This window comes from Dasypus novemcinctus, chromosome 3 (genome assembly GCF_030445035.2).
Source record: "Dasypus novemcinctus isolate mDasNov1 chromosome 3, mDasNov1.1.hap2, whole genome shotgun sequence".
Lineage (NCBI taxonomy): Eukaryota > Metazoa > Chordata > Mammalia > Cingulata > Dasypodidae > Dasypus > Dasypus novemcinctus.
The window spans coordinates 53988812-54132990 of NC_080675.1; the positions used below are offsets into that span (position 1 = coordinate 53988812).

General features: G+C 36.9%; 2 protein-coding genes across 6 annotated transcripts; one reads left to right on the top strand and one right to left on the bottom strand.

The window, feature by feature from the left end:
- Positions 1–18497: 18497 nt before the first annotated feature.
- AP5M1 (adaptor related protein complex 5 subunit mu 1) lies at positions 18498–54134 on the bottom strand. 4 transcript variants are annotated; one of them, XM_071213915.1, is made up of 9 exons: positions 53968–54134; positions 48762–49404; positions 44616–44843; positions 42704–42843; positions 41893–41978; positions 41688–41806; positions 39375–39471; positions 35147–35225; positions 29569–33023 (listed from the first exon to the last, which is right to left on the bottom strand). In XM_071213915.1, exons 1-9 carry the CDS (start codon positions 54039–54041, stop codon positions 33005–33007), a joined length of 1485 nt encoding a protein of 494 aa, XP_071070016.1. In that variant the 5' UTR covers positions 54042–54134; the 3' UTR covers positions 29569–33004. The 4 variants fall into 4 exon arrangements, with proteins under 4 accessions (XP_004453031.2, XP_071070016.1, XP_058149357.1 ...); XM_004452974.5 differs by lacking the exons at positions 29569–33023; positions 35147–35225 and adding an exon at positions 18498–18547; XM_058293374.2 differs by lacking the exon at positions 35147–35225.
- Positions 54135–54207: 73 nt separating this feature from the next.
- On the top strand, positions 54208–115137 carry EXOC5 (exocyst complex component 5). 2 transcript variants are annotated; one of them, XM_004452975.4, is made up of 19 exons: positions 54208–54732; positions 72411–72505; positions 73278–73425; positions 73725–73919; positions 75730–75794; positions 78148–78176; positions 79264–79373; positions 80584–80628; positions 80759–80899; positions 81874–81956; positions 82995–83204; positions 84726–84873; positions 93400–93508; positions 96695–96815; positions 98439–98525; positions 101000–101108; positions 101303–101518; positions 114014–114030; positions 114756–115137. In XM_004452975.4, exons 1-19 carry the CDS (start codon positions 54706–54708, stop codon positions 114991–114993), a joined length of 2193 nt encoding a protein of 730 aa, XP_004453032.1. In that variant the 5' UTR covers positions 54208–54705; the 3' UTR covers positions 114994–115137. The 2 variants fall into 2 exon arrangements, with proteins under 2 accessions (XP_004453032.1, XP_004453033.1); XM_004452976.4 differs by lacking the exons at positions 114014–114030; positions 114756–115137 and adding an exon at positions 101866–104065.
- The last annotated feature ends 29042 nt before the right edge of the window (positions 115138–144179 follow it).

Genomic DNA, 144179 nt, shown 5'->3' on the forward strand with positions numbered 1-144179 from the left:
TACAAATATTAAAGCATTGCTACTAATGATGGTCAATGGTTTTCATTATGGTTTATATTTTAGATCATATACTTTTATAAGTTTTGAAAAAATTTGAAGTGGCCTATATCCATTATTGCAAGATCATACTGAACAATTTATTCTATTCTTACCTTCCTCTCCCCTTGGAACCTAGGTATTGTTTTAAGTTGCTGTTTGTGGTATTTGTTATGCAGCAATAGCAAACTAAGCTACACATTAGACATATTCATTATTGTTCCATTCTGGCCCCATATGTGCTTTACCCTACAAACATAGATAATACCTATAGCTGTTCAGCAGGCAAATTAATGAGCTACAACTATAGCTAGGCATACTGGCCTTGCTTATTGCCGATAGAGAAAATGTGTCTGTTGGATCCAGATGTCTTCTGAATGTCAAGCTCTCTTGCTCCAATCCCAGTTTTGCTCCTTATAACCACACCATCAAATGCGAAGATTGATGTTTCAGAGAGAAAGATGTGATAAATAAAATCTTTTATATGGTGGCAATCATTCTGTATTAGTCAGGGTTCTCTAGGGAAACAGAATCAACAAGAGATATCTGTCAGTAGTACGCCAATTTATAAGAGTCTCTCACATGACTGTGGGGATGCAGAAGTCCAGGTTCCACGGGCAGGCTGCAACCAGGAACTCCAATGAAAGTCCAATGAAGGTTCTTGATGAGTTCTGGAAGACATTGGCTGTCCAAAGACGAGCTGGGAAGTTCTCACTCAATTCTGGAATCACTTCCCCTTTTAAGGTATTCAACCAATTGGAAAAAGAATCACTCATTGCTGATGGCAATCTCCCTGACTGATGTAATTGTAATCAGTTATCTGTGATTTACCACTGCAGTAAAGTCAGTGGTGACTAAAGTCCATAAATGCCCTTGTATTACAGTTAGCCCAGTGCTTGCTTGACCAAACAACTGGGCACAATTACCTCGCCAAGTTGACACATTAGCCTAACCATCACAGGAACCAAACAGCTACTGGAGTTGAAGATCACTATAACAGAAATGAAAATTTCCTGGGAGGGTTTCAACAGCAGATTGGAGCTGGAAGAAGAAAGAATCAGTGAACTCAAATACAATTGAAATGATTCAAGCTGAGGAGAAGGAAAAAAAGGATTATAAAAAGTGAAAATAGCCTATAAGATCTGCAGGACACCATCAAGCATAATATACTCATTAGGGGAGTCCCAGAAGGAGAAGAAAGAGAGAAAGGGTCAGAAAGAATATTAAAAAAAACAAGGAGAGAAAACTTCCCAAAGTTAGCAAAATACATGAATATATACATCAAAGGAGCTCAACATAAAACAAGCAGGATTAACTTGAAGAGAAATATACCCGGTGTATTAGTCAGCCAAAGGGGTGCTGATGCAAAATACCAGAAATCTGCTGGGTGTTATAAAGGGTATTTATTTGGGGTAGGAGCTTACAGATAGCAGGCCATAAAGCATAAGCTACTTCTCTCACCAAAGTCTATTTGGAGCAAGATGGCTGCCAACATCTGAGAGGGTTCAGGCTTCCTGGGTTCCTACATTCCTGGGGCTTGCTTTTCTCTGGGTTCAAGGTTCCTTCCTCCCTGGTGCTGGCTTCTCTTTACTCTGGGTGCTGACTTCCTGGGTCTTCAGCATCAAACTCTAACATCAGAAATCCCCAACTCTTTTCTTTGCCATGCCTTTTATCTGTGAGTCCCCACCCACCAAGGGATGGGGATGCAATGCCCTAATCATAACTCAATCATTCCCAGGTACAGATCAGATTACAAACATAATCCAATATTTCTTTTTGGAATCATCAGTTATATCAAACTGCTACACCCGGAAACATAATAGTCAAACTGTCAAATCCAAAGGACAAGGAGAGAGTTCTGAAAACAGAAGAATAGCAATGAGTTATGTACAAGGTGGTCCTGTTAGATTAAGTGTAGATTTCTCATCAGAAGCCATGGAGACAATGGCATGTAATATTTAAAATGCTGAGAGAGGGAAACGGACTTGGCCCAGTGGTTAGGGCGTCCATCTACCACATGGGAGGTCCACGGTTCAAACCCTGGGCCTCCTTGACCCGTGTGGAGCTGACCCATGCGCAGTGCTGATGCGTGCAAGGAGTGCCCTGCCACGCAGGGGTGTCCCCCGCGTAGGGGAGCCCCATGCGCAAGGAGTGCACCCCGTAAGGAGAGCTGCCCACCGCGAAAGAAAGTGCAGCCTGCCCAGGAATGGCGCCGCCCACACTTCCCATGCTGCTGACGACAACAGAAGTGGACAAAGAAACAAGACGCAGCAAATAGACACAGAGAACAGACAACTGGGGGAGGAGAGGAATTAAATAAAATAAATAAATCTTAAAAAAAAAAAATGCCGAGAGAAAACAATTGCCAATGAAGAATTTTATGGCCAGTGACACATTCTTTCAAAAATGAGGAAGAGAGAAATTCTGGGAAGATGGTGGACTAGAAAGACACAGGACTCTCTTTTCTCCAAGAAAAATAACTAGAGGACAGGTAGAAACAGCATGGAAAATTTTTTCTACAGGTTAGGACACCAGAGGAAGGCTGGGCACCACTAAGAAGGCAGAGGGGCAAATGAAAAGAATCGCAATGACAGAACTGTGAGTTAAAAGCTGCCGCCATACTCCTCCACTCTATAGATATTTTTTAATTCTCAGACCATGGGGTTGGTAACTACAGACAAAAGGGACCCCAGGGATCCAGCTCCCCAGTCAAGGGGAGAGAGAGGTATGTAGCCTAAGCCTGACCTAGCATTTGACCCACAAATTTGGTCTGTTGCATCCCACAAGCCCTTCCAGGCCGGGAGGGGTTACTCCATTGTTTGCCTTGGGAGCTGACAATGGACTAAAGTGATAAAGTGACCCTCTCAACCACCCTCTCTACTGATGGGGACTGGTTGTTGAGGATGCAGAGGAGAGTGGAATTATTTCCTACTTGGGAAAAGGGAGAGGACTGCCAGCAAAGGTTGGAGAAATGCCTCTGAGAAAGTTTGAATTATGAGGCTCTTAGCCTCGAGGCAAGATCCTTTATCACAGTGATCCAGTCCATGTTGCAGCAAACACACTCCCACCAGACTTTGAACTGAGAGGACTTCCAAAGAGCACCATCTGCTGGTGGACCAATTAAGTGCACATGCAGAAATTAAAAAATAAATAAGGAGAAGATTGCTTCAAGAGATTGAGCTCCTGCTTACCACATGGGAGGTTTGTGGTTCAGTTTCTGGTGCCTCCTAAAGAAGATAGTGAGTTGGCACAACGGGAAGGTGTGGCAAGCTGACACAACAAGATGACCCAACAAGAGACACAAGAGGAAGAACATAATGAAAGACACAACAAAGCAGGGAACGGAAGTGGCATAAGTGATTATGTATCTCCCTCCCACATCAGAGGTTCCGGGTTCAGATCCTGGGGCCTCCTAAAGAAACAAAGAAGATGAACAGACATAGCAAATACAAAGAAGGAGGGGGTGGGGAGAAATGTTTTTAAAAAGTAAATAAATAAGAGTTTTCCAACCTTTACAGCCTCCCTCTCCAAGGCCCTTGGAAGCAGGCCTACAACCCCTTACTGGGTCCAGGGCCCAGATCTGAGCAACTAACAGAGACAATCTTAAAGACCCAGACCAGGTTGAACCAAGAATCAAAGAACAGGGAAGCGGACTTGGTCCAATGGTTAGGGCATCTGTCTACCACATGGGAGGTCCACGGTTCAAACCCCAGGCCTCCTTGACCCATGTGGAGCTGGCCCATGCACAGTGCTGATGAGCGCAAAGAGTGCCACGCAGGGGTGTCCCCCACGTAGGGGAGCCCCACGCACAAGGAGTGCTCCCCTTATGGAGAGTCACCCAGCATGAAAGAAAGTGCAGCCTGCCTAAGAATGGCACTGCCCACATGGAGAACTGACACAACAAAATGATGCAACAAAAAGAAACACAGATTCCCGTGCCGCTGACAACAACAGAAGTGGACAAAGAAGACGACACAGCAAATAGACATAGAGAACAGACAACCGGGGTTGGGGAGAGAAATAAATAAATAAATAAATCTTAAAAAAAAAAAAAGAATCAAAGAACAGCAGTAACACACAGCCACCTGCCACTAAATCCCTATGAAAGAGAGAGAAATTGAACATTAGAGTAAACTTACCATACTAATCGGATGCCTAGACAATAGCAAAAAATTACAAGCCATGCTAGGAAAATGGAAAAAATGGCCCAAGGAAAGGACTATATCAAAACCCCAGAAGAGAAACAGGATTTGAGACAACTAATCAACTAGATGCACACAAATTTCCAAAATCAAATTTAAGGAGTTGAAAGACAATATAGGTAAAGAGATAAAGGACATCAAGAAGACATAGAAGTGAGCACAAAGAAGAATTTGTGAAACCTGAATAGAGAAGTAACAGAGCTCATAGGAATGAAAGACTTGAAAGGTGAGATTAAAAAAATATCAGAGGCATACAACAGCAGACCTGAAATGAAAGAAGAGAGAAAATGTGATACAGAAGACAGTTCCCATGAAATTAAAGATAGAAAAGAATGGAGAAAGTTGAGCAGTGTCTCAGGGAATTGAATGATTATACAAAATGCAACAACATACATATCATGGGAATTCCAAAAAGAGAAGAGTAGAAAAAAGGGGAAGAAAGAGTACATTTGAGGGAATAATGGCTGAAAATTTACCAATTCTCATAAAAGAAATTAACTTACATGTCCAAGAAGCACAGCATACCCCAATCTGAGTAAATTTGAATAGACCTACTCCAAGACACATGATATTCAGAATGTCAAATGTTAAAGATAAACAGAAAATTCTGAGAGCAGCAGTACTCAATGGGGAAAGTTTGAAAGCTTTCCCTCTAAGATTGGGAACAAGACAAGGATGCTCACTGTCACCACTGTTTTTCAACATTGTGCTAGAAGTTCTAGCTAGAATAATTAGTCAAGAAAAAATAAAATAGGGAAGCGGACTTGGCCCAGTGGTTAGGGCGTCCGTCTACCACATGGGAGGCCCGTGGTTCAAACCCCGGGCCTCCTCGACCCGTGTGGAGCTGGCCCATGCGCAGTGCTCATGTGCGCAAGGAGTCCTGTGCCACGCAGGGGTGTCCCCCGCATAGGGGAGCCCCACGCACCCTGGAAGGAGAGCCGCCCAGCGTGAAAGAAAGTGCAGCCTGCCCAGGAATGGTGCCGCACACACGGAGAGCTGACATAACAAGATGACACAACAAAAAGAAACACAGATTCCTGTGCCGCTGACAACAACAGAAGTGGACAAAGAAGAACACGCAGCAAATGGACATAGAGAACACACAACTAGGGTGGAGGGAGGGGAGAGAAATAAATAAATAAATAAATCTTTAAAAAATTTAAAAAAAAAAAGAAAAAAGAAAATAAAAGGCATCCAGATGGGAAAAAAGGAAGTAAAACTCTCACTATTTGCAGATGACATGATCTTATGTTTAGAAAATTCTGAAATGTTTACGACAGACCTGAGATAAGAAATGAGTTCAGGGAAGCAGATGTGGCTCAACTGATAGAGCATCTGCCTACCATACAGAGAGTCCAGGTTCGATACCCACAGCCTCCTGACCCGTGTGGTGAGCTGGCCCACATGCAGTGCTTGCCGCATGCAAGGAGTGCCATGCCATGTAGGGGTGCCCCTGTGTAGAGGTGCCACATGCACAAGGCGTGCACGCCACAAGGCGAGCTGCCCCATGTGAAAAAAGCGCAGCCCACCCAGGAGTGGCGCTGCACACACAGAGAGATGATGTGGCACGATGACACAACAACAACAACAACAACAAAAAAGACACAGTTTCCCAGTGCCATCTGACAATGCAAGCAGACGCAGAAGAACACACAGCAAATGGACACAGAGAACAGACAATGTGTGGGGAAGGGGAAAGCAATAAATAAGAATAAATTGAAAAAAAAAAGAAATGAGTTCTGCAATATGGCCAAATGCAAGATCAATACGCAAAAATCAGTAATGTTTCTGTACACTAGTATTGAATAAACTGAGGAGGAAATAGGGAAAATATTCCATTTACAGGGAGTGATGTGACTCAAGCAGGAGAGTGCCTGTTCCCCACATGTGAGGTCCAGGGTTGAGTTCCTGGTGCCTCCTAAATCTTTCAGCTATTCATATGGCAGTTGAGACCTGAATCTCAGCAAACTTGCAGCCAGCACCTACCCTCCAATTAAATGGATTCACCCGAGACAACTAACAAAGGGATGATGATAGACAACATCTAATCCCCAAAACAGAGACTATCTACAACTGCAAACAAGACAGTTCCATCCTTCTACCCCATGGGATCTATGTCCCTTCTCAACTGGAAGCAGAGTGGGCAGCACCATCCCCATATCCTTGAGATTGAGGAATGAACAAACGTAAGGGGAGAATGCAACTATGGAATAAAGTATACTTATTATTCTAGTAATGGAAGAACTCGTAACATTGATATAAAGGCAGTGGTCGCCAGAGGTATTGAGGAGAGGGGAAGGGAAGAATAGGGGTGAAATGGGGCATTTTGGAGACATTAGAATTGTTCTGCATGATATTGAAATGACAGATAGATGCCATTATATATTTTGTTAAAACATATAAAATTGTGTGGTGCAAAGTGTAAACCATAATATAAACTGTAGATCATGGTTAGTAGCATTGTTTCAATATGTGTTCATCAATTGTAACAAATGTACCACACTAATGAAAGATGTTGTTAAAGGGGAAAAGTGGGGGGGGGGGCGGTAAGCTATACGGGAACCTCCTATATTTTCAATGTAACATTTATGTAACCTAAAACTTTTTTTTTTTTAAGATTTTTTAAAAATTTATTTTATTTGTTTCTCTCCCCTTCCCCCCCACCCTGGTTGTCTGTTCTCTGTGTCCATTTGCTGTGTCTTCTTTGTCCACTTCTGTTGTTGTCAGTGGCATGGGAATCTGTGTTTCTTTTTGTTGTGTCATCTTGTTGCGTCAGCTCTCCGTCTGTGTGGCACCATTCCTGGGCAGGCTGCACTTTCTTTCACACTGGGCAGCTCTCCTTATGGGGTGCACTCCTTGCACGTGGGGCTCCCCTACGCGGGGACACCCTGGCGTGGCATGGCACTCCTTGCACGCATCAGCACTGCACATGGGCCAGTTCCACACGGGTCAAGGAGGCCTGGGGTTTGAACCACAGACCTCCCATGTGGTAGATGGACGCCCTAACCACTGGGCCAAGTCCGCCACCCTAAAACTTCTTTGAAAAATAATAATAAAAGAAAAAAAAAATAAAAGGAGAAAAAGAGTCAAATACCTAGGAATCAATTTAACCAAAGACGTACAGGACCTCACCTAATGCAGAAAACTACAAAACAATACTAAAAGAAATCAATGAAGACCTAAACAAATGGAAAGATGTTCCATGTTCATGGATTGGAAGACTAAATTTCTTGAAGATGTCAATCCTACACAAACTGATTTATAGATTCAATGCAATACCAGTCAAAATTCCAACAGCCTACTTAGAGAAATAGAAAAGGCAATTACCGAATTCATTTGGAAGGGAAAGTGCACCCAAACAGCCAAAAGCATTCTTAAAAAAAAGAGTAATGAGGACAGCGGACTTGGCCCAGTGGTTAGTGCATCCGTCTACCACATGGGAGGTCTGCGGTTCAAACCCCGGGCCTCCTTGACCCATGTGGAGCTGGCCCATGCACAGTGCTGATGCACGCAAGGAGTGCCGTGCCACACAGGGGTGTCCCCCGTGTAGGGGAGCCCACACACAAGGAGTGCGCCCCGTAAGGAGAGCCGCCCAGCGTGAAAGAAAGTGCAGCCTGTCCAGGAATGGTGCCACACATACGGAAAGCTGACACAAGATGACGCAACGAAAAAAAACACAGATTCCCATGCTGCTGACAACAACAGAAGCGGACAAAGACGCAGCAAATAGACACAGAGAACAGACAACCGGGGTGAGGGTGGGGAGGGGAGAGAAATAAATAAATAAATGAATCTTTAAAAAAAAAAGAGTAATGTGGGAGGACTTTCACTGCCTGACCTTGAAACATATTGCAAAGCTATAGTGGTCAAAACAGCATAGTATTGGCAGAAAGATAGACACATTGTTCAGTGGAAAGAGTCCAGAAATAAACCCTCATCTCTATGACCAATTGATTTTTGACAAAACTACCAAAGCCATGTTAACAGGTTAAAATAGTCTTTTTAACAAATGGTGCTGAGACTTGATATCCATAACCAAAAGAATGAAAGAAGACCCGTATTTCATTCCCTATACAAGAATCAACATAAAAGGGATCAAAGACCTAAATATAAAAGCCAGGACTGTAAAACCATTTGACAACCACTATATGGCTACTATTTAAAAATGGAAAATTACAAGTATTGGAGAAATAGGAACACTCATATATTGTTGGTGGGAATGTATAATGGAAGACAGTTTGGCAGTTTCTTAGCAAGTTAAGTATAGAACTACCATATGACCCAGCAATCTCACCCCTTTTATATATCCAAAAGAATTGAAAACAGTTAAGATACTTGTCCATCAATGTTCATAGCAGCATTATTCACAATAGCCAAAAGATGGAAACAACTTAAGTGTTCATCAATCAATGAATGAATAAGCAAAATATGGTCTATATACATAATGGAATATTATCCATAAAAAGAAATGAAGTTCTAGTACATGTGGCAATATAGATGAAACTTAGTGACATCGTGTTAAGTGACATAAGCCAGACAAAAGGATAAATATTGTATGAGCTCACTGATATGAAATAATTAGAATAAGAAAACTCATGGAGTCAGAATCTAGAATCTAGACTCTAGATTCTATATAGTTTACTAGGGGAGGGTTTTGGGTAGGGAATAGGAGCTAATGCTTAAATTGTACAGCATTTCTATTTGGGTTGATTACAGGGATTTTGTAATGAATGGTGGAGATGGGAGCACAACATTGTGAGTGTAAATAACAGCATGAATCATATATATGAATGTGGTTAAAAAGGGAAATTTTAGGTTATATATATGTTACTAGAACAAAAATTTGAAAATATATAGGACAGTATAACACAGTGAATCCTATTGTAAATGATGGGGTATAGTTAATAGTACAACTATAAAAATGTTCTTTCGTGAATTGTAACAAATATACCACACTAAGGCAAACTGTTAATAACAGTGTGCTATATGGGTACTCTGTATTGCAAACCTATAATCTCTTTAATAAATAAAAAGACACCCCCCCCCAATCATGTAACATTATGGCAGTTTGAGATTATTTTTGTGAAACCCAAAAAGAGAAAGATTATGTTGTATACTACTTGTTACTCTGGGTATGGTACCCTTTGATTGGATTAAATTCAGTGAGGGGTGACTGGTTAAGTTTACTCGATAAAATCAATTTAGGGCTTCTGATTGGGTTACATCAGTAAGGCATGACTCAAGTTGAGTCCCTGTCCCCTTGTTGGACTGATATAAGTGGACACTCACTCAAGAAGGCATGCTGACAGAGAGAGAGCTGTGTCATTTTTGATCCTGTGGTCCCTGAGAAGAGAGATGGGCCATTTGCCTGATAATTTGCACTTGACCTTTGGAAGAGAGTCAAGACTGATATAGGCAGCCCTAAGAGGCAAGCTCTATGCCAGCCTGCCACTGAGATCAGGAAGAAGCTGGGTCCATGGAGCCTCAAGAGGAAGAGGAAGCCCAGGCAGAGATAAGCAATTATCTTGTTTCAACACGTCACAACAGACTTGGGTGAAGAAGTAACCTTGACTTGGACTCTTTAGGGCCTTGTATCTGTAAGCTTTTCCCCCAAGTAAATACCCTTTATAAAAGCCAAACAATTTCTGGTACTTTGCATCAGCACCCCTTTGGCTGACTAATACAAACATAGTGACTGAAGACAGAAGGGTGGATTGTCCAGCTACCATATTAACTAATTTGTGCATCTTGAGGCTTTTCCCAGAGCCTTGGAAGAACTCATCTGCTTCAAGTCAAAATGCAGGTAGGGAAGTGGATTTGGCTCAACTGATAGAGCATCCACCTGCCATATGGGAGGTCCAGGGTTCAAACCCAGGGCCACCTGATGCATGTGGTGAGCTGGCCCACGTGTAGTGCTAATGTGTGCAAGGAGTGCCATGCCATGCAGGGGTGTTCCCCGTGTAGGGGAACGCCATGTGCAAGGAGTGCGCCTCGCAAGGAGAGCCGCCCTACGTGAAAAAAGTGCAGCCTGCCCAGGAGTGGTGCTGCACACATGGAGAGCAGACACAGCAAGATGACGCGACAAAAAGAGACAGATTCTCAGTGCCGCTGACAAGAATGCAAGTGGACACAGAAAACACAGCGAATGAACACAGAGAACAGACAACGCGGGGGAAGGAGAGAGAAATTTTTTTTTAAATTAAAAAAAAAAATGCAGGTATATCCCCAAATATACATACTTTATGCACTGTGAGAGAAAACAGAGTGAATAAGACACTTGAATCCTTTGAAACATCACCTTCCTCATCTGTAAAATGGAAATGATAATTTTTATTTTGTAAAATTATTAGAAGTTATATTTATTTCATACTGCTGCTGTAACAAATTACCACAATTTTACTGGCCTAAAACAATAGAAATTTATTATATAGTGTTCAGAAGCCTGATATGAATATTACAGGGCTAAAATCCAGGAGCTGTGTTCCTGCTGGAGGTTTTAGAGGAGACTTGCATTTTCCAGCTTTCAGAGGCCACCTTCCTTTCGTGGCTCAATGCTACGTCACTCTGACCCCTGCTGCCATGGTAACATCTCCTTCTCTGACTCTGACGCTCCTGCCTCCCTCTTACAATGACTGCACTTTTTTTCTCAAACTTTTTATTGTAGTAACAAATATACAACTCAAAATTTTCCAGTTTAACTACATTCAAGTGTTAAATTTAGTTGTATTAATTACATTCACAATATTGTGCTACTATTGCCAATATCCATTTCCCCTACTTTTTTTTAATCACCTCAAACAGAAACTCTTTACCCATTAAGCTCTAATTCTCTGTGCCTTTCTATCCCTCTCACCCCTAGTAACCTGTATCTCTATGAAGTTTGCTTTTTCTAGGTGTTTCATATAATTGAGATAGTACAATATTTGTCCTTTAGTATTTGGCTTATTTCACTGAACAGAATGCCATCCAATTTCATCCATGCTGTTTCATGTGTCAGGACTTCATTCTTTTTTATGGCTGAATAATATTCCATTGTGTGTGTATATACAACATTTTATTTATCCATTCATTGGTTGATGGCTACTTGGGTTGCTGCCATCTTCTGGCTCTTATAAATAATGTGGCTTTGAACATTGGTGGACAAATATCAGTGTGAGTACCTGCTTTCAATTCTTTTCAATACCAAGAAGTGGGATTGCTGGGCCATACGGTAATGCTATTTCCATTTTCTAAAGAATTGCCAGTGTGATTTCTACAGTGGTAGCACAATTCTACAGCGCTACCGGCAATGTATAAAAGGACCCTTTTAAATTACATTTGGTCCACCAGATATTTCAGGCTATCTTCCCATCTCAAGATGATATCTGTCACTTTCTGCCCTGTAAGGTTATATATTTGCCTGTTTCAGAGATTATGATGTGGCTGTCTTTGGAGATGGGTATTTTTCAACCTACTACAAGAGTATAGAATGGAATAATGGTGCATGTAAAGTTTCCTAGCACTGTGTTAGCCAAGTAATAGGTACTTAACCATTGCTAATTTGCAGTTGGTTTAACAATTCAGATATTTGAACAAGTCCTGCCCACATTAGATTCTTAGATCTCAAAATCCTTGTGGGGGGAATATATACATCTCCTAAATGGTAGATTTTTTTGTGGATGCCGTCTAATTCATTACATTTCTGAGTTCCGTGTTCTTACTTTAGGAGAGATTTTGTGCCTACAAATGAAGAGCAGACCTTGAATATAATTATTTTAAGTAACAAAATAGGCAATGTGAAAGTTCTCCTTAGGTACTTTTGAGGGAAGCCCAAATGCACACATGGATGGTGGAGAATTTTCAGAGCAGCAATGTCATAAAGATTATTACATCATGAAAGGATCATAGAAGGCTTATTTCATCAAGGTATGTTATAGGAGGTCAGGATTGGTATGACAGATACTTGTGTCTCAGCAGATCTCCCACTTGAGTTTGGGTTAATGGTTTCAGGGGTATCCCAATATCCCTCTATTGGGCAGGGTCCTACTAATCCAGAACTGTATTCAGCATTGCCCAGTGGCCTGAATCAGGGTGGTGAACACTGACTTGTGATTCTCTTCTCCTGACCCACTGCACTCCAAGGATTTCAATGGCAAAACAGGTCTCCCCACCACTTTGAAGAAGGTGTGCAATGTCTCAAAATGACCTATGAAGCTTAGTTCACACATCCCAAAGAAAGGAAAAGGTCAATGCTCCACAGTTCAAGTGAAAAAAGTAAAAGCATGATAACCAGAGGGGTCAGTCTTCGCAATAATGAAGTTTATATTTGGTATGACGGACCATCCCTAGTTTGTGTTCTTTTTGGTTAATAATAGTCTTTGTTTAGTACTCACTCTACTGGAAGGGATTGCTAATGTAATACTCACTGAGTTTTCAGCTGCTGGTTGGGAATTATCAATAGGTCATAAATAAACTACCACCACATAGGAAAGACAATAAGATTATATATACTCCTACTGCCTCCAATTACAGTAAGAGCAACAATTATAAGGTTGTACTCCTACTGCCACCCTGGAGAGAAAATGAGAGGAAAATGTTCCATTAGCTTAATGAAGAGAGCATGGGAGAGTTACGGTCAAATTTTCTCACTATTAGCACCTACAGGTGCCCTCGCACACGAGGGAAGCTCAAGTGGCAGGGTAACAATTAAACTTTCTGACAATTATCCCCTACAAATTCCCTGAATTTGAAAGAGACATTTCAAAGAATCACATTATATTTTTCTCACCTTTTGCCTATGGAATTTGAGTGAGTCATGTGCTTGTGGAAATATAATCGAGGGAGTCAGGATGAAAGTCTATTTTACAGATGACTACAAAGCCTAGTTGACAGACTTGCTGGATAGTGCACATCAACTGAATGCTACCGTCTACAAAAGGGATGGTTAAAAAGATGGAAGATTGCAGAGAAATGTTCACACCAACCTAATTAGGAAAATGATGGGCTGGATTATGCTGTGAGAAATTTAACTTCAGTGTTATCTGTGCTAGAAAGAAGACCACGAAAGAAAAATGAATGGTTATGAAGCCTCTCATTATGACTGCCAAATAATCTGATTTGTGTCCTGGATGGCACAGTATTGGAGGGAGAAGAGAGCAGTTTCCCAAGAGAGGTTCCAGAGCTCAGCTTCTGTCTCCACCATTTAATCTCACCAAGCCTCAATTGTCCTCCTTTGCAAAATGGAGGTACAGAGTGAACATATCTCCCTGCGTTAATGGGAGAATTAAAAGAGAAAATGTATGGGAATTAATGAATAGCAAAAGCTTAATAAATACTAATTGTAATTATCTGCATTCACAATCATCCTAGAACATTATGTGCTTGTACAATATAAGTAAATAATATGTGATAATGAAATATCCTCAAAATGTCCTTCTGGAGACCAAGAGTTAAACTTTACTTGGGTCATAGTGAGTGAACAATTTACTTGATTTCATCTTAATCCAAGGAGAATAATAAAGGATATTGATGTCACTTGGACATGTAACCCATCTGAACCGCTGCACAAATTTTGGGGAAAAAATGGGCAAATAATGGACTTTCCTCTTCTCCCTCTGACCATTATTCAAAGCACACGTGCTTTTGTTTGGTCTAACTTTTCCACCCAGTGAGGCAGAATGCTGACGTCAATCACACCTGCCACTACTGCCATTGTGGCTGCTGCTATTTTTAAATTTGTGATGAAATATACATAACACAAAAATCATTTTAGTCATTTTAAGTGTACAATTCTGCGACATTAAGTACACTGACCATGGTTACTCATTGTTTTTAAATCGTGGTAACACATATATGACAAAATTTCCTCTTTTCGCCACTTTCAAGTATACAATTCATTAGCGTTAATTAGATTCACAATGCTGTGCCACGATCATCACCACCTGTTATCAAAGCCTTTTCAAGGAAGTGGATGTGGCTTAAGCAGTTGGCACCTGCCTACTACACGGAAAGTCCCAGTTCAGTTCCTGGTGCCTCCTAAAGAAGATGAGCAAGATAGTGTGCTGACGTGATGGGCTGACGTGGTGAGCTGATGCAACAAGATGCCACAACAAAGAGACACAATGAAAGACACAACAAGTGGGAGCAGAGGTGGCTCAAGCCATTGGGTGCCTCCCTCCCACATGGAAGGTCCCAGGTTCCGTTCCTTGTGCCTCCTCAAAAGAAGACGAGCACACAACAGACATAGAGAGCAAACAGTGGGTGCAAAACAATAGTGGGGGGGGGGGGGGATAAAATAAATCTTAAAAAAAAACCAAAAAACTTTTTCATCACCCCAAAGAGAAACCTGATACCCACTAGGCATTGACTGCCCAATCCTCCTTCCCCTGCCCCTGGTAACCTGTAATCTACTTTCCTGTTTCTTTGAATGTGCATATTTTAGTCATTTAATATAAGTGAAATCTTACAATATTTGTCCTGTTGTTATCTGGCTTATTTCCTTAAACATGATGTCTTCAAGGTTCATCCATGCTGTATATATATCAGCACTTCCTTTATTTTATGACTAATATTTCATTGCATTTATATACCACATTTTGTTTATTCATTGATGGACAATTGGTTTGTTTTCACATTTGGCTGTTGTGAATAATGCTGTACTGAACATAGGTGTACAAATATGTTTGAGTTTCTGCTTTCAATTTTTTTGGATATATACCTAGAAGAGAAATTGCCAGAGCATATGGTAATTCTATAACTTTCTGAGTAACTGCCAAACTGCTTTCCACAGCAGTTGCACCTTTTTACATTCCCACCAACAATGTATGAGGGGTCCTATTTCTTTGCATCCTCACCAACACTTCTTATTTTCCATTTTTAAAATAATAGCCATCCTAGTGGGTGTTAAGTAGTATCTCATTGTAGTTTTGATTTATATTTCCTTAATGGCTAAAACGTTGGGAATTTTTTCATGTGCTTATTGGCCATTTGTGTATCTTCTTTGGATACACAAATTTATTAATCTCCTTTGCCCATTTAAAAATGGGTTGTCTTTTTATTGTTGAGTTGTGGGAGTGCTGTATATTTTCCAGATACTAAATCTTTATCAGATATATGATTTCCAAGTATGTTCCCTCAGTCTGTAGGTTGTCTTTACCCTTTCTTTTTTTTTTAAAGATTTATTTACTTATTTCTCTCCCCCCCCAACACACCCTGGTTGTCTGTTCTCTGTGTCTATTTGCTGCATCTTCTTTGTCCGCTTCTGTTGTCAGCGGCACGGGAATCTGTGTTTCTTTTTGTTGTGTCATCTTGTTGTGTCAGCTCTCCGTGTGGGCGGCACCATTCCTGGGCAGGCTGCACTTTCTTTCGCGCTGGGCAGCTCTCCTTACGGGGCACACTCCTTGCGTGTGGGGCTCGCCTATGCGGGGGACACCCCTGCGTGGCAGGGCACTCCTTGTGTGCATCAGCACTGCGCATGGGCCAGCTCCACACGGGTCAAGGAGGCCCGGGATATGAACCGCGGACCTCCCATGTGGTAGACGGACGCTCTAACCACCGGGCCAAGTCTGCCGCCTCTTTTTCCTTTCTTGATAAAATCTTTTGGTGCAGTAATTTTTAAATGTTGACGAAGTCCAATTTGTCTATTTTTGTTTTTATTGCCTTCTATTACCTCTTATTGTCACATGGAGTTGCTGTTGAAAAATAGATGCTGAATTGTTCAATAGGTCAATGGTGCATGCCGCAAAGAGGCCTCTCTGAGCAGGACAAAGCTACTCTTAGAAGGTCAACCTCTTTCCTGGAGTTAACTTTGACCAAAGGTGCAGCTCTAGTGTGTGCTTCTTTCTGTTTTTAATTCCCATGTCTTCCAGAGCACCAGTCAGCTAGAGTAACTCTCTATCAGGTTTGGTCAAGCCTCACACCTCCAGCAATTGAGCAGCTTTTCAATTGAAACTCTTAAAATACCCTCAAAGGGGTTTCCTAGATTGTAACTTTCTAAACTCTAACTTTCAATTATATTCGCTGACAGGAAACTAAAAAATGGCAAGTCAACTAGGAGTGCAGGAGCACGGGGATTCTACTATTGGGGAAGGGAGCAGGGTGGAGGCTATGAATGTACTCATTTAGGGAAGCAAAAATACTGAGGGTCAACTGCCCACTTAAGACCAGATCTGAGTTTTGTCTCCAGTTAAATGGGTAAAAAGGCCTTTCTAATGTTAATGGTGGGACATGATACAGAAGTAGTCATGCTGTATAAAGGCATTGGGAAGCACATGGCTAACAGAGGTTAATGGACAATTGTTAATTGTATTACTAGATACCACTCAAGAGTAGACAATTTCTTTGGATCTCCTTTTCATTAAGTGAAATTTGATGAACATGTACATTTAACTTTGGGATTGGTGCAGCACATCTCTGAATGTATTGTGCAGTTGGATGTACCTGGCACAAACCCAAACCAAACCAGAACAAAACACCCCGAACACAATGAGGCAGGTTTATTGAGCAGGGTTGAAATGATGCTAAGGACCAGGTGGTCCCCTCCTGAGGCAGTCAGTAAGGGGATGCATTGTCTGTGGAGATTTTATACATAATAATAAAACTCATCAAACGTTGGTCTTTTTATTATCATTATGGCCAACAATTCTAAACAATGTTATTTCACTGGTCTAATTTCTAAACAATTGCTGGGATTGTTGAAATAAAATAGATGAAAGTTTCAATTTAGTGCATTTTGGTCATCCGTTAAGAAACATTAGAGCCAACGTGTAAATTAATTTGGAGAAGTCCTAATTATACACACACATACACACTCACACACACACACTGATTTAGCTGTACCCATTCTTTGAAGACCAAGTAACAATTGAGAATTGTCGAAGCTTGTTTTGAGGGCAATTACTGTCTTTGATCCTGGTGGTACCACATATTCCTGCATTTAAACAGTATATCTGAAATGAACAATTTAGTGCAGTGATTTTAAAGATGAAGACAGAACTTCGTTACTTCACTTCTGTCCTTTTGTGTTTTTTCATTTAAAAATTTCATTTGAGTATATTATTCATATATGAACATACATAAACAATGAGTATATAGTAAAAGATGTTTACTTACAAAACATGCATATCATCAAACAGGGGTCCCATACATTACCCCACCAACAACATCTTACATTGTTGTAAAACATTTTTTATGAACTTTGAAAGAGCATTGTCAAAATATTACTAACTACAGCCCATATCTTACATTTGGTGTATCTTCCCCCCAACGCACCCGATATTATTAATACCCTGTATTATATATTTGTTATAGTTCATGAGAGAACATCCCCATATTTGCTAGTTAACTATGTGATGTATTTTTTTTATTTATTTATTTAATTCCCCTCCCCTCCCCCGGTTGTCTGTTCTCTGTGTCTTTTTGCTGCGTCTTGTTTCTTTGTCCGCTTCTGTTGTTGTCAGCGGCACGGGAAGTGTGGGCGGCGCCATTCCTCGGCAGGCTGCTCCCTCCTTCGCGCTGGGCGGCTCTCCTTATGGGTGCACTCCTTGCGCGTGGGGCTCCCCTACGCGGGGGACACCCCTGCATGGCATGGCACTCCTTGCGCGCATCAGCACTGCGCATGGCCAGCTCCACACGGGTCAAGGAGGCCGGGGTTTGAACCGCGGACCTCCCATGTGGTAGACGGACGCCCTAACCACTGGGCCAAAGTCCGTTTCCCATGATGTATTTTATGTATAAAATTTACAACAGTGAAACAGCATACTAATTCTGGGGTGTAATGTTTATTTTGAGAAGTGCAAATTTTATTTCAAACGTCTTTTACTAAATTTGAATAATACTTCTGTTTTTCATTGTCAGCCATTTCTTTTTAAACTAACTCAAGAAAATAGGATGTTATGTCAGTGATATTCTAGTTATCTAAATTGGAACTTTTACAGATGTTTTATTTTTATTAAAATTTGCTTATCTGGGGAGTGGATGTAGCTCAATTGGTTGAGTGCCTGCTTCCCATGTACAAGGTCCCGGGTCTGATACTGGGTTTCTCCTAAAAACAAACAAGCAAAAATGCCAACTCTCATTGCAGAGCAGATGTAGCTCAGTGGTTGAGTGCCTGTTTCCCTGTACAAGGTCCTGGGGTCAATCGCTGGTACCTCCTAAAAAAATTGCTTATTAGTTACTATAATGGGGTTATGCATTACTGTGACAAACCAATACAGTTAAAAATTCTCTGCTTCTCCATTTTTAAAATATATTAACGTGGGGAGTGGGTGTAGTTCAGTGGTTAAGCTCCTCCTTCGTGTGTGCGAGGTCCTGAGTTCACTTCCTAATACCTCCTAAAAAAAAAAAAAAGATTATATATTCTATTCCAAAACATCTCTGCCCTACACTGTCTCTTATAATATGCATATAAAATATATTAATGTAAGTTAAAAGTGTTAGTACATTTTCCCTTTATTTTTACTATAATTTATGTTATTTAATTTTATTGGCATGGTATTTAAGATTATATATATATATATGTATATATATATTCAATAAAAAACAATTTTTGTACCTGCATTTCTTTTCTAATTATTGTTTTCTTTTATGATCATTAGCGAAAATAATTTTGTCATATGGAGGCAGTGAGTATTAAAAAAATAATCCATTCTGGATTTCAACTATACTAGGTATACCACTGAAACACTAGACTGATACCACACTGAGCTCTACTAGGACTTCTGTTAACCAGTTGCAACTTTGCAAAAACGCTTTACATCTTGACTGGTTGATTTTTCTAGTGAATACTGAGCCAATGAGCTATATAAGACCAATTTGAGTTCCATTATTAATGCTATTAAACGATAAGAATTATTATTATTGTAATTACTTTGTCTTTACTGGTTAAATTAACATTCAGTTATTAAGGTTACTGTTCAATATACAATATTATTTTACCTACTGTGTGTTCAAAGTAGTCTTGTCACAGTAACAGCATGCTAGCATGAAAAGCCTTATAGCAAATAGGTAAATACACGTCTTTTGTGAATAAAAAGGGGAGTAATTATGTGAGCCTTACTGCCTTTGTGCGTGAATAGCTAAAAATAATTAAAGTAAAAATGTCAGGAAATATTGAACATTAAATACAAATAATCATAAGATTGTCGTATGAATGAGAATGACCTGTAAAGCATAATTTTTAGTTTCTCTTGATAGCATATCCAAATTAGAATAAGAAAACACTTGTGCAAATACTCTTATTTTCCCTTCATTTTTAGCAGTCCCAATCGTAGACTACACACTACAGGTACAATTGCTGTAATTTTCCTGTCAAAATAGATCTTTATTATAAAAGACCCCCAAATTATTATTTTTATTTTAAAAACTTATCTTTACACTTGGTACAAACAGAACTCAAATAAACCTTGATATTGAAAATATTTTGGCTCCCTAGGAACATGTAGGATTATGCTGTATGGGGTGTGCCTATTATTGAGATTCATTTAAAAACAAACACACAAGAACTTAAAATTGAGCTTCAAAGTCGTCTCTGATTAACTACACACCTATTCCAATGATTCTGACATTGGGTCAAATATTTTGGGAATTCCTTTCACTTTGTGACTGGCCTTCAAATCATGTAGCATATTCTTCCAAATATTTGAACTCTTAAAATTGAGCCTCATGAAAGGAGGTGGTTGATTAAGCTAGATGAAATGGTTTTATTTTAAAAGTAGAGGCAATTATAAGATTCATCTTCTTCTGTGGCTCCTAACTCAGCTTTGAAGGTATTTCCAATAAGAAGTCCCCCAAATATTTTTCTAGCTATAATAGCTTCACTAAAATGGTCTCTAAAGGTGACTAATTTGAAAGACAACATGAATCTGAGCCACAAACTGGTACAGTTATTAATGATATGACTCTCATTTCTTTATAGTCAACTGGACTCTAATGGCTTAAAGCAATGGTCAGGAGCAGAACAAAGTTAGCTGTGTCTGAACAAAGATTAAATGCTTAAAGTTAGAAGTCATCAGGGCACTGTCTGACATAAATACCTTCAGAATCATATTAAATTTCCTCCAATCTTTTTCTCTTAATTTTTCCCCCAGAACATTACTTAGGGTGGATTCATGACATTATTTTGCATGTATAAATGTTCCCAACTTTATTCAAAAGATGATTTGAAGAAACCAACAATAAAGGACACAATAGAATAAAAATAAGTAGCAGTACACTAGGATAGGGTAGTATAATAAAATGCAATAAGATAAAAAGATAAATTAAGACAAAGAAAAATAAGGATAGACAAGTAAAATGAAGACTGTACAAAGATAATAACCAGAATTGTACATAAAAGGCTCTACATAATTTTAAAAGTCAAAATTTCAGCTCCCAGCTTCCTAGTTACCAAGGCAGAGAGGAAAAGGATTTGTTACAAGAGTATACATGTGTGTGAGTGAATTTTCTGTGTGCTCACACCCACATGCATATTTAAGTGAAAAGAGGAGCAGTAGGGCAGGTCAGCTTGATTGGATGAAAATCTAAATCTGCCTTTGCCTTTGACATAAACTTTTACCTTCTCTGTGTTGCAGTAAATATGGGGATTTAATATTTGGCTTTTCTCTATTTTACTATCACATTACCAAAAAAATAATTGGAATGTAAGACATCAACAAATAATTACAATCCACACCAAGAAATAGGAAGATATGGCCCAGTTAAAGGAACAAGATAAGCCTCCAGATAACATAAAGGAGTTGAGACAACTAATCACAGATGTTCAAACAAATTTCCTTAATAAATTCAATGAGATGGCTAAAGAGATTAAGATATTAAGAAGACATTGGATAAGCACAAAGAAGAATTTGAAAGCATACATAGAAAAACAGCAGATCTTACTGGAATGAAAGGTGCAATAAATGAAATTAAAAATACACTGGAATCATATAATAGCAGATTTGAGGAGGCAGGATTGGTGAGCTTGAAGAAATGGCCTCTGAAGGCGAACAAAAGAACAGATGAAGAAAAGAATGGAAAAAATTGAACAAGGTCTCTGGAAACTAAATGACAGCAAAAGACATGCAAACATACGTGTCATGGGTGTCCCAGAAGGAGAAGAGAAGGGAAAAGGGGCAGAAGGAATATTTGAAGAAATACTGGTAGAAAAATTCCCAACCCTATTGAAGGACATAGATATCCATGTCCAAGAAGCATAACATACTCCTATCTGAAAAAATTCAAACAGACCAACTCCGAGACACATACTAATCAGAATGTCAAATGCCCAAGGCAGAGAGAGAATTCTGAGAGCAGCAAGAGAAAAGCAATGCATAATATATAAGGGCTACCCAATAAGATTAAGTGCCGATTCTCATCAGAAACCATGGAGGCAAGAAGACAGTGGTGCGATATATTTAAGATACTGCAAGAGAAAAACTTCCAGCCAAGAATCTTATATCCAGCAAGATTGTCTTTCAAAAATGAGGATCAGTTTAGAATATTCACAGTAAACAGAAACTGAGAGAACCAGCTTTGCAGGAAAACAGCTTTGCAGGAAATACTAAAGAGTGTACTGTAGTCTGAAAAGAAAAGACAGGATAGAGAGGTTTGGAAGAAAGTCTAGAAATAACAATTCTATCAGTAAAAGTAACTAAAAGTTGTCAAAAGAGTGGTGAAAATAAAATATGACAGATAAAACCCAAATATTTTGGAATAAACCTAACAAATGATGTAAAGCACTTGTATTCAGAAAACTACAACTCTTTGTTAAAAGAAATAATAAAAAAAAAACACCTAAATAATTGGAAGAACATTCATGCTCACAGGTTGGAAGACTAAATATCATTAAGATGATAATTCTACTCCAATTGATATACAGATTCAATGCAATCATGATAAAAATTCCACCAGCATTTTTTCTCCCCCTCCCCTGCTGCTGTTTTTGCTATGTCCATTCACTGTGTGATCTTTTTTTTGTCTTCTCTTTTTCTCTTCTAGGCCTCACCAGGATTTGATTCCAGGGACATCTGATGTGGGAGAGTGGTTCGCTGTTGCTTGCACCATCACAGTTCCTAGTTTCTGTTGTCTCTCACCTTGACTCTCCCCTGCATCTCTCTTTTGTTGTGTAATCATCTTGCTGCATTGCTCACCATGTGGGCCTGGCTCATTGCGCAGGTACGCCTTTGCCAGGAGGCCCTGGGGATTGAACCCGGGTCCTCCCATATGGTAGATGGAAGCTTAATCACTTGAGCCACATCTGCTTCCCCCAGCCTTTTAAAAATAAATGGAAAACATGATTATCAAATTTATGGAAGGGTAAGGGGTCCTGAATAGCCAGAAACATCTTAAAAAGGAAAAGCAAAGTTGGAGGACTCTCGCTTCTGGACTTTAAATCATATTACCTAGCTACAGTGGTAAAGACAGCATGGTACTGACATAAATACAGCCACACAGATCAATGGAACCAAACTGATGGTTCAGAAACAGACCCTCACATCTATGGTCAGTGATTTTTGACAAGTCTGTCAAACCCACCCAGCTTGGGCAGAACAGTGCATTCCACAAATGGTGCTGAGAGAACTGGATATCCACAGCCAAAAGAAAGAAAGAGGGCCCCTATCTCACACCTTATACAAAAATTAACTTAAAATGGGTCAAAAACATAAATATAAAAGCAAGAACCATAAAACTTCTAGAAAAAAATGTAGGAAGGTATCTTTAAGACCTGGTGGTAGCTGGTGGATTATTAAAGGAAATAGAAGGAGATGGACTACTGATGTTTAATGCATGTAGTTTAATTAACTTTACTGTTAATTAAAAAATGAGGACACTATAGAGTTGCTGGTAATGCATTATAGTAACAGCTGATTTATAAATGGGAATGTGGCTGAAAGGGGTAGTGTAAGGATGTAAATGTCAAATGAAAGAAAGCTAGAGAATAATGTAGGGACTAAAACAGAAAAATACAGAGATGGATGAGAACTGTAGTTGATGGTACAGATACAAGAGTGTCCTTTGTGAGCTAGAGCAGATGTTCATCACTATTGCAGGGTGGTGTGAATGCATGGGAAAAATACAGCTGGAGTGACCTATGGACTGTGGTTAACAGTGATAATGTAATATCCATGCATCTATGCCAAAGATGTACTTTGTGATAATGGGGAGTATGGAAAAGGTGTGCCAAATGTACGCTATGGACCTGGTAATAGTCTGATGATAATATCTCATTATCTGTAACAAATGTTCTACCATGGTGTGGTGTGTTGATAGAGGGGTGTTGTATGGGAATTCTGCACGTGTCTGATTTGTTTTGTAAGTTTACAATTTCTGTCATAAAATATATTTTAAAAATAATATGGTGGGTTGGGGAAAAAATACACCAAATGTAAGATTAGGACTATAGTTAGTACTAAGATTTTGACAATATCCTTTCATAATTTGTAACAAACGTCTCACAGCCATGCAATGTGTTGGTGGTGGGTTGATGTATGGGACCCCTATATGATGTTAAGCATGTTTGCTTTGTAAGTTCACAACTTTTACTATACACTTATTGTTTATGTATGTTCATGTATAAATGATGTAGTAGTAATAATAATAATAATAGGCTGGGTTGGGGGAAAATACACTAAGTATAAGATATTTGGTTAGAAATATTTTGAAAATGCCCTTTAATCATTAGTTTAAAATGTTTAACAACAATGCAAGGTATTGGTGGTGGAGTGAGGTGACGTATGAGAGCCCTGTATGTTACGTGTATGTCTGTTTTATAAGTTCACAACTATTACTATACACTTGTTTATGTATGTTTAGTATAAATAATTTACTCCAATAAATTAAACAACAACAACAAAACCAAGGCCAAATGGACAATTCATATAATTCTGATAATTTGAAGGCATAACATTCTAATTATAGGTAGAGGCAGTGCCATGCAAAGGCCATTCTAAATCTTTGACATAAAAGGGGAAGAATGTTGACTGGGCACCCTACGCACTTAGAACTTTGTATCATTCCATGCTCATAATAACCTAACAAAGCAGAGAGGAAACCGAAGACCATAGAGGTTAAGCAACTTACCCAGGACAACCTAGCTTATAAATGGCAGAGCTGGGATTTGAAACAGGCCTATAAGACTTCAAAGACTTACTTTTTCTATACCACTCTGCCTTTATGGTTAATGGAAAATTTCAAAATAATTATTCGCAATTTTTGGGTGTTGGCAAGTCCATTTTATCAGTATATGGGGATAACAAAGGCTATGGTTTTATGAGATGGGGCAGTCATATCATATCAGGCCACATAATAAAACAACAAAATGAGGATTACTCTGATAAACAGAAGGGAGGCCACAACGCTCACTGTACAACAGGGGTTCTTAACCTTTTTTGTTCCATGGACCCCTAAGTCCACACTATACTGCGCATTAATAAATACATCACACCCACACCAATACTTCACATAGGAATGTTTCTTTTTGAATTTAAATTCAAGCTCATGGATCTCTGTTAAGGACCCCTGCTGTAGAATGAGTCCCAGAAGGAAATTTCTAAGATAGGTGTGCCAGATGCTTTAAAGTTCACTGAAGTATAACTGCAAGGAATGTTCCTATGATGGACAGCAACTGCAGGCCTCAGCTGTTCCTTGTCTAACAGGTTGAAGCCCAGGTCCAGCACAGACACTGTGTCTTAAGAATAGTGTCATAAATGGCAACAAATTCTTCCCATAGTGCTAGAGATGGCAATCACTGGGCAGAATTCACCTGTGCTGAATTTGGATTAAATCACTGTCTGCACAATGCCTTTTTAATACACACATGCAAAAGCATACTCATTCAAACATTTTGTTTTAGGTGGGAGGACAGTCTGCTTTATTACGTATTTAACATTTAGATACTTCATTAAATCAACAGTAAATTTCTTTCATGTTTCAGTTGGCAGTGGGAATTCAAAGATGCTAAGACGAATGTCATTGCCCTCAGGAAGTTCAAAGTATTGGGGTGGGAGGTAGGGGAAAGATACAAAACTGATAGAAATCTACGTGAGGCCAGTGCTCTAGAGCTTACTTGTTCTACTTACATGCACACATGTATGTATATGTATGTACGTATATATATTCAGCTGAAACAAGTCTAAGAATGTGTTCCAAGACAGAAGTTCTACTGGATGTTAACTATCCTAGAGAAAAATTTAGCTTATCAATTGACAAAATGTAACATACATTGCTCTCTCAATGGATTATATAAATTTCATTTTTTTTCTTTATAATCCTACTTATCCATTAATAATGTGGAGATAAATCTATTAGCATATGTGAACACATTCTAAACTAGTGGAGGGAGGCAGAGAGGAGACTGTGCAATGGTTAAGGAAGAGCAGAAGGGACAAAGAAGGCAGAGAAGAAAGACTAATGGCTATTGCATAATGGTTCATCTGCACTACTCTCTGCCATCCCCACAGCTCCAGGCATATAAGAAATACAGAAAGTTTGGAGGGAAAAATCACTTTCTCCAAGGTCATTCAAAAGGCATGTCAGTTGGTTCTGGAACCCAGGCCAGGCTAAAAACTGAGGATATTTATACGCTTTTTTTTTTTTCCTGTGTTCTTTCCATTCTTTTTTTTTTTTTTGTATTTATTTTTTGTTACATTAAAAAAATATGAGGTCCCCATATACCTCCACCCCCCTCATCCACTCCTTCCCCCATAACAACCTCCTCCATCATCATGAGACATTCATTGCATTTGGTGAATATATCTCTGAGCACCGCTGCACCTTATGGTCAATGGTCCACATTTTTATCGACTCTGTATATTTAGTATGTAGGAGTATTAATGTATTTATCTGCATGCATATTGGACTGGAATTTAAATAGAACTACTTTCCTTAGAAATTATATTTACCCTAATTATTCAAACCCCAAACACCCCACCCCTCACCCCAATGGCTCCCTTGTCTGCTTGTTGTCTACTCATTGTGCCCACTTGCTTTCTTTAGGAGGCACCAGGGACCAATCCCAGGACCTCCCATGTGGGAGGTAGGCACCCAAATGCTTGAGCCACATCCGCTCCCAAACATTGACAGGCAAAAAATATTCTCTTGCATTTATATTAACTATAATCTGCTTTTTCTCCTTCTGATATATTAGACATTCAGGTTTCTGGGTTCTACTTGCTAATGAGATAGACCTAGAGGTAGATGCTGCTGTTCCTGGGATCTCTTCCTTCAACTATCACCTCCTTGGTAAAGCCTTTTCCCAAACTTTGGACAATTTCTCTGTGAACATTATATAGAAGGAGTCTTCCATACTACAATGCTAATACATTGCAGGAGTTACATATTTAAAAAAAAAAAACTTTGTTCAGCTCTAGAGTGTCATATAATAGCACAATAAGTTTAACATTATGAATTTTTATTAACAAATTAGTAAGCTCTCCATTTCAACTAGATTGCAGTTTTTTTTTTCATTTTCGTTTTTTTTTTTTAAAAGATTTATTTATTTATTTAATTTCCCCCCCTCCCCTGGTTGTCTGTTCTTGGTGTCTATTTGCTGCGTCTTGTTTCTTTGTCCGCTTCTGTTGTCGTCTGCGGCACGGGAAGTGTGGGCGGCGCCATTCCTGGGCAGGCTGCTCTTTCTTTTCACGCTGGGCGGCTCTCCTTATGGGGCGCACTCCTTGCGCGTGGGGCTCCCGCACGCGGGGGACACCCTTGCGTGGCACGGCACTCCTTGCGTGCATCAGCACTGCGCATGGCCAGCTCCACACGGGTCAAGGAGGCCCGGGGTTTGAACCGCGGACCTCCCATATGGTAGACGGACGCCCTAACCACTGGGCCAAAGTCTGTTTCCCCATTTTAATTTTTAATAAACTAGCATTGTAGGTTTACAGAAGAATCAGAAAGTACAGCTCCCAAATCACCCCCCACACACATCAGTTTTCCCTATATTAACATTTTGTACCATAGTGTGGTACCTTTGTTACAAATAATAATGAAACAATACTATATTCTCTTAACTTCGGTCCATAGTTTAATTCCAAGCCATATCTTATGTTCAATTTGTGTGTAAGCCTTCAATAAGTAAAATACCATGTGCCATTTTATTATGTATTAGGAAAACATGCATTTATAAACATGAGGCCATTAGTAATCAGATGAGGTAAAAAAGTTAACCTGCCACTATCAGCTAACAAGTGAGATATACCTCTGCTTGTTATTCCCTTAGCAAAAGCAGAGTTAGAGGCCTGGCATCTGCTTTTAGAGTTTTTTTTTTTTTAGATTAGGGACAAAGATGGAAGCCCCCTTATTAAAAACGTTAAATAAAATATTCATTTAAAATATAAAATTATGATACAATTCAAAACTTTTAAACAATTTTTATTGATTCATTCTGGACTTTAATAAATATATGATGTTCTGTAAATGTTTAAGTGTTATAGAAATGTAAGAAAATACCTGTTTAAGAGATTCTCAAGAGCCTTTACAGTATGGGAAAATCTTTTAATAACTGTGATAAGATTTTTAGACTAAGATGTGGAAAGAATAACAAACTTGTCCTGTAGATGAATCTAATAAAATAGTTCTTCAAAACTGGTCAATCCATAAAAGATTATAAAATGCTAAACTTGTATTCAATAACACCTGCTAAGAGATCAAGTATAATATGGTATATTAATCCCTTTTAAATATCAACTACTTCTAAAAAACAAGTGCTCTAATTGCTTATTTCAGATAGGAAAAGCTAGAATTCGTTCTGAATTTTAATTTATTGACTTCCCCCAATTTTACAAGTGCACATATTTATTAAATGTTTAAATCAGTGTTAGTTCAACTGCTGTCCTGTTGGTTCTCAATTTAGTCTTTACAAGGTAATTCAAGTTAATTGTAGCTTTCAGAAATTATTTAATTACAATTATCAACAGATATTTCCCTAATGCACATATTATACATCCAATTACCCACCCACTTCAGTAGTTTTACAATTGTTTTCATCTTTTTGTTTATTTTCACCTGATCATTATTTTTTACACATTGTAGTTCCTGGGCAGAAAGCTATATACAGCATTTGGAAGTAATTAAGAGGTGTGTATAATGAGTTCCTTTTTTTACAAAAAAGGGATATATTTCCTAGTGACAAAATCTTTTGAAAAGAAAGTATTATTAATAAAGTAAGATAGTGGAGAGATTAAATTAAATGCCTTTCGTTTATTTTTCTAAAATGTACAATTTTTTTTTTTATCATCCTGCACCATAATGGTCTTGGAGAACATCAGGTTGCTTGAAGATGCAACAAATATTCTTTGAACACTTCAGTAAACACAATGTAAACATTCACTTTAATAATGTTTCTTTTGTGAATGCAAAACTGAACGCGTTTTTTCTTTGCCTCTGGCTGAGCCATGACTAGCTGAGTAGCAACAGCAGAGTGCTGAAAGAATTTTTCAACAGCAATTTGCTTGTTCTAATTTACTTTTCAAGGTTGATGCTCAGGATCATTATGCTGCTTACAAAAAGATCTATTTTTATTAATTTGATCCACTCATTCCACTTGTTCGTGTCATATTTAGTTTCCCTGGAAGCTTTACCATGTAAGATAATTGAATCAGAAGTGCCACTACCACTCCAGTTCTACTGTTTCGTATACAAAATAAATTCCTCTACCCTTTAGAAACAAATATGCGATATCCATTGAGCATGGGAAGACTGAAACAAATGACTTAGCTATACTTCCACATTATGGTGGAGACAGCTTTGTCTTTTGTTCTTCAAATAGTGAAATACTCTTTTTAGTTAGGAGACCTATGCAACAATAATACCAAAGCACTGTTCAATTATAACTTAAAAAAAAAAAACTATGAGGAAGTCTTGTTTTCTGAACTTCAAAACAATCATCACTTATGAACAAGACCAAGAAATAGAGCTCTCATGTAATTTTACATGATGCATGTTGAAAAAGCAAAGCTTATTTCAAATGAATAATATTCTAAAAATGTAATGGAAATAATCAAGTGTTCTCCACATCTTCAATAACTTCAAAATAGCAAAATGTTTCCCCCAATATCCTTTCTGTGATGTGTGGACCTATCATTCCAATAGTTAAAGCGCCTCAGCTAAGTGATCTGGAAAGTTCAATAGTACCCCAATCTTCAAAGTGAACGCAAGTATAAAACGAGTGGAGAAAACTTCAATCATTTGCAAATTAACAGAATTAACAATATAAATAGAATAGAATCACACTTTTTTGGAGAGTAGATATAAGCAGGCCATACTTTTAAAAGTGAAAAAAAATCAGAGTTTAACAAAATAAATATACTCAATAACTATTTTCCTTATAACCTGCAGAGGGCAGTAACGTCCCTTAAAGGAAAAAGTAACATAAGAGGGATAAGAACATTTTCATTTTTATTAGAAGTGCACTAAAAATTAAATTTTTACAGAAATTATCATTAAGGGGCCATTTAAGGGAAACATTTTTACTTTAAATGCTTAATGGACTATAAGTTATACATATTTTCACATGTCCTACTGGAAAAATAATTCAGCAGGTGGGTTATATCCTGGGGAATCAGTCAATTTGTAAATACTTATGTACCATACGTTAACACCACATTGCAATCAAACACATTAGCCAGGGTTTTCTAGAAAGAAACCTGCACCTTGAAGTAACCTGCTTACAAGGCAATAAACTGATAATACAAATATGGCATTGCACTGCTGCAGGCTATGGATCTTATATTCATAAAACAGTTGGTGAAGAAATTAAAAGCTATTTGAAAAGCCTTTAGCTCATAAGAGTTTTAACTATTCTGTAAAGGCTAATTTTATGAGTTCTTTAGCAACTGTCATTTTAATGAATCTCTTCACTATGGATTACTAATTATCACTGCTTTGGAGGGAAGATATTTGAATATTTAACTTTAAAATAATCTTCTGATGATAATGAAATGTTTCACAGAGAAACCACAAAGACACACTAACGTTAAATATATTACACAAACACATATGATATGTACATGCATGTTTTATATAAATATATCCTCTTTTTAATGGTTTACTTTAAAATATACTGCAACATTTTATTAACTAAATATTTACTGCATGGAACAGTCAATTACTAAAAGCACTAGTTTCTTAGCAACATAACCATGGGATCCTACCCTCTGACACCATGTTATATTTTCCCCAATTCTCAATTTTGCTGTGGTTAAGTAAATAACTAGCTATGCAAAAGATATTTATAAACTGTCTGGTTATAAGATTGAAACTAGAGAGGCTGGTTTGGCACCAATATAGGTTAGATAAGTACTTCTTTGTCTTGTTTCAATTTATAAATTAGACAACAAAAAGTTTGAGCTACCCCCAAGAAAGTGTAAGAAAATTATCTAAATACCCGTTTCAAACTGCTCCTAGACTAGTTAAGTTATGGAGCATTTTAAAGTGTTTTGTTCACAATAATAAAAATTAATCATTGGTGAAAATTTAAGCTTTCAAAGCAAATTCTGTTACAAATTACAATAAAATTTTTTCTTTTTTTAAAGGTCTTGAAATATACTTCAGAAATAAATCCCCTAATTTGAAATGTTACACGGTAATTATTGACATCAATATAGGTAAGTTCTTAAAAGCAAATTCCTTTATAAATATGACATGAAATACTTCTTAAAATGTCTTCTCAAAATACTGTGCACTATATAATATTCCATAACATATTTCAAAATTTTAAATTATGGGAGAATGAGAACCCAAATAAATGAGAAAAAGGCAGGAAAAATAGGAAATAATTATTCAGAGAATGGTAATTTGATAATTTAAAATCATTGCTTTCAAGTATTTTGGTAATGGTATCATTTACACCTTTCTTTATTAAAAAAAAACTTCATTCTGAAAATGAATGCTATTACTCTTATAATGGGAACATAAGTTCCTTTTCCTCAAGCAAAGACAAAGTTAACAAATAAAGCTTTGAAATAAAAAAGACATATATGGCTAATTGTGTATTACAGTATTTTTCCCAAATTAGATTTCTTTACCACATAGCATGACATTTTTTAATAGGGGAGGGGAAATGGAGAAATCATGAAGTGTAATAAAATAAAAGCATTTTCTAACCTAAATTGTGGCCTCTGCTAGGATTTTTGGGTTATCTCAAGGCCAATAAGTATATACTCTAGTACATGAAACAAAACTGGAAGCTATATTTAGAAGGTAGTCTTTGATTTCTCTTTCTTCAAATCCTGTTTCCTAAAATCATTCTTAAGCAAAGCAAAAATAAATGTTTGTTCTATTACACAAGAAATAAACTTTATTTGGTATTCAATTGACTTTCTAACTTAGCAGACAGGACTTTACATCTTCAAATACTGAAAATAAATTGCATTCTTGGCCCTTGCTTTAAAAGGTTATAGAGAATAAGCGCACACTCTGGTAGTGTTCTAGTGATCTCCCTAATCTCAGTTGCACTTTGTCAGAACGAGGTAACTGGTAGTTAAGTGAAATACCCTAGATCAAAGGGGGATTAATCACCAACTGAATCCTTGCTGAATAAACCTGTCATTCAAGAAAATTATTTCCACTGAACTTAGCAGAGGATTGAACGTATTTGCATAACAGGGACCAACGTACTTCAGCCAGGTTAAAAGGTTCAGAATTCATCCCATGTTTAGCTTTTTGCCTCCTTTTCCTTTCAGCAGCCTGGTACAATGGTTTCTAATCTGATAATACAGCTAACTATCTAAATGATGTCAGAACAGGAAAGTATTGCAAAGTTTGGATGAGGGATGGATCAATTTCACTTTCAGTAACTCCTAAATCTGATTTGTTGGAATTTAAGATGTAATCCTAAAAAAGTCCCTTAAACCTGAGGACTGTTTATTAACATCCCTTTTTTGACCTTTGTCTTAGAAACAACTTTTCTGCTGTGGCAGCAACCCATAGAGGCTCTTGATGATAATTCTACCTACCTACTTCCCAGCGGGTATTGCAGGACTCTATGAATGTCTATGAAGTATTTTGAAATACTATACCACAAACCAGAATATAAATAGTAGTGGTTTATTATATATAAAATGTCTGCTTTGAAAGAGATTAAATCATACAGTGTATAAAACCACAACAATTTAAATTCATTAGAGATACTGAGTTAGTGTGACATCTAAAGCAATGCTTAACTGAAAAGATTTTTATGGGTCAAATGTTTAATTAAAGACAACATTTTTAAACAAATAATTCTGATTTTCTGACAAGGCTATTTACTTCAAACTTGACATTTGAATCACTTATTTAAAAAGTAAAAATGTCCACTACTGTAATGGCACTGCTTATTAATATACTGCTTTCTTTAGAAAGTTTTAAAAACATTGCTTAGTAAAAAAAAAAAAGAAGAAAAATATCCTAAAGGGCTTATTATAATTAAGAACTTTCTTGAGTTCATTTTCAGAAATTTAACATTTTTTACCTTTTGAGTTTACTAAAGAATAATTACCAATATGGTAGATGTCAGATTTCAAAATCATATTTTGGTACTAAAAAGGGACGTTAGCAATTTTGCATCTAGAGTAGGTCTGACACCCCCAAATCTTTCACTGGAAGTAGTTGCTCATATTCACTGCAAATGCAAAGCATCTTTCAAGTTAAAAAATGCAAAGAATGGTTATCAAAGAAAATGAATAAAATCCATAGTGAGATAATTTTTTAGAAAATGATTGAAGTTTTAACCCAAGAAAGGACTCTTAGAGTGTCTTATAGCTTAGAATAAGAACATGCCAATCACGATTAAGCTTCTGGAATCAGAATCCCTTTGAAATGCAGCTGTTTCTTCTTTAATTGTGGCAGCGGACTCTGAAGAAAAGAAAGGTCCAGCCTTAAAGATGAGTAAGGAATACAAAATAGCTCAGGATTAGTTGTGGAGTTCAAAGGTCGCTAATTACACTAAGGAGTTCCCAGACATAGGGAAAACATTAAACAGGTCACCTACCAAACGGGAAACAGACTTTGTCTTCAGAAATTATCCTGAAGTGACAGGTTTCTAGACAAAATCAAAAGCATTGCAGCATGCTCAGCTGATCTCAATGGGATGAAAACATGAGTTGGTTTTAGTTCTGTAGTGTTATGCTTAGAATGGAATAGCAACAGATGGCATCAGGTTCCTACTGCCCCTACACTTTTCTAGTACTCCTTAGATTTTCCTCAGCTTTCTAGGAATGCCAAATAAAAGATGTGCTGCCTTTTCTGATTGTTCATAAAGTAAGTGTTGCCTAGAGGCTTATTATATTCAATTTCTGCCTACTCACTGCATCAATGCCTCTTGACCATCTTAGTGCAGTTTGCTGAACATTTAAATAATCAAGATTTCCAAATGGCTCTATTAATGCTAACATAAATGAAACTTTAAGATTTCCTTGAGTTTAAGAGAGATCAAATAACTAAGATTTTATAACTGATTATTTATGATTACATTAGAATAACAAGTTGAAGTCCTGGTCAGGAAATTATCCTATTTTCTTTGTTACTTGGGATAATTTTGAACATGGAACATTATACCATGAAAATGCTTAGCAGAAAATGAGTTTATAATAAGTAGGATTGACCTTAATTTTTAAAATCATATTTAAAATCCAAAATTTATATGTAATATATATTCAAACTATCATATCTCTCCTTGAGGAGTCAGCAAGTTTTTCTAAGGTTTTCCATACAAGACTCATTAAACAATAGAAACCAAGATATTACTATATTGAATAATTTTAATGCATATTTTTAAATAACACTCTTACTTCTGCTATGTTCAAAGAACCTTCTTATAGATCAAGTTTTGAAGACCTTGAAATTTCATTTTTTCCCTGAATGGTCACTTAAAAGCCCAACCTGATAATGAACTACTATGAAAATAGAATGCAACATATAATTTAAAGGTAGGTAGAGAATGCAGTGACTAGATAGTCTCTGAAGAATCCAAGGGAATGCTAGTAAGAAAATGAATCCAACAAATTTAAGGAAAATATACTATATGATACTGAAATTATATCATATGGTAATTTCTACCCACAGAATGGCTTTTAAATTTTCATATGAATTCATTTCCTAATGAATTTTAATATAATAATACATGGAAAAAGCAATAGTATACCATAATATATCTTTAAAAATTTGGTTTCAGACATTAAGTTATCTCAAAACACAATGTTCATCTCCTGAAGGAATCCCACCCTTCTTAATATGCTCACTGATATCCTAAGCAAAATGTTCTTGTGGCATATTAATAAGCACTTAAAAAATTACTCCAGAACAGAGATAAACACCTTAAAAAGAACTATGCAGATTCTTTATTAGTCAATAGGATAGATCTGATTAAAAGCAGGTTAATATTTAAATAATTTTCCTTTTTCTCCACTGGCTGTTTTGTTTTTTCAAGAGGTTTACAGTTGCTCCTAGTATGGTCTCTGGCACTCTGTAACAATGATTTGTCCTAGGAGCTTAGTAACTTAGGTTTGAAAGAGCAAATTTTTTTTCAATCTTGCATGCCATCTAAATGTATTGGTAGTGGTCGCCTGGAGCTCTGTGCTAAGAGCAAACTTGAGTCCTTACCCAGGAAGGCTCAGTGGAGAAAGAGGACTGTGATTGATTAGCAATGTCTGCTACAGGGGTAGGAAGGCACACGGGTGGCAGAAAGAACCAGGACTAGTATAACATAAGCCTAAGGAGAATCACTATTCTTTTGTGCTTGGACTCATATTCAAGTAAAACCAAAAGGTAACAAAACTAGAGACATTCATCTTTAAAATACTCTTTCAAATTATACCAGACTAATAACTTTAAATGAGAGCATTTAAAATATTTAAATCATTTAATACTTTTTCACTCAGGCAGATTATAACCATACACACTAAAAAATAAAAGATGACTTCATTTAAGCTATGTTGACATTATATAAATGTTTCTCATTTAAACATGAAAAAAATTACAGTATTAATGATCCATATGCTACTGGAGCAGGAGCTTTAGAATTCCAGATGTAATAATCAGAAGAAATTAGTTTCCGATCTAAAAAAAAAACAAAAAAAACCCACAAGATTATTTTTAATATCAACTAAGATATCTTTGAGATTGCATGAAATAGTGAAATGCAAATATCTTTCATTTATGCCAAATCTGCCAATTTTTTTCTCACTTTTTTTCCCCCTAAATTCTGATTCTTGGGAACCATTACCTTAATTGCAAAAATAGTTAAAATGTTTTATAGGTTTCCCTTCTCTAACCTCTTTACCAGGGTCCTGTTTCTGATCTTGCAATTCTTTTATCCATTCAAAGGGCCACAGATATAAGTAATCGCACAACTGTTTCAAGCAATATTTTGCTTCACTAATTTCTTACTATAGTTTTGGCCAACTTTAAGCTCTTTGTCTTAACAGCTTTGTAGGTTTTGACAAAAGGCAACTTCTTTGAATTATGGTTTTCTGATATGCAAAAAGGAGATGATAATGCTTACTTGGAGTTAAACCCATGTACATTCTTATTCTTAAACATATCACTAAATATCAAATTCAGCCTTTTCTAACTTTCTTCATAACAAAAAGACTACAGGATATATTACCTATGGTTTTTTTGTTTTTTTTTTAATAAAGTTAAAGAATCTAGTAACATTGAGAAGTATTGACAGCATATTGGTTAAGTGCAAGTTACAGTGTCAGATTGCTTGGGATTGATTCCCAGTTCTGCCATTTATTAGCTGGGTGAACCTAACCAAGTTACTGAATCTCTCTGTTCCTTTAGTTTGTTCATCTGTTAAATGGAGATAACAATACTTAATGTAGGATGCTGTGAGAATGAATAAGTTAACCCACATAAAACACTTAGAACTGTGTCTGGCCCATAGTAAGCAAAAAATGTTAGCTATTATTAAAATTAACATTATTATTAGCATTACTGAACAACTTTCAGAACTACATTGTATATTGTAAATAAAGAATTTTTATTGTCAAGATAATAGCAAAATAATTAGATAAGAACTAAAAAAAGGCATCCAAATAGGAAAAGAGGAAGTAAAACTTACACTATTCACTGATGACATGATCCTATATTTACTAAATTCCAAAATGTCTATGACAAAGCTACTTGAGCTAATAAATGAGTTTAGCAAAGTGGCAGGATACAAGATCAATGCATAAAAATCAGCAATATTTCTTTACACTAGTACAACAATCTAAGAAGGAACTCAGGGAAAAAATTCCATTTACAATAGCAACAAAAAGACTCAAATACCTAAGGAACCAATTTAACCAAAGATGTATAGGACCCATATCAGAAAACTACAAAACACTTGATAAAAGAAATCAAAGAAAACCTAAACAAATGGAAAGACAGTCTGTGTTCATGGACTGGAAGACTAAATATCGTTAGGATGTCAATGCTACCCAAACTGACTTATAGATTCAATGCAATACCAATTAAAATTCCAACAGCCTACTTTACAGAAATAAAAAAGGCAATTACCAAATTCATTTGGAAGGGAAGGTGCACCCAAATAGCCAAAGCATTCTAAAAAAGAGAGCAACATTGAAGGACTTTCACTGCCTGACCTTGAAACATATTACAAAACTACAGTGGTCAAAACAGCATGGTATTGGCATAAAGACAGACACATCAATCAGTGGACTAGAATTGAGATTCTAGAAATTAACTTCACCTCTATGATTTTTGACAAACCTACTAAGTCCATGTTACCAGGACAAAATAGTCTCTTCAACAAATAGTGCTGGGAAAACTGGATATCTATAAATCAAAAGAATGAAAGAGCACCCCTGTCTCATTTCCTATACAAGAATTAGTTCAAAATAGATCAAAGATCTAAATATAAAAGCTAGACCATAAAACTACTAAAAGAAAATGTAGCTGGTGGTTTCTTGGATCACTCAAAGCACAGGTAACAAAAGAAAAAAATAGATAAAGGTAATCTCCTCAAAATTAAACACTCTTGTACCTCAAAGATCTTTTTCAAAAGGGTGAAAAGGCAGCTGGCCCAATGGGAGAAAATATCTGGAAACCACATACCCAATAATGGTTTAATATCATGTTATATAAAGAGATGCTACAACTCAACAATAAAATGACAAACAACCCAATTAAAAGCTGGGCAAAAGACTTGAATAGACATTTGTTCAAAATAAAAATATAAATGGCAAAAAAACACATGAAAAAACATTCAACAGCACTAGCAATTAGGGAAATGCAAATCAAAGCTACAATGATATATCATTTCACACCTATTAGAATGGCCACTATTAAAAAGAAAGAAAACTACAAGTGTTAGAGAGGATGTGGAGAGATAGGAAAGCTTATTCGCTGTAGTGGTTATGTAGGGCTGAAGAAGGGTAGAGGGGTTGAGAGGTGACTGTTAAGGGTGTGGAGTTTTTCTTTCTGGAGTAATGAAATTGTTCTAAAATTTTTTGTGGCAATGAATACACAACACTGATTATACTGGATAGTGTGGTATTTATTGAATATATATCAATAAAACTTTTAAAAAAAGATAATGGCAAATAAAGGTTTCACATAGTTGAACAAACTGGCAGTCATGTTCTAAAATTAATGGGGGGGAAGCAGATGTAGCCCAAGCAATTGAACTCTCACCTACCACATGGGAGGTCCCAGGTTCAGTTACCAGTACCTCCCAAAGAAGATGAGAAAGACAGTGAGCTGATGCAACATGATGATGCAATAAGAGGCTGGCATGGTGAGATGATGCAACAAGATGATGCAATAAGAGACACAAAAAGGAAAAACATAATGAGAGACACAACAAAGCAGGGAGCAGTAGTGGCTCAAGTGATTAGGTGCCTTCCTCCCACATGGGAGGTCCTGGGTTGGGTTCCCGGTGCCTCCTAAAAAGAAGACCAGCACACAACAAACAGAGCGAATGCAACAACAAGGGAGTAGGGAAAAATAAATAGAATAAATCTTAAAATATATATAAATAAATAAAATTAATAGGGGAAGGAAATAAAAGACTGGTCATGAAGATCCATTTAAAACAAACTCTTTCATTCGATATCTTTTTTAAAATTAAGAAAAGGTATATTATTGGAATTTCCATTCTATATTATGTTTTCTGAAATTCACTTCTATATGTTTAGTTAACATTAATAAAATACTTAAAATATTTTAGGTGCTATCTAAAGGGACTACATATTTCCCATAGATACAATCTAAATGATTGGTCTGTTTATATTCAGTTACTTTTAACACTCGATAGTCTAAACTGACATACTATATTATGCCTTCACAAAAATACAAATGCATTATGAATACTTTTTCATACATATGCACTGCTTTAAGAAAATTGGTTTACTCTGATTGCAATACATAGAATACATTATTGCCATTCACCAGTAATTGTTCAGAATTCTGTAGTTCTATAATTCTCTTAAACTTGCCAGTACAGAGCCCTATCTTATGGGTCTAATTTTCCATTTAAGAAATATTTATGTAAATATAATAGCTTTATTCCCCTTACTGTATGAAGCAAAAGATTCTGTTTAAGGGAAGGTTAGCTAATTCTACCTAAATTAAATAATTTTAAATTTACCTAAAAATTAATTTTTTCTGTTTCTTTCAAACATATATGCTTTGCTTTAAAACCAATAAACTCACTTAAGGCGGGAAAGCTGTCTACTGCCTTAATACTTTGTAGAATGGAGAAGGCACTAAAATGATTGATGACCATGTTTACTAAAAATATTTTAATTTTTAATTTTTAGAGTCTATTTCCCTTTTTATAATTAAAAAAATATAAAGATGCTTTAGATTACATAAATATTACATTAAAAATATAAGGCAAAAATAAATAAAAAAGATGAAAAAAGAAAAAATGTAAAAAAAAAAAAAGAAAATTAAAAAAAAGAAAAAAATATATATAAGGGATTCCCATATGCCCCACTCACTCCCATTACCACTTTCTCACATTAACAACATCTTTCACTAGTGTGGTGCATTTGTTACAATTGATGAACATACACTGAAAAAGGTAAAGTATACAAACTTAAACAGGGTGAGTTTAGGCCTGAGTTTCTTTATATATATATTTGGTTTAGACTCTGATCTCTAAGTTTTGTTACATTTTAATTTTTACCTTAAGTAATAATTGTATTATACCATTTTAATTCCCTCAAGTTAGTTTGACTCTCTTCAACTTACGTGTACTTATTTTCGGTTTTCCTGATGTAAAAACTTGAACTGAATGTTGATCCGCATAACACCCAGTAAGTGTGTAATCTAAGATCCTAAAATGAAGCTGGAAAAAGAGAGAAATATACTAAATTAAGGTGATTATTTTATAAAAATGATGGTCACATTTCTTGGGAAATTTATCTCACATAGTCCATAAAATAAAAATCACAAATATTAAATTCAAATATTGTGTGTGTCTTTTTCCCTTTGCATTAGGGTCATTTCTTTGAAGGCTGCCATTATGAAGTGCTTAACACATGGCAGGCACTTCACTAACATGAACTCTAATTCACAAAGCAAGGTAGGATTATTATCCTCATCTGACAAATGAGGGAACTGAGGTTCAGAAACAGAAGCAATTAGCACCCAAGCATATATGTAACAGTTGGCATTTGAATGCAGACCTGACAGACTACCAAAGTTGGTGTTCCTTCCCATGTACTGTCAAATATGCTGTATAGTCTCTTTTATTTCTAGGCCTATGTGGTTATGACGTATTTCCAATCTTAATTCCTTTACAAGTAAGAACATACATGCCTAGTAAAACACAAGAGTGCAATTAGTAAAATAGAAACACCAGTTTATCTGGTGTTTGGGGGAATTAGCTATTCTGCTTAATTTTCCAGAAAACTGAAATTTAACTTTATAGAACTAAGTTTAGACATGGCCTCTTTTTGTTTTTAAGGATTTATTTATTTATTTATTCCCTTCCCCGCCCCCCCCCCCCCCGCCTCCCCCGGCAGTTGTCTGCTCTCTGTGTCTATTTGCTGTGTTCTTCTGTGACCTCTTCTATCCTTATCAGCAGTGGGAATCTGTGTTTCTTTTTGTTGCGTCATCTTGTGTCAGCTCTCTGTGTGTGTGGTGCCATTCCTGGGCAGGCTGCACTTTCTTTTGCGCTGGGTGGCTCTCCTTACGGGGTGCACTACTTGCGCGTGGGGCTCCCCTACGTGGGGGACACTCCTGCATAGCAGGGCACTCCTTGTACGCATCAGCACTGCACATGGGCCAGCTCCACACGTGTCAAGGGGGCCAGGGGTTTGAACCACGGACCTCCCAGGTGGTAGGTGGACGCCCTATCCATTGGGCCAAGTCTGCTTCCCTAGACATGGCCTCTTGACTCACTCATAAAACCTTTCTAAATTTTAATCCATAGTTCCTGGATTTAATTGGTAGTGTAGAGTTATCACTCTAAATACCAATTATTAAACTGTGTCATTATAGAATGGGCAATAGTCCCTTCTCTGAAGACACAGTGCTGAGACTCTGAGTCACAATGACATTGAAGTGATAGACTATGAAAAGTTTGTTTTAGAGAACTTCAATCTTCTTTTGCTGTGGTTTCTTCTCATCTCTGCTATCTACTCTGTGCTGCTGAATGCTAATTTTGCAGTATCCTGATATCTTTTCTATACTTTTTTTTCTCCTTCTATGTCTCTTGCCTGCAAATTTTCCCATTTCCTAGTTTTCTCCTTTTGACTGCCTAAGTAATCGCATGCATAGGATAAAATTTTCAGATGTTCTCAGCAATTTTTTCCTGTTGCAACTCAAATAATCTCTGATAGTACAGGGCTCTTTTGCTAGTTTGGTATAATTCTGGATGTTGGATGTCATGCCAAGTTTTGATTTCCACAAAACTGAGAAATAAAACTCACTTAGTCCTTTCATTTATGTATTATAGCTTTCAATGAGATTCTAACTGGTTAGGTTCTAGAATGAATAGAAAAGTACGGGAAACGGACTTTGGCCCAGTGGTTAGGGCGTCCGTCTACCACATGGGAGGTCCGCGGTTCAAGCCCCGGACCTCCTTGACCCGCGTGGAGCTGGCCCATGCGCAGTGCTGATGTGCGCAAGGAGTGCCGTGCCACACAGGGGTGTCCCCCACGTAGGGGAGCCCCACGCGCAAGGAGTGCACCCATAAGGAGAGCCGCCCAGCGCGAAGGAGGGAGCAGCCTGCCCAGGAATGGCGCCGCCCACACTTCCCGTGCCGCTGACGACAACCGAAGCGGACAAATAAACAAGACCGCAGCAAATAGACACAGAGAACAGACAACCGGGGGAGAGGGGGGAATTAAATAAATAAATAAATCTTAAAAAAAAAAAGGGGGGGGGAGTGTAACTGTTGACTAAAGCGGATTTGTTATTATTGTACTTATTATCTAGTGTTGAGTAATTTATAATATTAACATAAAAAAGAAAAAAAGAAAAATTTAAAGTCAACTAGATATATATAATTTAAAAAGGAAGGGTTTCTAATATAGTGAACCATATAAATATATTTACCTTTACATAAGCTGTGCCTCCAATACATATCTGGTCAAATGGCTGCTTTTCATGGCTCTTGGCTCCAAAAGTTACAGTTCCAGAAAGAGTAATTTCCATTGATTTTGGGAATTTTGGGCCTAAAAACACAAATATGCCAACTGAATACTGTTAGATTCTTCAGCATATGAAATAAAAAAATCCGAATTAACAAAACCTAGCTCACCAATAATCCAGATCAATAAGCTTTTCTCTCGAAATATTTCAAGTTGTCCAAAACTAACTTTGTATTCCAAATGTGTGATTGGACCTCTTTAAAAAGGACAAAATAGAAAGCAGACAAGTTCATAAATATAACAATTTTAAGAGATGTACATCAAATATTGCTACTGTTACTTAATATAAGGACAGTGCAAAAGCAGATCTGATTCAAGCTTGTAGAACGAAGTACAGAAAATAATGAATATTTTATCTCCAAAGACATCAGAAACTATTTAATATTTTTGGTGATGATATATATCCCATTATTAATTCTAAAGACAACTAGAAAATCATACAGAATGTATTAATGCAATTACATGGGTTGATATGTAACATTAAAGCTATGATTTTACTATGTATCTACATATGCTTTGAAAAGAACTATGCTGCAGAATAATTAAAAAGTGCAATTGATGAGCAAGTAATATTGTGGTATAATTGGCTTACTTAGCCTAGTGGTTGATAATTCATCTTGACTTGTAGATAGAGTACATAGTAATCACTAGAAATAAAGCCAGTAATGAAATAAATACTCCACCCAAGGAAGCTACATTGGTTTATTTACTAGCAACTGCAACTAGAAAAATAAAGATACCTTATATGGTAAGGAGATTATTTTATGAATATGTTTTGGAGTCCAAATCAGCATTCATTTGAGTAACATAAAATGATTTAAATCTTAAAAATAAGGTAAAAAACAAAGACAAATCATTTATTATAGGGTAGAGGAGATGCAGTAAGCTAGATAGAAATTATGGTTATCATGTTATTCCTACCTATTGTAAAAAGGTATATGAGCTTCACAGAATTCAAAATTATTTTTCACACTTTCATGGAGTTTTAAATTAACTGTTATTTTTAGTTGAACTTCTTCCTCTTTCATTTGATAAAACCCCAAAATTGGTGGGACTGGGACCTATAAACAAACACAAAATTTTACATCATTCTCAATTAACAGATCTAAAATACCAATGGTGACTGAGAAAAATCTTACATTAATAATAGTGACTATGCACAGATACGTCTTTAATGACCAAGGGTTACTCCAAATTGTTTTGATAATAGCAATAATGCATTGATATTTGTTCTAAAAGCAGGAATTCTTATCTCTTTCTGTTCTCAGGGATGAGAAAGGTACCTTACAAAGGTATCCAATGCATTCTTTTTCCTGCTCTTTCTCATCCATATTCCCCTCCTCCAGGTTCTCTCTGACCTAAAACATAAATATGTAGCAGACATACTGATCATTGCCACCCTGCCCACAGTTCTTGCTGCCACATTTGTATCCTGTGACCCCCCCATCAGTCATCAAAACTTGATTGAAGGGAAAACAATTTGTGGCCTGGAGGAGCCAATTTTTTCTGGAATACTGGATGTAAGACACAGAGAGACTTTACTTATATACTGTGTAGGTCCTAGAACAGTGAGGTAATGTACAAGGAGAGAAGGCTAGTTGAAAGGAGACTGAGGGAAGCAGACTTGGCCCAGTGGTTAGGGCATCCGCCTACCACATGGGAAGTCCACGGTTCAAACCCTGGGCCTCCTTGACCTGTGTGGAGTTGGCCAGTGCGCAGCACTGTGCTGATGCACACAAAGAGTGCCGCGCCACGCAGGGGTGTCCCCCGTATAGGGGAGCCCCATGCGCAAGGAGTGTGCCCCGTAAGGAGAGCTGCCCAGCGCGAAAGAAAGTCCAGCCTGCCCAGAATGGCGTCGCACACACAGAGAGCTGACACAACAAAAAGACAGATTCCCGTGCCACTGACAACAACAGAAGCGGACAAAGAAGAACATGAAGCAAATAGACACAGAGAACAGACAACTGGGGTGGGGGGAGGGGAGAGAAATAAATCTTAAAAAAGAAAAAAAAGAAGAAAGGAGATTGAAAAGCAGAAGACAGACAGACAATGTAGACTTTGTATAGAGAGTGATTTTAATTTTCTGGTTCTAATCCCAGTACAAACTGGCTCTACAAACTTTGTTATCTGTGAATGACAATGAGATTGCCTGTTGCAGTCTCAAAATAAACTCCTTTTACTTAAATAAGCATGAAGGTTTTCCAACCTACTGATTTACAACTAAGACAAGAGTCAAACTGTACAGTGGAAAAGAAACTGGGATTTGGAATATGGAATATGTGGGTTCAAATCCACATCTGCCCATTATCAGTTACAAGACCTTGTGCAAGTCATTTAACTTTTCTGAGATTTTTCTCATCTGTAAAATAGGGATAATAAAATCTACCATAAGCATTGTTAAAAGGTCTTGAGAAAATACATGTAAAGTGCCTTAGACAATGACAGATACACAGCAGTCATTCATTAAGTGATAAACAGCTATTATTAATAATATTAAGTATTTGAAACTACAGTTGTTTGGGATTAGAGGAATTTTATGCTCAAGCTTAAAACCATGACTAAATCATACCAGGATCTAGCCTATAATCACTGACTCCTAATTAGGGAGCACTAAAAAGATAAATTCGGTAACTTTGAACACCATTTAATGTTGTTACAGACAGCAGGGATCAGAGGCAATTGATGCTAAGAACTGGATTTTCATTTTCATTCATCAACTGTCTAGTAAATAACCCATTTACTTGTTTGGACCAAAAGTATGAGTGATTTGCTTACCAACAGCATTAAAAAATATAAAGGTTAGCTAAATCTCAACTCTTCCAAGGTTGCTTACCTGGGAAGTATAGTAGCATAAGTTGAATGACTCTAAAGGGGGAGTGAATGGAAATTTGTAAGGTCCACTAAATGCAGAGTCATCCATCATATCAATACTACTAGAAGTCAGAATTGCAGAGTCAAGAGAAGTCACACAAGGATGAACCAGAATATCCTGAAGTGGAGATCCATTGGTGGGGAGACTTAAGCTGATGGTAACATTTGGCATGATTCCTTCCAAATCACACTGTAATACAAATAAATGGGTATTACTAAGATTTTAGAAATACACGTCTTCTATGAGGCTTTTATAAATCAATCAGTCATTTTCCACAACTTAACTCATATTTCCTGCAAGCTATTGTTCTCCTTGCTTTCTGTGTTCTGGTTAGCAGTTTTTATCACTCTCAGACATTCAAGCTAGAGATGAAAACAGCCTTCCTAGACCCTCTACTTATCACCAAAACCCTTGAAAAGCAATTATTTTAAATCTACAGACTCCTTTCCATTCCTGTTGTAGCCAAGTTGATAAAGGGCCTCATGATTTCTGTTACAGTCCTCAAAATGTGTCTAGACTCACTTTTCTCTAATCAATCCAACCTCCATCAATGCTAAGGCTATCTTAATGAAACATAATTCTAATTATATTGTATCCATGTCTGAAACCTTTCAGTGGTTCCCTTTCAGTTTTGTACTACTTTTAAAGCCCTTTGTTGTTCAGCTCCTGTCTACCTCTTTAATCATTTTCTACCCCACAATTTATGCTGAAGACATACTGGATTCTTACATTTTCCTGAATAAATCATAATGTCTTATAACTCCATGTCTTTGTATATGCCTTTACCTGCTGTGATGTTCTTTTTTTCCCTTGTAAATGCTTTCATTCTTCAAGTCTTAGCTCATATGATGTACTTTTTTTGTGAAGCCTTATGTGCTGTGTCATTTCTATAGCCTACCTCTGCAATGTAGAAAAGTCCAGAATCATCTTCCCTGTGTGGTTTGGGTTACTTTGCCAATGACAGAGATTTGTGCGGGATTTGGAAGGCAGAAGGGAAATGGAAGCCACTATTCTTGGGAGGTCATGGAAACTGGATGTAACAGCTACACAGACTTCTCCATGAGCTCCTGCTTCCAGGCTGTGGTGGCCAGATGCAGCAACTACGCAGACCTTCCTGTGAATTCGATTGTAACACACAGACATGGCAGCATCATAAACTTCTCCATGAACACTAGTTTCTCTGTCAACCACAGGCTCCAGACTGAAGTTGTTAGTGACTGTTCCTGAAAGGCTGAAGCCAGAGGATCAGGAAGTTTTATTCCATCAGCTCCTTCAACACTTGAGTAGGTCCTAATTTCTAAATTAAACACCTTTGCTCCCATTAATCTTGAAGTGGCTTTTTTCCTGACCAAATGAGATGGCTATACCTTAAAGTGTGTGTGTATGTACAGGTTTGTAGCCAGGTTGAAACAAACAATTCTTTCTTTGTACCTTGATATTCACCTTTATTAAAGCACCCAATCAAACTGGCTGATTGAGTCATATAAGGCTTATCCACGTTCTGTTTGACTAGACCTGAACAAAATTTTAATAATTAGTGGAATTCAGCAGAAGTAGTGCTTAATGCAAGTATATGTAGTTTAGTTCCACTATCAAATACATTGTCTGCATCTTGCATTAACTGTCCACTACCTCCAGGTACTTGTCTGTGCCACTGTTTGTTTCCTTCATGGAGCTATAAGTTCTTTAAAAGTAAGATGTTATCTTCCTCATATTTCTATTGATTAGCACATTGCTATGCATTGGAGCCAGTTAAAAAAATGATTTCTTGAGTGGCTATCAACTTCTAATTTTGGACCTTACCTTTCTTTTAATTCTAATATAAAATGCTTCATTTTTTTAAATGTTTCACCTACTGTTGAACATATGTGAGAATTCATTAATGTATCTGCTATACAGTGTAAGCACTTAGAGGGCAGGCATTATAAACTACCATATGCAATTAGTAACTTTAAAAGGTCTTTTGGTGACAATTATAATAATGGCAATTGCATTTGAAAATAAAAATGTCAAATAACCTCACTAATGAATTTTAAAATATTTTAGTGTTTTCACTTTTAAACTATTTGCTACTTCTCTCTTTCTCTTACTATGAAATAGCAAGAATAAATAAAGAGTTGTTTTGTTTTTTGATAGGTATTTTTTGGAGATAATAAAATAAGCAAATAGCCAATACTATTAAAACTTAAAAATATTTCTTTTATGCTCATTAAATTATCCTTTCAAAGTCTAAGATTCTTAAAGGGACAAGAGAAATAGCAACAATTGTGGAAACCACTAATGATGTAACTATTTATTTATTTATGATACCAGATCATTAGCCATTTACGTGTGGTCATCCATTCTGGTTTGACCTTTGTAGTACCCTTTGAACCAATCTGCTGTATGTAAATCTGGACTTTGGAACTAGGAATTAGAAAAAGAGAAGGGACTTATTCATCTTAAAGATGGGAAAAGCTTCAAAATGTTGTGTGAGTTGTCCCAGGACCCAAAGATTTAGTGGTGAAGGGAGGATTAGAACTTCAGTTCATGCTTTTGGATTTCTCAGGTTTTCTATTGGGACTAAGATAAAATGAAGATTATTATTTCCCTTTTCAATAGGCTTCATGATAAAACTCCTTTAAATATTAATCCCTTGAGTACTTAAAAAATGTTTGGCAACAGCTACACTATTTGTATACAAACTTAAAAGAAACATTTAGTGTGTGAGTTAAGGTATACCCCATTCTATTTTTTTTAAAGAGAGTTATGATAATCTGTCTCAGGACTAAGACTAGAAGTCACTTTAAAATTCCCATAAGTTGTAAACTTGGGTCAGCCTATTAGTGAGCTGAGACATTTAAACACCATGATACCAACTAGTATTACATTATAACATATTCTCTGTTAACTGCCACAGAGAAAAACAGAAAAGGTCAGTTTTCCTACTCTTATTTCATGGAATTTATGAAAAAAAAAGGACTCAACTATTTTTATACTTTAATATACACAATCATTGAATACCTTAATTTTAGAGCCATTTAAAATAATTCTTTTCAATCAAAGTTAATAACTAGAATGGGTTTTTAATAACAATAGAAATAAGTTTAAAACAGACACATAAAATTTTAGGTCACTCTAAAATTGAGGTTAAAAAAAAAAGACCCAGTTTGCTTACTAGGATTGTTCTAGTTCTGTCTCTGAGGTCTACTTTCATATACAGCATTTGTACAGAGCTGCTCACCATTGTGTCTGGTATTTATAATATTATACGAGAGAACCCTAAATTAACCTATTGAGTTGTTTAAAATAAAAAAAGAACCCACTAAAATGATATCAAGTCAGAGAGTTATCAGTTCATCCCTGGAGAAACAGAAAACTAGTGTGGTGCTTTTATAGTATATTCACACATTCTTAGTTTCAAAAGATGGAGACTAATTCCACTCACCCCTGAACGTGGGCTCGACCTAGTGACTTGCTTCTAATGAATAAAAAGTGGTGAAGTAATTCTATGTGATCTTCAAGTCTAGGCAATAAAAAGGATAGCTTCTGCCTGTTTCCGTCTTTCTTGCTCCCTCTCTTTCACTTTCTCCCTCAGATCACTTCATCTGAGGGAAGCTAGTCACCTCTTGCGAGTATACTTAAGCAGCCCGTGGAGAGATATAGGTAAGCAACAGAGGCCTCCTGCCAACAGCCAGCACCAACTTGCCAGTTATAGGAATGAGCTACCTTTCCAAAGGATGTTCTAGCCCCAGTAAAGCCTGCAGGTGACTAGCTCCAGCTGACATTTTGACTGTGACCTTATGAGAGACTCTGTGCTAGAACTGCCCAGCTAAGCTGTTCCTGAAGTACTGACTCACAGAAACTATGAAAATAATAAATCTTAAAGTTGTTTTAAGCCTCTAAGCTTTGGTGTAACTCATCACATAGCAATAGTTAGAATTGGTAATGAATGCAAAAAAGTACTATTATAAAATATTACATATTTTAATATAAAATATAAAATTTTTGCTGCTTACAAAAATCAAGAATTTAAAAATGTAAACTAGTTAGAAAACTTTACTTTCCTCAATATATATTTAATGATATATATTTAAATGATGAAACAAGTATAAGACAAAATCTTACCTTGCAAGTTACAGCTCCAACAACTTGCCACATATCTGCTATATCCTGCTTATCATATTGCATGGATTTTACCTTTTCAGTGATAGAAATAGAAACTTGTGGTTTTCCTTTGTATGCTCCAACTTTCCAGGCTGGCTGTTTTTGTAGCTGAGACACAGATGCAAAATTAATATTTTCCAATGCATTCTGTAAGTTGGCATCTAACAAAGTGCCAAATGGACAAGTCTGTAGAAGCAATTCAGGCAGTTGTCTCAATTTAGTACTTAGCTCAGTGTCATTTTGTTGACCTGAGGAAAGAAAATCCTGCAACCCAAAGAGAAGTTCAAAGCCTTGTGAAATTCCACTAATGCTAATTAATGGTGGATAAGGAGATAAAGTTTGTTCAACTAGTGGCAAACAAGCATATATTATGCCAGTCTTCAGAACAGCAACAACTGGCCAGAGTTCTTCACCTCCTACTGGGAGTCCATAGACAGATGTTTTATTGATGCGTGAACAGCTATCACGGCTCTCCACAAAGTCCCCATCATCCAATAATCTAAGTTCAAAGAGTAGTGCTTTAAGGAAGGGGCCATCTTCAGGAATAGGCACATAACTTGCTCCATTGAAGACTTTGGCTCGTTTTTCAACTGTTGGATACCGTCTGCATTACAGAAACAGAAATGTTATAAATGACCCTTTTAGTACAATCAAAGTGTATGAGCCCCCTCCTCCAAAAAAAACCCACAAAAACCATAGGAAAAACAGTAACAACAAACACAAATACATATATGCATTCACAAAGGCTAAGAAACAAAAATATTGTATTTATATTTATTATACATTAAGTTCCTACTATAGTATGTTTCTTGGTATGAATAAAATATCACTATGATAAATGATAAAATATAAAATGATAAAATATCACTATCACTGAATATGCTTAATTCAATTTATTTATTTAATTAAAAATATGTAATACATGGTTCTAATTAAAATGTCTCTTGGTGGAAGTGGATGTGGCTCAAGCAATTGGGCTCCTGCCTACCATACTGGAGGTCCCTGGTTTGATTCCTGGTGCCTCGTAAGAGAAGACAGCAAGCTGGAGCAATGGGCAGGTGCGGCGAGCTGATGCAACAAGATGACGCAACAAGAGACACAAGAAGAAAAACATGACTGACAGCAAAGCAGGGAGTGGAGGTGGCTCAAGCAATTAGGCACCTCCCTCCTTCATCAGAGGTTCCGGGTTGTTCCCAGACCCTCATAAAGAAACAAGGAAGATAAACAGACACAGTAAGTGAAAATAATAAGGGGGTGGAAATAAATAAATAAAATAAATCCTAAAAAAAAAAAAGTCTCTTGGCTACTCAGATTACTTTTTGGTAGACAAGGGATGTATATCTGGACACATTTTAGGCATCTCTGAGGACTTTTCTTCCTTCTTCTAATACTATCTTAGCAGAGTAGGACCAAAAAAGTAGTTTTTGGATTTACTCTTTGAGATGACACCATCTTTGTAAAATAGGACAAAAGTGGCTTTCTGATTCACTAAAATAATACCATTTTAAAAGGAATGCTCTATTCTACTCAACCTACACTGTACCCAGAGTCTTCTTGTTAAGCCCCACAAGAATATGTAAGAGCTACAAGAATATGGAAGCTACTATCAGATAATAAAAAGAAAACAATTTGAATAATTCTTTATAGTTTGCACACCTCTGGGCTAAATATGTTACTAACCCATTCTGTTCTTGGGGGGGGCCGATGAGGAGGCTGCAGAACAGAAAATAATTTTGCTCATGTACATAAATCTGTTAGATCACATTTTCTTAGTACTTTTCTATGTACTTTTTCCTCTACTCCAAGTTCTAGAGGAAAGCCATTCACTATTAACTTTTGGACAAATCACCTAAATTCTTTGAGACTATTCTCTTATTTGTAAAATGAAGGGGTGGCAACCTATTAGCAGCTCTCATCAAGGGTCAAGACCATGCCTAGCCAAAATAATTATTTCCACTATCAGTAATAAAATATTGAGGTTTGCTAAAAATTTTTACAAATAAGAATGTATTCAAAAGTTACTTATGGGAAGCAGACTTGGCCCAATGGATAGGGTGTCTGTCTACCACACGGGAGGTCTGCAGTTCAAACCCTGGGCCTCCTTGACCCGTGAGGAGCTGGCCCATGCGCAGTGCTGATGCCCGCAAGAAGTGCCCTGCCACACAGGGGTGTCCCCCGCGTAGGGGAGCCCCACGCGCAAGGAGTGCGCTCCATAAGGTGAGCTGCCCAATGCAAAAGAAAAGTGCAGCCTGCCCAGGAATGGCACTGCACACAGGGAGAGCTGACACAAGGTGATGCAACAAAAAGAAACACAGATTCCCTGTGCGGCTGGTAAGGATAGAAGTTGTCACAAAAGAACACACAGGGAATGGACACAGAGAGCAGACAACTGGGGGGCGGAGGGGTGGGGGAAGTGGGGAGGGGAAAGAAATAAATAAAAAATAAATCTTAAAAAAAAGTTACTCATGTACTAAAGAACCTCACTCATTTAAATTCTTATGTGCATTTTCTTGATTGAGAAGTGGGAGGCACTCCAGCACTCCTGTAATGAGCTAGCAGGTAAATGTCATTTCTTCTTATAAGTCTCTGGATAAAACAGTTGAGAACTTTGGTCTAAACTCATTAGTTTTCTCTAGTTATCTAGGGGATAACTAAAGTTGTCCTTAAGCATAAAAATCTGAAGATTGAATATAAAGGTAAGAAATTAATCTGGGGCCCTATATAATGCCTAAATATATGTTCAATAAATATTTTGTTAAATAATTCATCCCATGATTTCAGATTTATAGTAGGCCTTTTCTAAAACAGGATTCAAACCTTAACTGGCTCTATACCTATGCGGTTCAACGCCAACTCAGGCCTGACTTAAGCTATGCTAGATCTATCTGGGCAGCAAGCTCTAAACCACACTCTAAATCAAATTTTGGTGTGGGGAAAAGGTAGACTTAAGATCACTTCACTTGCCTTCTTAAATCTTAATTGATGGACATTATCCTTTGGCATGGACAGATAATATATGCTGCCCTAAGACCAGCCCTGAAAGATAAGAAAACTGAAAATCAGAAAAGAAATTCGTTCAATTATACAAAATTTGAACTTATTTTGCTGCCTCCATTGAGATGTTGAAAAGCCTACCCAAATATATATGAATTTTTTTTCTGAAATATTAAGAACAGAATGGGAAAATTTCTCAGAGAACAAGCATGACTTCTTCAAGGAATTTATTTTTAAAAAACAGCAACAGTTTTATTCACACACCATACAATCCATTCAAAGTGTACAATCAATTTATCTTTTTAAGCCATAAAAACCTCACCCCATGAGATATTAAGATAAACTACAAAGGCACAGTAATAAAAACAGTATGGTACTGGCACAAGAACAAACAAAATAATAGAACTGAGACATTAATGTTTATATGGGGGAAATAATAAGCATTATCAAAGGCCTCACAAATCAATGAGGAAAAGATATACTGCTCAGTAGATGATGTTAGGAAAACCTGCCCACTGTATACAGAAAAACAAAATGGGATTCCTTTTTAAAACCATATCCAAAGATAGACCACAGATAGACTAAAGATCTAAATATAATAGATAAAATTATAAAGTTAAGAGAAATAATATAGAAAGATTTCTTTGGGAAATAAGGGTGGGGAAAGACTTCTTTAACAAAACCCTGAAAGTACTAACTAATTGGACTGCATCAGAATTAGAGATTTCTGTTTAACCAAGGGAAATATAAAGTTAATAAACATTGACAGATTAAGCGAAAATATCTGTAATATCTAAAAATGACATGACACTAATAACTAGCATACACAATGAACTCCTGCAAATTAACAGGAAAAAACCTGCAAGTCTCACAGATAAACAGACAAGGATATGAACAGGCAATTCACAGAAGAGGATACAAAAATGGGTAAACAATCATGGCTATGCAGAGAAATGCAAATGAAAATAAGGTATCCTTTACACCCAGTTATCTCGGCAAAAATTAGAAAGCTGGATAATAAGTATTAGTAAAAATGCTTTTACTCTCCATTCTTACCTTACTAACTGGTAAGAATGGAGAGTAAAAGCATTCTGAGGAGTTTCTGATTTGTTTGGCAGTATTTAGTTAAAATCAGTATAGGTATGCCCTGAGGCTTAGTAACATATCTCAAATTCTCACACAGGTCCCTAAGAGGGCCGGCTTGAGGATATCCACTGCGGCACTGTTCTAAAATCCGAAACTAGGAGGTATCCTGGGAGATTTTCAGTAGAGGAGGGGAGGATGTACTATATATAGCAGGTAGAAGCAATAGTTTAGATCTGCATTGTCCAATATGGTAGCAACATGTGGCTATTTAAACTAAATTAGAATTAAAATTTAAAATTGAATCCCTCAGTTACACTAGCCACAATTTAAGAGGTCAACAGCCACAGGTGGCTAGTAGCTAAAACATTAGCATGGATTTAGAGTATTTCCCATTTCCAACATTGTAGAAAATTCTATTGTACAACACTGGTCTAGATACACAAAGTAATACGGACGTTTCTTAAAAACAGTGCTGAGTGACAAATGTAAGAAAAGGGAATCTATAGCATACTTAAGGGTGTAAATTGAAAAATACATGCACAAACTCACAGAAATTGAACAACATTGCACATGCAAGAGTTAATTGTGAAGGGAAGTATGGCAGTTAGGAATAAATACACCAACTGCTTAGCAAGGATTTTTAAAAATTTTATTTTTTGTTTTTAGCAAGGATTTTTGCAAAGAATGAGTTAAAATGTCTTAGAATGATTTTATTAATGTAATGAAAGTAGAAATTTTAAACGTGGTTGGTTAGTGCTCCATGAGTTTTCTTCCTTCCGCCCTGGTCCCGGCCATACCAATTCTACGCAGATTGGATTAATTATAACACAACAGCAACAATAGGAAAACACATATAATACTCAATATGTTCCAGGCATTAACTCATTTAATTCTCATATAACACTATGAGGTAGGATTATTAAAAATCTCCATTTAACAGATGGAACAAAGGTTAAATAACTTGTCCGAGGTCATGGAACTAGCTGTGGCTGAGCTGAGATACAGCGCATCACAAAACAATGTTAAGTTATTATACCGGTATTTTCATTCTGATCCATTATTTCCGAGGGTTCAGTCTTGCATTTACCTGGAGAATCTCATGGTGCCACAAAGTGGAGCTCCCGGTTCGTGGCTTATGAGCCACACTGCTCGCTGGGCCATGACTGGCCACTAAAGGATCAATCCATAGCTAATTAAGCAGGAAGAGCGCAGACCCGTTTTTTCCGGATGGACTCTAACCAGCAGCCCCGAGGCTCATTCTGAGCCGCATTTTACACCACCACAGATGGATCGAGCTCAGCAGAGACGCTAGCTTCTTCAGGTGACTAAACTCTTTGAGTCGCTCCTGCCCAACGTAAGCCACAAAAAGTTCCGTGAATCTGCACCTAGACTCTTTAGTAACTTACTCAGCCCAGCACCCACTAATTTCTTCCTTTAAAACTCCATTTCCGGGATGGTGGCCCGCAAGGATCATGTTTCCTCATTTGTCCAAGCGACGAGCCTCTCTCCGTTTCGACTGCAGCTCGCGTCCCTCGTCGGCCCCTCCCTACAGCCTCCCAGGCGCGCGCAGCTCCACTTCCGGCGTATGAGGCGGTGACAATGGGAGAGGCGCGGGCGGCGCCGGGAGGCAGCTGACAGACGTCTGCGGCTTCACTTCATGGCCGCCCTCCCGCCCCGCCTGGGCTTTGTAGGGAGTGGGGGAGCCAGCGGCGACCCGGAGCCGGAGTTGGCAAGCCAAAGGGGGACCTGTGCGCGGCGCCGCTGAGGCGCAGCATGTGAGGAGGGCACGGCATTCAGGGCGAGGCGAGCCTCTCAGCCGGCGGGGATGGCCACGACGGCCGAGCTCTTCGAGGTGGGTCCCGGGGCTCTTCAGGGAGTGGCAGGCCCGGGGTTGCAGACACCGAGGCGGGCGGGCCGAGGAGCTGGCGTTCGCCGGCTGCCCGGGAGAAGCACTCTCAAGGTGCGAAGGCGAAGGGCTCGGGTGGCAACTCCGGTGTCAGCGCGGGCGGAGCTTGAAATGGGGGAGGGGTGTCTTCGGGACCCAGGTGGGAAGTGGCGAGGAGGGGAAGCCCTGAGTCCGAAAGGAGGAGGATTGGTGTTCTTCTCTAGGGCCAGAGGATCCTCAGGGGTTCGGGCGTCGGAAGATTTCTACTCTGGAGTAGTAGTGGCAAGGGCTGACTCAGGACGGGAAGCGAGGAGCCGGGAGCTCCAGTTCAGGAGAATCACGTTTTGTCGCTCGGATGTTAGCTAAGGAGGCCACCTGAGATGGGGGACGAATGGGGGCTTCTCGTCGAGTCATTCCGTTTGTAAATGTTAGAAGTGACACTCGTATGCCTGCCAGTTTACCCTTATATTTGAAAAGTCTGGAAGTATTTTTTAGTACAATAAAGGCCTGTTTATATTTAGCTCTTCAGACTTAAGAGAGCAAAAACTGAAATTAACGTCTGTGTTCGAGAGTGAAGGAATTTAGGTGAATTATAAAACCGAGTAACGGCTAGAGTATCCTTAACGCAGGACAGTGAGCATTGTAATGTGCTTTCTTTAATATTTGCAGCATCTAAAATTTAGAATTTGATTTGGTGAAGTCCAATATAATAAGCTGTGATGTTTGAAATAATAGGAGGACTAATTGGACCACAAAACAGTGAAACGTATGAAACATCTCCTTTTAAGAAAGAAATGCAAAAATCAGATACGGGGGAAAAAGAAAAGACCCTTTTTGTGTGTGTGCTTGTGTTTCGTCCTGAGTAACATAGTATGAGTAATAGAGAAGGTTGCAGTGACAATAGAAAATTCCTCCATAAGTGACCATTGTATCCTTTTTCTGCCTAAGATTCAGCAGTTTTTGTGGCTTAAAATTTGAATGGCACAGTTTTTATAATAAATGGGATTTTTCTCTTTTGTTATTGTTTCTGCACTTTCGGTTTCAGTGAGAATTTGAATAGGTAATGCTTTTGTTAACATCGTGTCATTCTCATAATAAATTGTAGTAAAATAGTAATGTGTGAATGAAGAGTTATACATACAGGAAAGACTTCAGATATATTAGGTGTATATTCTCAGATTTTTGTTGGGAGATAGAGTACATTAACTTCTTTAATCCCAAAATTGTTCCATCTGTTTATAAGGAGATTTCTTCTTGCTAAGAGTTTTTACTGTGTTTCCCTAGGCAAGATTCTTCGTCGTTCGGTAGTTCCTTGTTTTAGTTTTCTTGTTTTTCAAATGTAGAAAACTCTATGAAGTTGAGATCTTTAATTTACTTAGTGAAATGTGTGCCTAGTCAGTTAACAGAAAACTGTTATTTGACATACAGTTCATAAGACATTAACCTTTGAGTTAATGAATCCTGCTTGATATTCCCAATTATGTCTTGGTCTTGGCTTGTATTATGTCAATTTTTAAAAAAATATTTTACTACATGAGTCCATACACTTTATTCCTGGTCCCTGGAGGAGGTAGAGAAATATGTATTTTGCTTTCTAGTGTCTTGCCATGTAGTAAAGCAGTTAAATCAATTTAGGGTTTAATCTAATTTAGTAACTCTTGCAGCCAGTAAGATACACTTTATTGGCCCTGTGGCCAGAGGGAACTCACAGTAACTTTTTTTTTTTATAGTTCGTAAGTTTTATTTTTTTTCTTCTTTATTTTAAATGTTACATTAAACATTAAATAATAAAATATGAGGTCCCCAAATATCCCCCGTCTCACCCACCCGACCCCTCCCACATTAACAACTTCTTCCATCATCACGCCACAACCTCTGCACCTGGCGAATACATTCTAGAGCACCGCTGTGCCACATGGACAGTCGTCCACATTGTAGTTCACACCCTCCCCCGGTCCACCCAGTGGGCCACGGTAGGACACACAATGTCTGGCATCTGTCCCTGCAGCACCACCTAGGACAACTCCAAATCCTGAAAATGGCCCCACACCATATCTCTTCTTCTGTCTCCCTACCATCAGTAGCCATTGTGGCCACCCTCTCCACATCACTATTACAATTTCTTCCCTTACTAATCATAATAGTTCACCAGCAGGACACCAGTAAGTCCACTCTGATCCATACTCTATTCCTCCATCCTGTGGACCCTAGGATGGTTATGTCCAGTCCCCCTCTACATCACGAGGGGCCTTGATTTCACAATAACTTTAAACATAAATATAAATCTTAACTCATGTGAACTTCCTCTTTTCTGACCATATGTAACTTGTTGCTTTATCAAAATTAAAAGCGTATTATGTTGGGGAGTGGATGTATCTCAAGTGGTTGAGCACCAGCTTCCCATGTACTGAGGTCCTGGGTTTAATCCCTGGTAAAAAACTATTATGTCAATAGTTAAAATTAAGTGTTAGAAGTTACAATCAAGAAATTAATTTATCTTTTCAGCCCTACAGTGGACTCTCTGTTCTTGAATAAGGTTTCAACTCTAAGTGAAAAGTTGCCCTCTTTGCTTTAGAGGGAGGAGGAAAACAAAACAAAACAACCTGCTTTCACTGTGTTGGCTACTGCAGAAGAAACTAGGTTGTAGGACAAGTCGGGGACTCTTTCTTCTGCTTTCTTTTCTTAGTCACAGCTGGAGAACTGTGGAAAACAGAGGTCAGGATGTAGTCAAGGCTATTTTGTTTCTATGTATCCTGCTTTTCATACACTAAGTAGAATTGTGCTTTTGTTTTCTACATTGAAAAAAACTAAAACAAAATTAAACTTTTTGAATCTGAAATTTCTTGTGTTAACTCTGCTTCTTTTATAATCTTATTGATCCTATGACTTTTAAAAAAAAATTTAACATAAACTCAGGCTATGGGATATTTCCTCACTTGATGGAAATGATTTAGTAATACATGATTCAGTAATTTTAATAGGGTAGCTCCTGAAAACTGCCCAGAATACCAAATTAGTTTCAATCCTTGTTGACACATATTTCTAAAAGGGTCTATTTGCAGTGTTTTTAAATGATCACCACAGGATGAACATGATAGACATTCTAAACATGGATTCCTATGTGGTTCAGATTACTTACGTGGTCTACATTTAAAAAGTGACTGGGGTAGTAAATTCTTTTTCTGTTGTAAATAATTCCTCTCTTCTTTTACTGTACTTCTGAGGAGGACACTGCACTCCTTTCTCACCTTGCTGATTTTCTCTCCTATTGTTTTTCAAGAGTCTTTCCTTCTCACTGGGGAAGCTACTTTTCTGGGAGAGTTCTTTGTTAACTAGAGTCAATTATTCATTCATTCAAAAAATATTTGTTAAGTAACTATTACGTTAAAGATAACATGTAAAATTAATGAGATTGCATGTCCCAAAAGCTGTCCTGTAAAATATTAATCCTGCAAGATGTGTGGTAAAAAAAAAAAAAAATTTCAAAGGCTAAATAAAGTTTTGGAAATGAGATATTCTGCTTTGCTTGGAGGTTTACAATATACTTTAGTATGTTAAAGAGTCTCATATTGCAGGGACAGATGGTGGACATTATGTATCCCGCCATAATCCACTGAATGTCCTGGGGGAGAGTGTAAACTACAATGTAAACTGTAATCCGTGCGGTGCAGCAGAGCTCCAAAATGTATTCACCAAATGTAATGAATGTGCCACAATGATGAAAGAAGTTGTTGATGTGGGAGGAGTGGGGTAGGGTGTGTGGCTGGGAACCTCTTATTTTTTTTAATGTAATATTTTTGTGATCTATGTATCTTTTTTTAAAAAGGCAATTAAATTTAAAAAGATTTTAAAAAAGAGTCTGAAATGTTCATTTCCCAACTTTTTTCACCATAAGACTTTAATTTTCTACTGCTTAACTTTATTGTGTGAATTCCACAGAGCATACTTTAGAAGATGTTTAATTAGATATAGAACCTGTCATTAGCATCAAAAACGGGGGGGGGGGGGAAATAGATATATAATCATATACTTCTAAAAATAATTTTTAATTTTCAAGTACTTTATACCCATAAAGCAAAAACTCTCCCTCTTCCTCTCCTCATCTGGTAACTAATCTATTTTTTCTTTCTACAAATTAGCTATTTCTAGATATTTCATATATTTGACATCATAACAGTATTTGTCTATATGTACTTTGCTTATTTCACTCAGCATAATGTTTTCATGGTTCATGCATGTTGCAGCATGTCTTAGAACTGCATTCCTTCTTATGGCCAAATAATATTCCATTGTGTGTATGTGCCACATTTTGTTTATTCATTCATTGTTGACAGATACTTGAGTTGTTGCCATCTTTTGGCTATTGTGAGTAGTGTTGCTTTGAACGTTGGTGTACAAGTGTCTGTTTGAGAGCCTGTTTTCACTTTCTTTGGGTATGTACCTAGAAGTAGAATTGCCAGATCATATGGTAATTCTATATTTAACTTTTTGAGGAACTGCCGTATTGCTTTCCACAGTAACTGTACCATTTTACCTTCATAGCAGTGCACTAGAGTTCCATTTTCTCTGCATCCTCTTCGACACTTGTTATTTTGTTTGTTTTGTAATTTTAGCCATCCTTGTGGGTGTGAAGTGGTATCTCTTGGTTTTGATTCACATTTCCCTAATAGCTAATGATGTTGAGCATCTTTTCATACGCTTATTGGCCATTTTTATATCCACTTTAGAGATCTGTCTATTCACATTTTTTGCTCACTACTTAAATTGGATTGTCTTTTTGTTGTTAGGTTGTAAACAAAAAAGTTCTTTATTCTGAATATTAAACCTTCATCTGATATATGGTTTACAATTGTTTTCTTCATTCTGTAGGTTGTCTTTTCATATGATAATGTACCTTTGAAGTAAAGTTATAAATGTTGTGGAATAGGTCCTGATTAAGTACTATAGAAGTAGAGAGGATGGAAAGATTACCTGAAGAAGAGGAAAAGGATTAGGAGGTAGTATTTAAATGACCTACAAAGGATAGGTTAGATTTAAGTGTATGGAACAGGGTGGAGGAACTTTCCAGTAAAATAGGCAAGGAAAGCCAAAGCATAAGCCGCGGTAATTGTGGGCTCTGGAGATGAGTTCATTTTGACTTAAGTAAAGCATATATGAAAAGGAGTAGTGTCATGTAAGATAAATTGGGCTTTAATTGTGGAGGTTCAAAAACACCAGAATTAGTAATTCATTTTATTTTCCCCTGTAAACATAGGTGCTGAGATAATATTGCTTGAGCAGAAGAATAACAGTCTGGTAATTTGAGTATGGTGGTAGTGGCTGTTTGACTTCTAGATTAGAATCTGTATCCAAGAACACATTTTCCCACAGAAACACATTCATATGCCACTTAGATTTTCAAACCAAGTTACAAAATCTATTTAAACAGCTTGTTTAAAAATCTCTCTCCTGTTCACTTTCAAAGCCAATTATATTTTCAGGAACATGAACTATACAAGAAAGGACCATCTCTTTAACTTCAAAGTGCTGAAACACTATTTTAGCCATATTGTTAAGCGTTTGTGGAAACTGGCTACCAATTATAGTATCATTTATTTATATGAGAAAATGTGTTCATTTAGTAACTGCATGTGTTTACTGAATTAATTTGACTTACCCTGTGCCAGACATCATTCCAGGCAATGGAGTTAAAAAATGGTTGGAGTTAAAAACTTAGATGGGGGAGACAGACATGTTAACAGATAATACAATACAGTGGGAATACAGAAGCTCTTCCTGGGATAATTAGGAAAGGCACAATAGAGTAATGACATATTGGGTCTTATTGAAGGAGTAGAAAATTTTTAAGCAAGAGAAGGGCATTCCAAGTCAGACAGAATATGTAGCATATGTAAAGACTCCAATTTGTAAGGTGAGATGTGTTCAGGAAATATTGAGAAGAAATGGGATTTATAAATGCATGTTTTAGGATTAGGGAGTGACAGTTCATAACAAGGCATTGAGACTACAGGCTCAATTGGGGGAAACTTTGAGAAGGCCTTTTAGGGCATGCTAAAGGTGCTGATGGGACTTTTTCCCCCCCAGATAATTTTGATGATAGTGAGAAGAATGTCCTTAAGTAGAGAGAGATTGTTAGCTGGGAAAATAGAGGACTTGGGCAGCTTGGCATTTTTTTTTTTTTAATTTTATTGAAATATATCACATAAACATACATAAACAGTAAGTGTATAATAGTTGTGAACTTACAAAACAAATATATATAACAACAAACATAAATAACATCTCACCCTACCACCAATAACTTGCATTGTTTTTAAACCTTTTTAATAAAGAGCATTGTCAAAATATTACTACTAAACAAAGTATTTTTCCCTAACCAATCCTATTATTATTATCTTTATATCATTTATATATGAACATACATAAACAACTGTACAGTAAACGTTGTGAACTTACAAAGCAAATATGCCTAAAATCATACAGGGGTCCCATACATCAACCTCCACCAACACCTTGCATTGTCATGAGAAGTTTGTTACAAATTATGAAAGAATATTGTCAAAATCTTATTACTAATCATAGTGCTTATCTTACACTTGGTGTATTTTCCCCCCAACCCACCCTATTATTATTTTTCAAATTTTTTTTTTATGACAGAAGTTGTAAACTTATAGAACAATCATGCACATGTGCAGAATTCCCAAACAAGCACCCCTGCATCAACACACCACAATGTGGTGTGTCATTTGCTACAGATAAAATAATATCATCCGATTGTTATCATGTCTATTGTGTATGTACATTTAGCTCACAAATCCATACTGAACTTGGCATATATTTTAATTTGCAAAAGACTGCCAAGGCAATGCACCAGAAATGGGTTGGTTTTTACGATGTAGATTTATTAACTTAAAAGCTTATCGTTCTGAGGGTATGAAAGTGTCCAAATCACAGCATCATCAGATATTTTCTCCCTGAACTGCAGCTGTGGGTAGTCAGGCACATGTGGCATCTCCCATGTCCTCCATTGCTTTCAACTTCTGACTTCCTCTCTCCCAGGTTCTGTAGATTTTTATCTTTTTGCTCTTGTGGCTTCCTTTCTCAGCTTCTGTGGGTTCCTCTATGTCTCTGTGGCCTTTTTTTTTCTCCTCTGTATATTCATTCCGTTTATAAAGGACTCCCTTCTAAATATAAAGTAAGAGGATTAAGACCCACCCTGGGCAACACCTGATTGGGATAATCTAATCAAAGGTTCACAGTGGGTTCATACCCACAGAAATTGGCCAATTTAAGAACTTAATTTTCTCGGGTCTCACAGCTACTTCTTGTCGTTTGTTAGGTGTTCTAGAGTTGTCTGTTGATTAATTACTCCAGGCAGATGATATCCTGACTTAATTCAGTGGGGACAGAGAAGACAGGAAATTTGGATGATAGACTTAAAAGAATTTGGTGACTGAAGAGTTGATTCCAAATTTTTGAACTTTGAAAAGTAGGTCGTTGGCGATTCACTAACTGTTACAAGGAAATAGGAAGATGTAGTCAGATGTATTCATTTTTTAAAATATATACCTTAAGTTTGGGTTGTTAACAAGACATTCTAGTGAAGTCCAAAAGATAATTGTAAATGACAATTAGTAATTCAGAAAGAGGACACAGGTAGAAATAGTAATTTATAAAGCAATAAATGGCAATTAGTAATATATTGCTCTGTATTGGGACTTGAATTTTAAGCCTCATAGGGATTTAAGAGTCGAGAAATAACTGGAGCTCATGCAGGGAAGGAAACCTTCAAGGAGGAAATGGGGGTCGAGCCAAGCTTTGAATAATGGTATAGTGGTATTTGAATTGTTGGAGGAGAAAGGGCATCTTTTTTTCTTAAAGGTTCATTTATTTCTTTCCCCACCCCACCCTCCTCGTCTGCTCTCTCTGTCCATTTGCTGTGCGTTCTTCTGTGTCTGCTTGTCTTCTCTTTAGGAGGCACTGGGAACCAATCTTGGGACCTTCTGGGATGGGAGAGAGGTGCTCAATCTTTTATGCCACCTCAGCTTCCTGGTCTGCTTCATTTCTTATTGTCTGTCCTCTGTGTCTCATTTTGTTGTGTCATCTTGCTGCACCAGCTCTCTGCTTGAACCAGCTTGCTCCACGGGTGAGAACTCCTGCGTGGGCCAGCGCTCTGCATGAGCCAGCTCTCTGCTCCGGCCAGCTTGCTGCACAGGCCAGCTTGCCTTCACCAGGAGGCCCTGGGAATTGAACCCTGGACCTATCATATGGTCGATGGGAGCCCAGTTGCTTGAGCCACATCCGCCCAGAAAGGATATCTTATGGGGTAAATTACCTGGGCACTGGAAGTAGGAACAGCATGGATTTGGAGAGAATAGTGGAATATTGCTGATGGGAGTATGGCTGCTTATTTTGGGGTATAGAGAAATTTGTACAGGTCTTACAAGATAAGAACCTTAAAGGGTAGGCAAAAGATTGTGAATGCGAGAGTATAGTAATTGTATAGGAAAATATTTGAGTAATAGGCAGCAAAGATTTAAGAATTTGTTTTGCAATAAGGTACACAATAAGTATAAGGAATATACATTATAGGTAGTACTTGAACTGTTGGATTAGTTGGTCTAATAGTGATGCTGGGTGAACCATAGAAAATCATGTCCTTAGGGCTAATCCTTTCCTGTGAGTGTTAACCTATTGTGGGTGGGACCCTCTTTTGATTAGATTAGTTCACTAGAGCATAGCCCAGGATGGGTATAAATCCTCTTACTTGGAGTCCTTCTTAAATGGGATGAATAGAGAAAGACACAGAAAGAAACCCATAGAAGCACAGAGAGAGAAAGCCACAGGAGCTGAGAGTAAACCACTGAAGCCAGAAGCTGAAAGCAATAAAACCTGGAAGAGAGGGAGAGACCAGCAGATGTTGCCACATGCCTTGCCATACGAGAAAGGAGTCCAGGATTGCCCGCAGCCAGTGGGAGAAAAGCATTGCCTGATGAAGCCTTGATTTCTTGATTTGGACATTTTCTTGGCCTCGGAACTGTAACCTTATAACCTAATAAATCCCCATTGTAAAAGCCAACCCTTTTCTGGTATATTGCATTTTTGTAGCCTAACAGATTAAAACAGATAGGATACAGAAATACCTCTCTCTGAAATACTCTTAACTTTGTTTATATATTTATTTATTTTTACCTAGGCTGGAGAAAAATATTCACATTTCTTTGAGTTTGTGTGTGTGATTACACATCCTATTATATCTATTCTTAAAAAAGATGCTATAAGAAAATACAAAAATTTAGTTGGATTTTCTTAAACTTAAATTTGGGGTTTATGTTCTTGTACAAGGACTTAGTGTCGTCATTTTTTAAATTGAAGTTACTCTAGATACCATATTTTATCTTAAAATTGGTAGCATTTGTAAGTAATGATACATTTAACAGAGTAACACAGGAACCAATTATGTAATATTGAATTTATCATGATAATATCAGTCTATAGTGTATAGTTCTTAGATTTTTGTTTTCATTTTGTTAATTTTTACATTTAATTACTACAGTAAAATAGAAGGTGAAGATAAACCTTTGTCAGGGTCCCAAAAATTTAAAATATTTTCTTGGTAGATGCTTATAGGGGTCTTTTTGGAGGCCTTGGTTGTTTAAAGGTTTTAGAATACAGCTACTTGGCTTCTTCTCATTGTAAATGTCTTAGGTATTAGACAATCTAATACCTAACAACCTTAGGTATTAGAGAGCAAGGTTGGATTCTCTGGGAAGAAGACCTGAAACCGAATTTAATGTGTGGAATGTTTATTAGGAAGTGCCCTTAGGATCAACATCTTTGAAGGGGCAGGGTAAGGAAGCAAGATTGGGCAAATGGAGAAGTAGAGAAGTAGAACTATAATACAGTGCTGACCTGGTATAGTGTTGAACTCTGCAGAGAGTTCTGGAGCTAAAATGGTCTTTTGGAGTCATTCTGCTTTGGACCAAAATGATTCAAGCCTTTATAACCCCATCTTAATCAGTCATTATATATAGGTCACCCTGCAAAAGGCATGGCATTGGGTAAGGTAGTTTTCTGCAACTGAGGGGATTCCTATAGGCATTGTCAGGTGAAAGCTATATGTATTTTCACTTAAGGTAACAAGTACCTCCTTGAAGAGGGATCAGGATGGCACGTCATTGTATAACACAGGCTACTTTTGTGCTGCTAATGTTAGGCTTCAAAGCAAGGCCTTTATGGATAACTAGAGATGGCATGAAGAAAACATCAACACAAGAGTTAGGCAAACTCACATTTATTACGTCTGCAGAGGTAAGGAGCCAAGGCCAGTCCAAAGTGACTCAGACCTCACTCCCTGTGCTGCAGTTTCACTCTTGTTTAAATACCCAAATTACTACTTAGCATTTTCTTTGATTATGCATTAGTTTTTATGCATATGGATGAACACACATAACTGGTTATATAATTGTATGATTAGTATGTTCAGGAAATCATGCTTACATATACATTGCATGATCAAGAAAGGGGCGGATAACTCCACCCCTGGGTGGGAATTTTACTATGTTAATTAAGCAAGTTGATGTGAGGACAGCAAGGGGCTACTTCTGCGCAGGTCCAGCCAACTCGTTGAAGGTTGTTTACATACTTCATTGCTTCAACAGGATATTCTTGACCACCAAAAGTGGAATTTGGCCCAAAGAGAGGGTTGCATTCATTACCTTCTGATTTACATACAATTCTTTTCTTTGTATCCTATCAACAGGGAGAGAAACAAGTTACTTTCAGGTATTCGGTCATCCTACATCCATCACTAGAATCCATTTCTTCATATGCTATTTGGTGACCACCTTCTCCAGGACTCCAATTGAGCTTCTATCCTAGAAAAATATTAGAAGAAGATTAGTGGAATGAATGAACTACAGTGTCCACTGCTATACCTGGCCTTGGGTTGCAGATACTCATGATTTCCCACTCTACTCTCCATTCTAACTTCCCTTTTCTTTCAGCTAATATCTCTGCTTTTCTTAGTGGCTTTACAGGTGATGTGATCCAGACTATCATCCCTGATTCTCCATAGTATTATTTATGAATTCCAAAAAAGATTGATTATGTTTGTAAACTGGTCTGTTTCTCAGGGTGTGATACCCTTTGATTATATTAGATTCAGCTGAGATGTCTGATTGAATTATGTTAAGATTAGGGCTTTTATTTAATCACCTCATTAGAGTGTGACTCAGAGTTGAGTCCCAGCCCCCTTTGGCTGATAAACTCTCACTCAGAAGTAGAGACACGGAAGCAGATATGTAGGAAGAGAGAGTGCTTCATAGACACAGCCCTGGGAAGAGAGATGAGCCTGATAGTCTACAGTTAACCTTGTGAAGAGAAAAGAGCAGCTGAACCCAGAAAGAAATGAGCCCTGGGGGAGAGAGATGAGCCTTATGCCAGCCTACATCTGAGATTAGAAGAAGATAGGACCATGGAGCCTTAAGAAGAAGAAGGAAGGCTGAACCCTCACAGATGTTGCCCGCCATCGCCATCTTGCATCAACACATGGCAACAGACTTTGGGTGATAAAGTACCTTTTATGGTACCTTGAGTTGGACTCTTTAGGGCCTTGTGACTTTAAGTTTTTACCCCAAATAAACACCCTTTATAAATGCCAGCAGATTTCTGATAACTTTGCATCAGCACCCATTTTGGCTGACAGCTGAGAAACTAAAACAGTGTCTGCTCTGGAGTGTTAATATGTCACACAAAAATCTTCACACTTCTTGCCTACTCTTACATATCCATCCACATGCATCTAACCCATACTTCCTTGTCCTGAATCTTTCAGTCTTTTTATTCCCTGGCCTCTGGTCCTGGCCCTTTGCCACTGCCTGTGAGTCTATATATAGTTAACCTCAGTCCAGTTTTCTGTCAACCCAAAAGGATGACCAGGTGCATTTCCTGAAGTTTCACCATTGGGAGGATTTTCTCTTGCCACTGAATTTGAAAGCCATCTGTAAGTGAGGCTGTAGGTGCAGCTGCTACAAATTTTCATTTGCCACATACATACCCAACCATTGGCCAAACATTAGCTCCATTGACCAAACATAAGCTTTTTCTTTCTCCATCACTTGGTTGTAAGAGATCCCCCACAAGACCATTGGTGTGAGCTGAGGCAGGGATGGTAGTGTAGTAATGGTGAATGACATGGCAATTTGGGCTAAATGCATATGCAGCTTGCTCATACTTCCTGGCATGTTTGATCCTGGGTTTCCCACTTCTGTCTTATGAAGGTAATTTCTGGGTCCACTAGACATAATGATAGGGTAGGCCTGTTATAACCCAGCTCATTTTGGAGAGTTCTGGATGCATGGCCAGGTGCACCATCTCTTTGAGAGTCCCATAGTGTACCTAGAGTTGCTTCTCAAAAGATGGGTAATTCTGTGTTATAGATAACATGGCCTTGCTTCACAAACCAGAGACCTGTGTTGTGATTGTCCCACTAGGGCTTTCAATAACCGCACATGGCATTGTTTCCCAACACTGACACCTTTAATACTGTAGGGCAGGGGTTCTTAATAAGGGGTCTGTGAGCTTGAGTTGAAATTCAAAAAAACATTCTCATGGGGACATGTTGGTATGAGTGTGATATATTTATTGAATAATATACAGTATAGTGTGGACTTAGTAAGGGGTCCATGGTTTTCACCTGACTGACAAAGGGGTCCATGGAACAAAAAAATGTAAGAATCCCTGCTATTGGGTCTGCCAGGTTGTGTGGCCTTGTTTTACCATGGCCTGGACCTTCTGCAGAGACTTTTCCTGCTTTTGTATCTTCTGATATATGTGCCAGAGCAGGTGTGGAATATGCTGCCTCCAGAGCCTGAGGAGACATACTGGGTGTTGCAGGTGTTGTGTGTCCTTTGTGACAGGAGATGCAAGATGCAATAATTTGTCCTTTATTTTGGATGGAATGTCCCAGCATGCCCCTAACCACTGAATACTTAAAATTTTTACACATTTAATATGCCCCTAAGTCTTTGTACCATATGTGTCCCACCCACTGGAGCACATCTTACCAAGACCTCCAATGTGTGATAGCTTCTTGCTCATTCAGCCCAGTTACAATTAGTATAATGTCAGTTAGTGTGATGGATCAATGTGATACTCTGCAGGATAGACCAGGTTATAATAGAGGGTACACATAGATCTGAAGCAAAAAATTTAAATATGTACTGTTGTTTCTATGTGATGTGAACTGTGTCTGATCCTCTGTTGACAAGGATAGAAAAAATGAATTGGCCAGATTATTGGCCATACCCCAAGCACTGAGGCTGGAAGATACTACATCTTGTATAACAGATGCAACTGGGACAACTTTTAGTTATTTTGAAGAAGTCATTCTTCAGGATCTGTCTGGTTTCTGCAGAATCCAGACTGGTGAATTAATTGGGAATATTTTAGGTAACATCACCCCTGCATTCTTTATAAATCAGGGGTTACCAAATTACAACCCATGGGATGGCTGCCTATTTCAAAGTTTTATTGAAACACAGTCATCCCCATTTGTGTATGTATTGCCTGTGGATTCTCTTGCACCACAGTGGCAGAATTGAGTAGTTGTAATGGAGACTGTATGGCCTGCAAATGAAAAATATTTACTATATGGCCATTTAGAATAAGTTTGCTGCTCCCCATGCTTTAGATCCTTAAGAGTAGCACTAATTTTTGACAGCCAGTAATTCTACATCTGGCAAAACTGCCTTTCAAAAATGAGGGTGACACAACCCCAAATCAGTAGTATTTCTGTATACTAGTAATGAACAATTAAGAAAGCCAGAAAAAAATTCCATTTATAATAACAATTAAAATAATCAAATATCTAGTAATAAATCTAACTAAGGATGTAAAAGACTTATACACAGAAAACTATAAAACATTCCTAAAAGAAATCAAAGAATACCTAAATAGATAGAAGGACATTCTGTATTCATGGATTGGAAGACTAAATGTTGTTGAGATATCATTTCTGCCCATAAGGAGTTTAGAAAATAGCGCAAGGCCAAAGTGTATGGGCCTCCCTGATCCTTTCTGTACTTGAGTTTTGTCTTGGGTGGTCCTATGAATTCCTCTATTTACATGGACATAAAAATTAATGCCACCCATAAGGATCTAAAGCATGGGGGCCAGTAAAATTGAGTGGTTTTTGCCACCCTGTGGCAAATCAGTTGGCCATAAATATGAGGGCTGATTTCTGAACTCAGTTCAGTTCCACTGTCTTTGTCTGTCCTTGTTTTCAGTACCATGCTCTTTTGATTACTGTGGCTTTGTAATAAGTTTTAAGATCAGGATGTGTGAGTCCTTCAACTTCATTCTTTTTTTTCAAAATGGCTTTGGCTATTTGGGACCCCTTACCCTTTCATATAAATTTGATGAGTGATTTTCCATACATGCAAAGAAAGTTGGAATTGTGACTGGTGTTGCACTGAATCTGTAAATCACTCTGGGCAGAAATGATATCTCAACAACATTTAGTCTTCCAATCCATGAATACAGAATGTCCTTCTATCTATTTAGGTATTCTTTGATTTCTTTTAGGAATGTTTTATAGTTTTCTGTGGATAAACTTTGAAGGAGAGCACTGGTACAGGTCAGTCTGCAAGACTGGGGAAGGTATTTTCTTTTTTCTCCCCGTCTTTTTTTTTTTTAGTTAGATCTTGGCAATCAGAAGAAGCTCTTTCATAATACTAGCTGGATCCAAGCTTAAGGTACAGATACCAGAGTCTAAGTTCCAGTGATAACACATTAAAATATCAAAATGTCCAGGTTTCAACAAAAGATACCCCAAAAAGAAAATTACAAAGCATACAAAGAAGTAGGAAGTGATGGTCAGACAAAGTAGAAGATTAAAGCATTAGAAACCATCAACAAGGAGGATCAGACCTGGGATATACCAGAAAAAGAGTATAAAAAAATGGTCCTAAATATGCTCAAAGAATTAAAGAAAACATGGACAAAAAACTAAAGGAAATCAGGATAAAGATAGATGAAAGCAAAGGAGAATCTCAATAGCAACATGAAAATTATGAAAAGGAACCAAACAGAACTGAAGACCACAATAACAAATTAAAAATGCCTTAGAGGGTTCCAGAAATGCCCTAGAAGGGTCCAACAGCAGATTTTGGAATTGGCAGAAGAAAGAATCAGTGAACTTGAAGATAAGAAAATTGAATTTGTCCGGTCTGAGGAGCAGAAAAAAGAAAGAAGAAAAGTGAACAAAGGCTGAGGAACCTATGAGAAACCATGTGTACCAATATATGTACAGTGGGAATCCAGAAATGAGAAGAAAGAGGAGAAGAGGCAGAGAGAATATTCAAAGAATTAATGGTTGAAATCATCCCAAATTTAATGAAAAATAGTCCTCTTACTGAAATTCATCCTGTCATCCTTTTTACCTGATCGGTCTAGTAAGTCATTGTCTCATGTTCCAAGATGATGATAATGAGAGCCAGGTTATTATCTATTGTTCTTTTTAAGATTTATTTTTTATTTATTCCCCCTGCCCATCATTGTCTGCTCTCTGTGTCCATTCACTGTGTGTTCTTTTCTGTCCACTTGCATTCTTGTCAGCAGCACCAGGAATCTGTGTCTCCTTTTGTTGCATTATCTTGCTGCATCAGCTCTGTGTGTGTGTGGCGCCACTCCTGGGCAGGCTGCACTTTTTTGCACTGGGTGGCTCTTCTTATGGGGCGCACTCCTTGCGCGTGCATCTCCCCTATGTGGGGGACTCCCATGCGTGGCATGGAACTCCTTGTGCACATCAGCACTGTGCCTGGGCCAGCTCATCACATGAGTTAGGAGGCCCTGGGTTTGAACCTTGGACCTCCCATGTTGTAGGCAGATGCCCTATCCATTGGGGCAAATCTGCCTCCCCCTATTGTTCTTGTTACTTCTGTTTGGGTCTTTATGTGGTCCTTGTGATCTGGTCCATGCTTACTTCTCAGTTCCTCTAATGGGTTAAATGTGATTTGCCTTTTCCTAATGGACTGGAAAACTCTTTTTGTCTTTCTGATTTTTCTTCTTCCTTTCTGTTTCAACTTAAATGCCACTTCCTCAGAAAGTTTGCCTGTTGAAACACTGCCCCCCACCAATTTTCTTCCATCCCTTTCTGTCTTCCCATCACCTTTGTTCCTCTTCTTTACTCTTTTATAGCATCCAGGTCTTTTCTTTCCATCACATTTATTACTATTGTAATTAGTTATATTTGTAATTATTTGCTTAATATTGGCATTGCTACTTAGAAGATCCCCATGAGGCCTCTCAGGGACCCTGTCTATTGAATTCACATCTGTGTTCTCAATGCCTGCCACAATACTTAGTACATATTGGATACTCAGTAGTTGTTTACAGAATTAAAAACCCATTTCCATCCCCCAACTCACTACTAAGTTAATAATTCATTCAGCAGTATGAATACTGAATTTGGTATATGTATTTTTAATTTTACTTATTATACACTATTGCATTTTAAATTTCTATTTCTCTTTCCCCTATTACGCTGTGAATTTCTTGAGAATGCAGTCTTTTTGCACATCTTTTTATTCCATAATCTAACAGAATGCTTGGTACTGAAAGTTTTTTGTTGAATGAATGCTTATCAATTAAAATATGTTTTTAAAAAGTATTAATAACAAATAGAAAATTTTACAGATAAAAAAATTCAAATTGGAATCATCAGCAAGTGCTAGCAGTTTAAGTTATGTGCTGTTGTATACTACATATGGCATCCTTTTGCATGAAAGAGGGTTGGATGTAAAGTATGTAAATTAGTGTGCATTAATCTAAAACGTATTATTTGCTCAAAGTTAATGCTTTTTTCACTGAAAAAATTATAGGGAATTTTGTATCGTGTTTTTTCCATTTGATATTAATTATATTATTAGCATTTTTCCTCATTTCATTAAATCATTTTTACAATATAGTTTTAATAGGTACATAGTCTTTCATCTTCTAAATTCACCATAATTTGTTAATTATGCCTTTGTTGAATACTTATGTCTACACTTTTTCAGTAATGTACCTAATGTTTCAGTGAAAATTCTGCAAAATTGTTGTGTTTATATCTGCTTTTCCCTTAGACTTTTTAAAAAATTACTGAGTTAAAAATTACGAATATTTGTAACATTATTGATGCATTTTACCAAATTGTCCTCCAGAAGATTATCCCTGCCAGTATTTCTAACAATCATTTCAAATTTCAGCTTATCTCTCCTGCATTGCATATTATAATTTTTTTTAAACTGTCAATTTTCAAGGTAAAATACAAGTGATAATTTGACGATTAGATTATAAGTGAGGCTACACATTTTTCATGTTTCTTGGCCCTTTGTATTTCTTTTATAAACTGCTTGTTTGTGTCCTTTGCCCATTTTTCTGTTGGGGCATTCTAGTTGGGCATTACTACTGTTCTTTTTTTGACATCTTAATTTTCATTAAATTTTTTTTATTGAATTGCAAAAAACCTTATATATCAATAATACAGATGTATTTTAATACTTAGCAACTTAACTTCATTTATATTCTCACATAGTAGAACTCTGTTTTTCTCTTGTAAGTAGTATAAAACTTTGTTAAAGGATATTTATTTTGTAAACTAGGAGCCTTTTGTGGCAGATGAGTATATTGAACGTCTTGTATGGAGAACCCCGGGAGGAGGTTCTAGAGGGGGAGCAGAAGCTTTTGATCCAAAAAGGTGAAGTAAAAACATGTTTATTTCATAGATCCAATCAAGTACAAATTTATGTTTGGAATAGAGGTAACTGTTGGGATTCTTTTTTAATGCTTGTGTAAAGGGATTTAGTTAACAATTGGCCAGTAAAAGACACAAGCAACCTAAACTGAGCTGTAGAAGTTTGGGATTGTGCGTTTTCTTTTATCTTCCTTTTATTTTAGAGAGGGACTTTAACTGCTGTGAGGGAAGAGATCTTACTGAGTATAAGAATTTAATTCTTTCTCCAATTAGTAAGATACTAGAAATGGTTGGTTAAACCTCTCAAATAAAAACATGTTGACTATGTTGTTTCAAGTATAGTTGTGAATCAGGGGAGCAAAGAATGCACAATAGTATTTTTACCTATTACATTCACCCTCTTGACTGTTTCAAATAGGCTGTAAAATTGGTTCCTATTCTGGGAGTTAATGGTAATTCTCAGTGAGGTTTGCATTCACCTCAGAGATAAACCACAGAAAAGTCAATAGTTAAAGATTGTCTATATTCTTAAAGTTATGTTTGTTTTAAAGTTATATGACCTAGACAACGCTATGAAACATTCATAAAGTAACCAGAAGACTTGATCTTATTGATTGAAAAAATTCCTAACAAGCTGCTATAGAGAAAATTACTATGATCGTCTCTAGCTCAACGAACTCTTTTTAAGACATTATTTGTAATTATAAGTGAACTGGTAAGTTCCTAATGATTAATCATAGCTGGGTTGATATATATTGTATCTTTCCTCTATTAGATTATTAGAAGAATTCATAAATCATATTCAAGAACTCCAGATAATGGATGAAAGGATTCAAAGGAAAGTAGAGAAACTAGAACAGCAGTGTCAGAAAGAAGCCAAGGAATTTGCCAAGAAGGTTCAGGAGCTCCAGAAAAGCAATCAGGTAGACATTTAGCTAAGCAATGAATAATTTGTATAGTCTGTATTATCTTTATTTCCTGTTTTAAGTTCTTTAGAATCTAGTCAAATGATAGCAGTTGTTGAGCTGTGTCTTTACTGCCCCCATCCCATGGGATAAAAAGAATTGTCAACTATTATTACTTTTTTAGATTGTCTCATAGGTAACCTTATCTTTAGTTACCTAAGTTAGAGAGTAGCAATGAGATTGGTTATTTAATTTGGATATATATCAACTTATAAATAGGATTCTTTGTGTTTTATGCTTATGCACATTTTTCCTAGGTTGCCTTCCAACATTTCCAGGAACTAGATGAGCACATCAGTTATGTAGCAACCAAAGTCTGTCACCTTGGAGACCAATTGGAGGGGGTAAACACACCCAGACAACGGGCAGTGGAGGCTCAGAAACTAATGAAATACTTTAATGAGTTTCTGGATGGAGAATTGAAATCTGATGTTTTTACAAATTCTGAAAAGGTAAGCATGGTAGAAAGATAAAAGAAGTCACAGCATTAATAACGGTGTCCTAACTATTAGCCACAATAATTTCCCTCTAGAGTGCTGAAGTGTAAATTAACACATTTGTCTGAAGATTGCTGATGAAGTATTGATATTAAAATTTTTAACTGCACATTTGAAATTATTTGCAATTTAGAAATGCTGAGGTGACTATATTCATAAGTAGTTTTTTTCATAAGCACCTTCTAATATTAACAATTTCTGTAGTTTTTGAGTAATTATATTCCTTTGGGCATGGAGTGGTCTGATTTAAGCTGTCTTTCTGAGCAAAATATTAAGAGCTCCTGGATTTAATTACTTGAATATTGATCTCATAAAGAATTAAAGCATAGTTTGGACCAAGGAGAATTGAAAAATCTGAATTAATTATTACTCTTTTCGTATCACTAATCACTTAATTGTAGTCTAAGGAGGGTACATGGTATTGGCTCCTTTACAATCCTGAAAGAAGGTAATTTTGCTCACTTTCTTCCCCTCAGGGAAAAAGAAGCAAAAATACATGAAAAAAATAGAACTTTTATGGATAGCATATGTACATAGTAACATTGTCTACTAATATATTGAATACTGTCTTCTTAAATTATTCCAAATTACTTCATAGGCTATCTCAGTGGAATGTTAAAAGCTAAGTGCTTTGACTTAAGCAGCACATTTGTGCATAGGATACCTAAGATTTTAGAATTTATGATTTTTAGAGAAAAGTGGGTTCCATATGTATAAGTAGTTTCTGTAAAGAAAGTAATAAATGAGTTTCAGTAATTTGTGGTATAAAGTAAAAGTGGTAAAATTAAACTTGTAAAACATTGGCTGTATTTGGCTTTGTACATTGATGTGGTTTTTCTTTATAAGTATACGCAGAATTGACTCCAGAATTTTTCAGGGAGGCTTATGGAATGTTTTATTTTATAAGTTTTCTAAATATAGACGTTCATATTTATATTACATTATTATCAAAATGTATTTTAATATGCATATTGTACAATGTTTTATATAAAATAATTATATATTATTCAAATCTTATTGTGTGTTATGTATCTGTTGGTTTGTGTAATGTGTTTATGCTCTATTATAACCAAACTAGATACTTTACCCAGTGTGTGCTGGCCTATTTAAATGCACTTCAGAGCATTCGGATTTTGGCCTAATTTGTATTTTTTGTGGTATTTTACTTCATGACATTATATTCTTTGTTCTTCGTACATTTTAATTATCCTTAAGTAATTTTGTAGTTCTTGGTATTATTGTCTCTTAATTTTTGAGATTTTAATTGAAAGAAAAATATTTCTACTGTTAAGATAAATTGAACTTTATCTTTGCTTTTGGAAAAAAGTGTTATAAACTTATATGTTCATTACATAATAGGGATTTTTGTTTTATTCACTTAAAGAAGGATTTATTTAGCAGTATGACAAATTATTTTCCTAAAGTTTGTTAACCCATAATGGACTTAGATTTTTGCTTTTAGCAAGCAGTGATTTGAAATTCTTCAGAGTAACCTTGAATTACAAGTTCTACTTGGGTGGGGATTGTAGTATAATAAAATTATAAAATTCTAGTACCAGAAAGAGAAATGTTTGGTTTAATGGCTCGTTATTGATAATTCCCCAAGGATATATTCCTGTTGCTTACAGGAATTTATTTGTCGTGAATTTTCAGAAGATAATTGAGGACAGGACTGTAGGGGAATATTACTATTTTCAAATATGTAATTATTTTGGGGGATACGTAAAGGTTTTAAATTTCTTTTCTTTTATTTATTTTTTAATAGATAAAGGAGGCAGCAGACATCATCCAGAAGTTGCACCTAATTGCCCAGGAGTTACCTTTTGATAGGTATATTTTATTTCTTAAGAACTAATTTGAGTATATAGTGTACTTTGTATTGAAAAATATGATGTCTTCTTTAATATCTAAATTTAATGATATACTTTGAAATAATTTCAGTCTTTTGTTTTTCTTCATCAAAAAAATTTGATAAAGAATTTTGAAATTAAGCAAAGTGAGATTTTGAATTTTCATTTTTTGGACTTCAAGATCCAGCATTGTAGGGGACAGGGAGAATTTAAGCATAGGACGTCAGCTGTTTTTCTCATCTCTATATGATTCTTCTTAGGCTTTTTGGGATCTAAAAAGTTAGACTTTTTAGCCTATTCATAAAACCCTCTCTAGGGACTTCAAGTTAAGTATCCCTGTTTTAAATGCAAGGTTTCAGGCCATTGCTAAGTTAGATATTAACAGTTTCATCCTAAAAGAAACTATCCACTGACAAGATTTTTCATGATGTCTCTAGTCCAGAGAATGTCAGGATCTTCAATAAAATCTTAGTAGTAGAAGTAGTCCCCCCATATAAATACCTGAAAGAAATATGCCTTCCTTTTGGAATTATCGGTTATTCTTTTGGTGATATATCAAGTTCTTCAGATACAGATTGAATATAAATGTATTAATATATTTAGGGCTTGATGATTATCTCTCAAACAGACAAATAGAGTAGATTCTTAAAATTGTATCTTTTTATTTTACTCTCAACTTTTCATATCTTCATAAAGGATTAGCAGTAATGATCATCTCTCTTTATTTTGCTGATAATCTTACTTCCCCAGCATTATGAATTTAACTTATTGTAATGACTCTCAAAGTCATCCTTCAAAACCCACCTTTCCCGTTATCTTATTTTAGAATTTAGACCATTTGCTTAAATGGTTAAAATGTCTGGCTCAAAATAGGTGCTTGGTCATTGTTGGTTCTATCTTGCACTTCTCTCCCCACCCTATTCTTCCCCTCTAACACACATATATTTATTTTCTCCCACCGCTCAAGTACATACTTCACTTATAGTTTTGTTTCAGTCTCTACCAAACCTTAAAGTTGAATATATATCCTATTCAGATTTAATTTTCTGACACAGATCAGTAAGGTCTTATGTGTACCCTATGACCTACTGTGACTTTGATATATCCTGTTTGTATAACTAAGGTTTAATTTCCTTTTTTTTTAAATATTTATTTATTTATTTCTCTCCCCTTCCTCCCCCTCCCCCCACAGTTGTCTGCTCTCTGTGTCCATTTGCTGTGTGTTTTTCTGTGACTGCTTCTATCCTTATCAGTGGCACTGGGAATCTGTGTCTCTTTTTGTTGAGTCATCTTGCTGTGTCAGCTCTCCGTGTGTGCAGCGCCATTCTTGGGCAGGCTGCACTTTCTTTTGCGCTGGGCGGCTCTCCTTACGGGGCATACTCTTTGCGTGTGGGGCTGCCCTACGCGGGGGACACCCCTGCGTGGCACAGCACTCCTTGTACACATCAGCACTGTGCATGGGCCAGCTCCACATGGGTCAGGAAGGCCCAGGGTTTGAACCGCAGACCTCCCTTGTGGTAGGTGGACGCCATATCCATTGGGCCAAGTCCACTTCCCTTTATTTCCTTTTTCATCTATGTTTGGCATCTTTTTGCCAGCCACTCAACTCTCTTTCTTCAAACTGACTGCATAGGGTCTTTCAACATTAATTTTCCATACTATACATTTCCCCTTAATATTTGAGATTTGAAAAATTTCCAAGGTGTGGTAGACTTGTATTTTAGTTTTTGAATTTGTGACAGTTGAGTGATTACTCTTGTTAGGCATGTTGCTGAATCTTTTTTTATGGCCTCTATTTTTTCTAGTTTTAAAATAATTCACCTTTATATACTTACTTCATCATTGTTTTCCTCTAAGTAATAATGGAACTTCATTTAAAAAAAAAATCACAAGAGTGTGACAAACAGACAAGTATCAAGTGAATATAAAATGCCAGTGAGCATGAATAGAGACAATAACTCAGTGTTGGGACTAGCTACGTTTTTAGTGCCTCATGCAGAACTCCTCAAATTACATCTCCCATTTCAAAAGAGAATTAATTACTCTATCAGAATTCTCTAAATGAGAACCAGCTACCTCATCTAAATTGCCCAAATTCAGTTTCGTCACCTGGTCTGTTCCTGTCAGTACTCTCCCTCCTCAGGCATTTTCTTTTTTAAAATAACTTTTTTATTTTATGTTAGTTTTAGATTTACAGGAAAGTTGTACAGGTAGTAGTGCAAAAGGTTCCCATTAGGCCCCACCCAATTTCCTCTTTTGTTACCATCTTATATTAGTATGGATGGTACATTTGTCACAAGTAATGAACTTCATCATCAATGTTTATATTTCAGATTTTCAGAAGTGAAATCCAAGATTGCAAGTAAGTGAGATTCTATTTATTTAAACTTTTTGAATAGGTAATAAAACTACTTGTGTAAAAGAAAAAAACAAACATAAAAGAGGAGATAGTGGGAACAATGTTGTCCACCCTATCCCTGAAATAACCATAACCTGTTTCTTGGGTATGGTTCCAGAGTATTCTATGGATATACAAGCATAGGACATAAATTTTGTATATATATTTATATATAGTGTGTAAATATACATATGAGTAAATATATATACACACATGGCCCTGTGTTTTTCCTGTCATTTATTTAAGAATAATTGGTAGCATACTATACTAATAGCCTTATACTTTGCTTTTTAAATTTAATAATGTATATCTTGAAGTTTGTTTTGTATCCATACATATATCTAAAATGCTAACCTCATAGGAACATTCCAGTACCTGTTGAACTTCTTATATGATTGGTTTCCTTTTTGCCAATGTTCGTGTTGCATTTTAGCCTAGATCATTCCAGGTTCCTAGAAAATCCACTATGTTTGCAGTCTTCTTTGTAGCCTGGGTCACTGTTTGGGAAGATTCATAGAAGATTCATAGAAACATGTATTTTTCCAAAGGTCTTAGAATAAGGGTAGCATAAATTGAACTTCCTGAGAATGCTGTTGATTATTGTAGATTAGTCCAAAGTTGAGTTCATTCAGAACCATACTAGCCTCAGTAATATAGTGAATCAAATACCTCATATTATCCTAGGAGGGAATTTGATACTTTCACATTTTTCCTGTTTGGTTTTTTTTTTTTTTTCTGTCAGAAATAGCATCTGGAGGTTTTTTCCCCAGCCAGCTGCTGTTTATGGAAATCAGACTATGGGGAATTCAATTTTTGTTTTTAGCAATTCGGAAGATTTTTGGTCTTGCAAATACAGAATTATATACCACAGAATATTAGGGGTTAAGTCCACTATGTATAATCTCATATTGTTTTTGTAATTCGTTCAAAAGAGGGCTAGATCTGTACTCATTATGTTTGTAAGTATATAATGTATATGTAATTGAGATACGTAAATATACCTTGATACCCGGTGTGTCTCATTAGTAGCTGGATGACTTTTTCTTTTTAGGTAAGTACCATGATTTAGAATGCCAACTGATTCAGGAGTTTACCAGTGCTCAAAGAAGAGGTGAAATCTCTAGAATGAGAGAAGTTGCAGCTGTTTTACTTCATTTTAAGGTAAATAGTAAAAGAAGAAGAAAAAGAATGAAGATTAGTCTTCAGGGGTGTTGATTTTATCTTGTCTCTGATTTTCTCCTGTTTTTTAACTATATCACATTGGTAATTTTCATTTTTTGAATAATTTGAATGTGCATTCTCTATGTCTCCATAAGTTACCTTAAACGATAGGTATTTAGTATTATTTATATACTAAGACTATTCAATTATATTAATATTTGATCAATGAACCTTTTAGTTTGATGTAGAAAACCATGTTGTCTGCCTTTGTTATGTATCTCTTTCAGTCAGACATAAGTCAAAAGAAAAATAATTTGATCTTAAATATCTGGAATTTGAGAAGAAGAGTTAGATGGAATATGGCTAGAAAAGACTTAAATCAGTGATCTCAGATGGTAGTAGAAAGGAATGTTGACTCTGTGATCATGGAACTGTCTTCCTGTAATTTGAATTGAGGAAAGAGACCCTTTAGGGTATCTGCAAAGAAGGTGCTTAAAAAAAATTGTACTTCCTTCAGTCTGCTTCTTCATATTTATGCCAATTAGATTAGGGAAGTGGAGGCAGTTTGTTGGACTTTTTGTCTAAGTAACATGTCTCAACGAGTACTGAGGATGGTTCTTGAGACAATGGTGTATTTCATATTGTTTATTACTTATTTTTATGTGTGATTTCACACACAAAATTCTCATTGTAGTGAGCTTACTATTACAAATTATTTTGTTTTGAATACATTTTGTTAAAATGGACTTAATTTTAAAAATATATTTCCAGGCTGTCAGATTTAAGGCTCGTAGACAGCTCTGTCCAAATTCCAAGAGAGGAAAGAAGTAAATTATACAAAAAACCTTTTCTCAAGACCTGAATATTTGAATGTCTTGGCATGTGTGTTGTAGTTAAATGGCTAAGTGGTCATAGGACAAAAATTGCAGTAAAGAATTCAACTATATCTCAGCTTTCTTTTTTTGGTCTGAAGTTCATCTAGGATATAAATCAACTGATGAATTTTATTACAGAAAGTAACTAGGAAAAGGCACCTATATTTGGTTATTGGTTCTATACAATTAAGTTTATTTAGGTTCAGTAACTATTACTTTTGGCCATGTACCAGGACATAGATCTAGCTTTATTATATGTAACACTTCTTTATGTCGAGATTATTTTTAAAATTAAAGCAGAACGGTGATAATAATGTGTTTTTTCTTTTTTGTAGGGTTATTCTCATTGTGTTGATGTTTATATAAAGCAGTGCCAGGAGGTAATATGTTACTGGATTTTGTTTATTTTGATACTAGTTTGTGTTTTATTTTTTTTTTTTTTTTTAGTTTGTGTTTTAAAAACCCTTTTAAAACTGTATATTTACTATGTAAAATGCTTCTGCTTTTCAGGGTGCTTTCTTGAGAAATGATGTCTTTGAAGATGCAGCTGTACTCTGTCAACGGGTGAACAAACAAGTTGGAGATATCTTTAGTAATCCAGAAACAGTACTGGCTAAACTTATTCAAAATGTGTTTGAAATCAAACTACAGGTAATTTTAAACAGTGACAAATGAAGTAGTTCTTAAGGCAATGTGGGTTTTTTTTCCTATAATTTAAAAGTTTTTAAAAAATTTAGTTTACTTATATAGTGGCTTTAGGAATACTAATCTACTTATTCAATAAGGGGGGAAAGTATACCTGTATCATGTTGTTATAAAATGTTACATTGTTCATCAAGAAAAAGGTTCCAATCATTAAGTGTCATCAGACTATATACTTGAAATTTATGTAATGTAATAGTAGTAATAGATTGTAGTAGGTAGCCTCATATTTTGTTTTTGATCCTCACCATAACTGATAGATAGCATTGGTGAAATTGAACAAGAATTTCAAGTGCAGTCTATAGACTTTTTTATAATATGATACTAGCATGAAAGGAAAAAGCAGGAATTTAATTTTTAATCTTGACTCCCATGGACCTTTATTTTAAGGTAGCATTTCCTAAATTATGTTTACCACTGGATTAAACAACATTAATTGTGTTTGTTTTTGAAACATAATTCAGGACTTTTAATAGCCTTTAAAGGTACTAACACGTATTGTGATTCTCTAGAAGTGGGATGTAATATATCGCATTTCCCACATTTACTAGCCATGGAGCTCTATTTTAGACCAATGCCTATTTTTCAAGGGACAGTAGTGTTAACCAGACCATAGTTTTGGAAATGCTGCTCTAAGGAATTGGCATAATTAGTATAGCTTTAGTTCTTATTGATGTACCTCATGAAGCAGGATAGGCTGGTTTCAAAAGGAAAGGAATTTCTATATTCTTTTCCCAAGACTGATAATTGGTAAAAATAGAAAACCTGTTTTATTTCTTATGATTGATCTTTTTTCTATGCATTGTCTTTTTCGTGGATTTTAAATCAGAATAGTTCAGGAATGTGGAATAATTTTAGAGGAAAAAATATCTTGAGAAGTTACAGAATTTAATATTTAATTTACAGGATTTTTTTTTTTTTAGAGTTTTGTGAAAGACCAGTTAGAAGAATGTAGAAAGTCTGATGCAGAGCAGTATCTCAAAAATCTCTATGATCTGTATACAAGGTATATTTTTAATTATTAAAAATTTATAATAAGTATTTTCTTTTTAGAATAGAAAATGGGGTTATATTCAGATATTTTTGAATTACAGCTGTCAGCAGTATAACTTTTAGCATTAAAAAATGATTTTGTACACTAGTAATGTACAAGAGCAGCATACATTAACTTGAACTAGTAGTTATGCTTCACAGTAATGGAGTACTTTTAATAAACATAAATCCTGGTTAACTTTCTTTAAGATTTGAGAATTTTATTTATGATTTTAATTGCTAGCTAGTTTAATATTTAATTTTTCCTAGGAACTAGTATAATTACATTTGTCTTATGTTAAAACTTTAGACATGAAAATGATAAATTCTTAACAAATGACAATATCAGCTATATTGTCTTAACAAATGACAATATCAGCTATAGGTCTGATTTGACAGTTTTTCTTGTGTTTGTAAATGGCATTGTTACTCTTAAGAAATATTCTCTCAGAAACTTTTATTTGTAGGGTTGTTTTGTTTTGTTTTTCACTTTGACTTTTTCCCAGCCCTGTGGCTGTTCTTCAGGGTCATCGTGGGATGAGGGTTTTCATAAGTAACTATAATCAGAAAGTCCATCTCAACAACAGTATTGTTGTAACCCTCTCTTCAACTATGGGAAATAGGAAATTAGAGAAAAGCCCACATGGACAAAGATAAGAGGGTGAAAGTCAGTACTCTGACTTGGGTACCATGTGATGAATGGCATTGAAGCATATTTGAAGCCATTCTGTCACTGTTGCCATTTCTAGACAGATTGATTCTCTCACAGTTTCTTCTCCTAGCTTATCTCGAGTTTATGGCAGATCTCAAACATAATGCTGTTTGTGATTTTCCATTCTACGTAATATATAACACTATAGAGCTGCTGTCTGCTTTCTTATACCTTCCCAAAGTTTACAAAGTAGTGGTTTAACAGAAGCCATTAAAGTCACATTTTAAAACTGTGTATTCATTAGTATTGTTACTATACCTAAAATATACATTAATTTTTTTTCCCCTTTTCCATGAAAAGAACCACCAGTCTTTCCAGCAAGTTGATGGAGTTTAACTTAGGTACTGATAAACAGACTTTTTTGTCTAAGCTTATCAAATCCATTTTCATTTCCTATTTGGAGAATTTTATTGAAGTGGAGACTGGTTATTTGAAAAGTAGAAGTGCTCTGATTCTGCAGCGCTATTATGATTCAAAAAACCATCAAAAGAGATCCATTGGCACAGGAGGGTGAGTGTTTTTATTAAATATTATAGTTAAAACTAGAGATATTAAGAATTTTGTTATTTTGGACAAACGTTTCAAATATTGACTGTTACTGGTCTATTATATGAAGAACTCTTTTAACCCAGATTGTTCATACTATTGATCAAATCCTGTCTCTTGAACCACATGCTGAAATCACCTAATATAACATGATTGAAATATAAAGCAGAATATCAGTACTACAAAGCATTCTTTCGTTTCTCTTTTTTACAGATTTATTATTCCAGGTTATTGACAAGGAAGTACATTATTTTTGTTGTACTTGTGAAATAAACAGTTCAAAATTTGGTACCCTGAATTGATGAACTTTTTAGTGACTTGAGCATAAAATTATTAAATGAATAATTAAAGGCTATGATTTTTCATTATGGTTTGCTATAAGGTTTTGTGGCACTATGTGTCTGGAGGCCAGTTGATTACAGAAGGAGACAGAATGACTTCTATGAAGCCATACTGTTAGGGTCTAGGCCATACATGTACACACCCAAATCAGTTTCTTGTTTCCCATTTTGTCATGTATTAAATAATAATTGGGAGAGGTTACAATTAGAAGTAAGAGCTTGCATCTGAAAGACAGTAGCAAGGAAGGGAAGAGAAAACTAAAGAACAATCATAAGAATTTTTTTAAAAAAGTAGTTCACAGTAGCCTGGAACTATATATTCTCAGAGCAAAAAAATCTAAAGAAACTACTATTTAATAAATGTTCACAGTGACCTTCAATCATTAAGAAAAGCTTAGATTATGTTCAAAAATTTTATTTAAGGTAGTGAAGAAATGTACAGCACATTTAAATGATTAAATATATTTGAAAAGAGTTGAAATTTTCAAGTTTTATTTTTTAAATACTATAGATATATTTTAAGACTAGCATGTTAGACAGTTTTGACTAAAGTCCTTATACAAGGACCTTAAATAAAACAACAACAAAATAATAAATTCATGGAGAAGTTCAAGAATTCTATACTAGATACTCAAAATCTGGATCCTCAAATTTTTAGAAGCAGCACTGGTAATGATAGGATTATAAGATACATGAGAATGAGATCTGGCAAAACGAGATCTTGTAGCACCACTTGAAGCCTCAGGTTGACAGTTGGCCACTGTCCTGCATGAAACAACCCATTCTCAGGATAGAGTTGCTAAAGTTTATTTTTAAATAGGGTCATTTAATTGTCTGGAATGTTAACTTATTTGGAATAACTCACTTCCTGAGGAAACCAGACAAATAAGCAGTTACTGATTATAGATTTAGAGTTGTAGAGCCAAAAGAATTTAGAGATTATCTGTTCCAAATCTCCTTTTCCAGATGAAAAGTTCTGTTCTGAGGTCAAGGCTTGCCTCATTTTACAGAACTAATTACTAGAATTAAAACGGGTATCCTATTGGTCCATTTTTCTTTCTTGTTGAATCGAATTACTTGCATTTTAAATCTGTGTATAGTAAAGTGCCTTTTTCTTTTTAAATTTGACTGTATGATGTCCTAGTATTCAAGATTTGAAAGAAAGAATTAGACAACGTACCAACTTACCTCTGGGGCCAAGTATTGATACTCATGGGGAAACTTTCCTATCCCAAGAAGTGGTGGTTAATCTTTTACAAGAAACCAAACAAGCCTTTGAAAGATGTCATAGGGTAAGCATGATTGTAAATTTATTTTATTTATGTATGGTGGTATATTTTAATTTTTACCTTGTTTAAATTAATAAAATTTTAAATTAAAATTAAGAGATGAAAGGGAGGGTTAGACCTTTTACATAAAGAAATGGAGAATCAGGGAGAGAAAGATGTTTTAAGAACATAGAAAGCAAAAGGTAATAATGAATAATTTACTCCATTAAAATTTAGAATTTCTTTATTAAAAAACTCACTTTAAACAAAGTAAACAGATAAATCACAGCCTGTGAGAAGGTATTTGTAACCAGTATTACCAGCTGAAAATTATTTATATAATTTTTGTTTTATAATAAATACCTGATCATTTTTTAATACATACCATGTTCCAGGAACTATTCTAAGCACTTTATGTGTTTATGTGTGTACACACACACATACTCATTTTAATCATTATAACCCTTTTATAGGTCATTATTATTCTTATTCTACAGATGAAGAAACTGAGATACATTGCTCCTTAGTAATGGAATTGAGAGTTGAGGTAGTCTTAATTTTTAATTTAAATCGATTTATATATTTATGTTGAGAGACAGTAAATCAGTATGGTATACATATATATATATACATATATATAGCAAAAAACAAAGGATACACATAGTAATTTGCAGAAAAGGAAATGTTAAATTGTCAATAAGACAGTAGTGAGGGAAATGAAACTTAAAATAGGGAAATATCTCATTCTCAGATTGGTAAAAATTAAGAAATCTGATAATATCAAGTGTTGGTAAAGATATGACGCAACAAAGAATTCTTATACACTGCCAGTGGGACTGAAAATCAGTACGATTATCTTGGAGAGTAATTTGGCAATTCATTAGGGAAACTTATACTGTGCATATGCCATGTCTAACATGTATAGTAGCATTATTTGTCATTGTGAAAAGTTAGAAGCAAACTAAGTGTGTATCAAAAAGAAGATTAATAGACGAACTGGTATTGTACATAACGCTAGAAAACTAAGCAATTTAAATGAATGAACAAGACTTATATGTATATGGGAAGCGGATATGACTCAACTGATAGACCTTTTGCCTACCATATGGGAGGTCCAGGGTTCAAATCCAGGGCCTCCTGACCTGTGTGGTGAGCTGGCCCACACGCAGAGCTGATGTGCATAAAGAATGCCGTGCTTCGCAGGGGTGCCCCCGCGTAGGGAGCCCCACGCACAAGGAGTGTGCCCTGCAAAGAGAGCCGCCCCATGTGAAAAAAGTGCAGCCTGCTCAGGAGTGGCGCCACGCACACGGGGAGCTGACGCAACAAAAAAAGAGACAGATTTCTCATGCCACTGACAAGAATGCAAGTGGACACAGATGAACACACAGTGAATGGACACAGAGCAGACAATAGGGGGAGGTGAGGGGGGAGGGGAGAGAAGTAAATTAAAATAAATCTTTTAAAAAAGTTATATGTATCAACTTAAATCTCAGAAATACAATATTGAGTAAAAAGAGCAAGATGGAAAAAAAGATATATTTAGAATAATACCACTATATGAAGTTTTTAAAAGTAAAATAGTACTGTATATATTGTTTAGGTTAGTGTGTGTGTGTACACTCACAAGAAAATCATAAAAGTATAATAACAAGCCTGGGAATGATAAATTCAGAATAGTGATTGCCTTGAGAGAGGGATACCCACGGATTAACCATATGTTGCATTTCCCTCCCTCACCACCACCACCCCCCCATTCCAAAAAGAAAAAACTCTGAGGCACATGAGGAAAAATGTTAAGATTTTACACATCTGAGTATACTGATGAATGAGTATCTTTGGTACAGTAATTTCTATACTTTTCCGACCTGGATATGTATTAAAATATTTCTAGAGTCTCAGATTCTTGAAAATGAAGCTGTCAAGATTTTAATTTATTATTTCAATCATGGCAACTATCTAAATCATGGCCTTCTTTCTGAAAAATCACATGATTGAAGTTCAGTTCAGGGCAGTCTAATCCAAAAAACATTATTGTGTGTTTACTTTGCACCAGCCACCATGTTGGGCATTGAAGATATAAATATAAATGAGACAAGAATGTTACTTTTGAATGATATGGAGAAAGGAGGCTGAGATGTAAAGCACTAGTACAAGATAGGTGTACACTCCTGGGACCAAAGAAGAAGTAACTAATTCTGTCTGGCTAAGGAATGGGGAAGAATATTTATCAGGAAAAGTTTCAGTAAGTAGAATGTTGTCAAGACGATGATTCTGAGTAGATGTTTCAGATAGAGAAAACAATACATGTACAGAGACATTTACAAAGATCCACCATGCAGTGTGAAATGCTGGCAATATGGGTACATGTGGGGAGAGTAGTAGGGGAGGAAGTTGAAAAGCTAGATGAAAACTCTTTGTATGTTGTGCATATCTTTATAGATGATGACAGACAATTTAAAGGATATTAAGTGCAGTGTGATGATCACAATTGATGGGGTTTTTTCCTTTTAAAAAATAACTTTATTGAGGTAATAATTGATCAATAAATTGCATATATTTAAACTATAGAACTTGATAAATTAGGTGTGCCTTTATGAAGCTATCATTACAATCAAGATATTAAACACATCCATGACTCCCAAAATTGTCCATGCACCCTTTTATATCCCTCTTTCCTACTCCCCACTTCTGTCTCTAGGTAACCACTGTTCTCTTGTCTGTCCCACCGTAGATTAGATTACATTTTCTAGAATTTTATCTAAGTGGGATAATATAATAAGGACACATTTTTGACCTGGCTTCTTTGACTCAATATGATTCCTTTAAGAGTCATCCATGTTGATTGTGCTAATTTTTTCTTAAATTGGTGAGTGGTATTTACTGTAGAGGGACATGCCACAATTTGTTTATCCATTTAACTGTTGATGGGCATTTAGGTTGGTTCTAGAGTTTGGCTGTTACAAAGGTGCTGTGAACATTGATGTACATGTCTTTGTATAGACATATGCTTTCATTTCTCTGGGGAAAGTACTTAAGATTGATATGACTGGGCTGTATAAGTGATTTCTTAACTTTTGAAGAAACTGCCAAGCTATTTTCCAAAGTATTTGTTCTATTTTACATTCCCACCAGCAGTATGTGCATTCCAGTTTATCTTCATGGTTACAACCAACCCTTAATATGATCAGATATTTTTTGTTTGTTTATTGGTAGGGTTTTGTTTTGTTTTGTTTTGTTTTTTTAAGGAGGTACCAGGGATTGAACCTGAGACCTTGTATATGGGAGGCAGGTGCTCAACCACTGAGCTACATAGTTACATCTGCATCCTGATGAGTCTTTTTAATTTTAGACAATCTAATAAGATGTGTAGTGATAACTCAATTTGGTTTTAGTCTGCATTTTTCTAATGATTAATAATGTTGAGAATCTTTTTGTGTGTTTATTTGCCATCTACATGTTTTTGGTGAAGTATTTAAATCTTTTACCCATTTGTTAATGGGGCTGTCTGCTTTCTTATTATTGAGTTTTGAGAGTTTTTAAAAATATATTCTGGTTACAATTTATTTATCAGCTATGTGATTTGCAAATGCTTTCAGTCTGTGGCTTGTCTTTTTACTCTTTCAACAGTATTTCAAAGAATCAAAGTTCTTAATTTTGAAGAAATCCAATATAGCACTTTTACTTATGGATGATTCTTTTGGTATCATATATAAGATAGCTTTGCCTAATCCAAGGTCACAAAAATTTTCTCCTGTGTTTTCTTCTACAAGTTTCATAGTTTGAAAAGACTGTCCTTTCTCCACTGAATTGCTTTGAACCATTGTCAAAAATCATTTGATCATTTATGTGTGACTCTGTTTCTGGACTCTGTTCAGTTCTCCTTGATCTATTTGACTATCTTTGTGCCAGTAATACATTGTCTTGATTGCTGTTAACTTTATAATAGGTCTTTATTCATATAGCTTAAGTCCTCTAACATAGTGATTCATTTTCAAATTTGTTTGGACTGTTCTAAATCTTTTGTATTTCCATATTAATCTTAGAATCAACTTGTCAGTTTCTGGCGGGAAAAAGTCTAGAATTTTGATTGGGATTGCATCAAATGTATAGTTCTATTTGTGAATAATTTTCATCTTAGTTATAATGAATCTTATAATCTATGAACTCAAAGTTATCTCTCCATTTATTTAGGTCTTTAATTTTTCTCAGCAATATTTTGCAAATTTCAGCATACAAGGCTTACCCCCAATGATTATATATTTTTTGATGCTATTATGACAGTTCACTATTAGTATATAGAAATACAATTGATTTTTGTATATTGATCTTATACCCTGCAAACTAAACTCATGTCTTAGTTTTAGTAGATCCCATAGGGTTTTCTGTAGATTATAATGTTGCCTGTCAGTAGATTTTACCTATTCCATTCCAATATAGTTGTCTTTTCTTTTGTTCTTCCTTTATTGCACTAGTTAGAACCTCTAGTACAATGTTGAATAGAAGTGGTAAGAATACCTTGCATTATTCCTAATCTTAGGGGTAAAACATTCAGTCTGTCACCATTAAGTATTGTGCTAACTGTACGTTTTTCATAGATGTTCTTTATCAGATTGAGAAAATTCTTTCATTCCTTGTTCACTGATTTTTTTTTTTTTTTTAAGATTTCATACCCCTCCCACCCCTGCCCCCCCATTATATGCTTTCTGTGTCCATTTGCTGTGTGCTCTTCTGTGTCTGCTTGTATTCTCATTAGGTGGCTCCAGGAACCGATCCGGGGACCTTCTGGAGTGGGAGAGAGGTGATCACTCTCTTGCACCACCTCAGCTCCCTGTTCTGCTACGTCTTTTTATTTTCTCTCCTCTGTGTCTCTTGTGTTATCCTGCGTTCCTGCACTGGGCGGCATTCCTGCGTCAGCCGGTACTCTGCATGGGCCAGTTTGCCCTCACCAGGGGTCCTTGGGCATTGAACCCTGCATCTCCTATACGGTAGATGGGAGCCCAACTGCTTGAGCCACATCTGTTTCCCTGAATTTTTTTTAAAATAAAGATTAGCTCTTGGATTTTGCCAGTGCTTTCTTTTTATTCTGTTAATATAAATTACACTAATTGATTTTCATATGTTAACCTTGCATTCCTTTGCTTAAACCCCACTTGCTTATGAGGTATTATCGTATTTATAATTTGTTGGATTAGATTTGCTAATATCTTGTTAAGAATTTTTGCCTCTATATTCATGAGTGATTTTGGTCTATAATTTTCTTTTCTTGAGATGTTTTGTCTAGTTTTGGTGTCAGGGTGATGTTGCCCTCGTACAATGAGTTGGGAAGTGTACCAGTCAGCCAAAGGGGTGCTGATGCAAAATACCAGAAATTGGTTGGTTTTTATAAACGGTATTTATTTGGGGTAGGAGCTTACAGATACCAGGCCATAAAGCATAAGTTACTTCCCTCATATAAATCTATTTTCACATGTTGAAGCAGGATGGTTGCTGATATCTGGGAGGGTTCAGGCTTCCTGGATTCCTCCCTTAGGCTTCTCTCTGGGTTCAGGGTTCTTCTGTTCCTGGGACTTGCTTCTCTTTCCTCTGTGAGTTTACTTCCCAGGGCTCCAGCGTAACGTATCAGCATCAAACACCAGTATCAAAACTCCAACCTCAAAAACCCCTCCACCTCTGTCCTTTGCCATGCCTTTCATCTTTGAGTCCCCACCCACCCCTTGGTGGGTGGGGACTCAACACCCTAATGACATGGCCCAGTCAGAGCCCTAATCATAACTTAATCATGCCCAGGTACAGACCAGATTACAAACATAATATAGTATCTATTTTTGGAATTCATAGCCATATCAAACTGCTACAGGAAGTATTCTCTTCTGTTTTCTCGAAGAGTCTGTGTACAGTTGCTGTTATTTCTTCCTTAAATGTTTGGTTGAATTCACCAGTGAAGTCATTTTGGTTTGCAGTTTCTTTGTGAGGGTTTTTTTTTCCCCATTTATTTATTTATTTTGTTATTTTTTATTTTTAATAAAACTTTTAAAATTAAAGTTAATAGATCACATAGAATGTTACATTGAAAAAACATAAGAGGTTTCTTTGTGATGGTTTTTAACTATGAATTCAAATTTTTAAATAGATCTAGGGCTATTCAGATTATCTACTTTTAACTGAGTTTTGGTAGTTTGTGTCTTATTTAAAAGATTTGTACATTTTATATAAGTAGTTAAATTTATTGGTATAAAGTTCAAAATATTTCCTTATTATCATTTTTTTTAAGATTATTTAATTTTCAATTTCTCTCCCACCCCTCACCCCCAGTTGTCTGCTTTCTGTGTCCACTCACTGCGTGTTCTTCTGTGTCCGCTTGCATTCTTGTCAGCGTCACCAGGAATCCGTGTCTCTTTGTTGTGTCATCTTGCTGCATCAGCTCTCTGTGTGTGCACCGCCACTCCTGGGCAGGCTGTGCTTTTTTGGTTTTTTTTTTTCCATGCAGGGCAGCTCTCCTTGCACATGGGACTCCCCTACATGGGGGATATCCTGTATGGCACGGCACTCCTCATGCACCTCAGCACTGTGCATGGGCCAGCTCACCACACTGGTCAGGAGGCCCTGGGTTTGAACCCTGGACCTCCCATATGTAGGCAAATGCTCTTACCAGTTGAGCCAAATCCACTTCCCCCTTCTTACCATTTTAATATCTGTAGAAACTGTTATGTCACCTTTTTCATTCCTGATATCAATAATTTGTTGTCTCTTTTTTACTGATTAATCTGGCTAGAGGTCTGTCAATTTTATTGCTCTTTCATTGATTTTTTTCCTCTGTTTTTCTGTTTTGTATGTCATTGATTTCCATTCTTTATTATTTCCTTTTTTCTGCTTAATTGTGTTTCATTTTCTTTTTTTTCCTTTTTTTTTTAGGTAGAATGGAGTTATTGACCTGAAACCCTTCTTTTCTAAATTGTAGGCATTTAGTCTTACAAATTTTCCTCTCAGTACTGCTTTAGCCACACCTCAAAAATTTTGATATATTGTGTCTTTCATTCATTTCAAAATATTTTTAAAAATTCCCTTTTATATCATTTGGCCCAAGTGTAATTTAGAAGTCTGTTATTTAGTTTCAAGTATGTAAGGATTTTTGAGATTTCTTTCTGTTACTGGTTTAAAATTTGATTCCACTATGATCAGGTAACATAACTTTTATTATGTGAATCCTTTTTAAATTGATTGAGACTTGATTTTTGGCTCAGATATGGTATTTTGGTAAATGTTCTATGTACACTTAGAAAAAAATGTATATTCTGAATTTGTTGGCTATTTTATAAATGTCAGTTAGGTCCAGTTGATTGATAATGTTCAAATTTTCAGTGTCTTTATTGATTTTTCTGTCTACTTATTCTTTTGATTATGCATAGATGCATGGATGTAAAGAGGAGGGTGAGATTAAATTTTTTCCTTATGTATTTTGAAGAAGGTTAGAGCATCAGTGAGCAAAGGAGGAAGGTGAAGATTGGGGTAGAGAGACTAAGGAAGGTTGAAGATTGGGATAGTTATTAAGAAGACCAGGAAGAGAGTTGAGTAATACCAAATTAGTGTTTGCAATTAGTAGAGATTTAAAGTGATTTTGGGCTGTGGGCTTCTTTCTCCACTCTTAGCTTTAACTATCAGATAATAAGCATTGCCCTAAGAGGGTCATGAATGAAGGCTACAAATAGGTTAAGAAAGGCGGAAATCAATTTATGGAATTGAAGGAAGCATTTATAAGAAGTGGAGAATAACTTTAACTTTTTAAGAGGGATATCACTATCTCAGTGTAATTACTAGTTATTCTTTTGCTGAGTAGCTAGTTTATCAGCAGCAGCAGCATCAAAACACTTACTGTATGATTACTATGTGCCAAACACTGCTAAAAACACTGTACATGTATTTGCATATTTTATTCTCACCTCACCTGTAAGAGGTAAGTTCTTTTGATGTTGTTTGCATATTACAGGTGAAGGAATTAAGACTTAGTGGTATTAAATAATGGATCGAATGTCACTTAATCAGGAAGTAATGAAACTGAGATTTGAACCTGTTGTATTTTATAGTGCCTCTGTTAGTGATTTACCTATCCCTAACCCCTAAAAAAAAAAGCATCTTTTTTGTTCTGAGTTTTGCTAGGACAGCCCTTGTCTATGACTGTCAGACCTCTTTGACCATAACCCATGATAAATACATTTTACTTGGCAGCCCAACGTTATATGTATGTATGTTTGTGTATGTATATGTATATTTGATGAAACTGTATTTACCTTTATTGCGTGTGACACTTTATTTTCTATTGGTTTTCTCCTTTCTGTTTCAGTTATAATCCACTAACAAATTGCAATCCAAACTTGAAAAACATCTAATCTAAGCCAAGAGAGTTGTAGATAAATACAAAGCATTATAACTGTGTGTGTATGAGAAGAGAGATGCGTTATCATTTCGATATCTTATTCAAAATTGATTGCTAAAAAAAATGGTCTTTTTTAAAGGTAGACTTAAGGAGTGATACTTTGTTTTGTTATTTTAAAGCTCTCTGATCCTTCTGATTTACCAAGGAATGCCTTTAGAATTTTTACCATTCTTGTGGAATTTTTATGTATTGAGCATATTGATTATGCTTTGGAAACAGGACTTGCTGGTAAGTATATTTTTGTTCTATTTTGTGTTAAATTCCTACCCTGCTTGGTTCAACTGTAGGCATAATATTATTCTACATATAGCTATAAAGAATTTTCACTGCAATGAGCTGTAATGCAAGGATTTGCCAGGTTCCCTCATATTGTTTATGTTTGACATAACGGGGTAGGCTATAAAAGTTATTACAATGTAGGATGGAATGTGTAATAATTCTTTAAGTTATAAAATGTTAAGGGAACAGAAAGGTGAAAGCGACTCTCTTTGGGAGAATTGAGTTGTGAGGTTTAGAAAGGAAAATAAAAATTTAAAAAATAAGTCTAGAAAGGAAGATATTTACATTTAGAAGTTTCTTTTGCTTTTGGTCTTTTGGTTTACTAGTATTAATAGGATAATAATAATCCCTTCCCTGAATTCCCGTCTCATTAATCTAATTCCAGTATACATCTCAAATTTAATATCCAAAATGAAACTTTATCCTAAATCTGTACCTCTCCCATTCTTCCCTGCTTCATTCAAAGGCATTACCATCTAACAGTTGCTCCAGCACAAAACCCATGAGTTGCCTAAATTCTTCATCTTCATTAACCTTGATAACCTATCCATCTACAAATCCTATTAGTATACTAGCAAACATAACTTGAATTCATTTACTTTTCTTCATCTCCACTGTATAGTACTTTAAACAATGTCATATTTTCCACTCCTAACTCTTCTCCCTAAGTCCGTTCTTCTCTCTTCGAGCTACTGACTCCACACAACAACTGGTTTATCACACTCTTATTATCAATCAGGGTTCTCCAGAGAAGTAGAACCAGTAGAAGATTACACACACACATGTACAGAGACATAAACAGATTTATTTCAAGAAATTGAATCACAAAATTATGGGGGCTGGCAAGTCCAAAATCTATAGGGGAGGCCAGGAACCTCAACACAGGCCAGAGTTGATGCTGCAGGCTCAAGGTAGAATTTCTTATCTGAGAAACCTCAGTTTTTAAGACCTGCAAGTGACTGGATGAGTCACCCTTTGGTGACTTCCCATTTCACTTTAAAGGGAAAACAACAAGAAAACTTTACAAATGCTTGGCTTATAGAACCTTCTGTGATCTGGCCTCTTCTGTATTCATTCTTGTCTCATGTTACATTTCCCCCTCAAGTACTCAACCACTCTGACTCTCACTCTTTCTTACTCAGATTCTTTGCACTATCCCAAATTCTTTTCTCTTAGCTCTTACCATGGCTGACGTTTCAGTTTTTAAATCTCTACTCAGATGTCACCTTCTCAGAGAGGCTTTTGCTCACTACCCTAGCTAAAGTAGCCTACTTCTCCCAGCCCAGTAATTAATTGTGTCAACTTTTTTTTATAGCACTTATCACAATGCGAACTTTTTATATGAATCAGGTGACGGAGTAAACTGAATATTTGGGGAAAGAGTATTCTAGGTAGAGAGAATAGCTTATAAACTCATGACAATAGAAATCTTATGTCTTATTCATTATTCTCTAGCACCTAGAAAGCTTACAGTAGATGCGCAGAAAATCTTTATTGACCATAGATATAAAATCATTCCATGAAGTTTAGTCACCTTAGCTCAACTGTGATTTATTCTGTTCGTTTTTCACAATTGTTCTCATGATATAGGCATTTATGTCCTGCTTTTTAAAAATTTTAACTACAGCAGACCCTTTGACATCAAGTATTTAACATTTGCCATTTGCAAATGATCTGATGGTCCATAACATGGTAATTCAACAGGGATAATACCTCAAAGATGTTAAGAAGATAACAAGCAAAATAGTAACTAACATGAATTTGAATCTGTGTGGTATGAAGGATTTGTTTTTTAGTTGGTGTGGGAACCTAGTATCTTCATTTTATCAGTATTCTCAATTTAAAGGGCTTAGGAAACTTCCTTGTAATATGGAAAGGTCCCTTAACAGTCATAAGCATTTTTCATGTTGCTATTTAGTTAGTACATCTCCTATTATTAGACATCTTGGATTTTTTCAGGTTTTTAGTAATATAAATAATGCAGTAAAGAACATTTAGAGCCTAGAGTGTTCTCTTTATTTTTAATTATTTCCTTTGCAAAAAATCCCAGAAATAAAATTACCAGGTCAAAGTTTGTTACCCATTTTTTGCTTTTAATTTTGATACATATAAACTGTTTCCTTGTAGGTTTTTTTCCCCACCAGTGTACACAGCTATTAACATGTATATGTGTAGCAGTTATTCTGCACGTTGTTAATAATTTAGTTGTTAAAAACATACATTAATATTGTCTTAATTTTCATTTCTTTTGTTAATAGCAAAGATTAGTATTTTCTGTATGTGTATTGTGTTTATGTTTTTTTCTCTTGTAAGTTCATATGAGTCGGAAACTTTAGTTTTCTTAACAATTGGTGATTTTGTCTTTTCGGGGAGGTACCTTTATTTTCAACTATTAGTACTTTTCAAAAATCATCATCTCTAAAGGAACTCTGTATTAAACTTTTATTTTCTCATTTGCTATGCATATTCTTTCTAGTCTCTTATGTCTTAAAATTTTGACTAGAAATATAAGCATCTAGAGCTATTGTTCTTTTACAAAAAGGAAGAAACTGAAATCCAGAAAAGTCAGCTGACCTTTTTTGGGGGTCAGAATGTAGACTGACTTGACTACCATGCTGAAAATCAAGAATTTATTCTGTAGGTAATGAGGAGACAGTATGTTTGAATAAAGAGTGAAGCATATGGTGAGTGAAATGTTTAAGATTAAGTTTAGTCAAATTTCTATGGGAAAAGTATATATAAAATAAAAGGGTAAAGAGACTTGAACCAGGGAGATGAGCAAAAAAATTATTTTAATTGTTATCAGAGATAATGAGGTGTGGTTATAAGAATATTGGTAGAAGTGCATTGATGGTTCATATGAATCATGAAACACCAGAGAATGGGAAAAGGAGAAAAGATTGAGTCCAAGATGGTCCATATATTGATCTTTATTGTTTTGTTTTGATAAACAAATCATGAAAACTGAATAAAAATTAGGTATAAAAATATCTTTGTAAAGTCCTTGCTGATTTATTAAAACAGCATAACAGCAATATTATTATTTGTTATATGTATAAAACCACATTCCTTTTTTCTATTGCAAATGGATTTCGTCCAGTATGATTCTAGCATATATGTATTTTCCAATTTTAGGAATTCCTTCTTCAGATTCTAGGAATGCAAATCTCTATTTTTTGGATGTTGTGCAACAGGCCAATACTATTTTTCATCTTTTTGACAAGCAGTTTAATGATCACCTTATGCCACTAATAAGGTTAGTCAGATTGATCTTTATTGGTATTTCAATGGCTTCTATTATAACAGACTTACACATCTATACAGACTTATACTATATATCTTTTGTTTGTAAAAGTGATACATGTGCATAAAAACTTCAAACAGGGAAACGGACTTGGCCCAATGGATAGGGCATCCGCCTACCACATGGGCGGTCTGCCGATCAAACCCCGGGCCTCTGACCCATGTGGAGCTAACCCATGCGTAGTGCTGATGCGCACAAGGAGTGCCCTGCCATGCAGGGGTGTCCCCTGCATAGGGGAGCCTCGCACACAAGGAGTGCACCCAGTAGGGAGAGCCGCCCAGCACGAAAGAAAGCGCAGCCTGCCCAAGAATGGAGAGCTGACACAACAAGATGACACACATGGAGAGCTGACACAACAAGATGACACAACAAAAAGAAACACAGATTCCCGGTGCTGCTGATAAGGATAAAAGTGGTCACAGAAGAACACACAGTGAATGGGCACAGCAGACAATTAGGGGGGAGAGAAATAAAAAAAAAATCTTAAAAAAAAAAAAGCACTTCAAACAGAAGTATGTGAAATAAAAAGTAAAAGTCCTTCTCCTTCTTGTCTTCCCTCCTATTACTATAGTATTTATTTTGGTATATTTGAAAAGACTGAATCTGTTGTAAACCTAAATCTGATGTGAAAGAAGACCTCGAGCTCAGTGAAATTATAAGTACATTTGACATCCTTGAAAAGATCCAGGAGCCACAGTCTACTTGTACCTATTTGTTAGAATGTAAAGCACATATGACAAAAATTTCATGAGATTAGTAGAATTGATTTTGATGGGGCACTGAGTCTGTTTATATCTTCATAGGAATTTATACAAACCTTCCAAACATGAAGATTAAATAAGGTAGTATATATATGAATATGCTTTAAAAATTGTATGCATATGAAAGATACTTAAAGATCACTTGTAATCCCTGAATCACCTTTGAAAGGAAGTCTTTGAGAATTTAGTTTTTTAAAGCACTGTTATGCCACGTAACAAAGAATTTACGTAACTATTAAGGTTACATATCCCTTAGTATTTTGGGTGTCTTTGACATTTATGTAGCATTCAGAAAGCAAATATGATCATCAGATTGATTTAATTTCAAAAAGCAAAATACACCTGGAGCTAAATAACCTGGCTGTTAGCTTCAAAAATTTAATTTGCATGATTAACTTTATTCTTAAACTGTGTTAAAAGTTAAAAGCAACTTTTCTTGCTGTTTTACTAGATATTTACTTATAAAGAAAACATGTAATTTGAGATTTTCGGAACAAATGCTTATATTCTTAAGGGATATCTCCCCAAAGAGGAGAATAACAAATCTAAATCTTCCTCTCCTTCTCTTTTAACATGTTAATTGTTCCTAATGTGACTGTTATAATGAATTGGACTTAGTGAATCCTAAGTTATTTCTTAGATTCATGTTTCTTAGATTTGGGAGCAAATTGAAATGCATGTTTATATGTATTATGTGTAATATATATACACACACACATATAAATACATATACTTACACTGTGTGTATCTAATAAAATTTTGGAAGTTACAAGATTGTTAATAATGTGTTTTTTCCTCTTTAAACATTCCATAGCTCTTCACCTAAGTTGTCTGAATGCCTTCAGAAGAAAAAAGAAATAATTGAACAAATGGAGATGAAATTGGATTCTGGCATTGATAGGCAAGTTGCTAGTTTTATTTTTTTCTCTTGGTTTTTTTAAAAATTATAAACCCATTATCATAGCATTAAAGTAATTTTAAAGAAGAAAAGTTTATCTTAATTCCACCATCCCGTTGTAACATATGATTTCATTTTACATATTCCTTTTATTCCTTATTAGAATATTTTTTAATTGAATCCTAAGTTTATTATTTCTGGAAGTGGGTGTATTTAGATATACTTTTAAACCATATTCAGTTGAAAACCTTTTTTTACACGCTTCCCTGTATACACACGCACATACTCATATACTACAAACTTGTTAAAATGGCATGTAATGTAGAGGAATTCATTTTTATTTAGAATTATCAAACGTGTATGAAATGTTATAAATGAATAATGATGTTAACTCTCTAAAAATAATTTCTGTTGAAGGACTGCATACTTCACATTTTAAAATTTGTAATGCTTATTGTAGTAAATTAACTGTAGTGTAGAACAATGGATTTTTTTTTTTTTTTTTTGAGATAGTTGTCAAATGTGCAGCATACTCTTATGGGGTTGTATTTATTGATGAATATAGCTACCACTTATCAAGCACTTACTATGTGCCAGGCACATTGTAGGACCTTTACCTATATTGTTTTCATGTATTAGGTAGGAACTGACTATAGTTTCTTATACCTAAGAAATCGTATTTGAATGCAAGTTAGTTACTGTGCTGTGCTAAGGATAACCTGGGATCCATTCTAATTTATGAAAAAGTAAATAATTTTCACTTTATTAATATAGTAATAAATTGCTTGCAGCTCACCTCCCAGTTGATCTTGGCATTAAGGTTGAGAACTACCACAGAGTATGAGATAATAAGGGAAAGAAAAATGAAACTGGAAAAAAATAATAATTTTATGCAATTAATCACTCAAGCTAGTTTCCTGAATTATATGCTTAGAAGAATCCTGAAAGTGGTCTCTTTTTGTTTTCAGTCAGGACCACATGAGATTACACATACATAGAACTTCATTTAATATAATTATAATCTATGCATATACATCATATGTATGTCTGCATTTAATAAATTATAATCACTCTTAAGAATTATGTGTTTTCTTAACCTAAATCCTTCATTTTAACAGCTTAAGTCCATTTCTTCTTGATTTGCCTCAGAATACCTGAAAATAATTTTTTGGGTGGCGGAGAGGTTGGATACGTTGTTTTCAAAAATATATTAAATATGTAATTCCTAGTTTTCTTTTTTATAGATTAATTTCTTTTCATCTTTCCTTACAACAAGCCTGAAGTCTTTGCATTAGTTACTACATTGAAGGCTCAATGGTCTTTTGAGCTTTCTTGACTGTGAAATCTAATTCTCCCATACCTAAGTACTTTGGGTCTAAGAGATGGGCTTGCCATTCACTTATAGCCCTACTGATGTTTTTAGACCAGTTAATTCATTTGCTGTTATACCAGAAACCCATTTGCCTTTGAAGCTCACATAATGTAGGTAACACCATCATCTTCCCTTTCTTATTGCTGTCATCTATCAGTCATTTATGTCAGTCCCCTACATTTATCAAACATTTGGGCACCTGGCTCACAGTCTTTCTTTTAACTTTAATTCTTAGGTTATTTCCACTTCCATGTGAATGACCCTCTCATTTACTTATCTCTACTTTGGCTACCCACTGCCATGTCCCACTGGACCTCGTTATCATTTGTAACAATTGAACCTGAATATTTTGACTCATTTTATAACCTCCTGTTCTTCTAACTCCTTAATTCTCCATATCATCTGTTTTCTGACCCCCACAGGACCTCTAGCCCTTTATCTCTTCATTTTCTGCCTATTATCTTTTTCCTAGCTTTACTTCTTTCATTATTGTGCGTAAGTCCTTTGGTCCATCTCTTGAATTACTCCCTTATAAGTATCCTAAAATCTCCCTCATTCAACCACAACTTCCTTACAGATAATGAACTCTGGATCCGTACAGTCTCTTTTATTCTCATAACTGGTTAATTGTTTGCTGTTGGACAATATGCTAGAACTCACACATTATTGGTGACATTACAAATTCATGTCCTCATTTCTCAGTTGGATATTCAGTGTCACTTGTCCATCTTCCTGCTTGTTTTTACATAGTGAGATTCATGTCCCTCTCACCTTCTCTTCCAAAGCTTGATCATTCTTCTTAAGCCCTGTGTTTTCCAACCTTCCTAAGCATTCTCTCTATGTATTTTTGCCTTTGAAGGCCCTTGGTTGTTAAGGAAATAATTAATGGCAGGCATTTAAGATTTTCAAGATTACCTTAAATAACGTGTTGTACAAATGAATCATTGCTCTCTGTTTTAAACAGGAACTTAATAAAAACAAAAAACTCTTTGATACCAAGAACTAGAAGTTACTTTTTCTAAAATGTAGTCTACTATTAGCAAAGTATATTTATGGTGATATGAAAATGAAGACATCAAAATCTATTGTGTTCTCAATTCTCTAGGACATTAAATTGTATGATTGGACAGATGAAACATATCTTAGCTGCAGAACAAAAGAAAACAGATTTTAAACCAGAAGATGAAAACAATGTTTTGATTCAGTATACTAATGTGAGTAAAATGATTCAATTTGCTAGTAAGAATATCTATTTTGTTAATATGTGGTTAACATTTTCATTAGTTTATCTTAGTATGCTGGGTTTTTTTTCTTTTCTATTTAGAGATTAAGGAAAAATTGCCTGTATTTTCTCTTTAGCTAAACAAATATGCATTTCTATATAATAAGTATAGAAAAATTTTTACAGGCCTGTGTTAAAGTCTGTGCTTATGTGAGAAAACAAGTAGAGAAGATTAAAAATTCCATGGATGGAAAGAACGTGGATACCGTTTTGATGGAACTTGGAGTACGTTTTCATCGACTTATTTATGAGCATCTTCAACAATATTCCTATAGTTGTATGGGTGGCATGTTAGCAATTTGTGATGTAGCTGAATACAGGAAGTGTGCCAAAGACTTCAAGGTATGTGAACACAAATATTAAACTTACACATAGGCTCAGGAACATGTCAGACTATTAAAACTTTCTACTGACTTATGAATAGTGATGTTTACCTTTTATCGAAATTATAGTGAGATAGCTCTAACACATCCAACATGAAAAAAGTACTGTTCCAATCATTTTCAATATTAATGCATTTTTCCTTTGTGCTTTATTTTATAAAAGACCTTCTTGGCTTCCATGTCTAATGCTTTCCATTGAACTGCCATTCTCATCTATTATATCCTGATTGATAGTATGTAAACAAAATGAATTATGGAAACTGGAAATTTTGTTTCAATGTTATTCTTTTCCTTCTTTCAATTTAGATTCCACTGGTATTACAACTTTTTGATACTTTGCATTCACTTTGCAATCTTCTGGTAGTTGCTCCAGATAATTTAAAGCAAGTCTGCTCAGGAGAGCAATTTGCTAATCTGGACAAGAACATACTTCACTCCTTCGTACAACTTCGTGCTGACTATAGATCTGCCCGCCTTGCTCGACACTTCAGCTGAGGTTAAATTTACAAGGAAGTTGTGTTGTATTTTGGCAGGCTTCAATTGATAGAAAGCACAGGAGATTCCTTAGGACACAGCCAACATTTTATGGAATAAAGACTATTTGGAAGAAAACAGCAGCCATACTTACCCCTGAGATTTTATTTGAAATTTGGACACCACTAGCGTATTTTGCTTTTTCTCCTGAAGTTGAATTTTCATTCCATTCTTGAATTTATAAATTTCAAATTCTGTGAAACTACATATCACTGTTTTCATCCTGGAAAATGTTGGTGTCAGAAGACAAATGAAATGTTACCAGTGTTTCAGTTCTTGTTTCTTAACGTATTCCATTCAGAAATTTCACCATCCCGTTTTGCATTACTAATGGGTAAAATGCAGCAAAACTGCATTTATTATTTTTTCAATTTTTAAATGACCTTTTCAGCACTGGTAATTGTTATTCTAGTTATTTTATGTTTTCCTAAAGAACTTTTTGCCTCTTTCAAAAGCTTGATAATTCAGCATAATTTCTGTAGTTGGTGATTGGATTTCTTCTGAGGTGCAACAACAATACTATTCCAAGAAAAATGTTATAAACTAAACTAAAACAATGAAATGTTTTATGTATATAATAGGAGTGGATCAGAATGCATCTGTTTTCTGGGTAAAACTTAAGAAGGTTTACTATTTCTTTTTTGATAAATGGATTTTAAGCCAATTCTAGCTAATAAAAAAAGCTACCTTATTTTATATTTCACTTAAGATAAGGTGGAAGACCTTAATTAAAGGACCATATTTATTCATTATTTTAATATTATAGGGAAATAAAAAGATGAGGAATAGTCAAAGTGGTGAGTATAATGGTGAAAAATATTGACAATATTTAGCAACAATTGAGGCCTTTAAATTTTGTACCTTAGTGCTAAATTTGAATAAGATGGGATGACTAGACATGCAGGAGGTCTTTTTAAAGAGGAATTGGTATTGATAGATAACATACACTCTTAAGTTTGGAGATGAACTTTGCAAAGATAAGTTGTTTTTCATATTTATAGTTTCTGTCATTGTCCTTTTTCAAGGCATTTCTGAAGTGATTCCTACTGGATGTAGTTAATTGAATTGGCCTAATGTGGTGGCAGAATAAATCACTTATAAAATTTTAAACATCAAGTTGAGATTTAGAAAAGATCATCAATCTATAAACTCCATAAATTTGCTCTACGAGAATGCATTCTAAACTATATGTAATGTTTCAGCTTCCATTGTGTTCTTGATCATAGTCTTCTAGGAACAGGTAAACTTTAATGTCCAATCATTTTTGGCAGTTTTTTAAAAACAGGCTTTATGTCCTAGTTTTTGAAAACTGCTTGTTCTCAGAATTTGTATCTGAATGGTCAACTGTAACAAAACTTCCAGGTATAGAGCTAGCTATTGTTTAGTTACTCTTGACTGAATTTACTTCATTTTCTGTTTAGCCCAGTGTTATCATGGTAAACAAGAAAGATGAAGTATGCCAGCCTTTGGCAAAGCATTCTAGGAAATTGTGGCAGCTTTAAAAAGTTGTCTAGTTTTCTATTCATTAACCAAGAGAGAGCCAGAATGTTTTGGATACTATAGAAAGTTATATGCTTGTACTATTGCCATTTTAGAAAGCTCTGATATGCATTCAGATTATACCTCTGTTACTTAAAGCCAACGATTTTAAGGCAATAGTTTTTCTGGCTATTTGAACTCTTTGTACACAGTGTCAATTTGTAAAAAAAAAAAATCTCAAATAAAACTTGAGATAACATTTTAAGACTTCCAAATCAGAGAAGTGCTTCAAATTATTTTGTTTGTTTGGATTAGTTTTTAAAATGTAAACATATACTTGTTGCTTAGAGAATTTGTTAATTATTATTTCCATGCTTGAGTTCTGTGCAATATTTTCCATTATGTCCATTGACAGGGCAGTGATAAAGAAAACCCATAAGTGAATACTTTAAAAAGTGTTAATATTATTGCTCAATAAACAGATTCCCTCTAATTGTATTTTTTATTTCACTCCATTTTTACATTTTTAAATACCGAATTTTATAAATGATTTTTTATTTTAAATTTAAGATGCTCCTTAGTTTTCATAGCACAGGTCTCCTCACTTTCTTTTTTAAAAGTAAAATACTTGACTATATAACCAAAATTAGAAATTTAGAGATTTAACCTAAACAAATTGTCTTTCTCTAAGAAAAAAAGTTGTATGAAGCAATATACATTCTTTGTATTGTGAGCTTTAAAATATTTTTCGTATTTATAGCTATCACAAATTTTGGCCCAAAATAGATGATCAAAAATGTTTTTCAATATACATGTGGTAAAATTTTAGGTAGTGATAATGGAGCTTTATATATTAACTTCAACTAGCATTTAAATAAGAGGAATCTTAGCAGTATTCCACAGTTCTAGGTGAGCTAACATGAACTATTATTAGGTAACATGTTTAACATTGAAAATATGCACTGAAATACTGGGAATTATTTTTTCTCAAACTTGAATACATAATGGTTACATAAAATGGTACAGAAAGTGAAACACAGGTTTAAGAAGGAAGCCTAGCTTCTGTAAATTATGGTAGTGAAAATACCAGGAACTAGAGTAAACGAATAGCTCTTGCAAAGAATTATAAAATAATAGCTGGACTGATATTCAGGCAGGTGATTATCAGACCATTCCAAGACAATTTTTTACTTCTTTTTTGAGAATCACCATGGTTGTAAGTCACTAGGTTCCTTGTTGTAAAAAGAGCTGTTAAAGTAGTTCAATGTATTATATATTTTAGATCTTTTTTTTTCCCTCTTAAATATTTTACTTTATGCGCTTTCTGGCCCACAGTGAAATAATTACGTTATCACCCAGTAAATGGATTTTAATTAGAGAATTTATTGATTCCTTATAAACCCCCTTTTCTTACAATGGGGTAAATATTTACAAGTAACTAGGTAAAGGGATTTTGGTTCTTGAAACACTACAAACCCCCTTAAGGTGGTTATGTTTATAAGGATAATGCCTAAGCCATGCTTAAGCTCAAAGGAAGAGCATGCAAGATGCACTCAGTGTATAATTTGTTGGTAACTATAAAGCGCACATCTGAGAGGTTTTTTTTTTTTAATGGGAAAATATTCTGTGCATTGTCCACACATTGCCAATGATTTCTCTGAAGTGAGATGTTTTCCAGAAGCTTGCTAAATTCTGATTTCTTTTGAATTTGACATAAAATACTTTGTGCTTTCATCCAAAATTAGTTCAGTTTGTACTATTTCTTCTCCTTGAGAAGGTCTGTCCTGTAAGACATTGGGCACTTTTGAAGAAAAGACTAGTCCATGTTGTTAAACTAAATAATTCTACATGAAGTAAAAAAAATCAGTGTTTTTTTTTCTTTAATGCATAATAAAGATAGTTATAGCTATAATTTTAAAAATCTAGATTCAGGCACTATGATAAGCCCTTTGCAGACATTATGTCATTTGATTCTCAAACAATCTTAGGAGTTAGATACTACTGACAAATGAGAAACCTAAGACACAAAAAGATTAAGCAGACCTTCTCAGGGTCTATAGCTAGTAAGAGGCTCAGATGAGAACCTGAGTCTTTTGACTCTTCTGTCTCTATACGCTATTCTCCTTATGTAACCTTATAGCCTTAATAGATCCTTTAGTTTGCTCATTAATTTTGCTTAAACTAATTTTTCCTTCACCCAATATTTGATTCTTATTGTAGGGTTTAGATTATAAAGTTAGTGTTCAAGGTCAGTACCTAATTCACTATTGAATTTTTTAAAAAATTTTTTGGTGGGTCACACTTCTTAAATTTGGTTTTTAAAATTTTATAAGTGGTCATGAAATTTGAATTGTATAAGTTTGTACCTAACAGAAATCTGTCCTTCAAAAAGTACTCTTTTAGTGAGTATTATATTTATATAGTCATAATACTGTTTCTGCTTAATAATTTCACACTAGAAAGAGTCCAGGTGTTTTTACTATGCCATTGTAAATATCAACTCTGTATGTGGAAGACACAAAGAGATCAGTATTTCTTCTTTCAAAAACACTAATAGATGTCATAAGCTTGAATATTCTGTTAGAAAATATTTAGTGCATTCATAACATTTTCAGTGACTAAGCTTGAATGAAAGAGTACGGCAGAATTAGCGATGGTAGTCATTTTCATGAAATCAAAAATTGCATGTTAAGTCTTTTTAAAAATTGCATTAACTCTCTTATTCCTACCATTGGTCAAACATTTCTCTTTTCAAATATAGGGGAGACCTCAAGTGTATCGGGGACAGAAACCTGATATTAAAGGATAAGAATTTTAATTGGTGATTTGAAGCAGCTAGGCTGGTAACTCTAAGCTCAATAAGTTTCATGTGTTTAAAGTAGGCCCTGTTTTACTTTATGGCTATTGTTTGGTAGGTACCAGTAAACTTCAATTCTTGTAATTAAATATTCACTTTTGGGGGTGAGACAAGTAGCTAAGCATTCTTTGCTCATTCTTTAGGTGGTTTAGAAGGTTGCAGTCTGCCTCACCATGCAAAGCCAATTTAAATATGAACATATCACATCATACTTCAAACAGCACACAACCTCAGAGGAAAGTCATTTATTCAGAAGGCATAGATTTGCACTAGACAGCAGTGATGCATTACAAATATATAATTATTTGCACTAATATTTGAGCAGGTGGAATGGATTAGAACATGGTCAACATTATGCTGCTGATAACATGTATTTTTCTATATTAATATGTACTGTGCAACATGTATTAAAATTGTCAATAATTCATTTTAGCCAAGATACTAATATTTATATTACTGTGTTTAAGAGACAGTATCCAACTGAGCCACTTTTAATTTAAAAGTCTGAAACTGGAATTAAATTTACTTTAAAAAAAAAAAACACCGAAATTACTTTATAATCAGTAAAACGTAGGTCAGTAAGATACAGAATTATCAGTGACTAGTGACTTTAATAGGAGGTCAGGCAAGCAATATGGGGGGTTAAGGAGATAATTTAGAATGAGTATATTAAATTTCATTTATAGCTCAGAGGAGTGACTTTGTTTCATTGGTATTCTTAAATGTAAGAAAATGCCTTACCCCTTTCACTATATCTTCATATTAATAAGTTGAACCTGAAGATTGGACAGCACCTACTCCAAGGAATTAATCTCAATTTTGGACTAAATTTTTTTGAGAATAAATTTTGAGGGGTGGGAAGCCTTCCTTATGTTCTGTAATCTTAAGTAAGCAGGTGCCTTGGAATGAGGCCATCCTTTTTGCCTGCCTATCATTTTAATCTTTATACTATGGGTAACTGGTTCCTTTGAACTTTGGGCTCTTTCTTGTGGCAGTTCTATCAAACCTGTGGCTTTTTTCTATAGATACATATTGTCCAAGTAGAATTTGGACAACGCTGACCTAAAGAAAACTGTGAAATTACCTTTGAGTATATTGTTTGCAAACACCATGGGGATAAAGTGTATATTAAATTATGTGAACATCCTTTAAAAGGAATAATACTAAGTGCCTCTATATAAGGATTCTCCAGTAGAATGTATTTCCAATTTTTGCCACAAGGGGGAGAAATTATTTTTATAGTGATATCTGCATATTTGTTTGATTTTGAAAATAGAATTCACATAGCTTCTTTCTACTGAAAAGCACCTATAAACACCTCACTACCCTAATTAATAGGAAGTGTGTGCGTGTGTGCACATATGTGTGTTCAAATAAGATTTTGAAAGTCACGTGTGAGAATTCTTGGAATTAATGACAACAAAAAGTTTTGAAAAAACATGTATGAGCACAGCTAATGTTCATCATAATTAAAATTGTTTTAAATCATATTTCTCATTTAATTTAACAAATCTTTAAGAGGGTTAAGACATTAGAATTTATTTTCTGTGTTCTTTTTAAAAAAATTTTTTGAAATCTCAAACTTACAGAAAGATTGTAAATACAAATAATTTTTTCCCTTTTGAGAGTAAATCGCTGTTATGATGTTCCATCTCCTTCCAATACTTTTGTATTTTTCCTACAAAGAAGGACATTCTCCCACATTAACAACAATGCAGTCATCAAAATCAAGAACTTAACCTTAATACATTACTACCATTTAATCCTCAAACCCCATTCGAGTTTTGTCATTTGTCCAAATAACAACTTACAGGATCCAGTTCAAAATTGTGTTTCCTTAGGTTGTAGTATCTCTTTAGTTTCTCACTCTGGAACAGTTCAGTCTGTCCTTGACTTTCATGACCTTGGCACTTTTATAGATTTTAAGCCAGTTATTTTATAGAATGTTCCTTAATTTGGATTTGTCTCATGTTTCCTCTTGATTAGATTCAGGTTGTGCTTCTTTGTCAGGAATTCTACATAAGTGATTCTGTGTTCTCACTGCATCCTCTCGGTGCATAATTTTAGTTTGACTCACTCATTTCTTAACAATGTTCATTTCGATCACTTGCTTCAAAAACTGTTAGTCTTCTCTTCTGTAAAGTTAACTATTTTCCCCTTTGTAATTAAGTATTTTGTGGGAAGTACTTTGAAGCTATGTATATATCCTGTCCTAATCAAAATTTCAATTTATTAGTTTTTAACGTCAATATGGTTAGATTTCTATTCAATAGATTATAATGTTATTTATTTTTAACTTCAAATTGTCCCAGATTTGGCCAGTGGGAGCCCCTTCAGATTGACTCCTGTGTCCTCTTGACATGTCCCCACTCCAAGTAGACAATGGTAGGGGGCTTTATGTATGTATATGTGTGACTGTAAAATAAATATACAAATGTGTATATACATAAATACACATACATCTATGTGTATATACATACATATATATTTAAATCTATACTTCTTTGTATATGTATATTAAAATCATTAATTCACATTGATAAATTTAGTTCCTGTCCAACACCAAAAGTTCTATTCCAGTTTTCTCCTTTTCCATATTTGTACCTCTTTCTGATAAGAAAAACTTGGATTTCATTATCCTTAATAAATTGATTGATCAATACTACTTTCTGTAACTAATCTCTCCTCTCTGCTGTTTTCCCTCTGTAAGACCCTTCGCCTCACTTGAGTTCTAATACCCTCTTTTGGGCTTCTCCCCCATTTTCAGAGGATGCCCTTCTCTCCCCACTTGGCCGCTATGGCTTTGGCTTTAGAATTCAACCGGGGGAGTGAAATGGGGTATTACAGGAAATGGTAAAGCTAAATTCTAAATTTAAAAATTCTCAATTTCATCACTCTGAAACAACTACTTAACATTTTGGTGTTGTTAACTATACATTAACTTAGTAAATTAGTAAAACTGAGCTGAGGCGGGCAAAGCATTTATGCCAAGAACACAGAACTTAAATTTTGAATTAAATTTGAAATGCATACCATATGTGTTTTTAGAATATATCTCCTTGGTACAATGAGTAATTGCTACTTAATGAATGCATCAGAGAAACTGTGAATGGGAATCTGACCATTAAACACTGAATACCAGTAAGTTATTTTTACTAATAAAATTCAAAGAAAAATGATCATACAATTGTCTTTTTTTTTTTTTGATAGGACAAAAAATAAAAATACATGTTAAGTAAGATAAACTTCGTGTGAGAAAGGAGTCTATATGATCTCTACTAGAGCTTAAATTCTACAATTCTAAATGCAAGGAAATGCAGACATTCCATTCACAGCTTGTAGTGATGTCAGAAATAGATTAGCGCACGAAGCGCAAGTAATGTCTGAGTCCACTTGAAAGAGAACTGTATTCTCCTCCAATGCTACCAGCATGCAATGGTCATATATCCTTGTGATTTAGAGTGAAGGCTATTGAATCAGACAAATAGCAGATGTGCATCTTGGCTTTGTCACTTGCTAATTTTGTGACCTTGCACAAAATAGAAAACTGCTTTATTTGTAGAATGAGAAAGGCATTTATAATAATTTTTAGCCTTACCACTTATAACAGCTTCCTGAATATGGTCTCTATTTTCAGTCCTATGTGAGATAACCTCATTCATTCATTCTTATCTGACAAACATTTACTGAAATTATGCTCTTTGCCAGATACCTTTATAGGAGTTAAGGGTATTAAAATAAAAAGATCCTGCTCCCAGTGTTTTCTAGCCTTGTGAAAGCATTAATGTATGCAACAAATTATGGTATGTATTATTAAGTGCTGCAGTAATAGCATGGGTGCTCTGAGAGCCCAAAGGGAGCTATCGTTAAATTTGTGGCTAAAGGGTAGGGGTTCGTATTTAAAGCTATTACAGTTACTTCCAATTAAATACCTGCTATGTGTCAGCCCCTTGCTAAGAACATCTGTTATTTCACTTACTACTCATACTGGGAGATAGGTGGTGTTATTCTCCCCGTTTTACAGATGGGGGAAATAAGGCACAGAGAATTAAATAACAGACTAAAGTTATACAGTTAAAAAGTGAAAATCAGGTTTCAAACCCATGGCCTCAGGCTTCCAAAGCCAATACTTCAATCACTTTATTCCATTACCTTTTAAGATTTCACAAAGAAGGTTACATTCCAGCTGGCTTTATAAGGGCAAATAGTAGTTCTTGACATCGGGCATTCCCTGCAGAGGTGTGGAAGCATAAGCCCATTGGTATATTCACTGGGTGGGAAGACTTGTGTGTGAGTGGAGTTCAAGAGTGTGGGTCATCAAAAAACAGAAGTAATACTAGAATAGTTGGATTAGGGTTAGCTTTTCAAAAGATTTAATGTTAGGTAAATTCATTTAGTCCCTATTAAGACAGAGCCACTGAAGATGAGGTGAATGACAGGAACCACTTTTTGCGTTTTAACAAAAAATGACTGATTAGGAATATGTACAGTGGAGTAGAAGAGGGAGGAGAGCAGAAGACAGGATACTGCGCTAATCTGTTGAAGATCTGAAGGAAGTTAGCACAGGAATGAAGAGGAAGTGATGGATTCAGAAAATATTTGGAAGATAAGATCAATAGGACATCTTTTGTTTCTTCATCAGATGTGAAGGGTGAGGAATAGAAATAATAATGCTATTTGACTTACATTATATATATTAGGTAAAGTAGGTTTAGGGGAAAGTCAGTGACACTAGACCATCTGTTTTACCAGGATAACTTGGTTAAGGTCATGTAAAAAACTATTTTTAATGTTCATTTTTTCAGAAATATTAGAAATTGCAGCAGAAGAAAAAATCCTTCAATGACTGAAACAGGAGGTTGATTTTGAAATTTTAAGAATGCATTATTGGGTGAATATATAATTGAGTTTTTGTTTTTATTTAAAGCAAAAATTTCTGAAAGATTTCTAGCATTTTAGTGCATGGGTATAACTGGGTAGACTCAAATGGAATGACAAAGTCAGTCCTTTAGATAATCTAAATTGTAAGTTTATAGACAAATTCCTCTACTAGAACTGTTCACATGCTGGAAATGCTTTATATCCTGATGCCTAACTTGAAGCCAGCATTTTCCACTTTATTCCTTAGGATGTTAGTAGTCACTTCTTGGGGATGACAGTACAGATCTCAAGGTACTGCATACCTATAACACAATTCTAAACCATTATATATATATATATATATATATATATATATATATATATATATATATATATAATTATTTTCTTTTAAGATTTTATTTTTATTTTCCACCCCCCCCACACTCTTTTGTGCTTGCTGTCTGCTCTCTGTTTCCATTAGCTGTGTACTCTGTGTATTGTGTGTTTTCTCCTTTTTAAATTTTTATTTTTTATCTCTCCCCCCCTCCCCCAACCCCGGTGTCTGCTCTGTCCATTCACTGTGTGTTCTGTGTCCGACTGCATTCTTGTCAGCAGCACTGGGAATCTGTGCCTCTTTTGGTTGCATCATCTTGCTGCGTCAGCTCTCTGTGTGTGCAGTGCCATTCCTGGGCAGGTTGCATTTTGTTTTGTTTTTTTGCATAGAGCGGCTCTCCTTGCAGGGTGTACTCCGTGCGCATGGGGCTCTCCTACATGGGGGGCACCCCTGCGTGGCATGGTGCTCCTTGTGTGCATCAGCACTGCGCATGGGCCAGCCCACCACACGGGTCAGGAGGCCCTGGGTTTGAACCCTGGACCTCCCATATAGTAGACAGACGCTCTATCAGTTGAGTCAAATCTGCTTCCCTGTGTCTTCTCTTTAGGAGGCACCAGGAATCCAACCTGGGACCTCCCATGTGGGACAGAGACACTCAATGGCTTGAGCCACCTCTGCTTCCTGCTTTTGTTGTGTCTCTCATTGTGTTTCCTCTTTGTATCATCTTGTTGCATCAGCTCACTGTGCCGGCCCATTGCACCAGCTTGCTGTCTTGCTCATCTTCTCCAGGAGGCACCAGGAACCAAACCTGGGACCTCCTATGTGGTAGGTGGGAGATCAATCCCTTGAGTCACATCCGCTTCCCTCAGCCATTATATTTTAACTGTAATCCCAAAGAATGCGTATTTATCTCAGTAAGCTTACAAAAGTGATTCCTTGACAATACTATGTGGAAAGTATAATTATAAATTATGGATATATCACAAACTAATTTTATTTGATGGATTTCAGACTAGTATTTTGAAAACATATTTTTGGATCATTTGGAGGTTTGGTATAACCAGGTTGTTGAAAATGGGCTACTAGTTAACCAAAGGATTAGCACGTTTCTCTGGGGGTAATTTAATTTTCATTCTGGTAGGAAAAAAACATATTGTCATCCTTATATTGGAGATGCTTTCTATTCTGATTTAATCATTTTTAAAATGAAATTTTCATTGTGATTGCCAGTGGCTTTGATCAAAAAAGCATTTATGGAATATTGAATATTTTTAATAGCTAAGAACACTGTAGATACAAATTTCTTTAAAACTCTCAAACTATAGTAAATGTTTTAATTTTAGTAGATATTTAATTTTCATTAGTAAAGAGAAATATCTTTAAAATATATTTTACGGTTTTGATTTTTCTGTGAAGTAGAATGCATATCTACTATATAACTTTAAATGAGGGGTTCTTAACATTTTTTGTTCCATGAACCCCTTTGCCAGTCATGTAAAATGAATACTACTCTGATTTATTTATTGCACATATTCATAAGTGAAGGAAATGCTAGAGTTCAGTTAGGTCAGAGAAAATAAAGAAAATAAGTTGTTTTTTTTTTTTCACTTCAAGCTCACTGGCCCCCTGGAATCTTTCCAGATCCCTGGATAAGAACTCCTGCTTTAAATGCATATATTAGAAAAAAGCATAAGCTTAAAAGCCCTCTTTAAAAAGAATTTAAGTACCCATTTTTAAAAGTTAGAGTAAAGCATCAAATTAAACCCAAAGGAAAGAAAGAAACAATATAATGAAAATAAGATTAGAAATTAATAAAACATAAACATACAAGAAAGAGAATATATATAGGCAAATAGTGAACCATGACCTCTTCACACTATACACAAATATAAATTCTAAGTGAATTCCAGATCTGGTTCCAGATTAGCAACAAAGCATAGCACTCTTCCAACCTCAAGGTAGAAAGCATTCGGGTCTACCTCCTCAGTTCCCCCTAAGTTCTTTGTGATTTAGGGGGACCAATAGGACCCACCAGGGATACCCAGAGTGTGTCTTTTCTGCTCTTCAGGAAATCCTCCAATTAAGATTTATGGTTCCCAGGCTTTCTCTGGCCCAAAGGAAAGATGACACATTCCAGTTCTCTTCTTGAGCCCCTGTGCCTGCTGGGGCTTCAACAGCTACTCTTCTCAAGAGTACTTGGACCAGTATTGGGTGTGGGGAGGACGTGTTCGGACTGTCATCTTGCTAAAATCTGCCTGTTCTATTAAAATGTAAATATCCCTGGGAGCACTAGCACATAAAATCTTTATATATCATTTTACTCCAATATTAATGCATATTAGAATGTTTTCTGGATCTCTTTAAAAATTGTTATTTTTCTCTCTCGACAGACCAGAAGTAAGAGGAGGTAAGCATCTTCCTTGCCCTTAACTGTTCACAGTCAATATTGTTTCTGTCTCTTAAATACTTTTCAAATGCATCCATTTTTAACCCCCACCACTGTCAGAGGCTTGTCCTCTCCCTATCTACCAGTACACTGCAGCCTGAAGGATCTACCCAAGATGCAAACCTAGGTACTTCTTACTTGAAATCCTTCTGTGGCCCCGTTGTCTTTATCTGATCCTTCATTATTTGGTACCTGATTATCTCTCCAGCCTCATTTCTTACCATTCCCCAGCCATGCTATGCTCTAGCTAATATGAATGACTACAGTTCCAAGCTCTTTTCTGTGTTTCTCTGGGTCTTTGCAAGTGCTGTTTTCTACGCCTGAAATACTGAGTTACAAACTCCCTACTCATCCACCAAATCTTAGCTTCAATATAATTTGTAAGTGTCCTCTGATGCCCATTACTGAATTATGTGTTCTCCTACCAACTTGTATTTAACTTTCATTCATTGTTCAATTCAACAAGTATTTATTAAGCACAGACAAAAAAAATTCCTTACTCTCATGAATGTTATATTCTAGTGGGGGTAAAAAGTCATTAACAATTTAAATGAGTGTGTTAAGTGATGGTGATAAGTACTAAGGAGATAAATATATCAGAGGAAAGGAGTGTTGGGAAAGCCATAGACATTTTAAGCAGTCATTTCCCAGCCCTCGCCAACCCCCCTTCTTTTCTTTGTGTGCAGATGTTTCAGTGTGTTTCCATCCTGCAGCCCAGAGGAGACTTTAGGTCCAATGGAAGGGCCTAACCATACATTAAACCCAAAATTGGGAAGAAGCCGCCCCAGCTGCTTACCAGTGCAGGAACTCTGCACAAAGGTTTCTTGTTGCATGCTTTTTGCTCAGTGGCAGGGACCCCTCCCCCACTCCAGGATTTGTAAATACCCAACACAAAAACAGCAGACGGTCTCCTCTCCAATGTGAGACGTGGTGTGTGCAGAGCTGCCATTCACCAACCTTGACCTAAGCAGTTGGCCTCCCTGGGAGACTGGCCGTGATGGGGTCTTTTCCCTTGCTTTTTTGGACCCCCTGTGCTGTGTAAGTAATAAAGTGATCATTTGTTGAGAATCTTTGTTGTGTCTGAGCCTGTGTTCCCACCACATGCCATATAGCAACTCACTCTATAAAGAGTTAGAGGTATTGGAGGTAGAAGAGGTTGCAGTTTTAAATAGGGCAGGAAAAGGAGGCCACCTTAGAATATGATATTGAGTAAAGACATGAAGGAAGTGAGGAATAAGCCATGCAGCTATCTGAAGGAAGAACTTTTGGGGCAGAGAGAAGAGTAAGTGAAAAGGTCAGGAACTCCATTAGATTGGAGAATAGTGGGCAATGGGTGGAGCACCAGAAAAGGAGAAGACAGAACAAGAGGCTGGAGGTGAAGAATACAAACCTTACTTACTTGAGCCCTTCAATGCAATCCCTTCAGGTATAGAACTCTTCATTTATTCTTTTCATAGGATACTTAACAGGGAAGTGCATGTGGCTCAAGTGATAAGGCTTCCTCCTACCCTATGGGAGGACCCAGGTTCAATCCCCGAGGCCTCCTGGTGAAAAAGAAGAGAAAGCCCACCTGCATGGCGAGCCAGTGCCCGCACAGTGAGCTGAGTGCCCGTGTGGGTGCCATGCAGCACCAACATGGTGAGCTGAGTGCCCGCACAGCGAGTAGAGTGCCCACCCTGTGAGCCGAATGCCTGCGTGACTGCCTGCGTGGCAAGCTGGTGCCTGTGTGGCACACGAGTGAGTTACACAGCAAGATGATGACACAAGAAAAGAGGGACGAAGGAGAGAGTCAGGGTGAAGTGCAGGAGAGACCAGGAACTGAGGTGGTGAAATTGACAGGGAACCTCTCCACATCAGAGGTCCCCAAGATAGAATCCTGGTGAATCCTAGAGGAGAAAGACAAGAAGACAAAAAGAGAAATAGATACAGAAGATCACACAGTGAATGGACATAGCAAAAACAGCAGGGTGGGGAAGGGGGAGAGGAAGAAAAATTTTTAAAGGATACTTCATATTCTTACATATTTTATAGTTATTTTTGTATAAGTCATATTCACTGCAAGTATGAAAAGATTTAAAGGGTGTAAAGAACTTTTCTGGAGGACATCAGTTTTAATGTAAGCCACATCTTTTTCATATTAAAAACCAGCAAGTTATCCTTTGAGTTAGAATCACAGAAGAGGGGAGAGAATTTTAGAAAAGCATATGACTAGAAAGAAAATGGTCTCTTGTTTCCTGGCATGTTGTCTTCCTAGCTGTCCTTTGTTTGAAAATTTATCCTTCTCACTCAAAACCATTGGAACAGAATAGAATAAATAACCTCTTTCAGAGTGCCAAAGTTAGAATAGCAGCAGATAAGATAAAGTCAGTAGTGGCCAAGAGAGCAGAATGCTCTGTGTGGTTACTTTTGGCTATAGCCATGGTAGTGAGCAAGACCAAAGAGAAGCAACCAGGGAGGCCACTGACCTCATGACCTCTTGGGTGGGGTTTACATATGCGCCTTTGGCGACAATGGTCAATGAAGAATGAATGCAATAGGCAGGGATCATAGAAGCTGATGTGATGTGTAGTCCAGGCCTGATTTGTGCATACCAGGGGAAATGGAGTTCATCTAATACCAACAAGGCTATAAACCTTATTGTAAATCGTAACAGACAAGTTTAGTCTGTGGAAATATTTTCTACCAGCCATGTGGTATATGCACATATACAGATATGGAGAGGCTATATGAAATTAATAAGAGCAAACTCTGGAAAATAGCAACAGCATCATGGCAGAAAGACATGTAAAAGAAAAAAGACTAAAATCAAGTGGATATAGGGGTGTTTAGTGTGCTGCTATAGTCCACCAACATACTCCTACATATTGTCACCCACAGAAGACAATCAGCCCAGTAAGAACAAACATGGGACCAAGGTGAGACAAGGCAGAGTAAGAAGGGGCAAGACTAGCTCTGAGAACGCAATCATATCCACTCTGGGATAGAAGAAAATGTGTAGCATTAGAGAAAAGTTGTGGAATACACTGAATTAAGTGTGCCCAAATAAACCATTTTAGTGGGCCCAAATATCATTTACTCAATAGATTTTGGTCTTACCAATTCATTCCTTTATTTACAGTGACCGAGGAGATCTTCATTCAGGTATTAAAGTAGAATAGAAACCAAGAAACTTGCACCTAGCTAACTTTCAAGCCATAATCATAGTTCCTACCAGGGACACCTCTGGTTTCATAGACTGTTGCGATTTTGAGATTACATGAAGGCAGATGGCAGGCTGTTGTTTGGGACTGGGAATGGCAACACTATCCTTGAGTTTTCCTTTTTCAACTAAGCACTGTGCCAACCACAGGCAGGGAAAGAGTTAAATTTGTCAAACTGCATACGCAAAATAAAGAAGGAAAAAGAAATGCTACCAGCACATTTTTAAACAAAAGACATGATTAAAATGATGGCTGTTCTGGCTATGGAAAAAATCTTTTTCATACATATTGACAGTCAGAGGGGGGTTATTATTGAGAGTATGGGTAAAGTTACTGCCAGTTTCTGCTGGTACTCATGTTTAAAAAGAAACTATGGAAACCAGGAGAAGGAATATTAATTAAGTTCAAATTTGGAATGTCTTTGCCAGGAGTAGATGAATGAATTCAATGAAGCAACCTGTTGGGTTGTAATTCAGTGTTTTGTTAGCAATTTAATAGAATGCTGAACTTTTCATAAATTAACACTTTGTTTTAATAATCTTATTAAAAGGTTATTTCTTGATAAGATTAGTCCTGGAATGTGATTTTTTTTTAACTTAAAGAACTGGCATATATTTTCTTTTTCACAAATTTTAATAACCACATTATTAGTTATAACTAATTTTTAAGTAATACACATACATGTTAAAAATGAAAAACATAAAATAATAGATACACATGAATCTCTTTCCCACCCTAGACTAACAGTCTCCCCTACCACTACCTGAAGATACCAGTTATCAGTTTCTTGTGTATACTTTGAAAATAATATTTGCATGTGCAAACATGTCTTTCATATACAATCTGTTTGCTATTAGGCCTATTACAATTCTTTTAAAAAGTTTCCTATTACACATAAAATATTTCAAGTCCCTTTCATGATGACATCTTTGGGGTAGTATTCACTAAGAACACATGGCATTTTATATAATATTTTCTAATACTGAAATTAATATGGATGTCTAGAGAGGTTAATGCTAATGAGAAAATACAAAATGGGAAAATTATTCACCTGAATAAATCTGGAGCGTTTACAAGTAAAGCTTCAGTGGTCACTGCAGGGTTTCAAGGAAGTTTCCACTTTACAATATGAATGTGTTGTGGTCGTCTTAGTTCTCAGACTAATTTGTTTCTTTCTGGAGGGAAGGATAGCAATGTTGAGAAAACACTGACTAGACTGAAAATCAGCTCCATTTAAATGTGAAACTGCATTCTAAACACAAGTGTAATCTGCTGAAGGGTTCTGAACATTAAGCTGCATGCCTTGCTGAGTTTTATTCCAAATAGACAACAGCAGATGTTAACAATGCACTTCTCATCGATGGTAGGAGGGAGGCAGTCTTGTTTCAAGTAATACTATTTCTGGGCGATATTCCAAAATGCGCAATAGGCAGAAGTTAAAAGGAAGTGCTTGCTTTTAGGTTTTTAAAATATATCCCTTAATCCTGGGTGATGATTGACAATCATAATTTAGAGTATGAGGGGCCCCTCTTTAATCCAGCAAGTTTGATGTTATTTGTGTATCTAGTAGGGCTTTTATGCAACTAAAACTAAGTAGAAGCCTGTGCAATTGATGCCACATTTCAGAAATGATTCCTGGCCTGGTACTCTATTTACAGATTAGTAAGCAAGCAGAATCCATCCTCCTCCTCATCTTTTTGAAACTTAAAGGCTCTAAAAGGCGCATTTACAATTAAAATGTTTCTTGCTGTGTAAGACTATGACCAGGAGAAGACTTTTTTTCCCCCATAATTTAATTTCCTGAGAAAAGAAGAAGTCTATAAGATTATATTAATCCTGATTTGATTATTAAAACATAATAATCAACTGGTATTTACAAATGATTAAAATTTTGTCATTACTGGCGTTGTGTGGTTTGTTGTAAGTACTTCTGAGAAATTTTAGTGAACTACTCTCAAACCTCCTGCTTCCATGTCAAAGGTTTTCCAGAGAAGCTTATGTAAGCAATATATCAATGTTCAGCCGTCACCTTCCTATTGTTTTACAGAAAAAAAAAAATTGATTTTAATGCCTTCGTTATTAAAAGACAATTAATGCCGAGTTGGTGTAGTTCAGTGGTTGAGCACCTGTTCCGCATGTACGAGGTTCACAGTTCAAACTCTGGTACCTCCTGAAAAAAAAAAGTTAATTAAATCATAAACTCCAAAACAAGATATAACTGAGAAGAGAAACTGCACTGGATGAACGTTAATAGACAAATCTTACAAGAATAACAATAAAGGGTGGTTTTCTTTGAGGCACTTAAACAAGCAGTAGCAATAATGTCTCTCTAAGCATTAAATCTAAGCAACCCAGTCTTATGAGAAATGAGAGAGGGGTGTATATGTGAAGCCCAAGTGATCTAGTGTGTGCCCTATGTGTTCATTATGATATTTTTAAGTATGGAAATTTTTGAAAAATATTAAAAAGTCAAACATTCATTAAAGAGAATTTGGAAAATATAGAATATATGAAAAGAAAAATGTCACCCTCAAAGCCAACTCTCAGATATGATCACTGTAGTGTGTATTCTATTATTTTTACCCCTAATCTCAGAGTATTGTAAGGATCCAGATGTAAGGTCTAAAATAAACTGCCCAGGGGAGCCTGGCTGCTGGGAGCCACTCAGAAGGGATTCTCTGCAGCCTCTGATATGGGGCCGGGGGCGGGGAGATGTGGGATGTAAAAATGCTACAGATTTGTTCTATGTTTACTCCATCATAGGTGCATCAGGAGAGCTTTGTTCCCATAAAAACCCCAGTGATAGCATCCTTTGTGTTTAGAATATCTAACCTAATAAGTGAATATCAAAATCATATCACAACATCCAGAGCAAAGCTTTGATTAAACCCAAATTTCCTTTTTGCCTTTGGACTTGCAGTTTCCAGTCAATAAACAAATGAATGCTAAAATGAAAACACAACTTGCCTACAGCTTTGCTAAATTTATTACTAAGAACTGCATAGGTAACTCATCAAATCTTAACAAGGATTTCCTGAGCAATACAATAGACGCATCTGAGTCTACAGGCTCAAAACTTAAACCCCAAACCCTTAGACTCCCAAATCCAGGGAAAAGTCCAAGACCTTCTCCAGGCAGCGATGGCCATTAACCAGAAACGTGGTTTTCCCTCTGCCTGGAATGTGCTTTCCCCTCCTGGTCACTGGTTGCGGCTCCTGCGGCTCATCCTTCCAGGTGCTGTTCAAATGTCCTGTGCAGTGAAGCCTTTGTCTGCGGCCCCCCGCAAGGTTCCTCTTTCTTGGCAGAGCCGCCAGGGCTGCAGTGGAGCCACTGCACACACCTCTCCCCCCCACACCTCTGCTGCAGTTCTCCATCCTCTGGTTTCCACTACATGTTTCTTGTCTGTCTTCCCCTTTCCTGTGAGCTGCCAGAAGGCCTTTTTGTTTCCCCACTGCTGGCCTAGGACAGCATTAAAAAATGATTTGTTGACTGACCGACTTACTAAATGGATGAATAAACAAATAACTGGAGAAATTTACTCACAGGATAGAGGTATCCAGCACCTAGCACAGCGGCTAGCACAGTGTTCGCACGTAGACACGGTAAAGGCTCAGAGCTTATTACACTTACTGAGTAAAGTTAGCAGACATTGTGTTCAGTGCTTTAATGAACTCTCATTTACTCCTTACCTATATGGTGAGATTATTATTATCCTTATTTCACAGAGGAGGAAGCTGAGGCTTAGAAGGATTAAATCACTTGTCCAAAGGCATTCAACCAGACACTCAGACCCAGACTCAAACCTATGCTGTCTGATTCCAAAGCTTGTGTACTCACCACTACCAAATACTGCCTTTGTCGGCAGCGGGTAGTCAATACGTGTTGACTGAGTGAATGAATGAATGAATGTGTTCTCTCCCTATATGAGAAAAATTATAGTAAGTACTTAGCACCGGATGGATAATAAGTGTTTAATGAATGGCAGCTATTGTTTGGTTCTGCTATTTTAGCATACATTCTGTCAGTAAACAAGTAACCCAAATGTTATCTGTGAAAATCTGACATGAAATTAAGGATGGATTGAGATAGGTGATCACTACGGACAGGGTAGCAATTTGGTGCCCTTTTACATTCTCTTTCTTTAAATACTTTTTTAATGTTTGCTTAGTGGGGAGGGGTCAGCACTAGGAAGGAGGCTTCCTTTTTAAAAATTTTTTCCTTTCCTTTTCTTTCCTTCTTTCTAATTCCTTCTGAAAGGTGCCACCTACTTCAGTGGGAAAGGAAATATGTTACACTGTGTCCTTTACGTTGGGAGCACGGTCAACACATTTCCGTGGTATGTTTTGTACTCCTAATGGCATCGCAGGCATTTGTCTGCTTGGTCCACCCCATAATTTGGCTCTGTATAAAGAGTGATATTATGACAACTGCCAAAAGATGTCAAAAGTGCCAGGTTATCTAAATGGCTTGTTGGTTCTCAACCCTAGTTTGGGTAAGTTCATTTGGGGAGTTTTAAAAAATCTTCAGATTCCCAGTAGCCAATCTCCAAGTTTCTGATTAAGGAGAGGTGGGGGAATGAGGGTTTGTGCTTGACCATAAGTACTGTAAGAAGCTCAGCCACTTGGGTTCCAATGTACAGTCCACGTCCAGAACCAAAGAGAAAAAATATATAAGGTCTTTGGTAAATATTCAATTAATTTGCCTAACCTGAAGGCTCCTAAATAGGACAGCAGACAAAAAAAAAAAAGGTAGTAGGGGTGTATTTCCAGCCTTCTCTGGGGGCAAGAGGAATTTAACTATGGATATACTAATCTACTTAACAGATATAGCCATCTAGTTCAGTAGTTCACAAACTTTGCTTTTCATTGGAATCAACTGGAGAGTTGAAAAAATAACCCTAGAGCACTGGCAACACATTTCTGTGGTATTTTTTAGCACCCTTGAAATATTGATGCAATGGACTCCTGCCCAAAGGGCTTCTGATTAATTTGGTCTTGGATGTGGCCTAGGCATCAGGATTTTTAAAGCCCGCTTGCCCCCAGGTGATTCTGGCTTAGTTGAAGGGGTTGTATCAGACATCGGGTGACTGGATCTCTATGACAGGACAGTGTTATCCTCAGGGACCAATTCTTCTGCCACTATCAAAGTCTAACTCTCAGAAGGCAGGTCCCTGTTCCATAGACAAAGAAAAGGTGATGCAACAAATATGACTAAAATGCAGGAATCTCTGGTTTTCCCAGAAGTTCCAGATTGGATATAGAGAAGCATTTTTTGAGGCATTTCTTTCATGCATTCCTTTGATCTACTTACCTTCTAACTGAGAAGACTCCTGCCTTTTTAATTTCCTAAGCTAAATCATAAACTTCTCAAAAGGAGTAGTCCTTTAAAGATCATAATAGAAATGAGTATGTTAGGGGTTTTGTCTCTTGTGAGGTAGATCAGTATAACCACCTCATGAGAGCCTGATCCTTCACATGTGCAATGAAAAAATGGTGGTTGAGAGCCCACAAACTGAGAACCAGATCCTGCTTTCTTAGTGACTCTACCAATCTGCACAGAAAGAGATAGCCAGCTTTAACTCATCTCTATTAGGGGAGGACCCGGTGTCCACCTTCACAGTGCTTCCCAGGTTAGGCAAATGCTTACTCTCTCAGCTGTATGCTGGAAATCACGGAGAGTTGTTTGACTCATGCCTTAGAAGGAAACTATGATGACCACATGGACATAAAATAGAGACAACTAAAGGACCTACGCGCAGCTAACATGAGCCCCAGCCAAAGGGAGATACATCTGGAGGGGAACCATGAATTAGAATAATTCTAATGCATGTTGTCTAAAGGACTTTGCAATTCTGGAACCCACAAAGCTCACTAATGGGTATGAAAACCCACCTCCACAAGGCACAATTTCGACAGGAGGACTTCTCCTTTCCTTCACACCAATCAGACAACCTGAAAATTCCACTGCTAAGGCTTTGTTGTGATATAAACTACAAATATATGAAGAAAGGCTAACACAATAAGCCTTCTTATTAATGTATATGCAGTGATGCTCAACCTGGATGCAGATTAGAAGCACTTGATTTGGAGGAGTTTTTTTTTTTTAATACTGAAGCTAGAGTTCCACTATTATTTTTTTAAAGTTTTATTTATTTTTAATTTATTTCTCTCCCCTCACCCCCGGTCATCTGCTCTCTGTGTCCATTCACTGTGTGTTCTTCTGTGTCTGTCTGTATTCTTGTCACCTGGAATCCGTGTCTTTTTGTTGCGTCATCTTGCTGTGTCAGCTCTCCGTGTGTGTGGTGCTATTCCTAGGCAGGTTGCACAGGTGGCTCTCCTTACGGGGCACATTCCTTTGCACGTGGGGCTCCCCTATGCGGGGGACACCCCTGCATGGCAGGGCACTCCTTGCGTGCATCAGCACTGCATGTGGGCCAGCTCATCACATGGGTCAGGAGGCCCTGGGTTTGAACCTTGGACCTCCCATGTGGTAGGCAGACGCCCTATCCGTTGGGCCAAATCCACTTCCCTAGGGCTCCATGATTGAAGATTCTAATTCAGTTGGTCTCGGGTGGGACCCAATCATCAGTCTATATAACAAAAACAAACAAGCAAGCAAAGTTGGAACCATTGGTCTAGATGTGTGGGAAATTTGATCGTATCTTTTCTAGAGGGTAAATTTTGATTGGGAAAGGAAAGAAAACTGAATCCTTGGGCAAAGGTATGTAGAAAGTAGTATCTGTTTTTGGGGGGGGGGTTTGGTTTTGTTTTTAAGATTTATTTATTATTTCTCTCCCCTTCTCCCCCCACCCCGGTTGTCTGTTCTCTGTGTCTATTTGCTGCGTCTTCTTTGTCCGCTTCTGTTGTTGTCAGCAGCATGGGAATCTGTGTTTCTTTTTGTTGCGTCATCTTGCTCTGTCAGCTCTCCGTGTATGCAGCACCATTCCTGGGTAGGCTGCACTGGGCAGCTCTTCTTATGGGGCGCACTCCTTGTGCTTAGGGCTTCCCTACGCAGGGGACACCCCTGCATGGCAGGGCACTCCTTGCTCGCATCAGCACTGCACATGGGCCAGCTCCACACGGGTCAAGGAGGCCCGGGGTTTGAACTGCAGACCTCCCATGTGGTAGACGGACACCCTAACCACTGGGCCAAGTCCGCCACCAGTACCTGTTTTTTAAAATAGGAAGCTAGGGTTGAGAAAAGTGGAGATTAGGAAAAGGGAGGTGGTCCTGAAAATAACTTCTGTTAGCTTTGCCTTGAGCTGGCTCTGACCCAGGTCATAAGAGAAATAAGAAGCAATGAGGAGAATGAGAGTGTGAAGAAAGTACATTTTCATGATTTCATATTTAAAAGCTGTCACAACAAGCAACCTCAACATCACTGGGCTTCAGAAATTGACCACCTAACAAAGAGTTATAGTTCCTGTAGCACTAATTTTTCCTGGAAAACTCTAAAATAAAAACTGTAACAAAATTGGTTATTGAATATGTGTGGGTAATGGTGAGTGAGGTGTGTGCTTCCGGATTCCTTAAGATAGTTAACATAGGAACATTCAAGTGTGTCCTCAGAAAATAAATTGTAATATTTTATTGTGAAATCGCTGTGTAATGTCTTTTTAAAAAAAATTAATCCTATTTCACCTTGGTTTTTGTTTGCTTCTCCATTACTTGCTGTCAAACATTTTACCTCTTGCCCTGTTGCCTCACTACTTTGCTTGGCAGGAAGACTTTTTAATTAGTTTTTTCAGTTGCCTTCCAGATTTGTTCAGAACCATTTTCCAGGGCTGATGCTGTCCATCTACTCCATGGCCTCTGAGAGGCAATGTAGCATCATGCATTGGCCTCGAGTGGTCTGGGTTTGAATCTCAGCTCTTTGACCTTAGGCGGACAGACCTGACTGAATTTCTGTATTCTCACCTGTGAAATGGAAATGATGATTTTAAAAAGTATACTCACAGAATGGTGAGAATCAAGTGAGAACACATGTGAAAACTGATTTTTAAATGATAACATACTATGCTAGGAATTTCTCTTCTCCTTTGGCCCATCCCACAGGGAAAGCCTGTTGGATCTCTTCAGCCTAGCATGAAAAAGGGCTGGACTATTTGGGGATATCTTTAAGTCATCTGCTCTTGGTCTGTGGATCACTTTAGAGCAGGTGGCTGAGATTATCCTTGCCCTGCTCAAGTCCATGGCTTGAGGGTTCTCATCACCAGCCCCAGGGAGCAGTGCTTGCTGGGTGCCCTGCGGCAGTCTGGCCTCGGAGGTATTTGTGTGGACTACTGGGATTGTGAATCTTACCCTGGACAGGGCTCTTGGTTAAGACACTTCAGCTTGTGATAATCAAAGCATGAGCCCTGTGATTTTGGGAATAAAAAACCAGTGTTTCCTCTTGTGGCAGTTTGGTATTATTGATGAATTCCAAAAAGAGATATTGATTATGTTCATAAACTGGTCTGTTCCTCTGGGTGTGATACCCTTTGTATTAAATTCAGAGGTTTCACCTTTACTTGATTAAATTAAGATTAGGGCTTTGATTCGGCCATATCAGTAGGACATCGAGTCCCTGTCCCCTTGGTGGGCAGAGACTCACCCAGAAAAATGACATGGTAGAGGAGAGAGCTTAGTTTTGATGCTGGAGCCCCTGAGAGAGAGGCTAGCCATTTGCTGATGGTTTAGGGCTGGTCTTGTGGAGAGAGCAGAGCAGCTAAATCCAGAAAGAAAGAGACCCAGGAAGAGAGACGAGCCTTATGCCAGTCTACAGCTGAGATCAGAAGAAGCTGGGACCATGAAGCCTTAAGAGAAAGAGGAACCAGCAGCCAGCTTGCTCCAATATATAGCAAGAGACTTTGGAGAGGGAAGTCATTTACTCTTTATGGCTTCTACCCCAAATAAATACCCTTTATAAAAGCCAACAGATTTCTGGTACTTTGCATCAGCACCCCTTTGGCTGACTAATACACCTCTCAATATCATCATCTTAGCCTTGGATCCACCGATCTCCCAGCTCCAAAGGATCCCTGTCTTGATCCCAAACTCCTTGGGGATGTGAGACTCTCCCAAAGCATCAATTCAAAGCCACCTCTGAGCAAGAGTTTTATTGGTAGGGTTTGTGGTGGTTCATCAATATTGTATGATATGCAATTTGACATGCAAATACAATTCAAGGGAATATAGGGGGTTTGTTTATCCTTTACCTCTCCAAAAACTTTAGTCTTGATCTAGGACAGTGGTTCTCAAAATGTGATCTCCAGACAAGGAGCATCAGTATCACCAAGGAATGTGTTAGAAATAAAATTATTTGCTCTACCCCAGACCTTCTAAATTAGAAGCTCTGTGGGTGGGGTCCAGCCATCTGTGGTTGTTTTTTGTTGTTGTTGTTGTTTTTGTAAATGTATTAGTCAGCCAAAGGGTGCTGATGCAAAATACCAGAAATTGGATGGCTTTTATAAAGGGTATGTATTTGAGATAGAAGCTTACATACATAAAGTATGTTACTTCCCTCGCCAAACTCTGTTGTCACATATTGGAGCAAGATGACTGCTGACACCTGCTGACTCTTCTTAAGGTTCCATGGTCCCAGCTTCTTCCAATACCAGCTGAAGACTTGGTAAGTCTCATCTCTCTCCCAGGGCTTGTTTCTCTCTGAGCTCAGATGCTCTGCTCTCTCCACAAGGCCAGCTGTAGACTATCAGGCTAGTGGTTCATCTCTCTTCCAGGGGCCTCTCTTGTGTCTAATGGAGCCTTCTCTCCTTCCTCATGTATCTGCTTCTCTGTGTGTTTACTTCTAGGGGCTCCAATATAAAAACTCCTACTAACTCCTTTGCCTTGTCATTTTCTCTGAGTCCCTGCCTGCTAAGGGGATGGGGATTCAACGTCCTACTGATGTGGCCCAATCAAAGCCCTAATCATAATTTAATCACATCCAGAGGAACAGATAAGTTTACAAATGCAATCCAATACCTATTTTTGGAACTCATAAATAATACCCAACTGCTACAGTAAAGAAGTTTTAGATTACTTTTTTTTCTATAAAGAAGCTTTAGATTATATAGATGTTACTTTGAAAATATAGAGAAATATAGAGGACTCCCATATGCCTCACCCCCCTCCCTTCCCCTCCCACACTCTTCCCCATTAACAACATCTTTCATTAGTGTGGTACATCGTTACAATTGATGAGCACATATTGAAGTATTGCCACTAACCATGGTCTATAGTTCACACTGTGGTTTACAACCTGTGTTTTAATAAATGCTTCAGGTGATTCTGAGGCTCATGAAAGTTTAAGAACCACAAACCTGGAAGTCAGCTACCTAGGAAGCTGCAAGCACTTGTGTTCCCTCCTGCATTCTTTACAAGAGCTTGAGGTCTTCAGGGGCTTCTCTAAGATGTCCTCGTTTAGTTACTCCCTTGGGGAACTGAGCTTCATTTGGTGTATATTGGTCATGGTCTGCTCTACTGATGAAAAGTTGTAAACTGCTTGGATTCTCATACCATGTTTTGAAGAGTACCTCCATCCTTTTAATTCAGTGTAAGACACTCTTCAGCGGCAAAGCTCCCAGCTCTATTGGTAGCAATGTGTAGGTAGACAGGGATTAGCAGTAAAAGGTAAGGCAGTCTCTGGAATTCTGTAGCTCAGGAATGGACTCCAAAAAACAGTGGAAGGATGTTTGGGTGCTAGAGAGGTAGTGACAAGTTACGGGTCCTGTTTTTCTTGATGGCTGGCTGTAATGTAGGATGGATTTTATTAGAGTCATAACTCGGATTCAATTTGGAAGATTAGATCTGCAGGAACCACACAAGGGGCAGAGACCAGAGACAGTTCACCCAATTAAATTTTATTCCTGATGGGCATAATATATGTAGAAAGAATTTCCTTTCTTTTTTTTTTTTTAATTTAATTTAATTTTTAAAAAAAATATTACATTCAAAAAATATGAGGTCCCATTCAACCCCACCGCCCCTACCCCCCACTCCCCCCACTGCAACACTCTCTCCCATCATCATGACACATCCATTGCACCTGGTAAGTACATCTCTGAGCATCGCTGCACCCCATAGTCAATGGTCCACATCATAGCCCACACTCTCCCACGTTCCATCCAGTGGGCCCTGGGGGGATCTACAATGTCCCGTAGTTGTCCGTGAAGCACCACCCAGGACAACTCCACGTCCCAAAAACGCCTCCCCATCTCATCTCTTCCTCCCATTCCCCGCACCCAGCAGCCACCATGGCTACCCTTCCCACACCAATGCCACATTTTCTCTGTGGACATTGGATTGGTTGTGTCCATTGCACATCTATGTCAAGTGGGGGCTTAGATTCCACATGGATACTGGATGCACTCCTCCTGCTTTCAGTTATAGGCACTCTAGGCTCCATGGTGTGGTGGTTGACCTTCTTCAACTCCATGTTAGCTGAGTGGGGTAAGTCCAATAAATCAGAGTGTAGGAGCTGAAGTCTGTTGAGGCTCAGGGCCTGGCTATCATATTGTCAGTCCAGAGATTCAAATCCCCTTTTACTTTCCTGAACTTGAGACAATGTGGTTTAGTAGAAAGAGGACTGACCTATGAGAAGAATCGTGTGTTCTAGCTGTGTCTTGCCACCAGCCTGCTGTATATTTTGGGCAAGTCAAAAGTCTGGACCTTTGTTTCCATGACTGTAAAACGGGTTTGATGCTGTGATTTCTAAGCTTTCTCTTCCAGCTCTAAAATTCTTGATTTAACTCCTATACACCCTGGACGCACTCTACCAATCTCAACTCTTTGCTTCCCTCTTAATGTGGCAGGTTGTTTGATCCTATCTTCTCACTCCATCTTTTTATCTATCAAGGATTCATGGTGTGGATAGTGTTATTCTGAGTTTGGTGTTTGAACTGTGGGGAAGAGAAAACAAAGACTCTGCAAAGCCGTGTGCTGGCCCGAGGGTTGTCCTCCCTACAGCAGCCTCCCTTGGTCCAGCAGTCGCGGCTTGCTGCCTGGTGCTCTACTGGCCAATGGAACGGCCACTGTCTGCGGCCTGTGCTCTGAGAGCAGCCTGCCTGGCTGCCACAGGGCTCTCCATCCGGGCGGCTGCTCTCTCAGATCTTCCCCTCGTCTCCTTCCTGGTTTCAGCTGCTTTTACTTCAGGACAAACTGTTTTGGGAAGAAAAACCTTTCATTTCTCTTCCTGGGTGAATGTGCATTTTATCTGTCCTCAAGAAATAGCATGAAATTGACTTATTTCCCCTACCCTTGGTTAAAAGAAATGTAATTTTGTTCTGTGGCTCTTCACACGTTTGGTAGTATCCGACCATAAATAGTTTAAGACTAGAGAGGGTCAAGCAAATAAAACAGCCTTGCCCATAGGCCGGGGGGTGGGGGGGTGAGGGGGGAGAGGGAATTCTGCCCAACAAATTTAAATTGTCCTTTGATCATAACACATAGTGGAGGCCTTAAGGAGGATAGGACTAGTGGGCTGAAGGCTAATATTTCCATTTCTATCACTTTTTCATACCCACTGGAGTGACTATCCAGAGGATCGTTGGCCACATTCACTCTCTGTGTCAGCTTCTGCTTTTAAAATGTGCTGGAGATCGGTGCAAAATGTCACTCTTTACCAAATGACCAGTGACGTATATTTTCTTGTTTTGCATAGGATCATAACTATGGTATTAATATCTGAGTAGCCCCCTTAGGGATGCATGGGAAACATGTTTTCCTCACTTTCCTTCTTCAGTCCTGAAGGATTATTTCTCAGGTCCTAACTGATGAAGAAATGAGACATTCAGGACCTACAACTAAAAGGTGGTTTCTGCCCTTTATTCAATTCTAAGGTTCTATGAGAGTTTCCAACTGAACAAGATCCCTTCTTTATTTGGTTGTGAATTCAAGATTCTACTTGTGTAGCAGTGGCCTCTTTACCAAAACTTTTGACAGGAAAGCCAATATGCTAGATTTTTCCATTGCCTCGCCACCAAAACTTGAGAGGAGAACGAGTGTCTTTGGCTTTCAACGCATTTTAAGCCTTTCTTCTGTCATTGTTATCCAATGTAATGTGACCAGTGGGGACTGAAAAAATTAATTGGCTAAAACACAGTTCACAGTATTGCAAGGAAATTGCCAGGGCAAGCCTGTTAAACGAGAGGCGCAGAGTACTGGGTAAGACTGAACCATCCAAATCCATCTCTTTTCCGAACTTTGATCTAGCACCACTGGCTATACTCTACTATGGCTTAAATATTGATGGGGATGATTCTGGGTCTTGCAGCTACCTGGGACTCCGTGACAATGACAGCAATTCCAAGAATCTCCAGATAATTGCATTGGCTCAAGGCCGGGACACTAGCCTGGGAGAATACTCAGGATCTGGAGGCCCACTCTCCACTTCCCTGTTTCCAGGTGTTTTCCTGGCAAGCCTCACCCTTTCCCCAAGGAATTTAAAAACTTTAGCCAGCCACATTTGAGAACGCAGGCAGGGGGAGGACAGTAAAATACCAATCTTGTTCTATCTAAACTATTAGGGGTTTTCTGTCTTAAGAATGTCAGCACATTTAAAGTAAGAGAACGCACAATTTATTTTGCTGAATTGAAAATGCAGGTCATTTACTCCCAGGAGAAAATGTTCATTTTTATCAGGCCTTTAGGTTTTAGGAATTATTCTTTATCCTCTGCCTCATTTTATACCTACAATATTAGGTATTAGGTTTAGGCTCCTTTTCGATCTTCATTTTCAGATGAGAAACCTGAGGCGCAGAGCAGTCAAGTGGCTGCATGCAGACCACACTGCTGGAGAGTAGTGGAGAAGAGACCGAATCCACTGCTTGGGATTTCCAGCCCCAATTCCTTTCCACCTCTACCTTGAAGCATTGAATGTCACATAGTATCAGTTACATAAATGAGACACTGAAAAAAAAAAAATGAGACACTGCAAACTTTATCCCACCTCTCCTCACTCCAAAGGAGTAATCTGAAAAAAGCAGAAACACTTTGCAAAAGAGTAAAATGAGCAAAACCGGAACTGGACTCAAAAGAGCAGAGACGAGGTTTCAAAGACTGTTTTATTCACAGCCACGAGCCCAGCACATGGTTTACTAAGTGTCCATTCCCACTTGCCCAAGCTCTCCTTTGTCAACGTTGGTGCAGGTTGGGCTCGGGAAGTTCACCCTTTCTCCCTCCTTAAGTTCACCGACGTTCATTGTGCCTGTTTTGGAATTAATGTCTGTATCTAGATGAGATTTTGAGGGCCAGAAACAACTAACTTAAAGACCTGTCCTATTACTATACAGGCACATGTTATTTAAATGAGAAAGTATTTAAATGAGTTGGAAGCAGTATTTTTTTCCCTCTAAGGAGAAATAATTTGTTATCATTATTTCTTTCACCAACTCTTTTCCCTCCACCTCCAAAGAAATAGGAGATTTTCTATTAGGCCCATGAGATTGTTTTCAGTTATTCTTCATTATTTAAATCAATCTGTCAAATAGGTACTCTAACAAGTCTGAGACCATGCAAGTGAAGAATGATGATTTCATTTTACAACTTGAGGAATGCCTGGGGAAAGTAACAGGTAAAACGTCTAGGTAAGTTTAAGGTTGAGTTTTCAACAATGCAACTGTGAAGTATCTGAACAAAATATCAGCTATTTGGAGAGCAGTCTGTCCCGAATTCTGGACATCGGGTGTGGTGTTTTGGTTAGCCTTAGGGTACACCTAGCAAGAGGCTTTTATTGGTGCAGTGCGTGGGCATCTGTGGTCCTAAGGACAGCCCCCTTCTGAAGTCGTTGTTTGCCAGGTTGTCTGATCAAAATAACGATGGCAATCAGGGCCCGGGTCATGAAGGCAAAGGTTGGAATCCAGTATGAGACATCAGATTGGCATCTTAGGTGGGTAGATAAGAAAGGTTTAAAGAACTGAAAGGAAGATGGAGCAAGGGGCAGAGTAGGCAAGAGGGCAATTTGGAGGCAAATTCCTTGAGCCCTGAACATCAGCTGGGACATCCATCCTCCAGGGCAGCTGGTACCCATTGATGGTTGGAAGCAGGTGACCCATTTTAGGGATTTGGAGGATCCTGAGGGGTGGATTCGCCTTGGATCCCACAGCATAAAGTTGATGGGCTGAGTACCAGAACGAAGACCCTTAAGAACTGCCATCAAACCAGTACTAAGCATAGAGTCTCCTTTAATTGTGTGTTAGTGGCATTTTCAAAATGAGTTAGGGCTCTAGGTAAACCTTGGAGGCAGTCAAGGTCAAAAGCAAGGATTATGAAGTTCAATGATCAGGATTCAAACCTTGCTCCACTGCTTATTAGCTGTGGAATGGTACTGTGTAAAATAACCTAATCTTTCTAAAATTGTCTACTCTGTAAGATAAGCTATTCTTCTTTCTAAAATTGGGTATGTTCCTGCCTGCCCACCGCCACACCGAATACTTCTCGTTGGCTACCACAAATTGCTGGATGGAATCATATGAATTCTAAATTACTTTTAAAAATTGACATTACTTTGCTGCAAGCCAACTACTTCATAAGCTGTGTCAGCTAAAGGTCTCCCCACCAGTTAGTCTGAAGAAGTTTTCGCTGTCATATCTGTCCTGTTAATTTAAGCAGAAACTGTAATTAGATGTAAGTGGTCCTGTTCCCACAGAAATGAATGGCAGCATCTGTAGAGAGACAACCGTTCCAAACCCTTTTGGCTACCAGTGCTCTACAAGTTAGCAGTATGGAGCAAGGCCCAGATCCAGACTTCTGTCTGCCTAATTTTATATCTGTGGACACACAACACTAAATCCAATATTTCTAATGCCTTGCTGTGATGGGTGCAAAGCCAAGCACATTCCAGACTTTTATGCTGGTGCTCCTCCTGAGAAGGACACACTACTAGGGTGTCTCTGTACGTGTGTGTGTGTGCGTTTTCAACCGCCTCAATCACTTAGCAGAGACAGGAAAAATAATAGTGAGGTTTGCTAAATAGTTAGGTGGAAAGCCAGAAAATCAGAAAAAGATAGAAAATTGTGTTTCTAACTGAGCAATGGAATCACAAAGCTGCTTTAAAGAAAGATGTTTCATTCCTTTGTTTCCCTGATTAAGGAATAAACTGCCTGCATCCTGAAAGACTGGCGAATGATCGACCCGAGGGTGAGAGCCTCCCATGTATGTAGCGATGTATTTAAGGGAGGATGTATTCGTTGGTGAAAGATGGGTTTACTTCCAGGCACTTAAAGAAATCTGCTTTGAGACAATTCATACTGTAACAAAGACTTCAGCAATGCAATGAAACCAACAGTTGCTGAGTGACTATCCCTCGCCCCTTGTCCAACCACACTAGATGCTATGGGATATATGATTGCAAGAGAAAACACAATTCCTGCTTCTAATGGGTCTGCAATTTGGTTGGGGCCGAAACACACAAATGCAAAATAATACTGCATTAAATTGACTAACAAGTAATATCATATAAAATTAAGTATATGATATTGTATGAAACTGAGAGTTTATAAAATTCTCTCCATGATGAGAAAAACAGGGTCCAAAAAATTCAGTTGCTTAAAACCTGGGGTCATACTGCAATAATGAAAAGACCAGAGGGAGGTTGCCCAATAGCCATCCAGGAAGTCCCTGGGGTCTGCACCCTCCGAATCTCTTGGTTTCCCTGCTTCCTTATGGGGTTACCTGTAAGGACTCCCCATTTCCTCCCATAAAACCCTTCTTCCCACCTGTTCCCCTTTTGAGAACCATGGCTGAGCTGGTGGTAATGGCAGCCAGTCACTACCTGCATTATATCTAAATTTCCACATTGTTATTGTTGTTTTAAAGCTTAGAGAGGGTTTCTTCCAGTATAGGATGTAGCAGCCAAAGTTTTTTGGAAGAGATAGGACTTGGTTCTTAATGGAAATGTGGAAATTTAGTTGTTCCAAGGGACAGCGAAAGCATTTCAGGAAAGACGAACTTTATAATATCAATTATAGAATATTTTCTTAGCTGAAATATATATATGCAGTTTGGCATATATTTGGCCATAATATGATACATTTAGGAACTGTGGAATCTTTTGGAGTGGTAGTCTGGGGTGAGGGTCTATCTTGGTACCTCAGTATTTTCTGTTTTTGAAAGATACAATGGCTGCTAATCATTTCTTGGCAATAGAGGGAAAAATTTCTTTTCACAGGTAGATATTCAGCTGTATACATGCACGACTTAATATACCATCAATTGTGACATATTAGAACATGAAGATGTACAAATTCAGAGAGAGAGAAAGAGACCCACTGCTCACCTAAGAATCAACTTACCTTAGATTTTTCTAATTTCAAAAAGGGGCTTGCCCTTCAAATAAACACAGCCACATTGCCTGGAAATTTGATTTTAGTTAAGTCTCAATCAGGCAAACTACAGATGTTCTAAGGATTAAGACAGGAAATTTAAGTTTATAGCAATCATGTAGCTCATTTTTAATAAAGGCTTACCTTCTGGTTTACTCACTTGTTATTAGGTCTCCCCTTGGTGATTTCCCTCTTCTGCTCTATGGTTAATACTTTGCCTTTTGTATGTAGTGCATTTTAATCTTTAAAGTGCCATACAGAAGAGAATTAATCTCTGGTGGAATTTTCCCATTTTGTCGATGGAGAAGATAGCAGAGGAGACGTAGATAAATTGCCTGGGACTCCAATGTGGAATGCTTTCAGAGCTGGGATTTTGGTGAGCAGAAATCCTAAAACAGCATTAACATTTATGTATGCTCCTGGATTGTAGATCCTCTTGAACCATTTTTTGTATGTGTAGTAATGGGGCAAGGGAATAAGAGGTGCCCAATGGACAGAGTTAAAATGTGTTTTCAATTGAAACAATTATAAAACAATAACCAATACCCAAACAAACAAACACAATACTGAAGGCATCAGATATAACAGAGAACACTGGGCAATTACTTTGCATCTTTGGGAGCAGTGCTCTCTTCTATAAAAAACAAAACAAAGTGAAACATCTTTACTGAGCATTACAAATGCATTACATACATATGCCTGAAACTAACCTAGGTTTTTCATAAATTGACTGAATTTCCCAACAGTCTAGTATATTAGAAGGAGGCTCAGAAAGACTCCACTGACTTGCCATAGTTCAATAAACTATAAAGTAGAAGCATCTGGAGTCAAGCCTGCATCCTTGGTCCTGGATCCTGAGCTCTTTGTCACATGACAGCTATCCCAAAAGAGAGGGCGAGGACTAGATGATCTTGCAGGTCCTGTATGATTTTAATGTAACATGATCTGATGATGTCTGAGAGGGCATAATTCAATGAGTCTGACTGGAAGATGAGAAATTATTAAAGAGCAGGGTCATTATAGTGATGGTTCACTGAGTCAAGAGCCAAGGTTGTCAAACTTGACCTCATATCAGCATCAGCTTGGGAACGTTAAAAAGAATCCTGATGCTCAGACACATTAAAACTTGGGTGAGGGGTCTAGACATCTGCCTTTTAAAGTCTCCCCACATGCTTCCAATGTGAGGCTGAGATTGAGTACAACTGCTTTAGACTTAGAAATTCATGCAAGTGAATCTCTTCCTTTTTTGAGGATGTTTGATACCCTCACCTCTTCCTCTCCTGGACCCCATCTCCCTTTGCCCTTGCAGGCAAATACAAATGCCTATAATCCCCAGCTTCCTTGTTCTTTCTCCTTACCATTCGGGGAGGGGAAGAAAGAAAATTAATAACAACAGGCATGAACAACAAATATTGGCAACAGGTCCATTCCTGACAAAGACTTAGCAGTGCATAATCATGACATGCCAAAACATTAGCAAGGAAACTACTCACGCGTGACTTGCTCTGTTAACTTTGCCAGCAGATATCAACAGGCTCTGGGAGTAGCTTCCCCCCAATGCTGTTCCTCAGACAGAAGGTGTTATAGGTTTACTTTATCAAGAGGAGCAAAAGTTATGTGCAACATCAGAGCATCCCATATCCAAAATGACCCAACACCACATGCAATTCTAGGAGCTAGAAAATAGTTGATTAAAATCTCAATCCTCTCCATAGACCAAAAAGGATTTTATTCCCAAATCTGGCATATTTAAACTGTGACTACTTCTAGAATTGGACTATGTCCTCATGAAAAATAGTTCTTAACAATGTCTGTGGGTTCTTATTCAGAGTTAGACCCCTTGTTCTGGAATCTGATTTCAAACTGTCTCGTAGATGGATTTCTACTCTTCTTAAAACAGTTAACATGGCAGAGTTATAAGCAAAAATCCAGATCATAGGATTGTGCTTCATGTATGTGTGCATTTCAATAGTAAGGTGAAAAAGAGCTGGATAGTACTTGGTATTGGTCCAAGATTTTCCTTAACTCTAAATAGGAGATGACATTTTGAAATGAGTGTTTTTTCTGAAAATTCCCTACTGAGTGAGAGGGTGATAGTGAATGTGAAACCCTGAGTGTTTCCAAATGTAAAAGTTGTGCCACCACTCTGAGATAGTAAGAGAGAGAGAAAAAAGTGTTCTTTCACTTTTCCCAGTATTTTAACTTGGGTTTCAAATACTAGTGAGCAGCACAGCAGAAAGAAAATATTTTAATAATATTAACCAGTTGTTGTTTTTTTTTTTTTTTGAGAAATACAACACACATATCAGAAAAATGCACAAATGAAAAATGTTCAGTTAAATGATTTTTCACAAAGAACATTTGTGTACCCACCACTGGGTCAAGAAATAGTTCTATTGCAGCACCTTTATAATAATGTCTGATGCTTACTGAAAGATTCCTAAGAAGGAAAAAGGAAAGCTTGTCATTGGTAAAAGGTGAGTTCTTCTGAGGTCTTAAGGACCCATCTCCAGGCCAAGTAGAATTTTCCTGGTTGCCTGAATAGACTTCTGTGCTTTTACTCCTGCTCTTTGTTCTGTCTGGAAGGTCTTCACCCTACAGAATGTACAAGAGAGTTGATAATATCTTTCCAACCAGAAGATTATATAATTATGTAACTTAAGTATTAATGAAGGCTCAAGTAGCCCAGTCTCTGTGAGGAATTATATTCTGAGAAGTCTGGTGACCACAAGATATTAAAGAAATTCTAATTCTTACTTGCATCACTTAAAGATTTTAGGGGATGTGTTTCATATCCCGCAGTGACCAAAATTCCATTTTCCCTTCTCATTTCTTCCACACCCTCCAGCACTTCTAGAGACCCACACTTATCAACCAAACCCGAGAAATAATCTCCTAGACACCTACACTGTGTGATTTCTCTCTGTTCCCTTCTCTCTCTCTTCTTTTTCTGTTTTTTATTGTGTAGACCAATTAAACTACTCCATTGGCAGCTTCTTCCTCCTCCTCCTCCTCCTTCTTTTAATTTTTACCCATCCCTAGATTTTTTTCGCAGCAAAGGAAAGAAGGGGAAGTATTCCTGCTAACCAGGTTCTTTCCCATTCTTCTTCTTGGGTCTTTTTTCTGTCTACTCATTCCTTGAATTTGGGTTCAAAAAGAGCCCAAACTACTGTGGTTAACAATAAATATGAGAACGTTCTCTCAAGAACTATAACAAATGTACAATAGTAATACAGGGTGTTAATAATAGGGTTGGTTGGAGGGGAAATACACTAAATGTTAGATATGGACGATAGTTAGTAGCAATATTTTGATGATGCTCTTTCATAATTTGTGACAAATGTGATGTATGGGAGCCCTGTATGATGTTTTGCATGTTTGTTTTGTAAGTTCATAATTTTTACTATGCACTTATTGTTTATGTATGTTCATGTATAAATGATATACTTCAATAATTTTTTTTTAATGTAAAGAAAAGAAAAGGAAAAAAAAAAAAAGAGCCCAGATTGGTTTGGCAAAGGCCAAAATATGCTTAGAGGATGGGAAAGTGGGGAGGGGAGAAACAGAATGCATAGAAACAAAATTCTTTCAGCTGGCAAGGTGGTGATATGTGTATGGATGGGTTGAAGAGGAAATACTCACATAATAAACTAAATCCCAGAGATGATTATTTGACTTGAACTAAAATTAGAAACAACATACAGTTCATTCTCTCGTTATTTGCAGTCGTTTTCTTTTTCGTTGACATGAACACTCAGTGAATGAATACTGAACCATTGCTCCTAGGGAAATACGTAGTTAGGTTCCTCTGAGCCTCTGGTCACAACATTTTTGTCAACCGATCAACACATAATCTTATTTTGTGTGTTTAAACTTTAAAGACACCGTGTTTAATGGATATTGTTGATTCATTAGCATTGAATTCATGGCCAACAGCACTATAACTCAGGTCTGAATGAAGCTTGTCTAACACATATTTTCTCTGTAAGGCACATCACAACAATTAGGAACACTAGACAACATTTCAGTGCTGTGCTTGGGGGCCATTTTAAACAGCAAGAGCACCAAAATATGCCACAAAAAGGGCTCTAGTTTACAGTATGAGAGCCGAAACCAGAAGGCAGAGCATCCCGTAGTTCGACCTCAGCTGGGAACTCTGAGGAACTCTGCATGCTTGGGCTCCCTGCACAGATCCACAAACGACTATGCAAGCCCTGTAAGCTTTGACTTTGGGGTTACCAATAAATTTTAGTAAGTCGGCAAATTTGCAAATATGGAATCCACAAAGAGTAAAGATCCATACTGAACGTGGGCAAGGGTTAAGAATGCTACATCTTGATCCCATATCATGAGTAGGAGAGTCTAGTAAGAGGTCTGAAGTATTGAAAGACTGCCCTAGGTGGCTCAGAGGTCAGAAACACAGTTTCGATCCAGGAAGCTTCCTAGTACCTGGGTGGGAGGGATCTGATGAGGAGAAGGCCAGACTCTCTGTTTGGGTGGGGATAGTCTTCCTCCTGGTACTTTTCTGATATGTTTTTCCTTCTCTACTCAGAACTGTGCAAACTGTATCCAGACCTGACCCACGCAGGGCAGAGCCTGAGGAGATTGAGACCAGTCAGACCAGCAAGACCAAGGCCATTAGAAAGGGTCAGTGTGCAGCCACCATAGCCACGGGCCTTGACTGCTTGGCTGGTGGATGTGATGAGAAAGGAAATATGACTCATCGAGGCTTGAAGATGAGGTCAGCTGAGCCCCAAATGATGTAAGACAATGCCCAGATGTGTAGGGCATTTAAGAGAAAAGGAAGTGATTTTCAGAGAACAGTAGCAAAAAGGATCTAGAGATGTTATTTAATAAAATCTACTTCTAGCAGCTTCATGTGGTGATTTAGGTAATGATTCTCTGAATCATCAAAGAATCCATTCCAGAATTGTCCAAGGTGGAAATACGTAAATCTGATTCTGCCCAAGCAGCATCTGTTCAGGCCTCTAGTTACCCACACGGGAGGGTTAAACAACTGGTGTCCTGACAGGGAGGGTTCAGACGCGTGCTCAGCGAGGCCAAGGCCACCCTTGTTGCTCCTGACTGACGATATTGATTGTGAATTTGTAGCACCTCCGATTGTGAGTCTTCAAGTTCATGACTGATATAGCTACTCACACTTACCGGGTTTTATGAAAGGCCAGATTGATTCAAATTGTTCTATCCAACTTCCCTCTTACCAATGGAATGACTAGGCTTAAAATCTTTTTCTGTCTTTCCTTTACTTCTCCCTTTCCTTTACTTCCCATATCCTGTGTTATTTTGTCTTTCTTCTTAATATGTCTTGAATGCAGAGCTGCCCGTATTATTTGAGGGACCCAGAGCCGGAATAAAATAGAGGTCCACACACCCTGCATCTGAATATTCAAAAGTTATAAAAATCAAGCTCACAAACCATTAAATAGAATATGTTCCCATTTGCCTTGACAAATAATGTGTCACTCTGAACGATACAATAGAAAAAAATGGGTGAAGCTGTGGTTTATACAAGACTGAAGTTGGCAAAATGCCAAAGACAACTGAATTTAATTATAATTGTATTTGTCTGGGTATTCTGTGGATGGGCTGGTGATGTTTTAGATGAGTGATAAAACAAAGATATATATATTTCACCATTATCTGTATTTAGTAGAATTTATTTTTTTCTTCTTTTCAGCAAAATCACCAGCTAAGGTGTTATACAGTCAATATTTTCACACATTTTGTGCTGTACTAACACTAATGATCTAGAGGATTAAAAATTAACTGTAATTGTATTCAAACATACAATATTCAAATATATTTTCAGCAAAAATGTAAATTAAAATAAAAGTATACTTTGAAAAATTAAAATTATATTTAATGTTTTTGAAAAATCTATTTTATTCTGAAATAAAGGAAATAAAGTTATAAAGGAAAGCATAAGTAAAAATAAATAACATTTTAAAACAAATTATTTAAATAAAACTGATATTTTAATTTTCATTTAATTAAAAAAAATTATTTCAATTTCATTAAATATTTTTGTAAAAATGAAACTATTAGCAATGCTTACAATATCCATATAGGTACCAAGATGAAAAGCTTTATTGCATACATATTATATCTAAATCCTCAAGTCTAAGAGTACTTTGACTTATTTAATATTGCAAAATGTTCCCCAGATTCTATGAGCAATTGGTTTGAATATGCACTAATTTATGAGGACTCTGGAACCATGAACTGGAACACAAAGAAAAGAAAATGAAAGTTCAATACTATTAGGAAAATACATTTTGTTATGTAAAAATCTATTGCATTTTTCTGAGAGAAGGTATTTTATGTTATTGTCGTTTCTTGAACTTATATACTTCTGCTGTTCATATGCTCCGGTACTCCAAAGCACTGTCTGCCTCCAGTGTAGACTGTGGCACCATCTATAAACCTTCTACAGATGTCTGAAACCAATTGCATTTTTTTTCAAGAGCATAGGGCAATAAAAGTGGAAATCATTTCCCTAGGGTCGAAAGACATTACTCAGGACAGTGAGATATTTAGAGTTAAATTATGGATTGTGCTGTGCCAGGACAGAACTTTGGATCCAGAGAGACATGCTCATGTACTCTTTACTAAATTTATTTTTTAATGTTTGTGATACGAGGAGCCCTCTAAAACTTGGAGTGCCAAGCAGGTACTGTCCTGATATGTCTCTTCCTCTCAATACCTAATGCCCTTCCTTAGTCCAGATCCTCATTATCTTATGCCTTGATACTGAGAACCCTAACCACCCAGGGGATTTTCTCTTGCCAATATATCTGAATTGGGAAGCAGCTGTGGCTCAATTGCTTGGGTTCCCGTCTACCATATGGGAGGCCCTGAGTTCGCATCTCAGGGCCTCCTTGTGAAGGCAAGCTGGCCTGTGCCTGCAGAGAACTGGTGCAGCAAGATGGTGCAACAAAGAGAGACAAGCAGACACAGAAGAGTGCGCAGCAAATGGACGCAGAGAGCAGACAGGAAGCACGCCGCAAGGGGGAGGTGTGGATAAATAAAATAAAATAAATAAATAAATAAATCTTTTTAAAAAATACATCTGAATTGGCTCTTGCAAATTTTCCAAATACTCTGTGTGTGGGGAAAAGAGTTTAAATTGTATTTGAACTTTGTATGACTTGTTCCTTATTGTAGATGTTGCCGTTGTTCCCTGTTATTGTAGATGATGTTGCAGTCTGATAGCAAGTAGCTGCTCAGTCATTATATTCCAATAAATACGATGTGGAAACTAGGGTCAAGGCTCTTAGTTCCAGAAGCTGTGAGTCCCTTGGTCCCAGCTTTGTTTCCTCTCTTGTGTCTCTTTCTCTATCCCATTATTTCATAAAGTTCTGCGTTGCCTTCCCTTCGAGCCAACTTAAAGCTGGGCTGATCTCAGCAACTGGCACCCAACGTGGGGCCTGAAGGGAAGCTCAGCAACTCTTGAGTTCTGCCATGTTGTTACTTTGTCTCAGAACTTAGAGCAGTTACCTGCAACTGATTGGATCAAACCCCAGCTCCTAGAACTATTATTTTTTTAAAGGGTATTTATTTTATTTTATTTTTTTATTAATTGTTTTCTTTTCCCTCTCTCTCCCCCCATTTCTTCCACTGTCTGCTCTCTGTGTCTGTTCACTGTGTGTTTTCTGTGTCTTCTTGTATTCTCATTAGGGGGCTCTGGGAACTAATCCTGGGAACTTCTGGAGTGGAAGAGAGGCGATTACTCTCTTGTGCCACCTCAACTCACTGTTCTGCTACGTTTTCTTGTTTTCTCTCCTCTGTGTCTCTTGTTGCATCATCTTGCTGCACCAGCTCTCAGAGTTGGCTGGCACTCCTGCATGGGGTGGCTTTTCTGAACTGGGTGGCATTCCCATGCAGGGGGGCACTCCTGCACAGGGGAAGCATTCCAGTGTGGGCTGGCACTCTGCATGGGCCAGCTCACCAGGTGGGCCAGGTTTCCCTCATGAGGACACCCTGGGCATCAAACTCTGGCCTCCTATATGGTAGACAGGAGTCCAATTGGTTGAGCCATATCTGTTTCCCTAGAACTATTATTAAAGGACTACCTCACCTCACAAAATTAATTTCCCTGGTTTCATAATAAGTACCCTTTGTTTAAACAAGCTTTTTGCTTTGAACTCCCCAAGCATGTAGGTAGTTTTCATTTTTCTCTGAGTTGCTTGCTCACATGTGCCCCAGTTTTTTTTCCTCTATAACCATGGCTGAGATACCAAGCATCTTTTTGTTCTCATGGGTCAACTTCTAATAGGTGGTTTGTGGGTTTTTTTCCCAGCAGGATTCTATTTTGCCTTTCTAAGTATTAGTTATATAAAGGTAAGAATTTTATTTTTCATTGTTCTTATAAAGATATAATAACATTTTAATTATTTTTTAAAATAAACAATTCAGAGGTATATGATATGAAACATGAAACTCTCTCACTTCATTACTCCACTCCCATTCCCCAGGAGAAAGACCAATCAACAATTTGGTTTGTCATTTCAGAACCATTTTCTAAGTACAAATACTTACATACATTTTACATATGTTTTAAAAACAAGGCTATTCCATTTTATGACTTGCTTTATTTGCATAATAATATATCATGGACATCTTCCCATGTCAGTATGTAAGAGTACATCATTTTTCTAAAGCTGGATGTGATGGTTAGGCTACTGTGTCAACTCGGCCAGGTAATTATGCCCAGCTGTTTGGTCAAGCAAGCACTGGGCTAACTGTAATACAAGGGCATTTATGGACTTTAGTCACCATTGACTTTACTGCAGTGATAAATCATAGATAGCTGATTACATCGATCAGGGAGATTGCCATCTAGCAATGAGTGATGCTTTATCCAATCAGTTGAATGCCTTAAAAGGGGAAGTGATTCCAGCATTGAGTGAGAATTTCCCAGCTCATCTTTGGACAGCCAGCATCTCCCAGAACTCATCGAAGACCTTCAATGGACTTTCCTTGGAGCCCCTGGTTGTAGCCTGCCTGTGGAAAGTGGACTTGTGCATCCCCACGGTCATGTAAGAGACTCAAAAAATCGCATACTATTGACAGATATCTCTTGTTGATTCTGTTTGCCTAGAGAACCCTGACTATTACATTGGTTATAATGGATAATATATAGACACAATATCTCAACCCTAAAATGAGGATAATAATAGTATAATTTTCAAAGAGTTACTGACTCTTTTTCGCAATTGATAGCTTTTTTTAATTGTACCATTTTTATTCCCTTTTTCCTTTTTTCTCTATATTTTTGAGTTGTTTTCTTAGTGGTTACCTGTGTAATACAATTAACATCTTAAAGCAATGATAACCTAGTTTAACTAGTGCCAACTTCATTTCAGTAGTATACAAACTCTCTATTCCTATATATCTGCTTACCTTCCCCCTTTATGTTGTCATTGACTCAGATGACATCCTTATACAATATATATATGCCCACTAATGTAGATTTAAAATATGTTAGGGAAACGGACTTTGGCCCAGTGGTTAGGGCGTCCGTCTACCACATGGGAGGTCCGCGGTTCAAACCCCGGGCCTCCTTGACCCGTGTGGAGCTGGCCATGCGC

Coding starts and splice junctions, on each gene's coding strand:
- AP5M1 (XM_071213915.1), bottom strand. CDS start 54,041: ATGGCCCAGCGAGCAGTGTGGCTCATAAGCCACGAACCGGGAGCTCCA. Junction 44,844..48,761: donor TTGGAGCTGTAACTTGCAAG/GTAAGATTTTGT, acceptor TTTGTATTACAG/TGTGATTTGGAAGGAATCAT. Junction 35,226..39,374: donor AAAACCGAAAATAAGTACAC/GTAAGTTGAAGA, acceptor TTTTTTTTTTAG/ATCGGAAACTAATTTCTTCT.
- EXOC5 (XM_004452975.4), top strand. CDS start 54,706: ATGGCCACGACGGCCGAGCTCTTCGAG. Junction 54,733..72,410: donor CGACGGCCGAGCTCTTCGAG/GTGGGTCCCGGG, acceptor TTTGTAAACTAG/GAGCCTTTTGTGGCAGATGA. Junction 78,177..79,263: donor AGTGAAATCCAAGATTGCAA/GTAAGTGAGATT, acceptor TTTTCTTTTTAG/GTAAGTACCATGATTTAGAA.